This window comes from Protomyctophum bolini (assembly GCF_963924005.1).
Source record: "Protomyctophum bolini genome assembly, chromosome: 10".
Classification (NCBI taxonomy): Eukaryota; Metazoa; Chordata; class Actinopteri; order Myctophiformes; family Myctophidae; genus Protomyctophum; species Protomyctophum bolini.
The window spans coordinates 8,485,050-8,595,036 of NC_137871.1; the positions used below are offsets into that span (position 1 = coordinate 8,485,050).

The following is a 109,987-nucleotide window of genomic DNA, read 5'->3' on the forward strand; positions in this document are numbered from 1 at the left end:
AGTCTACTGTTTCATACGGTATATAGTATGTACATGTCGCTATAGGCCTTATTTTGTGAATAATAGTTATTCAGGCCCATGCCATCTCTAAAGTTCTCTGAAAAAGATAATTTTAGAGAAAGCATGGACCTAACAACTAAATATTCACAAAATAAGGCCTATAGCGACATGTACATACTATATACCGTATGAAACAGAATACTCTCTGCTTTCATAAGAAAAATACTAATACTGTAATAATAATAGAAATCACACCCCAGTGAAGTGAGCAGTGCAATGTTGCACTGCTCACTTCACAACATTGCACTGCTCACTTCACAGGGGTGTGATTTTTATTATTACGAGTAAGACGCGCGAACGCGGAAAGCGAACGCAGATCGTAAATTGCAATAACAATTAGAATAAATTACAGACATGATCTGCAGGGTGTCATAGTTAGTGCTTGGACCACGCCAGCTCCATATATGGTCACAAAAGACGCCATCACACTCATGTCACCATGACTCAGCCATAACCATATAAGGAGTCCCCAAAGCAGGACCACGCCATCACACTCATGTCACCATGACTCACAAATCACTCAGCTCCATATATGGGCACAAAAGGGCCAGGTCCACATACAGTAAGCGGGACAGACAGACACACACACACACACACACACACACACACACACACAGACAGACAGACAGACAGACAGACAGACGTGATCTGCTAGGTCTCATAGTAAGTGCTCATTGCATTCGCAATTACAGTATTAGTTTTTTTCTTATGAAAGCAGAGAGTCTTGATGCACATTATCTGATCATAAAACGGACTTGGAAACTTTCTTCTGCCTGCATCGTGGTCAGTCTCTCTCCTAAGTTGTTAGAAAATATAAATCAGCCTCAATCGTAGCCCCATATGTGCCCTCTCCCTACGCTCATTGAACTCATTCTGTGATTCGAGCTACAATCGCAGTAACGGGGGGGGGGGGGGCAACTAGGCTTTGAGGAAATGATCTTGCATAATCAACATTATTGTCGATTGTCGTGTGCCGCTCCAAACATGTCCAGACATACCACTAACCTCATCGATCCAGTCTCGCGTAGCTATAAGGTGAGACGCGAGACTGGATCGGATTGTGTCTGGACATGTTTGGAGAGAAAAACAACGAGCAGCAGAAGCAGCACGTCAACGTATTTGGAAGAAATGTTGCTGATAGACAGATAATAATCGATCCGATTTTGTCCTGCCGTTCATTTTATCACATTAGGTGCAGGGCAGGCTGCTCGACGGTGAGTTTATAATAGCCTGTTGTAACGAGAAAGGGGGATGGATTGGATGGTTGGATGCGAGCAGCGCAGCAGCAGCAGCAGTACGGCTTGCGATCAGCGACCAACGTATCATGGCGGGCCCTCGATAATGATGTGCAATCTGTCCATGACTAACTCCACATGTGTCTGGCAAACGTTACGTTATGAAATCAAATGCCGATCGTTGCAGGTTTATATACGGGCAGAGAGCAAATCGCGTTGTATCTTGTTCCGAGAATGAGAGTGCAAGCCTTGCAGTTGAAAGCAGTGGGGACTCGGGAGCATAGAGTATTAAAAGGATAGAGACTAAACTAACGCGAAGCTCCGCCCCCTCTGCTATTCATGTCAGTGGAAGTTGCTCAGTGGCGTTTTGAAGCACCCGGAAGGCTGCCGGAAGTACCGTCTTTTCGCTGATTCAGCATTTCACCGAGGTGCACTCTGGGTGCACTTCCGCATTTGGACACCAAAATTTGGTGTCCAAATGCGGAAGTGCACCCAGAGTGCACCTGGGCTTTACATTGGGCGCTCGGTTGCACGGGGTTTCCTCGTCAAGAATCCACGGGTCCGCCTGCAGTCCTTCCTCTTACCACTAGGGCCCAGCGCTTCAACATTGGAGTGCATAGCTGGCCCCTTGCTCGGGAGTGGGGGGGGAACTGCCAATGCGATCCAAGAGGAAGAGACCCCCCCCCCCCACCATTCTCCCTCGGGAGAAACCATGTAGAAACAGGAGGGGAGGGGGAATCGAGTGTATTCACACACACAAGAGCATGGACCCATCCATTTTAGATCCCCTGACATCTGCGTTGGTCTATGCCGGACGGCCGTCTCCATTACGTCGTACGTCCTCGCATAGACCAACCAATAGGCGGTGCCAGACGCTTCTCAGACCAACACCTCTTTTCAGCAGGGGGGGGTTTTAACTCTTTTTAGAGCCGATCGGTGTTACATTATGAGTTGTCCGGGCGCAAATATAGTTGAACTATAGTAATCAATAAAAAAACGTTTTTTGGACCATAAAACGTATAAAAACGTTATGCGCTTCTTAGGGGTGGCTATAATAAAACGTTTAAAAACGCTTTCAGCATTCTATGTGTTAACAACATAAACTGAAGAGCACAGGGCAGGCTTAAGGGCCTGATTTGAACATCCAATATTCATGCGAGAGAATTCATAATTAATGAACGACTCTGAGCGGTTCTTTACTACCATATAGGAGACACTGATCAGAGAGCTGTTGCCAAGACACAGCCCTGCAGAGGAGAGAGAGACTACCATAGGAGACACTGATCAGAGAGCTGTTGCCAAGACACAGCCCTGCAGAGGAGAGAGAGACTACCACAGGAGACACTGATCAGAGAGCTGTTGCCAAGACACAGCCCTGCAGAGGAGAGAGAGACTACCATAGGAGACACTGATCAGAGAGCTGTTGCCAAGACACAGCCCTGCAGAGGAGAGAGAGACTATACCATAGGAGACACTGATCAGAGAGCTGTTGCCAAGACACAGCCCTGCAGAGGAGAGAGACTATACCATAGGAGACACTGATCAGAGAGCTGTTGCCAAGACACAGCCCTGCAGAGGAGAGAGAGAGAGAGAGAGAGAGACTCATCTGTGTGACAGAGTGGGTGCTAGGACACCAAGCAGAGAAGTGTGGGGGGAGGGTCACAGCAAAGGTTAACAAAATGGAGGCAGGGAATTTACGAGCGCTCGTGCTTCACGAGCGGTGTCACAACGCCAACAGCAGTGTAAAAGACAAGGGTGGATGAGGGGATTATAGAGTGGATGTACAGTACGTGTGTCGGTGTGTGGGTTGTACGGCGTGTGTGCGTGCGTGCAGCCGTGCACGTACACTTCTTCATACTATGTGTATAAACTGTACATACAAGTAGTGCGTGTGCGTGTGTGTGTGTGTGTGTGTGTGTGTGTGTGTGTGCACGCGCGTGCGTGCATACCTCACACACTGTGGACCCAGTTGGTCTCTGTAAAACCCAGTGAAGGCAGCTGCAGCTGATGTAATGGAGTTTATTAAAGTGTCTGCTATTATCTGTCAATCTGTAACGTCTTCTGTTTCATATTTATAGACTGCAATGGTGACATTGCAGTCTATAAACATCATTATTATGCCATATAATAAATAGATTAATACAACAGATACCAACCTCAATTCCATTCTGCATTTTATATATTTATTTTTTTCTTTTTACAAATGGTGGCATTTTTTTGGAAGTTATTGATGATTTGGGGAAATCTTTTTGTGCATTGTGTTTTGGTTTGCAGGCTAAGGCTGAAAGGGCCTAACTAGTAGAGTTAAAGATCCCCCCCAAGCTGAACAGCACATACTGTATGAGTCCAACACTCTCTGGAAATGACCATAAATTATTCCCAGGCTATGATGGGGCTGGCCCTTATGGGAGGCCTCACCACTGATGAATAACTAGCTCCCGTAGTTCATACCATTATATTATATAAACAATTCACAGAACCCCAATGAGGCTCAAACCTATACGCAACATATAAAAACAGTTGTTCCTATAGAGTGGTTTAAGAGCAGTCAAAATGTCTGCGTTATGACTCGCAATGACGAATTTATGGAATTAATTAATGCTTTTGATTGAGTCGGGATAGGGGACGGTTCTTCTGGGTGGCTATATTTGTGACAGAGCGGCTCCGTTACTGACTGCACACACACACACACACACACACACACACACACACAACTGAGGGTAAAAACTGATGAGAGTGCATCATCATCAGTCTGAATCTCGCTTGGGAGGTGTGAGGATTTCATCCGAGGGTGGCGATGTCCCTCTGTTCTCTATATGTAACATCTGGGTTATGTATGCTCCTTTTAAAACACCATCTGCCTGCTACCTGACATTTCCCCATAGATTCATTGGCTGGCGGAACCGGCTTTGTTAGTATAAGAAGGAATAAATTTTCACCTCTCCCTTGTGTCAGAGCAGCTTGTTTACATCCAGGCCCTGTAGTGTACAGAGATCAGGCACATGAGGGACGGACAAAGCAGTGGTGTTCAAAACATCAAAATGTTGGAACATCCTGGAGTTGAAGTCTGAACCCTGGCCTGAGCACCACATCTGTCTCGTCAGGAACACTGGCTCTCAATGTGGGGTCCGGGGAGTCGGGGACCCCCGGGTGTCTTTAGAGGGCGGCCAGCTAAATTAGTTCAAACACTTAAGCCCAATTTTATAAATGTTTCGACTATTACCATACCATACGATGCGATACGATGCGATGCGATGCAATGCGACTTTACTGTCAGCTTTCACTGAAATTTGATACAAGGTACAGACAAGACATACACAATACATTACAAAAGACACACTATACAGGAGACAAATCACAGAAGCAGACAGGAACAAGAACAATAGAACATATCCTCTTGGTTTACCGGTTTTGGTTCAAAAGCAGAACAGACTGCGGTGTACAAAAGAGTTTCATTCAAAGATCGCCGATCTATACAAATCTTCCCTGATGGGGGTCCCTGGCACAAATCTTTGTCTTTTTTTTAGATATTGTTTATGGCTTTTTTTTTTTTTGCCTTTATTTGATAGGGTACAGTAATGTGACAGGAAAGGCCGACAGGCTTGGGTCTCGAACCCGCGGCACGCCGTCAGGCTGGATTACCGGCCTATAGTTGGCTGCCTGGACCGCTCAGCCGCGGCTAAATAATATACATATCAATTTGGGGGTTCTTGACAAGAAAATGTTTGAGAACCACTGCATTATAGGAGGTGTTGTATAGCAACCTTGTGTTTCTTCAGCCTCGTTCCACTCCCCGTTTTCGGAATAACATCATGTACTAGTGTACGCATATCTGTAACACTTATGATGGGTTAAAATCATGTTCCCAGTGTCCCCCCTCAGGCCCAGAGACTTGTTTCACTGGGACAGTGAAACACTTCAGTTATACAACAAATCCATGAAAGACTCTTTGTCTTGTTTCTTTACTGTCACCGCCATGATAGAAAGTTAGATCACGGAGGCAGCATTATAATTGCAATAATTCACTTCAATATTGGAAATGTTTGGGTTATTTTTTTATGTCTAATCATATACAGTCGCAGACATGATATTTTCAGTAAAATACTACCCCCCCCCCCACACACACACACACACACACACACACACACACAGATAAAAGGCCTTGTCTATGCTTCACAGCTGTCTGCAGAGGAGAGGTTCTATATAGAGGCCTTGGGGTTCGGGAGAAAAGACGACCCCAGTGATGGGACACTTCATCATGGTGGTTTGAGAGAAGCTTTCTCAGCTCTCTCTCTCTCTCTCTCTCACCCCTGCTGGTATCTCCAGTTTGTCTGGAAGATGTTATGCTTTCTGATAGTCTGTCTGAATCATGGACCCGTCTTCTCTGAGCATATGTAGTAGTCGGAGCTCCGTACGGTGTATCGGGTTCTGGCGGCATGTGGTTCCAATTTGACCCCCCTTTCAGAAACTGCTTTCATTTCTCTTGTTCGGTGCCCCACGGCGCTAATGCTATTATTCTGTGCATTACCCAAAGTGAGAGGGGATGAGAGGAGAGGTTGTGTTTTCCAGGCAAAGCATGTATGTATGGCTGTGGGTGGAATGATGAGCATGTATAACCCATTTTGGACTGAGGTTGATTAAAAAAAAGGCTTCTATGACAGTGGTGCTCAACCTTTTTCATGTCAAGGACCCGCAGAATTATCTCTATTGGGCCACCAACTCCCATCTCAAAATATGTAGTTCCAAGGACCCCCCCACTCGGTGGCACGCTGTGAGCTTGTAGATCTGCTATTGTTCAATAGCTAAATCATAACATAATGTTTAAAACACCAAAAGGGGTTTCCCCGCCCGACATGGGATAATATAGCATCACATGTTGGGTTGCTCCTCGCTGTGTGTGAACACATTAGTCACTTTCACATATAATAACAACACAGGGCGTCGAGTTTCCCCTTTCTTATTTCTACAAAGCCGGGCCCCGAGATCAACGCACAGTAGGCATTGGTCCACCGTCTGATATGTGTCTAACCCGCCGCAGAGAGACAAGTCATGTCTCTCCGATTCAAGCAAAGGAAACACACACAGGGGGAGCGTTTGTCTGCCTCGACTCTATACCGTCTTGTCTGTGGGTCGGGCCTTTTTTTTTATATGCACATCTGTCTGTTTGTCTAATGTCTTTGTAAAAGCTATTTGTCTGTCTGCCGCGTCTGTATACCGAGTCTATGCGTGTCTGTCTGGATCCACCCTGGGCCCGGCACCATCCATCTCCTCTCCACCCTCCACCCCCATTCTTTTCACCCCGCCCGGCCCCGTCACCGCCGCGGCCACAGAGGGTTGGCCCACTTGAGGGTCCATTGGGAACATATTTACAGGATGACAGTGCTGTGTACCATCCATTACAGCCCAGAGGTCAGAAGCAGTCTTCAGGAGTCTCTCTCTCTCTCTCTCTCTCTCTCTCTCTCTCTCCTGTTATAAATCCACGGTCAAACACTGAGGCGGGGTCAAGTGATTTATATACAAATGGGGGGTGGAAGGGGGGCAGTATCCAACTTGCACTCCATTCTCTTTCATGCACATGTTCTTACGCACGCACGCACACACACACAGTCACACACACAGTCACACACACACACACACACACACACACACACACACAGTACAGACAGTGAAAAGCTGTTACTGTACTGAGGGCTGTAATGGGGGTGTTGTTTAGAGAAGAGGAGATGGTGGACAGCAGGGTTTGAGGAAGAGCAGAGCTCAGCTCAGGGGGAGGAGGAGGCCTTCTATACTCCTCTCGTGCACCATGAAGCCTTATACACACACACACACACACACACACACACACACACACACACACTGCGTTGATACACCATGCAACACAAACATACAGATGCATAGATATATGATCCACATAATGCGCATGCACAACCAACACACGCTCACTGTTCTGCCCCGAGACAGGTTATATAGATGCAGCACTGAGGGGGTTTGACAGTACTTGAACATAATCTACAGCACGAGAATCAGGGTGATGCAGCAAATCCCCTCTGGCCCGCATGCAGTCATACGAGCACATTACAATATTCCAGAGAGAGGACCATTTCGGTCGAATCAATCGCTTTCCTTCAAGGCCACGGCCACGGTGAACGAGCTCCCCCCCCATTCTCCTCGGCGCCATCAGCCCCAGGAATTGATACAACGTTTAGTCAATAAAATGAGGCGTGGAGCTAAAGCCCTAATTCAGACATCAATCTCCTCCCCCCCCCGCGGGTTGAAGACGACGGTCAGAGAATGTGAGCGCCACGGTGCCCCGGACTCTGGATTTGGGGCCGTTTTCTCTAGGCCAAACAATGCCTTAATAATGTTATTTCCATCACAGCTGGGAGACTATAGGCATCCTGTCATCCACACATCACTACGAGGAGGAGCGCAGTGATCCCAACCCGACATCGTACCACGTCTGATCTCCGTGATATACTGGCTGACAGTTGCTCATCTCAGCTCCACGGCTGTACATCATCGTATAACTTCAACAATATTGACTTGTGTTGCGGAGATTAGCCACCAAGCTTTTATTTTGCTAAGGGATCAGGCTCTTTCATGTTCTTGCCTAAATATAACTTTGGCTCGGCTGCAGGGTTTGACGTCGCCCCCGGTGCAGGTGGTATTTCATTTATGAGTGCCGTCCAATACCCAGAATGCCTGCAGGCTTGACCGGTGGGGCTTTGGGAGAGGATTATCTGACGAATTTGTGTTTTACAACAGCTGTTAGCGAGGAGTCACCAGGGGTCTAAAAGTGGCCGCGAAAGCCCCTCCAGGCAATTGTGCCGTACGGTCACTTTCATTTTTCACTTGTTCGAAGACCAGATATTACCCCATATATCTTTAAAAAGAACTTGGGGGTCTTTATAGTGCTGCCTGCTTAGGGATCAACATCTACAGCAGAGCTTGTTAGAGATAGGAGAGACACAAGGAACGTGACATTAAGTGCGTCCGGGTGTCACATCAAGCTGCTCCCAAAATTAAATGTCCTTAACCTTGTCTCCCGGGAAATCCACGCTAATCTCCCCCGTGTCTCAGCTGATGAGGATCCCTTCCAAGACAGCTATGCGGCACCTCTCTCAGGCCATTGGAGGATTTGATTTATGAGGCGGGAGGGGGGAGTGTGATTGACAACCACGCTAATTCCCATTCCGACGCCTGGTTGGCCAGCGGGGGGTGTGCGGAGCGGTGGACGAACGAGGCATAGAGCGCCGGCGCTGGAAATGTCACCTGCGTTCTCAACCTTTTACACCTCAACAACGCCCAGGAGCATTCTCAGAACTGTAACCTCTACCTTCCCCTCCGCCTGTCTGTCTTCCGTCGGCGGGCTTACAGCAGAATCCTACCGTCGACACTAATGTTCCGTCTGGGTCGTAAATCACGGCGCTGTCTGGCCCCGCTCCACGGCATGGCGTGGGGGAATCCCCCCCCCCCCCCCCCCGACTAGAATACAAGTCAAGTCAAACAGAATCATAAAGGTCAGAGAGGTCACATTGTGTGCGCAATAATGCCTAATTTATACTCTGTTGAAAATAGCAGTTTTACAAGCTCTCAACGTGTCACCGTGCGGGTGTGTTTGTGAGCTTGTACATCGGCTATTTCCGTTGTGGGACACCGTCATACGACAAAGCATGAACACAGGAAGAAGGAGCGGTGCAGCGACCACAAAAGCCTTGTTGACAAGAGTTTAAATAATTGAGAGCCAATCGGTCTTCTAAATGAATATGGGAGGGGGGGGGGGGGGGGGTTTAAAAAAAGAATAAAGCCAAGTAAACCCTAAATCCTACTTCTGATCCTGCCCTTAGCCAGAGAATGAAGTGCAGATACAGCTCTTAATCCGTTAGCATTGTGCAAAAAGAACACCAACGTGGTAACCAGCATATAAACCATACAGTATGTACAGCATAAAGTAATATGTACATATTTATTTAAAACATCTAGCTGACCTGAATTCCCCCCCCCCCCCCCCCCCCCTGTGGGATGAAGTGTTATCCTAACCTATCCTCTACCCCTTCATGCATTGGTGTGCCCCTGTTTAGTGTATATTACAATTTGACTCCAACGCTCTGGCGGCAGTGCCAACACAATGCACGAAAAAGGCCAGGAAGAAGACCCCGTGAACCAGAAGTAGTAATCGGCCATTTTTGCGCCACCTTCTCTAGCGTAGAAATGCTAATATGCTAATTACCAGTGCCATTTGTGTGTCAAGTGGCCATCACTGAGAAGACCGTATTATCTTTTCTTATACCAGGCAAAACTTCCCAGAAAGGTGTTCTTTTGATGGCAGGCGCAGTTTACTGTATAGCATCCACTACCACAGCATGTCACCTCCCACCCTCTCCTCTCCCCCCCTCCCAGAGGGAAGGCTCCTCTGAGTAATGAGACGTACCCGGGGCCCGTGTTCAAAGTCCCGTCGCCTTTAACCCATTTTGTACTGAGGTCGATTAAAAAAAAGGCTTCTAAATCCTAACATTTTTCAGAAAAACCCATGTTTCTATGTCAGTGGTGCTCAACCATTTTCATGTCAAGGACCCCCAAATAGCAGACCTACAAGCTCATAGCGCGCCACTCGGTGGCGCGCTATGAGCTTGTAGATCTGCTATTTTTCAATAGCTAAAGCATAACATAACGCTATGAACACCAAAAGGGGTTTCCGCCCAGAATGGGTTAAATGTGACATGAATCTCCCTGGGTATGTGTGATCGATCTATTTATTACCTGTTTATGTAAAGCCCCTCCAAAGTCTCCTGACATGAGCTTTCTTCAGCCCCTGAAATATCAATGGCCATCACTCACTTTTTATTGCTTTTTTTCTCTCCCCCCATGTCCTTTCAGCTGCTGTGGCATTTGCTTTGTGCAGCGCTGATCGAAGAATATGATATGGGGAATAATACTGCAGCAAATCTACAGGTAATACAGTATGTGTGTGTGTGTGTGTGTGTGTGTGTGTGTGTGTGTGTGCACTTGCATATGTTGTATTTTGTTTTGTTCCTTCTCTTGACATTTGCCGATAGCTGGGAATGAAGCCTCATGGCTGGAGTTAAGATGAAGTGTGTTTCCCATATAATATTTATTTTTTGAAGATTCCAATTACAGGAGGTTTCAAAAGATTGACCGCATCCACCTCTTATTTTGCTTTTGCAAATAGGAGGATATAGAACTACATAGTTTACCGTCATGCAGTACATATACAGTCAGTATACAGTACTGACATGTTACAGTGGGGCTAGCAGGACTTGGTATGTACAGTGTAAGAGATGCGAGTCATTGTGTACTGTGTTAATATTTCCATTGTTGATGCATCGCCACACCGATGGGACAGAATTCCTGTGCATTTTATCATGAAGTGATTCTCACTCTAAACTCTGGGGCTCTGGGTCTTTGCACAAGCCTTCTGGTACTGTATACCTCTGCCAGGACTTTGAGTGGAGTCTTTGTGCTCTAATCCTGCTATTGTCAACAGGAATCATGTCGCTATCACCTCGGGAAGAGCCAAGTGTTCGCCAACATTCCCAACACGCTCTGCCAGACCCAAGTGGGGGCCTGCAAACATTTTCCCCTGCCGGATCAAAGACAGGACTATTTTGAAAACCAGGGTTCCAGTCGAGTGCCGTTACATGAGGCCACAAGTCAGAGTTCACGTTTCCAATTTTAGGTCATCTTCAACCGTGTGCCGTGTGCCCCAAAACACGGCCCCATACCCGCCCTGTTAGTCGTGCGTGTGACAGCAGAGCTTTTGCTATCAGGCAGATGCCAGGGCCTCCTAAGAGGCCTTCTCAGGGCAATCCCAGGTACAAGCTCTGGTGTTAACCCGCTGGAGGACCCTTATCAGCTGCATGTCATGTTCACGTTTCCCTGCAGTTCCGATAGCCCTCTCGCTCAACTCCGCGCTCTCCAAAGTTCTGCCTCCAGAAGGCCACTTTTATCTCTAGCGCTAAAGTGGCTAACATATTTAAACCTGAGCTTTCCCACAGGGTGGGGGGGCTGTGGGGTCCGGATGGGTCACCATCCCACTGTCCCACTTCAAAAAGTAAGCCGCGTTATCCCAAGAATAGCTTATCATCTGGTCAATTTAGCCAATTAACCACACGAGCCCTAGCATCCTGTTTGCGAACATTCTGCGAAAATAGAAACTCTACCAGCTCAGAGTACCGCTCGCTCGCTCGCACGCACGCACACACGCACGCACACACACACACACACACACACACACACACACACACACACACACACACACACACACACACACACAGTATTATTTCTTGATAATGACCGCTCCGCTCTATAGCAGACCGATGGCTAATCAACGCCAGCCGTATGCTAAATAGCCTAAATAAAACCCATGTTACTTAATAGCCCTTTTGTGTCAACCGCCTTATTTTATGTAAGTATAGCTGTGTAATAAGTGGGATAATGTCTGGCTAGCTGGTCATTGTTGGGATATATGAATTCACCTTGACCAGCTAGCCAGACACAATGACCAGCTAGCCAGACACAATGACCAGCTAGCCAGACACAATGACCAGCTAGCCAGACACAATTATCTCTTACTTAAACCTGTCATTTGAACAACTAACGATAGAAGAGCATAATGTTTATGACACCCACGCACGCAGTCGCACACACACACACACACACACACACACACACACACTCCAGTATATAACTTTGAACTAGCGATGTTGATATATTGATATGATATGATATATATAGTACATTATTGTCAGTTTGCACTGAAATTTGTTTTGCGACCCAGCGGCCTTGTATGCAACACATACTGTATACACATTTGACATAACACAGGACAAAAATTAAATAAGATACAGTTACATACATAGAGACATGAGGTTACATAACATAAGTTAATCGTTAATCGATCGTTAAGAAATTAAACTTAACATTTAATGAAAAATCCTGCGGTTCTATCATTGGGCGGTTTTCCCCCCATAGCATGCTATGTAAGTTTGGTTATGTCACAACCTCTCAGGTTCCTCAAACTTTTCCTCTCTCTCTCTCTCTCTCTCTCTCTCTCTCTCATTGTTGTCAGGCCTTTTATGTTCTTCCCGTGGATTTCGGGTCCCTGTCAGAGAGGCTGGGGGTGGAGGGGTGGATGTGAGGGAAATTTAAATGTGTTTCTCTGAAGGCAGGGAGAGAATATCGACTGCAGGGAGCTCTGTTGGGAACGTACGGCACTTTCTCCATTTCTTTAACTTCACTACTGCCTTTGATGCCTCTGGACAAAATGTGAGTACGCACGCATGCACACACGCACACGCACACACACACACACACACACACACACACACACACACACACACACACACACACACACACATAGGCCTACATATATTAGAACATCTTCAGAGGGATTACTGTTATGTTCAAAGTCTTGAGGATACAAGTGAGGCTCTGCATTTTCTACTTCCTCCACGTATGTACAGAACGTAGGCTAATGCTATAGCCTACTTTAGCTGAGTTTCCTCATCCGTAGCGTCTAGATATACGTAGTCATTAAGGAATCGAGACACCCAATGTCTGGCTACCAAAGCACCCTGACCTGTCCCTGGGGATTAGTAGCTGTCAATGACCACACGCACACACGCGCACACACACACACACACACACACACACACACACACACACACACCTCAAATCTCTAGTTCTTAGGGTGCTGTGTATGATAGTGCCTGGGTGAGCTTTGGGCCTGATTAGCGCAGTTAGCCCCTCTAAGGCTCTGGCTGTTTACAGTGGATTACAGCGAGGGAGGCAGGGGTTAAGTCGGCCCAGCCACCATGCATCCTCCCCACACACGCACACACACACACACACACACACACACACACACACACGTGCAGTGCACGCACGCACGCACACACACACTCCCTCCCTCACCCCATGAAAGTCACTGCAGAGAGTGCTGGCTGGCTGTCTGGCTGTTTGGTTGGCTGTTGGGGCCGGCTGGCAGCCTTGCTTTTCTGGGCACCTCGTTTGCAGAGGGGGGGGGGGGGGGGGGGGGGGGGCGGGGGCCGGGGCTGACAGGTAGCGGGATTTGAAGCGGAGCGCTTTGCATGAGGGCCAACAAGGAAAAGACCGAACATGGCGGATTAGTTTGGGATTATGTTGTCAGGAGCCCAGCCTCGACGGACAAACTGCAGAGGGATGAATTGCAATCTGTTTGAGGAGCAGCCTGCCACGCAAACAGGGAGAGATGTCCATTCGTCTGCCCCGATCCGTCCAAAGTGACAGGGATGGGAGAGAAATCATTAATAATTTATAAACAAACCCCCCCCCCCTTTCCTTGGCCATTACGGAGCGTCTGGCAGCTCTTGAGCACTGGCCAGAGAAGACGGTTATTTAAATCTGTGTGTCTGACGTCCCTCCACCCCTACATACAATCTAACAAACTGACCGGGAAAATAAAATATATATTTGAGACGCATACGGGTATTTCTGGGCGTGGCCAAATCCGACACAGCTATATATCAGCATTGGAGTTGCATGACGGAACATATTCATTGTGGTCTCTCCGCCAGGCCGAAGGCATGTCCGAGACTATGATTTTCGACCCTGTCCGTCCGTGCGTGCGTGCGTGCGTGAGTCTGTCATAAATCCCTGGCCCAATTGACGTGAAACTGCACACACACACTCCCTATAGGCAAAGCAAAAACCTCTGCCCCCCCCATTTTTTATCAGCCTTTAATATAGTACCACCAGCACGCCGAATTTTACTCCTAGAGATAGTTGGCCGACATGAAGATAACCATGTAAATATCCAAGAAAGAAGCACCCGTTTGCCTTTTCTGGCAAATGATTGATAAGTCACGCGTGATGTCCGGAAAAATATGAGTGCATGAGTGTGGTGTGAAAAAAAAATCCCCTTTTTTTCTGCCTTTATTGATAGTATCAAGTGAAGATGGATAGGAAAGAGGGAGGGAGAGTCCAGACCCTACATATATGTGGCATGCGCCATGGACCACTACAGGCCTGGCCAGCGGGTGCGGTTTCAAAGTATTATACTGGTTTTATATCCTCTTTCTTTCAGAGTGCTATACAGTATACCATTATAAAACAGTACTGTCTTGTCAGGGACACAGAAAGCCTTGCTTGTACCACGTTACAACTGAAGAGTTTCCAATCCCCATTAAATCTTGAAACTAAAAGTGACAGGGTCATGTTATGGAGATAACGGAGGGATTACTATTTAAGGTCTGTAAAAACACCGTAAGCCAAAAGACTCTCGACTCGTCTTTCTGACGATCCAGTGAAGACCAGTTGTCATTCAGAGACCCGCTGGATTCGCATAGGTTTAGCGCTGCGGCTGATGCATGGTATTAGTCAACATCTTAGAATGAGCTTTTAGTACGGCCCTAGAAATCACTTAAGTAGCTTTTATGAAGGCAGCGAGCAGATCCCACTGTTTATGTTGTGGTCCATTAATTGTAAAGAGCTACTTTACTTGTGTTTTTCTGCCGTTGTAAATCTCAGAGCCTTGCAGGCGGCCGGTAGCTTCTGTATGCTGTTCTGCGGAGACTCATCTCGCCTTTTGCATGCGCGTGACTTCTATTATGACTTCTATGATGTTTTAGTGCGTCTGCTGTGAACTCAAACACTATGAGAGGTCAAACAGGCTCGGCTTGTCATGAATGACAGTTTCAGTCCCGGGACACCTTTTCTTTTCCTTTATTCTCATGTCATGCATGCTCTCTAATGTGCCATAGAAAATCACACAAGTCACACAGTGCTGCCGTATATAATCGAGCACCACTAGCAGGTGGGAAGGAAAATAACTCATACTAATTCTTATAAATGAGGCTGTAATTTCTGCACAGTTTCCCCACCGTTGCAGGTACATCTATATACACATCAAATTATGATGGGTTATGGTTATCATACAGTAGCTCTCGTATGGAACACTTCAGGAAATGGGGAAAAAAATGACCTGTGTTCCAATTATGGATCCAATGTGGTTCTTATATAGTCACAAGCTCTTGCTGCGTGTTGTCATTATTCTTAAAAAAAAATATCTAACAAGATTGTCTACTTTTGCATGACAGTGCCATAAGACTGAGTACTGTGTAAGAAAATGTATTCATTCATGAAAAATATATAATATAAATAAATAAATGGAGAATCAAGGTTTCTGACCAAACAGCGATGATTATGTGCACCCGGAAAAAAGAAATATCCCTAATTTTCTTAAATCCCAGTTATCACAGTGACTTTAATTCATTCCATTGTCAAAAAGTGACAACCCTCAGACGTCCTGCGTTCCGAAAACCAAAGCAAACGAGAGAAATTCAACTGTAATTTCCTGCCGAGAGAACAAACACGTTCCTTGCAAGCTGCTGCTGTTACATTCAGTCTTTATATATTTCTGTGGTGAGAAATGAACACACTTGATTAGGAGTCACGTTGCGCACCGCTGAGGGCTGACTGGCATGGCAAAATGTATTAACCCATTCTGACCTGAGATCAGATTAAAAAAAATGTCTTCTACATCCTGACAGTTTTCATTCTGACCTGAGATCAGATTCTAAAAATGTCTTCTATGTCAGTCGCTCTTCGATTTAAAAAAAAAATAGCAGACCTACAAGCTCGTAGCGCGCCACTCGGTGGCGCGCTACGAGCTTGTAGATCTGCTATTTTTCAATAGCTAAAGCATCATCATAATGCTAAACACCAAAATGCCTGGGTTCCCGTATAGAATGGGTTAATGAGCTGAATGCATTGTGAACGCATGTCTCTGTATGTTAAACATATGAATATGCATCGCCATACAACATTTGCTCTCAGAGTTCGCAATGAGCCCCGAGCGCTGTGATCAGAATAATAAATGACACAAAGAAACGTGTAGCCCTCCTGCTCTGCAGTTCACATGGAAATAATCACTGGCATGATTGTTCATATCATTTTTATTTTTTTTTCTAATTGAGAATAATGATAATATCCGTTTTATATATCTTTCAACAGATTACTGTGTGTGTGTGTGTGTGTGTGTGTGTGTGTGTGTGTGTGTGTGTGTGTGTGTGTGTGTGTGTGTGTGTGCGTGCGAGCGAGCATATACATGTACAGTACAATATATATAATAAAGTAAGTAATAATAATGTAATAAAGTGTCAAATATAATAAAATGTTATATGAGAGAGACAATACATATAGTGTTGCGTGCGTGTGTGCGTGCGTTCTTCTCCTCCTGGGTCCCATCAGTCTGTAACTGGTTCCAAGGTCACCAGAGGTCACTGGATAAAGGTTAACAAATTACCACAGTGACACAAACACACCTGATTGATGCTGTGTGTGTGCATGCCTGTGTGTGTGCATGCCTGTGTGTGTGTGTGTGTGTGTGTGTGTGTGTGTGTGTGTGTGTGTGTGTGTGTGCATGCCTGTGTGCGTGCGTCGTGCGCCTTATGACTGGGAATGCAGTCAGTGACCTCCATGTATTGTGTGTGCGTGTGTGTGTGCGTGTGTGTGTGCGTGTGTGTGTGTGTGTGTGTGTGTGTGTGTGTGTGTGTGTGTGTGTGTGTGTGTGTGTGTGTGTGTGTGTGTGTGTGTGTGTGTGTGTATACAGATCATGCAGCTAAATGCCTTCATGAAACAGCATCATTTCCCACCATGAAAGCCTGGTGAAAGTGAAACTTATAGGAAGAGCATGTTGGGTTGTAGTTGAGAAAATATGGATCTAACCAAAAAAATGAGAATCTCTTAGATACACCAACATTGTCCTTGTGAAGCATTTTATAGTTCACTTACAAGTTTCCAGAGAGCTTATAGTGGGGGGAAAAGGGTGTGTGTGAGTGTGAATTATGGGGTGGGAACACAACCTGACAGAAATCCAAAAGGCTAATACACAGCTGATTCAAATTAATGATCAATGCATTATTACCAAGTGCTTAAGTCGCTTAACAAGCACCATTTAATCCCCATGCTGCTGTGTCACAGCATTGACCTGAGATCAGGTTCTAAAAATGTCTTCTACATCCTGACAGTTGTCTGAAAAAGCTATGTTTCTGTGTCAGTCGTTCTTCGATTTTTCAAAAATAGCAGACCTACAAGCTCGTAGCGCGCCACTCGGTGGCGCGCTATGAGCTTGTAGATCTGCTATTTTTCAATAGCTAAAGCATAACACAATGCTAACACCAAAAGGGGTTCCCGCCCCCAAAATGGGTTACTGCTAAGAGCAAGAGTTGAGCATAAAAAGTAAAGACAGTGATTCTCTGGGAAATAGATGGACATTGTATTTGAATACATGTGGACAAACCCGCGCTTTGACATGTTCTTCTTAAAATTGTTAAATACAATACACAGTACTTTTTCTTTTCTTTTTTTCTTTTTTTTGCGGCTTTCGTCTTTATTTAAATATTTTTTTTTATAGAGGGACAGACAGTAAATGGCTGATAGGAAATGGAGGAGAGAGATGGGGGAGTGACACGCAGTAAAGGCCGTCGGGATCGGGAGTCGAACCCGTGGCACACTGCCAGACTCGGGCTATACCGGCCAAGGTGCCTGGACCGCTGAGCCACGGCCCAGGCCATACTTTGATTATATTCATATTGTGTGTGCATATTCAGCTATTAGTGTAGATTTTTGTCCTACGAGCAAATCGACATCTTTACGTCACAATGATGTAAGATGATAAGAGTGAACCTCACTCTACACGGGTGTGTGTCGTGATCTCCATATATGGCGATCCAGGTGATGATAGTGAGCTTGAGTGAAAGCCAATAACCAAAAATACAAATACTCTTATACAATTACAAACTTTGTTTCTGTCCAACACTGGCTAGCAGCGTAAGAAACAAGTCAGGTGGAGCTTCCTCTTGATGCCTTTCTGTTAGGCAGTGGTGCTTAATTAGCTCTTGAACTGGCTAGCAGTGTGTTGGTACTTGGACATAAAAACCTTTGGTCTAATATGCATATGTTTATGTGTACGACTATATCTATTTGTATGTATTAAATGGTGCCCGTGGGTGTGATGTTTAAATAATATACTGTAGTAGGTTTCTGTGGGGTTATATACTGTATGTGTATATACATCATTGAAGACTTTATCAGTCAGAAATGTAAACAGCACACGCACACAAAACAGGTCTTAGGCCTTCCTAAATGTGTGTGTGAAGATGCTTGCAGCCTTGCACACTTATTTGTATCCAATACCTGGCCTGCCTGCTTGCCCGCCTGCCATTCTCTCTGGGCTTTCAGGAGAGACTTTGACTCCTTCTCATTCGCACTACGCCAGCCAACAGAACAGAACAATGACACTATAGTTGCATGTGCACAGAGTGGATAGCAAGGAAGGAAGGAAGGAAGGAGGAGGAAAGGAGAAGGGGAGGAAGGCCGACTAGAGACGGAGGGAGGAAGAGATGGGAGGGATGGGAGGCCCTGATTTACTGACAGAACAATTAGAAGGAGCAAACCTGCTATCTGTGTTAAATATTCCAGATAAGGAGGACATGCAGCGTATAGGGTGCTGCTTAAGGCGGTGTACAGTGTGTGTGTGTGTGTGTGTGTGTGTGTGTGTGTGTGTGTGTGTGTGTGTGTGTGTGTGTGTGTGTGTGTGTGCCCAAACAAATATTTTAAAATAGATTTTGGACCCCGGAAAAAACATATTTGAACACATCTTTGCGGTCTATCCTCTGGTATGATAGCGTGTCCTTTGTAACCGATAGCAACCGCTCTCAAAATTCCCATCTATAATCTCCGTCTTTCATCCCTCCGTCCCCACAGCAAATAAACGGCCGCCTGTGTGTGTCCGTACAGAGTGTGTGACCCCACGCTCACTTCACTGTTTGGAGATTCTGCATTTTCTTTTTGTCTTTGATTTTAAATGATGTTATCTTTGCTCTCCGGCAGAGGAAGAGTAAACAGTAGCGGCAGAGAGTCGTATGTCTTTTTAAATAAACGCTATGGTCTGATGGTGTTTTAATGTCCGTCCCCTGGGCGCTGACCTTCTCTGTGTGTTTGGGCTCTACAGGCCTCGCGGCTCCAGCTCACATTTAATTGCTATGTACATAACCAGCTAGTCTCCTGTTCCTGCACTGCACGCCATGCCCTGTACAAAATGTCCATCCGTCTTGACGTTATACTTGAAGTTACCGAAGCCCCGAATATATGTCATCGTGCGACTGCATCGCTCTCTTTCCCTCGAAAGTCGGCTAGCTCTGCCGAGCAACACTATTCGTACAATGAAGTATAAATCAGGCTGTAATCGATAAGAGTCTGAAAAGTCTATTGTGATTATGATTGGAATGGACCTTTTTCATGCAGCATTTCGACTCAATTGAATGATTGACTTGCATTTGAGTCATGCGAGATTCTTCAGCTGCTTTCACTTGATTTTTAACGGTCCACACTTACAGTAACACTTACAGTAATTTGATGATACAGCTTACAGTATATATACACAGTACTGTTACTGTATTGTGTTTACATTGGAAGTCCACGCAGGGGTCACATATTTCTTTTATGTCAAAAGGACAAGTCTACATTCTCACATATCTCCAATCTGTTTCTCTGAGAAGGAAAAGTGGAGACACGCTCACAGGGGAGACAGATCCGCATGTGACGACACAATTATGGGAACCCTTGGAAAAAAAAGAAGAGAGGATGTTATCATCAGATGGAAGGAATGAAAAGAGGAGTGGAGGAAAAGAGAGAAAATGAGTCACACATTATCCACTCCCTCGGTTTCTTGCTGAAACTAATGAATTTTTGTGGGAGAGGAAATACTTTGGGAATAGGTAAAAAAAAAAATCATCAAATGTGTGTATTTGATTATCAATTCAGATCAAAGAGAACTTGTAAGAACGGCAATATTACAAGTGGGCTCAGGGAAAATAGCTAACGGATACACAGAACTAACTTTACCGCCGTCAGCTGCACACAATCATTCAATTTTCTGGGCATCAAATCCTAATCAGATTATGGTAATTTTTAATTATCATTTGATTAATTGAATGCGCTCTACCATTTACATCTTGTCTCGACATTCAGTAGATCATCCAGATTAAGCCATTTTGGGCGGGAACCGCTCTTGGTGTTTTAAGCATTATGTTATACTTTAGCTATTGAGAAATAGCAGATCTACAAGCTCATAGCGTGCCACCGAGTGGCGCGCTATGAGCTTGTAGGTCTGCTATTTTTGAATATTTGTGAAAATGTGCCTGAAATTCTTGAATATATATTCTTTCAGAGCGAGTTTTCAACTCAAATCTTTGCTTCCGAGGGGTCTCTGGAACAACATATTTTCAGATGGGGGTCGACGGCCAAATACATCTAGTTTTGGGGGTCTTTGACATGAAAATGTTTGAAAAACGACTGACACGGAAACATGGGTTTTTCAGGAATTAGAAGGCATTTGTAGAATCGTCCTCAGGTCAAAATGGGTTACGGTTCTTATTCTACACTAACTTTAAAAAACCACTGACTGACTTTTGACCGTCAGCTACTCATTCCTGGCTTTCATCTCCTCTATAATGTCCCTTGTCTGTTTCTCTCCCTTCCCATTCCACACCTGTCTTCTATTAAGGGTGGGGTATAACCGGCTCCTAGCTGGCTATGGATGTGCACGGGGGTCCCAGGGCGGTGACGAGTGGCCGGGGCCATGTTGGCCCAGCCCCGGCGACGATGTAAAATAATCTCCCACGCAGCACGTCGTGAGGTCAGCTCAGACATGCAACATGAAAAAGGAGGTTCGGGTTTCAGTCACAAGACAGGGAGGGGTCTGTCTGATCATTTAATAAAAATGTCTATATAATGACGGGACGGGGCGAGGCCGTTTCACATAATATAGTAAACACGGTCGAGATTAGGTAATATCGCGTGCTTTCATAGTGGATTCACTGGCACGTATCCGCTTACCGTACAGCAGCGGAGGTGATATACATTCAGGTTCGACATGCTCTGACCTTTGTCATGTGTACGGGTCGACAACGTCAGGTATAGTGTTAGTGTTTCGTCTACACATCTGTGAGGATTGTGTTTCGCTTCGTGTGATGTCTCGTCCGCCATGTTGCGGGTTAGGGCGCCAATTAACCACAGACGCTGCATCAGAGGTGACGCTCGCTCATCCGCGGTCGGGTTTATTATTTTTCCCATCATGCACGCTGATGGCGTTGTTTTTTTTTATAAGGGGTGGGCACTCTGGGGAGCGAGCAGGGCATTGGGGTTGGGGGGGGTATCCTGGGAGTTCGTGTCGGGGCCGTCTCTCTCTCTCTCTCTCTCTCTCTCTCCGTCTTGCTCTCTCTCTCTTGCTTTCTCTCAGTCACACGCAGGCCTCGCGTGCGATCGGACCACTGCCCTCCACATGACTCTCTGCTGAGCTCTGATACAATAACACGCTTGCCTTTCGCTCCGTCCCTGAACCCCAACCGGCACCAAACCTCCACCCCAATTCCCCGACTCCGCTACACCTCGGTGAAACACGGTACAGTTGTCTGAGATAAAAGGGTGGGTATTCCATGTCGGTCAGCAAACCCCCACGATCCTGAAAAATCCATTTACTGTTAGCATAACTGTGATGACGAAGATAATCTTTGTTATTATTATTGTTATTATTCTTTCCCACTTTAATTTATTTCTCCCCCTGGGGCTCAGGGCTTTAATAAGAAACAGATCGGGCCTCTCCATAACGGAGTGCTGTTCTACAAGCCCAGGTTAACACTGCCATCTAGAGACATCTAATCCATTCTCACATTGGACTGTCCAACCCCTCTTTCCCCCTTTACGACAGTAGAGGGAATCTGAGAGGGAGACCACGGAGGCCAAGCAGAAGGAGAGAAGGCTCATGTGGGATTCGATCCCAGGCTAGCAGTGATAAATTACCCTACTCACTGTACAGTAGGCCTACAGAGTATGCTGAAAGCTCAGAGGACACCATCAATCTTGATGGTTTTCTGTAAAGGTTCAAGGTTTCTTTATTGTTACATCACGTGTACCGGTATACATAAGAGAAAAGTTACGGGGGGCGGGGGCTATAGTCTTCACAAAATGAACAACCATTTCATGATTTCTTTTTATCTTAAATGCAATCGCCAGAAGTCAAAAGTAAGGTTACACTAAACGGACAACACCTGACAACAACGTCTATTTCATTTAGAACTTAAAAAAACTAAAAAGCTTTCAGGAAGTAAAAAATTACAACTTGTGTCATGGGGCTACAAACTATACCACTCTATCCGGGCTGCGACATTGTCAAATTTGTCAGTCCATTTGACCTAATTCAAGGGTGCTGAATCAGAAAAACCTGGTTCCCAAACAACAGGTGTAATGTTTGATTTTATTTCAATGTTGGTTTTAAAAACGCCATTGACAATGAAGGGAAGATTTACGTCATCTTGTCCCTAACACAAACATGAAATGCCATTAACAATAAAGAGAATTTAATGTTTGTGTTGGCACCGTTTGTTATACATCACCTAATCAACATGAGTTAGACTTTAATATATTAGCGCCCATCAATTCACACGTGTGAGATTTTTTAGCAAGCAAGCAAAATGGACAAATGAAAGGTGAATTCATGTCATATGTGGACGAGCAAATCGGCATTTTTGTCCTGCACAAAGTGGAATGGAGAATGTACGTCATACTGTATGTCTGAGCAAATAGACGTTACGTCATAACGATGATAAGAGCGCTCACCTCACACGTGTGTGGTTTTTAAATTAATTCAGCACATTTCAAGTTTCAATTCAATTGTCCAATGCGGGTGGCTCTATGCTCACTTTATCCAAGTCAGTATTGCACTCTGGAGAAATAAATGTGACACATATAGGTCTCCAATCTGGATCAGCCCATGGACGGTGCAGTGATGACGCAATATCCAGTTGGCCAACAAAGGACCCGAACACTCATTCTTTCAACAAATTCCTTCAACAAAAGATTGAAGATGAAAGATGATTGTGATGTTTTTGCCTGTGACACATATACAACAAACTGTTGTCAACAATACATGATTGGCCTGAATGTTTAACTCCTTTGTCACTTTTCAACACTGATTAATCAGTGGTTTTACTCAGAGGTGACTTTGACACTGAGCTAGTTCACAATTCACATACTCTGTCACATCAGAGTCACATACAGTACTGTAAACTCTTGTTACATATATGTAACTGAGTCAGTATACACTACTTTACACACAGATCCAACAGATTAGAACATTCTGCCTTGACAGGGGGTCGAGGGGAGAAAAAAAAGGACTAAAGACAGACCATTACTGTTTATCCTCTGGCTGATCACTGCTGGCTATGGGGCTTGTAAATATTATCCCATTCTCCCTAATCCACTGCTCCGCGACGCCGTTCACCCACTTACAGGAAGCTCCGACATTTACCTGGGGATTTACGGGAGCTTGGGCTGGAGTGGCTGGGAGTGGGGAAGCACTAATCTACAAGGCAGATTCAGGATTAGTGCGGTGAGCCAGGTGACCTGTGTGTGTGTGTGTGTGTGTGGGGGGGGGGGGGGGGGGCTGAGTTCTGATTAGCCGAAGGAGATGCAAGGTCTGTGATCCTCAGAGGGATGAAGACCGACTGAAGACCTCCTCTTCTCTTCCCTCTTCCTTTACCTCCTCCGAGTCCTCACCTCCTCTCCTCTTGTGTCCTCTCTCCTCACCTCCTCTCCTCTTGTGTCCTCTCTCCTCACATCCTCTCCTCTTGTGTCCTCTCTCCTCACATCCTCTCATGCCGTCTCCTCTCACCATTTACTTCTTTCTCTTCGCTTCACTTTCCTTTCATTTCGTTGCAAATTTTCCACTAATTTTCCACTTTCTCTCACTTATTCTTTCTCAAACTTTTCCTCTCTCTCTCTCTCTCTATGTCTCTCTCTCTCTCTCTCTCTCTCCACAGCTCTCAGAGCCCTGATGAGAATTCCTCTAATCAGTTGAGGATTAACAGGGACTCAGACAACACTACATCTAATTCCCCTTTCACTGCCACAGGCTCCACACAACACAACAGCTCAACAACTGCTTCCCTATGAACATGTATTTCTATGGGCTTAGAACTTGCTTATTTCGCTCCTGTGAGGTAAACTAGTACTATCTGAACTATCTGTATGTTGAGCAGTCGTTCCTTTGGCCACAGTTGGTGCAGAAAAGTATACAAAATATGAATCAATACAGGAGGATATTTAAATTGAATAATGATATTTGCTGATGCTGAGGCAAGGTACATTTCCAGATTGTAATTCGAAGGGTTGCCTAGAGCAAGGGCTGTGAAAATGTCCCTAATATACACACCAAACGGACTTGTCCTGACTCCTGCAGACTAACGTTACAAGATCAGTCTGTCTGATGTCAGGTGTAAATGGTTGATGGTTCTGTCGTGCACCTGCGTGAGAGGAAATAACTATAGGTGTGCCCAGTTGTCTGCAGCAGTCACCTCAATCTGCAAGGTGGTGTAACATGTAATGACATGGCCTTTACTATATGTGGGGAGTTGTGTCATGTAGTTCGTATAACCTATACAGTTCATGAGAATTAGAGGCCTCCCGGGAGGGAACGCTCGGGAGGCGTCCGTACTAGAAGCCCCGAACGACCTAAAATGGCTCCTTTCCACGTCAAGGAGCAGCGGTTCTACTCTGAGTCTCTCACGTGACTTGAGTTGTCACCCTCTCTCTAAGGGAGATGCCGGCCACCCGCCTGAGAAAAGTAATTTGGTCACTTGTATCCGCAAACGTATTCTTTTGGTCATGCCCTTGAGAAAAAGCACTTGTCTCAGTGGCGGTGTAACGGTGTTCAGTAGCCAGCAGTAGAAGACAATGGTTGATGGTTACCAGTGGTGGTGTAGTGATGTGGGGAAACTGAATAAATGTGTCAACGGATGGAGGTATGATACAGAGAAAAACAAAGAGCATGTGTTCACATTAAATACTGCTAAATGGTAAGAAATATATAGTCCTCCATGCCCACATTTCCACCTGTGCACATGAAACCTGCACGGTTGAGCAGTCAAAACAACTACTGGTAATATTTTGGAACTGTGAATCACTTTGCAAATCATGTCGGAAACTTGTGGAAACACTGTTCACAATTCTATAGGTCAAAGGAATGACTTGTACTAGTAGGCTTATAGTCTGAAGTATATAATACCATTATTTACTGTAGTATCATTCCAACCTGCTGAAGTCTAAATGGCAGTTTGTTTTCTGTTGTTCTGCATGTTATATAGGTGGATGGGCTGCCTGAGTCCTGGCTGTCTTCTATAGATGCTGGTGTAATATGCTTGGCTAGTAAACGATGGTCAGCTTGCTTGTTTTAAAGAGCCCTGGCATCAGGAGCTTTTCAACTCTGATGTGCATACGTTCACTTGCTGAGTCATGCCAGGCCACACACACACACACACACACACACACACACACACACACACACACACACACACACACACACACACACACACACACACACACACACACACACACACACACACAATGCTAGATAACTTAAGTAATATCTTCCTGAAAGGAAAAAAAAGAAAAGGAAAAAAGAAAATCCTTTAACAAATGATTGTGCTCTTTGTGAACAGCTTATATTTCCTGACCCGTGTATATGGTTTGATAAAAAAGACATTTGAAATCCAGAATTTCAGCTTTATACTCTCTCCACCCTGTACATTAGATCTTATATACGCACAATAATATATCGGATGCATCACATAAGAGCGGGTTGCAGTTTCGGGCCTGGTTAAGTGCATTCTGGCACGGGTCCCGTGCTATCTAGGCCACAGGTTGGCCTCCCAGCCTCCCACAGGCTCTGTGGTAATGAAGAAGCTGGCTTAACCAAACAAACAGCCTCTCTGGAGATGTACCTCAACTACCTCCCTTAATCCAGGAAGTCTCTCTTATCTCCCCACAAATGGCCTCCGTTCTGAGCCATCAGCACGACGCCATGCCCATTCGTCAGTTAAACCAGAGACCAGCAGCAGGTAGATGGTAAAGGACAGCCCCTCTCTCATTGAGGTGGCTCCAAACTCGTCCCTTTTCTTCATCTTAACCTGTTCGGTGGTAAGTGGAGATTCTGTGAGTCACAATGCTGAATATATAGAATATATAGAGTCCTCTCATAAAGTTACATTTAACTTGTCAGTAAGCTACTGTACAAAGCAACCAAAGATAGATTTAAGTTGGGAGGTGGGGGGTGGGCGGGGGGTTTAGTGTAGGAGGAGGAGGAGGTGGAGGAGGAGGAAAGGGGTTCATCGGAGGAGGAAAGTAATTTGCGGAGGCGTTGTGACGGTTGGCGCCACTCATTAGACAACTTTATATAGGGAGCTAAAAGCCTCACTTCTCGCAGCGAAACACTCCCACACGAGACGTGACTGGGATGACTGGACAGACTGGGCCCCGTCAAGACACTGCCCCCGTACCGATGCTATCGGATGAAAACACACGGGCAGAGGAACAAAGTACAAAATGGTCATGAATAACCCATTCTGACCTGAGATCAGATTCATACGAGGTTTCCACTGGGACACACACTGGTCTGATTAACCCATTCTGACCTGAGATCAGATTTAAAAAAATGTCAGTCGTTCTTCGATCTTTCAAAAATAGCAGACCTACAAGCTCATAGCGCGCCACTCGGTGGCGCGCTATGAGCTTGTAGATCTGCTATTTTTCAATAGCTAAAGCATAACATAGTGCTAACACCAAAATGGGTTCCCGGACAGAATGGGATAATGAGTAAGAATAACAATGGATAGTGGATATACCCTATAACTACAAACATCATCGTGTCGGTGCGGATGGATGTGAGATTTGGGACGTCCGCTCCAGATAAAGATATGAATGTAATTTTAGAGATTTTGATTAGAGATTTGTCATGACTGATGGGTACAGGAAGGGATTCATGAATATTGATACCACAGTCATATGCGTCACCATTCTGTCCATTGCTATTTTGTTCTCTCTGTGATTTACAGCAGCTGTTCTCATTGGGCTGGCTTTGATTGACTTAACTGCAATCATCTCACTCATCCCGTGTTTATGTGTGTGTGTGTGTGTGTGTGTGTGTGTGTGTGTGTGTGTGTGTGTGTGTGTGTGTGTGTGTGTGCGCGTGTGTGCGCGCGCGTGTGTGTGTCCGTTAGACAGGCAGCCAGTTTCCCATTGCTATCAATTACTCTCAGACAGGTCTCAGCCCAGTTGTTAAGGGCTTTCATCCATCAGTACTGATCGTTAATAGTGACCTGTGCATTTCTGTCCAGTCCGAGGCTCTCGCAGAGAGCTAAGACCATAAGGCGGTGTTTGTGCGTTTAGCGTGAGCACGTCAACAAGGCAACAAGGAGCTGGGGGGAGAACTGGAAACCGAGTAGCGTCCACTTCACAAGGCCCAGAAAGCAGCTGTGTTTTTACAACCCGCTGAAACATGACGCTTGAAGCCATGCTGCACCTGTCCACCCACTCACTGCCACATGGTCACAAAGAGAGCAGTATATCTGCCTGTCAGAGACATCAGGTCCTCAATAGACCCCAACGACACACACGCACGCACCCACCCACCCACACACACACACACACACACACAACTTTTGGGGGCATTGTATTGAATTACATTCATTCCATATCCTCTTTCCATAACTCCTATAAGGTTGGTATGGAAATTCAGTCAAATATAAATTGGAGACATCAATTGTGTCCCCAATTTCACATGCAGACCCAATCAACTGGCTTCATGCTCAACATGTGTCCCTAAATGTGGATAAATTATGTCGGGAAGACATACCAAACCACATACAGTACATGCATGCAGTCACACAGTCTACACCGCACATATGCTTGCACACACGTTGGCACACACAGGCAACTGCTATACCTCCTCATCTCACATGTCCAGGCGATCAGAGATCTCTATACCTACTGATATATCGGGTGACATTTAAATTAAGCAAATGGGCTGAAACTGGATGGGAACAATAAATGCCACAGACGAAAAGCAGTCGAAGTCCACACTATTGATCCATAATGTATGAATGATAGATAAGGGTTCAGGACAACGAGGCCTTTTCGTGGAGGGGTCAGAATGAAATTTGGACTTAGTTTTTCGTCTGTGGTACTTTAAAGTAACACCGGATTTTAGGGCGTTCCTTCATACTAGTTAAGACGGCAATGTGATTTGTTTTCAAAGCAGCGGCTGTTGGTGTGATAGCGCTGTTCTAACCCATTCATTGAATCGATATTTCACAAGACCTATTAGTATAGGAAGTAATCTATAAATAGTGCATCTACAGTATATAGCGCCTTTATCCAATGCGCTTTACATAGTGTAGATTGTGCATTACATTCACCCATTCACACACACATTCACACACCGATGGTGGCGGAAACCATCCAAGGCACCAACCTGGCGAAGAGAAACTCACTGCTGCTACCACACACGCGCCGCGCCACACACACACACACACACACACACACACACACACACACACACACACACACACACACACCACCCGCTTCGAATGTGATCAACCAATAATCATCTTATTGACCTATACTGTTTCGTGCTTGCGGTTATGTTTAGTTTAGCGTATGATATGAGGTGGGTTGTCGTTCTCAGCATGTGCAGTAGGTCAATAAGATCGTCTTGATGAGTAACCTACTGGTGATTATCGGTTGATTTTCCCCCGAAACCGCCGCACGTACACACACACACACACACACACACACACACACACACACACACACACACACACACACACACACACACACACACACAGCTTCAATGTGTCACCAGTCGCGCGTTGATCCCGCCTCTATAGCGGCCACTTACGGCCGCATATCGCTCCGATCAGCATTTGATCGGAGTACATCGTCTCTTCCCCCTAGAGAGACTAGATGGGAGGAGGAGGAGGAACCCACTACTGCCACCATCTGGCGGAGTCAGGTTAGGTCATCACAACATCAGATCAAAGAACAGAACCACCAAGATGACTCAATCATTGCTCCCAGGGACACTCTTAACATACATGTATTATATGTACAGTATATCATGTATATATGCATTATATTCACCAGGCAGTATAAGTGTCACAATGCCCGTCAGGTTCCACGTCACTGATTTTGAGACAACAATATTTACAAGTGTCACTTCAAAGTGCACAGGGGAGCGACACGGTGAATAAAGAAGCAGCTGACCCCTCATAAAGAAACTTGTCATCGCGGCGGGCTCAGCCCCTAAAGTGGAAGGATGGGCAATTTGGGCATTAAATCGCTCCGGCTTGCCGTGTTCTTCCCCCGGCGTTGCGGACACAACGGGTGTCAGTATGGGGTCTGTGGGGGGGGGGGACGTGCCCGCGGAGGGGAGGGGAGGGGAGGGAACCCCCCCACCGTCCCCCCATAAAAGAAGAAGAGGGAGAGGAAACAGAGCGGCTTGGGTTGAGCTGCGAGGGGATTACGGAGGGTCACAACAGATCAGCTGGGTCTTCCTCTCCCACAGAGGAGAGAAAACAAATATTAATCACCTTCAGTATTTCACACACAATGGGCTCTGAGCCGGCAGGGCAGCATAGTGGACAGCACAGGGCCTCGACAACTAATGAAAAAAGCCCCAGCTAGGGGCCACACGGGCCCTGGCGCTCTCATCACGATGCCTCTGCGCGCGTGTGTGTGTGTGTGTGTGTGTGTGTGTGTGCACACATGTGTTTGTGTGTGTATTGTGTTTATAAAAGAGTAGTGTTGTGAATGTGCATATATATATATATATATATATATATATATATATACATATCTCACCGGATTAATAAACGGACAGTTTCTATTTGATAAGTGGACATTCTATTATGTACAGATTTGTTTATTGTTCATTGTGTCCGTTTGTGCGACCAAATTAAACTGATTGCAGAGAGAGAGAGAGAGCGAGCGAGCGTGCGTGTCAGACAGACAGACAGACAGACAGACAGACAGACAGACAGACAGACAGACAGACAGACAGACAGACAGACAGACAGACAGACAGACAGACAGACAGACAGAGCGCGCGCTGGGGTGTGTGTAAACAGATTGAAGGTAGCAGGAGTGTGGGCTTGTTTGCTGTCCTCCAAGCTTTGGCATGATGCCCTGGCACCTCCCACCCCACCCACCCGGCTTCTCCAACCCAGGAGACGGCTCGCAATCATCATCATCATCATCATCATCATCACCACCACCACCAACCAACTACCCCCCAACGTCCCACCTGCCATCCTAGCGGAGGCGCCATCTGGTCGCGGCCCCGCGGCTCCCAGTCACTAGGCCCAGCAGCAGTATGGAGCCGGGGCCGCGCCAACGCCACTGTTGTTTAACCAGCACATATGAGCAAACAGCGGACCGCCAGGTGGTGTCAGCTCTGCCACCAACCACACCGACATGTGACCACGGCAGGCCTCCAAAAACCACGCCACAGAGGGGCATCAAAGGAGGGGCTGGGGGGGGGACGGGGGGTCTGGGATTTCCAGAGTAACCAAGCTGTAATCCACCCCCGCCCCTTATTGGTCTCCATTCATATTGAAATACATGATCAGAGACTACAGAGGCCTGAACTAATCTTGCCAATGAGCAGTCCAGCACAGCTGCAGGGGGATCAAGACAAGAGTATGAGACCACCGAGTATATTAGAAAAACCTCACAGCCTCTGCTGATTGGATTAGCTGGGGGAGGTGATGTGTGTGTGTTTGTGTATGTGCGCGCGTGCGTGCGTGCGTGCGTGGTGTGTGCATGGGGTGTCAGGGCAGGGGTGAGGAAATACCATCTTCTCCCGGTGAAGTATGTGGTGGTGGTGGTGGTCTCTATGTTGGTTACCAGGGATCGGGAGGAGGTGGGGTGGACGGACACTTTGTCCTCGGTGCGGCGGTGTCTGGACCCGCACAAAAAAGACATAAGTAGTGTTGTTTTGGGGGTGGTGACCGGTGGCGACAAAATGGAGAGCAAATGCGAGAGGCTAGAGAGTCAGGCCTTGATAGCTGCTTGGCCTCCCAGCGAGAGGCTGAGCTCGCCTGGTATTAAGTTATAACACGACAAGAGTGTTACACACCGACTGAAAGAAACAGAGAGGACTAAAGCGGGGCATTAGCTGTCGACTTAAAGGTTTTTGCCTGTTCCTCTGGTAGGAAGAGTCGGCCCGTTTAAGTGTGATTGAACACGGCTTAGACAGGGATCAATGGTTATCCTCTGCACTGTTTTGTTTGGTGGTTTCTTTTTTTTATATTTATTGCAAGGGTTGAATGGAACGCGCTTGATTTCGGCAAAGCAGAAAACAATTTTTTAACATGGTTTCGTGAATCTTATGAATGTAAAATAAACGCATTAAATATTAATTTATTTGATTAACGAATGATTACATTTATCATACAAAACATACAGTAAATGTTTCACAAGAAACTGAATGAGTACCCCAAGTCTGTGTAAAGTAACACCTCAATTACACCTCATAATAATGTATAAAATACAATGTTCAGTGAGGAAGAAAACTAACAATAAAATAAATAAATACATACATAAATAAATGAATTATGGAAAGGCATTTTTATAAAGATAAGATAAGGGTCTTTATTTACTCTCTCTCTCTCTCGATGTACAGAATCATAGGTCTGGCACCACTCAACCCGCGTGACCAAGATGACTCCTTTAATCAAATCATCTCGTCTCCGTTTCGATCTTAAGATTGTTGATAGAGGTCTCTCGTCATACTGTTCAACACAACATGAACACTTCCCAGTTCCAATATTTGAGCAGGCCAAACAAACTTTTGTGTGTTCTTGCGATGGAAGCCCGTAAAAACCGCCAATACTATAATTTGAAGCAATGCCACAGAAATAAATTCCTGTACATTCACTTGAACTTTGGGGGGATTCGGTTGGATTTCGACTTCGACTCCCTTCAGCAGCTTGCGGAGCGGGCGCTCACCGCCATGTGGGCTCTGCCAGGCTGCTGATTGATTCTTGGCCCGAGTCCTGCACACCTGCCCACGCTGTTTATACCCCCACACTGACACACGGCTCCATGTTGGAAATAGAGTTGTACTAGGCTGTTTAACAGGGCCGTTATACACGCCACGAGAGATGGTGATGGCTGAAAATGTGTGCACATATAGGACACATATATGGAAGGTACTGTATATGCACACATGCTCGGAACTTCATCAAGGCAGACGGGGATCGTGGAACAGCACTTTGTCTACACAGAGGGACATGAACCGACGACAGGCTCTGTTGGGGGGGTGACGGGGGGGGGTGGAACTAATGGAACCACAGTAGAGAGATTGTTTAATATTATCCTATACCGTATAGTATAGGTGCACCATCTATTAAGTGTTATTTTCACCTCCCCGTGTTGTGGTTGATCAATAATCATTATGGTCACAATGACGGGTAATTAAAGGTGCAATTACCAAAGGAAGCATGCCTTGCATGTGATAATGAGTTATTGCAATTCATCCAGAGCCGATTCCTCTCAACACAACAGAACAGTTCCTTGGGACTCCTCCTCCTCGTCTCGTGTCTGCTGTGCTGACTTCTGTGTGCTCTCAGGCCATGAGGTCCTCGTTCAACAACACATCACATCAAAGAATGGCAACAAGCATGTCTGACAGACCTGGAGGTATCATCTGTGTGTGTCAGTGTGGTCCTCATATCACGGACCCCAATGTATTGGACCATGTATTGGATTTTTTCCGCCACTTTGAGAACCAGTGTGATATGTCACGGTGTGTGTGTGTGTGTGTGTGTGTGTGTGTGTGTGTGTGTGTGTGTGTGTGTGTGTGCGCGCGCGCGACAACGCAGTCAAATGGGTCTGGCTCCATGCCAAGGATGCCAGTCCCCATGGACATCAAAGACAATCCAGCCTTATCTCTAATCTGACCAATCAATCTGCTGTTGATTCTTTCCCCTGCTGAGAGATTGGAGCAATTGCTGAACAAACGCTGTCCTGAGCACTAATGGTCACTGGTTTAACTGGCTACATGCCCAGTAGTAACTGTGTTCAGATTGTTACATTCCAATTCGAAGTATTCCATCAGTGCTTTTATACTTTGTCTTACAAATAAGCTCAAGAGCAGATTAAACTCTTGAGTTCACAATGGCCTTATTCCAACAACCACCTGATCTATGTATTTATACTTAAAATCTAAAAAGTACTGTGATTCTACAACACTTTGTAAGTGCTTGAGATAAATCTCCCTAATGCATAACGCTTTGAGGTTGTAAGGTAAATATGGTAATAAATATATGTAGAGTGAGACATGGGATGAACCGAGTCTGAGAATATGGATGTGAGCGAACTGAGCTCCTCCGAATGCGGGAATCCATCAGCACAAATTGCATTGATTGGCTGGTTTCCAGGCAGGCAGCCCAGAGGGGCCTCTGGCTGGTGTGATGTGAGCCGCTGACAGGCAGCCCTGCGAACACGCCGATGCTCGTCGCTAATGGAGTGAGACGCATGTCATTAAGCATCATTATCGTCCCGAGTAGACTTTAATTACAGCCAAATATATTCCCCCTTCTCAGCATTGTTCGGAGGCCTCGGTAGGTTTTCGACCTCTGGAGCCCTGTCCGATTTCACACGACCCGTGTCTGTATACGGCCCGAGTGCAAATCTCTCGCTCGCATTGCCATCGACAGATCATCAGCGACATCGTCACATTGGAGGTGACAGTTCGTGTCAACTGGCCCTTTTTTTAACCTCACAACAGGAAGTGTCCGTTACCCTCGAGACAAACTGTTGGGCTCACACAATTTTAAAATACTTCCGCCTAACAGTCAGATAATACATCAGAAGTGTTGAAAATGCGTTTCACCTTTGCAACAATAACTGAAAACGGCATTAGTTGAATCGTATAGCTCTACTATATGTTCTGCTTAGCAGAAATGGAAATATATATATATATATATATATATATACTGTAAAGATATAACAAGGCCTGTATTTTCATTAATGGAAATGACAAACATTTGACAAACAGACACACACAAACTCTCCATACCAAGGGGGGAAGTGAGGGGAGTGAGTTTCTCCCCCCTCGTGTCCGTGTTGGGACTTTGGGAGTGTGGAGAGGCAGCACTCACTGTGTACGCTTGGGCAGGCTATTTATCTCCATATCCACACCTTTTACATTTGGCAGCATGTCGTTAGCTCAGTCATCATTCAGTCAGCAGGAGGGACGCCTGGCCATTTGGCAGGCCCCAGACCACAGCCTTGACCACTGTATATCCTTTACAGTCTGAATACCGTACACCGCTATGTGCTCTCTGATTGCCGTTGGGTGAAGCATGGCATCTCGAATAAAGATAACACAGTATTGGACAGTGATATCAACGAACATACATAAGTGTGTGCAACCTGCAGAACGCTTTTGACAAAGAAAAACGTATAATTTCAACGAAAATAAACTGGCGACACATCGTGCAATATGGAATGAATTAACCAAGTGCGTTGGAATGTGTCGTGAGCTTGTAGATCTGAGATTTTCCAAGAATTGTGAAATACTTTTATTACAAAAAAATCTGGAGGCCAGGGTTAATGTGGTTAACTTGGCAATGGTGCAGTTTTTGCGTTCAGGGGCACTGCAAGTGTGAAGCATGGTTGTGACATTACGGACAGATCCTTGCCATCTTCATTCTATAGCGTGGCATGCCGACACTGGGCTCCCATGAGAGATAAGTGGCCAGCAGGGTTCTTCTACCTCAGGACACGATAGCTTGTCTTTATTAGGACATAGGGTACTATTTATCTACTCGCACTGCAGGATATAAGTCCTCACATGTTCTATCATTTGCTTCCTATTTAGAGAACTGACATTTGAGACAGTTGTATTACAGCACTGATTGCCGCGATTAGACGAAGCCCTAAAGTACATAACTTGTCTGCTTTGTAGTGAATCCAATAAATTACCATCTGAATGATGGAGAATAAATGTTTTAATTGTCTGTTTGAAAGGAAACATATTTTTTTAAGATGCTTAATGTAAATCCCTGCAGCTTTAGATCAATGATCCAGTACGGTCTCTGGGTAAAGAAGCTGTTGTTTTCTGTTGACTCAGGAGGAGACTCTGTATTACTTTAAGATGGCTGAAAGGGCGCTTTTTTTCTGTAAGCTCCCTTGATTTGCTTAATTATACACGATGATGGGCAGAGACTCTTTGAAGTGTAATCCGTTCTTACCTCACCAGGTAAGAACATGTTTCAGGCGAGTGGCAGGTCACTGGGAAACCCCTGCTGTGTATCCGTGTTCCAGAAACACACCTGCTTTGACCTTGATGATGAATGACCAGGTGAGAAGCTATGACTGGATTTCACCTGTTAACCAGGTGAAACCAGCTAGAAAAGCTGCATGTGAAACATTATGTATTTCACCCATTAAAGTCTGTCACAAATGGAAGACAAGCCTTAAAAAGGGACATGGAAGAAACTGCAGTCACTCAATGTTTATAGTATTTGTAGTAGATAACAGTAACAGTAGTTTTTGGTCATGAGCATGGCATCATGACTAAAATATCTAAAAAACACATTACACACATAAAAACACCCCAACATCAATAAAATAAGATCTGGTTGCAAAAGGGGTGAAGTGGCCCTTTAAGTGATATATATAGTGAAAGAAAATAATTGAGCCAGACAAGTTATAATTAATTATGGCTCAAATGTCATTCACTATTGGCAAGTAAGGAAGCTAGTTAGATTTGTTTCAAATGTAAAGTGCGTTACAAATAAATAATGTAGTAGCCTATTATTACTACTATTATGTATGAGGGTCATACCAGACGTTTTCTGCTAAGGAGCACACAGTTGAGAGGTCAGGCAGCTTTATGGACACCTCCTGACATGGACTGAACAGTCATATGGTTGGAAAATAGATCCTGAACGGACAGAAAAGATTTATCCTGCGTTCCACGCTCCTACGCCTGATGTCATAAAAGTTTACGATATGTTTTCCACAGCGGATATTTTTTAAGAACATCTTTACCAGACCACAGAGGCATACATAACTCATCCGTGGTCATAACTTACTCAGGGCAGCTTTTCAAGTGCTAATGTGAACCTGCTCCGAGAAGCAACTGAACTGCAGCACACACTGTGCAGCACAGCACACACTTCTGGTTTAACCCATTCTGACCTGAGATCAGATTCATACGAGGTTTCCACTGGACACACACTGGTCTGATGAACCCATTCTGACCCGAGATCAGATTCTAAAAATGTCAGTCGTTCTTCGATTTTTCAAAAAATAGCAGACCTACAAGCTCGTAGCGCGCCACTCGGTGGCGCGCTATGAGCTTGTAGATCTGCTGTTTTTAAATAGCTAAAGCATAACATGATGCTAACACCAAAACGGGTTCCCGTTCAGAATGGGTTAATGTATGAGGAGTTCAAAACCGAAAGACTTTCCTGCACGATTCATAATGTTTTCATTTCAGCCCTTAGTGATGTTGTTTAAGAACACCGTGTTTAAATGCTCACCTTCTGGCCTCAGATCAGATCCCATAATTGTCAGTACACATTTTGTTCTCATTCTATAGCAACACTTCAATATTGTGAGTTACCGAGTTTGGATTCTCAGTCTCAGCAGTCTCTGCCATTCACTGGCAGAGTGAAGGAGGGATTCAAGGATTTAAACTTAAAAAATATCTGTTTATATAGAGAAATCTTCAGTTTCAACCAATGTAAGGTCAACACAGTACAGTAAAGGCACTTGAAAACATGCACGCGCACACACACACACACACACACACACACACACACACACACACACACACACACACACACACAGTATACTTGAACGTCATAGGAAAGCATTTTTGGTGTATAGGTTCTGTATCTCTTCCTGCTAATCAAGATTAATAGGTTCTCCCTATAGCAAACTGCCGGCTCCATTTAGCTCTCCTCAGACCGTCATTCATTATCCAGACAGACGCGTTATTAAAACAAATTGTGAACATAAAGGTTTGGATAATATTTAAAGGCTTGTGAATGTGGCCGTAAGATGAATGCTCCTCCAGACAGCAGATAAGAGACGGCCTAATGGCTGAGAGAGACAGCATCCTGATAGGACGCATTAACACACACACACCAACCAACCAACCAGGGAACAGGGCTCTTTTTTTTAATTTTATTAATCTCTGAAATTAGATTTCTATACCTTAAAAGAAAAACACGCAACACACATCAGACCATTAGCGTAAGAAGTATAATATAAATACCAGTGTATTGTTTTCATTATTATTATTATGTGTTCAATTATATTTAGTGGCAATTTTCGTTTAGTGGATTTTCTTTAATATATTTAATACATTTTGTCTACATATTTTATGGCAATTTTTGCATGATATATATACCTACAGTATACTAGTGTTACTGTATACTGTGTGTGCGTGCGTGCCACATCATGTCTATGGGTTATGGGTTACTATTTTAACACGATGCATGGTGCTGAGGTATGAGGATCTGCAGAGTTAACAGAAATGAACCGTTATATTAGCTAACAGAGTTTCTACAGAGAAAGATATTATAATTAACACAGAGACGTTTAAAGATTATTTTGTTAAGATCTGGAATAAAATAATAATAATATTTTCCTCTTCCACTGACCAAACCAGTTATATTAGTGAGCACAAGTAGATTTCTACAACATAACGGTTTCATCTCTTGTGAAATACGTGTAGAATGACTGTGGATGGGAAAGCTATCTACTGGCAGTAAGTATGGCTTTATGGATTTAGTGCATTAGGGCTCCCCCTAGTGGACCTATGCTTCTACTGCACTAACAAGAGAATAGTAAATGACAACGCCTCAAAACCCAAAGATCTAGAGAGCTGAGAGATTAGCAGAAAGGCTAACAACCTGAGCTGACATGTGAAAAACTATTCCCTGTTATTACATTAAGACTGTTCCTTTTATGATATGATCTCCACTAAAATCCATTTATAGAACATTTCATGCTGTGACATCTTGAACCAGTGCAGCAAGCTGTAGATTACAGCATAAATTATATAATGTAGCAATGCAAAGACATTTGACAGGTAAAGTAAATCCTCACTTTTTCTCACACACACACACACACACACACACACACACACACACACACACACACACACACACACACACACACACACACACACACACACACACACACACACACACACACACACACACACACACACACAGTTTTCAAAGAGTGATGTTGCAACTGATCATTAAGCAACATTTGCCAGCTCAATCTCTCCTTGAAACAGGCCAATTAGTGGTCAGGGTGCTGATCCTCTGCCACTGGGTTGACAGAAGGTAAACCTGTGTTCTTAATGAGCCAAGACAGCAGTGCTTGTCTGCAAACAAGCAGGGCGAGTCAGGTACAAAGGCACTGAAATCACATCTCTCTCTCCCTCCTCTCTTGCTTTCTCTGAATGTCTCTAATGCACAAGCACGTACAGACACACACATGCAATACATACCCACTACTATTCACAAACATATGCATAATGCAGACACAGGCACACAGTGAAAGCACACACATGCATGCATGCATACGCAAAGGTGCTTGCTTGCATGCCCCCCCCCCCCCACACACACACACACACACACACACACACAGTAGGTAGGCGTTGCCACCCAGCTCTCTGTCCTCAAACAGCACCATCTTTGACACCAGTTATATTCATATCATTTGTATTCCATAGTTGTGTTGTGTTCATTGTTAGTCACAGGAATATTTGTTATGCACTGCTTCCTCTGACCCTGTGTGTGTGTGTGTGTGTGTGTGTGTGTGTGTGTGTGTGTGTGTGTGTGTGTGTGTGTGTGTGTGTGTGTGTGTGTGTGTCTGTCTCTGTCTGTCTGTCTGTCTGTCTGTCTCAGAGTCCCTGGAAAACACCAACCTGTCGAGGCAGGATGGAGCTGAGGGGTGGGGGAAGGACGCTTCCAGCGCCCCAGGGGACTGGTGGATTACTCTGGGCCATTTGGCTGTGTCTAGGCCCGGTCCCAAATAGGTGAGGAGTCAGGTTTAGAGATGGGAGACTGTGTGTGGGGGCGATCAGGGCTTATAGGGGATATTGCTTTAAAAGCATCTTGGTGGGTGTTCTTTGTGCTCCGTCTGTCTGTCTGTCTGTCTGTCTGTCTGTCTTCCGATGTATACTTCATCGCATGACAGTGCCCTGCATATACTGTACATTTATGCTCATTGTATTTCATCCTGCAGGTTGTGTTGACAGAGGCCCATATTTTAAATAATATATTTCCAAAAACGAATTCATTTTTGTTCTAGTTTAACACCTTTGTTGTATATTTCAACGACAGTGATACATTTATAAAAAAAAATACTACAAACAGGATACTTTGATCAAATAAATGTGGCACCAACGTAGGCAAGCCTAATATTTAGTTACTTTTCACTGGATTTTTAATTTGTGCTCTTGAGCTGTATTTTGGGAAATAGAAACACATTCAGTCCTTTGAGGTTCATACAGATCTCGGTGTCGTCGTCAACATTTTCTCATCTTTGTAATTTAACCCCTTCGCTGAAGAAAAAAGAATTTCAAAGATGTGTAACGGCACATTATTTACTCGAGCGTGTTATTTTTGTTCTGAAGTGCACTTTTAGGAAAACAGAAACCCAATCCACTCCGGCAGGGACTCTGTGTGTCTTAATAAAGTCCTAATCAGTGGAGAGAAGGAAGTGCTGTTTATTTTCTGTTACACTGGCCCTGGGGCCACACAGATTTCAACCCTTTTGGATAGTGGCTTTCCCTCAAAGGCTCTTATATCCCCCTCAAAGCCTACTGAGATCTTAAGACCCCCTCTATGCCCTTGGTTAATATTTGTGGTGATTCTCCTCTGTTGCACCAGCTGCATTCACAGAAGTGTGTACTCTGTAGCTATTATTAGCTAGCATTTCTTGGCATTACATACATCATTTTAGCAACACAAGAACATCCATGACTGTTGTTGCACTCTGTATTGAATTGTTAGTTAGCTAGCTATGTGCGTAAAGTACCATTAAATCTTAAATAATGTGATTATTTAAAGTTTAAATCCATAAGTAGTCCAAGAAGGATGCAGTATAGTTTTGATTAGCAGGCTAAATGGGACATTCTGCTCTATTCTACTGAACTTCCCTCGATTGTCTACAAAAGTTTAATTGTTTCACATTGATGATATCTCCATCTAGTGGCCAGCGAGGTTCCTACATCCTTGATAGAGAGCCCTTTGATGGACAGTTTAAAGGGCAAGAGTCAAGTCAATAGCATACGGAATGATTTAAAAAGAATAGGTAATAACAGGTATGTATGTTGGGGATCTCAATAAAGACATGAAACCACCCCCTGCCCAATTATCATTGACTGACTGACACTGACATTCATATCAAGGGCAGATTTGTTTGCCGTTTGCACAGGGAACATCCTTTCAACCAAATGTGTTTGCTCAAACTCTCAAGACATGTGGGCCGATGACTGAAATATCAAATAGGACAAATATTTAATGGGTTGTGCATTTGATGGCGCACGCATGCGTGTGCATACACACACACTGGAAGTCATGCAATCTCTTAAATCATATTTGAATTATGTCTGATCTGAATGATTAATGATGACCCCGTCAGTGCTGTAGGTTTCATAATATACATTCATTGACAGGGCCAATCGATGGAGAACGACAGAGGGACAGAGACAGGAGATAAAGAGACACTTCAGCCGAAATGAACAGATTCCCCAGGCCGGTAGCATTACCTTGGACAATCAGTGCAACATAAAGTATAAACTATAGGTTTTTATGGAGACAGACAAAGAGACGGAGACAGACTTGTCCTGTACTATTGTCCCAGGACGAGGGACAGCGGGAGGGAGGTGAGGTTTACTCCTGAGCTACGGGGGATCTGATGCAATTAGAAGTGTTTACTTATACCATGTGTCTCCTTCTGTCTGGTTCCAAACCTCAACCCTCTGTCCGCCATGCTGCCTGCCTGTTCACATAGATATGTTTGTCTTCTGTGTTTACCAGCACCACCCAAAGTCACTGCTTTTTCAAGTTTCTTATATGAAAAGAAGAAACTTTTTTTATTTTTAAAGCCACAATTTATATGTTATTATAGTAAAAATGTCAAAACATACACAAATAACAGATCTACAACTCATAACATGCTGCTCGCGCAATGCGCCCAGAGTCAGTCAGTCAGACAGACACGATGCGACCCATTGTGAGATTGTAGATCTGACATTTTCATTATCCTTGACCTTCATGCAGCATTCATACAAGTATATAGGGCTAAAGTGGTGGTTAACTGTACAAAGACACAATTTAACATCTAAATCCTGTTTTACACTCACACACTTAAAAAACATTCACACACCTGGGGTCTCCCCAGTACAACCACAGTCTTCTACTATGACAGTTGAGACGAATAACAGTCCAAGTCCAAAATAATTATCCATAATGTATAAATTATAGATAATTTATTCTGACCCCTCCTCGAAAAGGCCTATCTGTCCTGAATTCTTATGGACTTAGACTGTTATTCGTCTCAACTGCTCTTGACCACTGGGGAGCTCCCCAGTGCAAATTGTCTTCTAATGTTGGCTAATTGGAGCTGCACAGTATACAAACACCAAGTCTTATACAGTATGTCTCTATATGTGTCTTTAGAGTTAAACATAATTATAAATTATAGATACATATTCATACTAACTTACAGTAGTCACATTCAATAGCTAGCTCCTATAATATCTATGGTGGGCTATGGATGGAACTACTACCCTGGGTGCTAATTCTATCACAACATGGTTTGACTTTCTTATTTTGCCTCTACCCTGGGACATGGATGACATTTCAGATTTTGTGTGTATCTAGAGCCAAGGATGATATTAAGCTAATCTGACCATACTCCTGTTTGCTCTGGGGGATTTGGGATGTGAAGGCAAACAGCGCACACGACTCCCGCTAAGTAACCGGAGAGGCTGCTAGCAAAGTCGCGCGTGGCTAAGGCACCCGGTTGTTGGCTCTCTGCGTGGGGTTGGAGGAATATTGTCCATGATCACACCTCCTGGCTAGGATTACATGTTTCATGTTAAATCCGTTTACAAAGTTGAAATGTGTGCGCTTCAGCGGCGGTGAAGTCTTTGACCTTACCATGTGACACTTAATTCTCACCATCCTACTTCTCGCTAATCATTTGATAACAGTGGAATGGTTCATAATAAACACACCGGCATGTGCACACTAGAGCTTGGCAATATTTAGATATTATATTGATATTGTTTTATGAGACTAGATATCGTCAGGGATTTTGGATATTGCAATAACATTAACTATATGTTTATATCTTGATATTCTTTTGCCATATTGCCCAGCCCTATGCACAGTGAATACCAGACAGTCCAGTGAATACCAGGCCAGTCTCATTTTAGCTTAACTGAGTATACAGAAGGCCTACTTATTTCAGGCTAGGTGTGATCCATTTGTGGTCTGGCTGTGGACCAGGGAATAGTGATTTGGGATGCTGTGATCTGTGAGGGAGGACAGAGACTCCAGGATGAAGTATTTTACTCTGGATGTTCAACAAGGGAACTATGACTCACACAGCATGCTAGGTTTGATTTGTCTGGTCTCACCGCAACCTTGAAACTCATTTGCTCAATGCTTTGAAATACATCATGATTTTACCGCCGATATATTATGGACGTGATGTAACAAAATGAGTGATCTTCAGGACTAGTCTCATTATTCATTGAGCTTGCTAAGCCTCGCATTCAGAGACATATTGTCAAATGATCAAGTTTCACAGTACTGACACACATGGTACACAAAAGGATCTCACGTACAGTTTGAACTACTTAATCCATATACTTCATCGACTGAGGTCCCCTAATGGTGTACCCTTTCCCCTCCTTGTCTTCCACACTACACCAAATCTAGCATAGCATTGCAACACGTTGAATGTTTCTTTTTTACAAATAATATGACATAACGTATTGGGAGGTTACGGTTCATATGGTTAAACAACAGTATAGTACCGGTAAGACCCCTGAGGGCGAGGTCGCACGCACGCCTGGGTGACTGCAGACTGCTGGGCCAGTGCTAGTGCTTTGGCGAGGGGGGTCGGATCTGTACTGGCCATATATGGAGCGTGTCTTGAGTGTACAGGGTTTGATGAGGTCAGATCAACATTATAGAATGTCAGAACAGGTCAGCTCCATTATGGAGATCTATGTATGTAGAATAATGTGTACAATTCCACATACAGTAACCTATGTATGGGGCTGCGGTGGCTCAGGAATGGATGCTTGAGAACCAGCAACCTGTACTTGAGCAACCGCTGAGCTCCCGATGAGAGGCATGGTTGCAACTTGCCTCTGCCATCGGTGTGTGCTGTGTGTGAATGGGTGCATTGTAAAGTGCATCGGATAAAGCGGTGGTTTTCTAATTGGGGTCGGGGGACCCCCATGGGTCCTTGAGGAGCTAAAGTATTGATAGTTATGAAACCAAATTAACTCTTAGGTCTGTAACTCAGAGTGTACAAATTGAACCAAATGAGTCCATGGAACCATGGTTCCATATACACTCTCTGAGTTATGAAGGTCAGTGGACAAGTTCGTACCAAATTGGAGTTCCTTGAACTTAAAGCGTTCTTTTTTTTTTGTTTGATTTAGATGACATTTCAAGTACTATTGTGTGTCTGGTTCCATTTGCTTACCACGTTACAGTCAAAAACACAAAGAAGCTTGGTAAACACACTCAGGAATTTCCCCAAATCCATGTGGTTCCATAAAGAGATGGGCGGGTTAAGCAGAGCAGGTTTCAGAGATAAATCTCCCTTATGCAGTCACGTGCTTCTAAACATCTTCTCTAGGTTTGTATAAACATACTGAGAACCCCACCACCACCACCAGCATCATCATCTCTTCCATAGCCCCACTTCTGCCCCATCTTGCCTCCCTCTATACATCACCTCCCCATACCCCTTCCTCCCCTCAGCCCAGGCCCCAGACCAATGTTAAAACTCCTCTGTTGACTTCGCCACAGGCACTAGCAAGGAAAGGAGAAAATTAATGGGGTGAAAGATGAAGGGATTGAGAAAGAGGCTTGCAAAGTTTAGTCAGGATAGGTTGATACTAGGCGTCCATTTAAAGAACGATACCAGTCTAATTTTGACTTCTCACCATTAGCAGAGATTGTCCAATGTCTATGACTCTATGCGTTAGTAGATCTCATCATACGTTTTTAATTGCTACTGAAAAGGTGTGCAAAAAGTTGACAAAAATTGATAAATCGTAAAAAAGAAAAGAAAAAGAAATGTTGGGGAAAATGGCCAAGGTGTATGTAATTGAACTATGTAGCCGATGTTGACAATGGACTACATGGACTACAAGCTACTGAGCCACGGCCCAGGCCAAGAGATCAGACTTGACAGCACCAGGTAGTAAAATGGAACATTATACCTCCCGGTTTTGGGGAGGAAATGTTAGGTGGGGCTTTTCAGAGAAAAGTTCTGCCCATCTGCTTGGCATTCTAGCGCCTTTATTCTGAAAAACGAATGCCGGGTTGAATAATAATAACCTACATACATGAACACATGAACTAAAGAAGGAAGGTTATCTTGGGTGTGTGATTTCTTCCCACGCATGTTGCTAGAACGTTCAGTAGAAGCAACCAGTGGAGACAAACAGTGGAGCACCTTGATCGAACCTCACACCTAATCTCTCAATTACTACTTTACTCCTGCTCTCAGACACAACATAACACAAGCTTAGGGTTGTCACGCAATTAACTTGGTGTGCTCTGTGCGTGTGTGCGTGCGTGTGTGTGTGTGTGCGCATGTGTGCGTGTGTTGTAATAGGCATGTGTGGGTTGTTCTAATCCGGCTCTTTGTTGTCTGTTTCTGTTGCAACGTATCTCTGAAACACCGACGCGGTTTGATTGACAGGTTACAAAACACAAAACACATGGTTTACCCTGTGTACATGCAGCTCAGTGGCTAGAGTGCATGTTAACACTGCCACAGTTAAGTGTTCCATTCCCAATGTTTATCAGTAGTTACAGCATAGGGCGATTAAGGCACCAACATTGTCAGGTTTACGAGGTTCCATTCACTAAATAATAATAATAATAATAGTCGGGCATTATTGCTACAGAAGAGTGAAATGGTAAAACACTGCTACTAGTTAGTGGTTGAAAGTTAAACCATATGGTTGAATGCATGGAATATTTGGTGCATTCTGAGCAATACGAGTAAAAAAAGAAATGACAGAATGAATTAATTTATGATTCCAGAGCGTGGCACAGCAGCGGCTCACTGCTCAAAGAGATGGGTCAAATGCGGAGAACAAATTCGGCATACAGCAATGTATGTGACAAATAGGACTTTAACCATTAACCGGATTGTGTGGCCCTGGTCTTTCCCTAGTGGGTCTGATCGAGGGTAGCTACTGCTGGGACGTAAGTCAGGACTTGATCACCCCGGCTGGGTCACCTGAGCGAGGGGTATGAGGTTCGCGAGACCCGAATCTCTGATGACCTTGGGATTGACACTGAGGATACATCCCAGGTGCATCCATGCGATGTATTTTTGTTCCGTCCAGTAAATTCTCCTGACACAGCTAAAGCTAGCTGCCATGTCAGACACAGCCCGGTGATGTCACAGCCTCTGCCAGGCATTAGCCACATAATGGCCAGGATTTACTGATAAAACAGGGGCCTACGTTGGCGGTCCTCAGTGACTTAAGCGGGGTGTTCTTCCATAGCTGTCGGGGGTTATACAGTATATCTCACTCAATCCTGTATAACTGACAGTATCTTTCTCTCGTTCACTGACTCTGTCTCTTTGCCCCAAGTGACTCCATCTCTCCTGTTCGGAATGGCATTCCTATTAGGGAATCGACTTGACCAATGAACTGATTGCGATAACGTAGATACAGTACCATAGCTTCTTTGTTTCTGATTAGATAATGATAAAATGAGATTACATAAACGATATGAAAACGATGTGCTTGTCTTTGATGTCAGGGAAATGTATTGTATTATATAGCACATGAGTTTCCTTCTAAGATCCACCAGTCACCACTAGATGGACACCCTATTGGATGGAAAACATTTGTTTAGAGTCATGGATTTAATTAATTAATTTTAGTTAATTTCAGGCATTGTTGGTTTAGGTAAGTTTAGGCATGACTTTAATAATAAGTACCTTTTTATGTACCGTACCGTACCGTTTGTCCTAATAAACTACTAATAAATCACTTCCCTTTGCTTTGTCGGTATACTGTACTACTGCATCCCAGCTTTGATTGATTGAAGTATTTATTAACAGTTTGCAGAATTACAGTACATTTCAAGAACAACTCAATACAAAAACTGTTAACTGCGAGTGTAAAGCTTTACACTTGTTTACAAGAGGGTCCACCGTTTTCAATTCATCATAACATTTAGAGAAGTACAAATATACACTTCTATATAGCCAAAAACAGGAAATTATCATAAAGGGGGAAAAACATATACAGTGAGGGGGGAAAGGTGTGGGTGATGGATTCAGATTTTACAGGGGCCAGTTTTGAATTGCAGCCGTCCGTAGGTGCCCTTTGCGAGCGGTTTTGAAGGAGTCAAGGGATTCGCATGAATAATGACAGTTGGTAGGGCGTTCCACATTTTTGTGGCATAGGAGCTAATTTAATTTAGTCCCTTGTTTGTGCCGAATCTAGGTAAGGATCAAACTATGGATGCTGTACTGAAAAACACTGATGGTTTTTCTTTTGTTGTATATTATTTCCCTAAAGATTCCCTCTGTCTCTCCTCCTCCTCCTCCTCCTCCTCCTCTTCCATATTGAAATTGCACATCATCCTTCTGTTGTTTATCCATCCGTTTGTTATGGAGTGTGCACCACAAAATAACTTAATAATTAAAAAGGAAATCTCTTCAGCCCAATCTAAACATTGGATAAGGCAAGAATACACCTTGACATTTTTTTCTCCCAACCCGGACAGGTGTGACGTTATTTACCAGCTCTGGCATATCTGCTGCCTCTCAGCGATCTATACGCATCTTCGGAGTAATGAGACAGCCGACACACATCCCAAACCTCTGTCTAAAATCTAAGGGTACACACACACACACACACACACACACACACAGGAGTTTTCGCAGAGCCTGGGGGCTGATAGGCGCTGAGGGGGCGCTTGTTTTACAGGTTAGGTTCGGTTTAGGCATAGTTTTTGTGAGATTAGGGTTAGGCATAGGTTGTGAGGTTATATAACCACGCCCTACTAGTTATAGCCACGCTGTAAAACAAGCGGCCCATCAGGTCCTACTGTGTGCAAAAAAGAGAGTCCCGCCATCGTCACACCAAGCTCGGATAGTTTGACTCAGGCCAGGTGTGACTGCACAAGCCATCACCCACACAGCACATTATGAATTTATAGCGGTTAACCCGGTCGATGCCAAATTTTGCACGCACACTCCCTGGATGCCAACGATGAACCTCTGCCCCAAATTTTCCAGAGCGGCATGTTATAGCGCCACCAGGAGGCCGACTTTTACTACACATTTTTTTATATTACTCCTCCAGATCCAGCGTGCAATTTACATGAAATCTTTCATGGACTTTTCTACTAGGCTGAGGAATATATCCCACCCTTTTCACATTGGCCTGTTATAGCGCCACCAACAGGTGGATTTTTGCTAAACACATTTTTGGAACAAAATGCCTCAAATCATCAAATATTTTCACATTGGCCTATTATAGCGCCACCTGGAGGCCTGGCCTGCCCTGGTGGAGACCTGTGCCCCGAGGGACACTTTATCTAGTTGATTGATGTTTTCCTGAGTGAAATGCGATCTTATTTAGCCCATTTGTATGTTTTTTAATTGTTGTGTAATTGTTTGCTGCTGTATGTTAATCATATTCTCATACTTCATGTTGATTTTAATTCAACAGTTTATTTTCTTTGAGATTCGCTGCAGAGAGGAAGGCTCTGAGTTTTTCATCTCTGATTGATTACACACAGGGAGAGACCGCAACATTTTCCTTCCATTTTAAATAAAGTTGCACGGAGCCAAGTCTCCTCATCTGATCTGAATGGGACTCCAATAAAACAAATTCGTGAGACAGCTTCACAAGGAGACGTTCCCAAACCGACCTTTTGTCTTGGTCCTGACAGCCCACAACTGTTATTTTAGCCTTTCCAGTTGACTTTCCATTCATTTTATATTAACATTACCAAGGACCAAAGCTGGACCGCGTGGAGCATTTATTTCTCTACAGCCCATGACACAGGCAGATATTTGGTAGATGTTTCTCTTTCTGCTGAATGCTGTAGGCTAATGCTGTAGGCTGAATGCGTTTCATTCCAACAAATTAACAATCTCCTCGAGTCCTCACATTAATATCGGAATTTCATCCAGTTTGAGAAACAAATAGCTATTATAAATGTACAGTTGGATTTATCTTGGAGATTATGACATCACATGGACAGTAGCAGTTAATAACAGTACACACATTCACAACATATACACTAGTCTCAGATTTGTTCAGGTAGATGGAAATTCATATTGAACATGTACTGTTCACAAAAATGTTATTACAGAATAATAATATAATATATAGTTTTTAAAAAGTAATGTCTTCATGCTGTGCAGTGTTGTTTTTGGCAGCAAATTTCTATTTTAGTTTAGTCAGTCTTTGGACTGAAACTTAATTTAGTTTTAGTCACATTTTAGTCACCTGGAATGTCTTAGTGTTAGTCTAGTTTTAGTCAACTAAATGTCATAAGATTTTAGTCGACTAAATCTATAATTGATTTAGTCGACTAAAATGTATTTTGGCGGGTCTTGATGCCGTCGTAATGAGTGTTTTTACACTTGCTGAAAATAGCCGATCTACAAGCTCACAACGCGTCGCGAGCTTGTAGATCAGCTATTTATACTTATACTGGATCTCTTGTCCACTAGTCCCTTTATAACATTTTAGTCTCGTTTTTATTTCATGACGAAATTGTCGATATATTTAGTCTTAGTTTTAGTCGTCATAGCTTAGTTTTCATTTCCTTTCCATTTCGTTTTCATCAGTGAAAAAAGGTAGTCGACGAACATTTTTCGTCTTAGTTTTAGTCGACGAAAACAACACTGATGCTGTGGTAAATGGTCCAGAGTGGCTTGCCTTAATATATTCTTGGAGGGGTTAAGTGAGATGTGATCGCCATCTAGTGGCCGGCCAATGACAATCAGTGTTAAAATCAGTTTAACATAGCAAGTTAAGTTAAACATTCATGCCAGGTAGGTACATATGAAGCTTAAATGACTATTCATCCAGTCCTGTTCACTCTGCTAAATACTATTATTTTAAAATGTGTGGTATATTGGCATAGACACTTAGGTGTGACTCAGGAACTGAATCAGGACAAAAGGTACTAAAAACAAGCCAGCGTCACCCTGGGGGTCCCCTGAGAAGGCCTCAGGCAGGCAGAGAGCTTGAAGTGAAACAAGGTCTCTCAGGGAGACACCCCCAGATGACAACATGCAGGATGAGCAAATTACGTATGAAATATGTGGAATTATTGGTTCCAGATTCCACACATTGGCATCTAGACACTGTGGAATTTGGAGTCCACTAGTACAGTGGTTCTCAAAGTGGGGTCTGAGGCGTTTTAGAGCTTGTAGAAATGGAAGGTTGCATGTAAAACGAATATCGTTTTTAACACACCAATATGTAAGACTTACTTTGCATGAATTTCCAAACAAGTATGCAGATAGCGTTACTGGTTTTGACATGTGAATCTCTTCTCTGCACAGAGAAGATCAAAGCTCAGAGATCACACAGAGTAGAGTGGACTGCAGAGAGGGTGAAGTGCATGTAGAGAGTGACATCTAGTGGGCAAAACAATGTTCTTCCACTGTTCAAATAGTGAAAGCCTTTCGATATGTCTCTGTATGTATATTTTGTGTAATGTAATGTATACTTCTGATTGTATACTTTTAAGAGTCTGTGCTCCATACCATGTGATCATGGTCGTGAGTTAAATAAAGGAAATGAAATGAAAAAGACTGAATGTTGTCTGGACAAACTTTTTTCTCAAGAATCAAATGAAGAATGAGGTCGGGACATTATTGTTTGTGTGGTGTTTATATGTCGTGACATGAAAACCGGTTCTGGGGGAATGCAGCCATACAGCCAGGCATCTATCAGACACGTCAGACACACTAGAATGTGAAAAGAGACCCAACACCTTCCAGACACGCAGGAGTCGACACAGAGAATAGATATGTATTCTGAGCCTTGAATAGGGCAAATTACATAGCAAATAATACACAAAAAGCTGATCGACTGAGGGGAGGCTAAAACGTAAACAAGTAAGGCAAATGCCTTACTTTGCCTACAGTAAATCCGCACCTGGTTGTGAGACATGTAGTAGTTCAACAGGTCATTGGCACTCTTCTGGAAAGCATAAATCGATCTTTAGTCTGATTTACCTTGTTTTAGATAATTTGTTGTGCAGATATAGCCTATGCTGACTTTTAAGTTACAGATGACAAAAGCATATCTCATCTGAAGCACATCCCCCTGATTAGGAGACCATTTGCATGACTATAGAATTAAAATGAAATTCGTCAATTGTTTCATTGAATGAAACACACGCACATGCGCACGCATACAAGCACGCACGCGTGCATTAACATCCACACCACCACAACGTCCTAATAGCTATGTAGGGTAATACGGTACGGAACTGCACTAATTAATATCTGTTCATTTGGGTCACTAGAAGAGTGACACAAATTCAACGTTTGCCACCTGGAAAGTACTATACAAAAGGGGGTTAATCAAACAGAAACTACAACATGTGGCCAACCTGGCGGGAAGGAAACAAGATAGGGAAAACATTTGGCCACCCTGGCGGGAAGGAAACACAAGATATTCAACAGTTGGTACTTTGAAGCGATGTGAAGAGATGTGACGTCGACCAGCTGAAACCTGAAAGAGAAAACTAGGCTGAAAACCGAGGTACGGGAGGCCGGATAGCCGAGCACACTGGACGGGGGTCGCACGAGGGACCGCTGGTTACGACCCGGTTCCTGCACAACCCAGTTCCTGCACGACCCGCCTGCCCATGGCCCGACTATTGATCCGGAATTCAACCCATACCCCGGGGAGAACTACACTATAGCTGACGTAGATCCAGCGTCGTCCAGCTCGTAGATTTAACGTTGTCAACGTCGGGCCCAAATTCAACATAGATTACACGTTGGGCCAATTAAAAACAGATTCAACACGCATACCACAAACCCAACACACACACACACACACACACACAACACCCCCCCCCCCCCCCCCACACACACACACACACACACACACACCCTTAGGCCCATCACAATTACTACATAATAAGTATTTGTGATAATCGCAATACTTTTGGGATGATAGTCATAATCGTCATACTCGTTCCCATGTTGGAACGTAGTGGAAGTAGCAGATCTAGGAGGTCAAAACTGTTTTGATCTCGTAGATCTGATACTTTCACTATTCATGTATTTTTATTGTAATTTAAATAATGTATTAATACTTGTGATGGGCCTAATGTACCTCAATGTACCAGCTTGAGCGGTACATTTGGGGATTCCAGACAACATAGCGCGCCCACTATCGTTGACCGGCTGGGGAGACCCTTGAGTCTTGACCCTACCCCCGGCGTTCTGAGGTCACTGTCCTGGCGGGGAAACCATCGACCCTACCCCTGGCGTTCCCAAGGAGCATTCCAGACATCAAGGGCAGCAGGCATAATTTTCCTATAAAAAAAATTAAAAAAAGGTGTTAAAAACAAGTGTTAGAAATGACTACACCTGTACGTGCCCATCGGCCTACTTGAGAACGATGCAACTAGGGAACCTAATACACGTTGTCAACTTGTCATAGCACCCGTTTTCACGGGTCCCTTTTGTGCCCATACTGTTTATGGAGGTCTCTGCATCTGTCCGTCTGTGCCTGAAGAGTGCAAACTGACTGTGACAAGTGGACTGGTTAAGTAATCAATTAACAGGTGTGGGGTTGCCGTGGCAATCAATTGGCTGAGGCAGAGACTGGAAATTGCACAGGTGAGGGACTTTTGTGGCGTTTCTGGACAACGGTGTATGCCACCGACTCAAGGCCGGGCACTGCACTCCCTGTGGGGGTGTGGAACGCGTGTGTCAAGTTTGAAGTCGTTGGGGCAAACTGCGGTTGTTCTTGAGTTACGTGCATTACAACCGCACACACACACACACACACACACGCACGCAGAGACGTGGCACATTTATATTAGGATTTGGGACCACAATCGGGCATAGCTCCGCCCTAATTGCTACTCCACTACATCTCAGAGGAAAATATTATGCTTTTACTCCACTACATTTGTTATTTTTTTAAATCTCTGAAATGACAAATAAAAATAAACTAATAAGACATTGCTGCGTCTAAAGCAACCCCAAAAATGATCAAACATTAGCCAAATTGGTAATTACATCAGAAAGGCAAAGATTTTGAAAATAGCCGATCTACAAGCTCACAACAGCTCGCAGTGCAAGTTATTGCCTTTGCCACTGCAATGCTGTAGCTACAAAATATCTTCTAACCGCAATGATGAATACTATTATAAAGTTTGGATGGAATTTTTGGAATAAGTACCGGTACTCATTTCTGACTTGAAGTTTTCTTCAACCAATGTTCATGTTTTAGGTTATTAGAGAAAGTAAAAGATGAGTGTTTATTGGTTTATTTTCATTTGCTGCTTTGTTTCGTTTGAACGATTTTAGCTATTTTTGACAGTAGAAAACATTATTTAGCACCATGTTCAAATGCCCCCACGCCCATGTCAAAAATAGATAAAAATCGCTAAAACGAAAGAAAGTAGCAAATGAAAGAAAATGTACACTCATCTTTTACTTTCTGGGGGGGGGGGGGGGGTTGTCACTGGAAAAACATATTTTCAGATCGGGGGAACGACTGACATAGAAACATGGGCTTTTCAGAAAACTGTCAGGATTTAGAAGGCATTTGTAGTCCACAGGTCTAAGTGGTTAATGTATGTTTTGTAATAAATATAAAAAATAATCTGCAAAGTAACTAGTAACTAATGTTTTCAAATAAATGTAGTGGAGGTAAAAGTATAATATTTGGATCCGAGATGTAGTGGTTAGTAGAAGTAAAAGATATTGGGGAATATATATTGAAGTGCAACTACCGGTACCTCAAAATTTAAAGGAATAACCGGAAGTACTCAAATTCCCTCGAAAACCGTTTTTAACATTGTAACAACATTGTAGTAACCTTTCAATAACACTAACGCTAATGACATTGTAACACTGTAATAACATGATTGTAACATTGTAACAACACACTCACCGGTCTGCAGGGTCCACAGGCCGGGGAGAGGCAGGGAGCCAAATCTGTACCTCTCCCCCCCCCCGCTGTTCTGAGGAGGGTTTCAAGAGCACCAGGCATCATTCTCCTTTAAAAACAAACAAAAAAGTAAATATATTACTATATATTATAAAAAGACCAGACCTGTCTGAAGTGAGTGGTACTGTACTGTACTGTACTGTACTGTACTGTACAAGGCACGCCCTCCTCCCTTGCCTGTGTATTAGGCTGTGCAACAGTGACACTTGGTGGTGAACAAACGCTACAACGCTATTTTCGTGCTCGAACACAGGGACCCAGGAACACACATAGGAGTGGTTGCACCACTCAAAAATCACACCGTGTGAAGTGAGGGGTGCTCTTGTCTCTGTCTGATCATCATGACGTAACATTATGTCGATTTGCTCAGACACATATGACAAGAAAACTCTCTCTTTTGAATTCGGACAAAAATTGGGCATAGCTTCGCCGTCCAGAAAAATGTGACATTACTTCTTTAAAGCAGGGGTATACCATTCTGGCACGATAGTTACACAAAGGGTTGGACGTTCTTATATAGGGAAAGTTTTATTTTACTTGAGTATTTCAATTTCCAGTACTTTTACTTCACTTTCACCACTACATCTCAGGGGCAAATGTTCTACTTTTACTCCACTACATTAATTTGAAAACTTTCGTTACTGTATGTTAGTTTGTACATTTAGATCAGTGGTTTTCAACCCTCTTCATATCAAGGCCCATTATTTATTTATTGGGCATTTGAGCCACGGAACCACCATTTGATGACATTTAGCCTCTTTTCATGTCGTTGGATAAGATTTTGCTGTACCATTAGGAGAGATAACAGGCAGACGTTGATCAAAATAACAATGCTTCTACATTCTCTAATTGTGTGGACTTCTGGTAAATTAAGTAATGCAGATGTTTAACAATAATTTAACTCTTGAGAGTGTAAAATGATATTGGTATCATTTTACGCTGTCAAGAGTTAAAGATCTAATAAGGGTTGTAAAGAATTGTGTAAAGAATTGAGGTAATATTGACGAGCTGATTGCTCAACCGATGTCAACCTCCACAGAGTGTCCAGTTAAAACACGAATGATGTCTGTTCAAAGAGATTTATTCCACTTCACACCCACATCAACTTTCCACCTAGCCCTGATACAAGTCAAGAACCAGGGCTACTTTCCACCACTCTCTTTTCTGTGTTCTAGAATAGCAAAGAAAGAATACAGGGAATTCACAAACCTGACTAATAAAATAATTACTGAATGAAATGCAACATGAAAATAAATTTCTGTTATTTTTGAGTGGTGCAACCACTCCTATAGAGAGCTATGTGTGTGTCTGGGTCTGTCCCTGGGTCTATTTTATCTCTTAATATTCTTCCTCCTGAATTCTTCAGTTCTGTAAGTCACACTTTAGTAACCATGATGGCCCACTGGGCTTTTACTCGTTGTAGACTAGAGTCCCCCTCACCAAAGAAAGACAGAAAGATGTGTTGTGTATACAATACATCCACCCTGTTACAATTCACAAACTGTACCCTGTCACAAGTTCACCACCTAGTATACGTAAACTGACTGTACCATGTCACAAGTTCACCACCTAGTATACGTAAACTGCACCCTCATGTCACAACTTCAACACCACAACACAACCCGAAGTCCGAACCCAATATACACAGCCTAGTATACAGTACATATACTGTACTCACAACTCATTATACCTTCAACATCAGCAACAATACAACACAGCCTATTACACATAGTGTACTGTCCGTGACACGGCTCACTACCTTCAACAACAGACAACACAATGTAGATTCACATCAGCCTTCAATTCCAGAGACAGACCAGCAGCCAGCAACAGCAGCAGCAAAGGAAGAAAAACTTACTCTGAGATGTCTTCTTGGTTTCATCAGTTGTTGTAAGTGATGGCCAGGGTCAAACTTTGGATCTCATGGACATCTCAAGGTCATCCTCTGACGAGTCCTCCAGTGGCATCTCCAGGTGTGGGACATCCTCGTGATCATTGCCCATGCTGGCCTGGGTCCCGTCCATAGACTGTAAAAAATATGAACGTAAAATGAAGCCTGTCAGTCCTTGAATTGTACATCGCCATCTTTCTAGATCCGTTTGGGCCCAGCTGGCCATTGGCTGGCCCAGACAACGAGGAGGGACTTCCCCCCCTTCTTACCCGTTGGTTTTTATTTTGACTCGAGTGGGTGGGGAATCCCGATCATAGACTGTAACGGTAGCCACGCCTCTCAGAACATACATGACTTTATGGTCATTTTTTAAATAAATGGGACCATAATTTTCCAAAAAGAATATTATGACATTAGAAATGAGACTTTAAACTAGTGACTGGAAGCAGAAAGTATTCATGACCATGTTTACTAAGGTAATACAGTCTAGGTGAAGTTAGGCCCAAATACATGGACTTCTATGGGGCTATGGGTTTTTTTGGGCCCAATGACAGCGCCACAACAAGCCATTATATAAACTTTCAGGAAATCCCGATTTCCTTAGTAGCTTCACAAAATATCTGTCTGACTGCCCCCCTGGTCCCGTTCCATATAGCACAGGTTCTGCTGGCTGAGAGCTCCAAGATGTTCATCCTGGTTGCAGTGGTTGTTGTCGTTTAGTGCTGCACATAACATTCTGGTGTAGCACCAATGGGACTTGTATGTCTCTCTAGGCTATAGGGTCCAGCATTCACAGCCATATAGAACAGGTGCTACAGTCGCTGAGAAATTTAGCTTACTCTGATGTGTTGACCCATGAGCCCGGTTATTTGAAGTAAATTACTTATTTCAGTGTTGTGTACTGATAACCTCGCTTTATTGGCATTCCTCGCCAATACCAACCTTGGCACACTGTGTCTCCACTCTGGTCAGGAGTGTCTGTGCCTGCTCCACATGGTGAAGGGGGTGTCCCACAACACCCCTACCGGGAAGTCAAACTCCTCACTGTTGTGAAAAAAAGAAAGAAAAAAAGAAAGATTACTTATTATGTCTGCCATAACGGCACGAACAAAGGAAAGTGATGGTTTCTTTCATGCAGGTTTTTTATGCAAGGTCTAAGCCTACACTAGAAATCTGCAATTCTGCAAAAATAAATAGACGATCTACATTCTACAAGCTCACAAGCTGATGCGTTATGAGCTTGTATATCGGCTATTTTCGGCAAAGACATTTGGTGTATACGGAAAACAAAGTGCAAACCAAGTATAGAGCCTTGGGGGACCAGGGACAAAATGGCCATTGGGCCAGTAGGGCCGTGGCCCAGGGGCCCTTGGCTCTCAGGGGCCCTTCAGGGAAATTGGACCGCGCTGCCCTTCATTGGCCGTTGATTTTGTTCAATTTAGGTAAAAAAAAAGATGATAAAAACACGGAAAAAGTCGCGGGGACGTGCGTGCGCTATGGGGGCCCTGCAAACATTACCGGCCCAGGTGCCCTCGTGGGGGTTAATCAGTCCCTGTGGGGGACCCATTCAACTATGTAGAGTTGAATTGTTGAGCTACTGTACTTCCGTTTCCACTAGATGGCAGCAGAGTCACTGACAACCTGTCAGAAACGTAACAGGACTGTGTTTGCAATTTGGACTGTGTTTGCAATTTGCAACAATTTAAGATTTTTTTTTATATTGGGTTGAATCTAGAGTTGCAATACCCTCCATTGACTAGTCCCCATTCAACCAATGCTTGTATAAAACGAGTCAAACGACATTAAACTCACCAACATTGTAGCTGTTGTAAGGCAAGCTTGAATTATCCTCTTTCAATCTGCCAAACTTCTGTTTGCACCACACACACACACACACACACACACACACACACACACACACACACACACACACACACACACACACACACTTTATGTGCTTTAGCCCCTCGTGTTTTGCGTCAATGTTAACTTACTGCTACGCAGCTAGGCTAGCTCAGCTAACTCACCTGAATCCACTCCTTTGGAAAGCGAATGACCAACGCAATTAGCCAACATCTCTTTCAGCTGTCAGTCACTCAGGTTATGGTTTACACTAGTTCTCCCTCCCCAACAACGGTGACAACTCTCAGGGCCTGGTTCCATGAATCTTTTGTTATACACTAAAGTTGTTTATTTCACCATATAAACCAGTTTGTATCAAAAACCCATATGTGTCGCGCGCAGGTATGGGGGTAGGGGGGCGGGGAAAGCTGATAATTTAAAGAACCTTAAAGAATCTTCTAGGCCGTCGTCCACTCACAGTTAACAGTTATTGTATTGAGTTGTGCTTGAAATGTAGTCTAGCCTACTGTAATTCTGCAATTTTGCAAACTGCTTTTAATAAATACTTCAATCAATACCTGCGTCGCAGCGTCGTCGTCCTCCTCCTCTTCTTCCTCCTCCTCCTCCACATAACACCACTCCACTCAACTCGACAACCTCACCAACGCTAGTAGCCTAGTAGACTAGCCTACGACTTTAGTACTACTGTCTTAATTCTGTAGGCCTACTACCCACCAAAGAAGTCGGATATTCGTTTCTGAGCCTTAGCCATGTTGTAAATTAAAAAAAAACTAACATGACAACTGAGCTGACACTGTGACAGGACAGGTGAGGAGAGATTCATGTGCCCCGCGTAAAAGGTAAACCGGACAGAACCAGTCCAGCGCCGGCAGGTGGTCTGCATCAGAGTAATCTAGTGGTGACCCGCTTTGATCTCGCCGCGTTCCAAACATTGGAACTATCCAGGGAACTATCCCATTGAGTTAGAATGAGCACTTCCGCATTGCATTGTTACAATGGGAGTCAACAGCTATAGTGTCGCCACTCTTTTACTAGATCACTCACAACAACAAGAAAACATATGGCCTATCCACCAACATTAAAACCTCAATTCATGAAGTGTAAGAGGCCATAGGGACATTTGGTGACAAATTCACCTTCACCCGATGTGTATTAATTCATTGTTTTCATATTTTTATCCTTCAGTTGCCTTGGGAGTCGGGACTTCCCTTCATTTACATCTTGACTCACCTTTTATTTATGCCTTTAAAAAAACAGTTATAGCACTTTCATTCCTCTGTTGCTTAACAGCTGATGGTGTGGTGGTTGGGAGAGGCTGAGCAAGCTGTCTGTGTATTTATGTATGTATTTGTCTATCTGTGTATCTATACGCACCTCTCCTGAATGTCTGATGCTGGGAGTCTGGTGCAACGCACAGGTCCTAGTGAGACGTAGGAAGGGCCTGGACAAGTGGACAGGACTCAACCCACAGAGCTTAATAGTCCTTCCACTTGCCAGATTGATCTACCTGGCAGAGTAGTTCAACGGATTGTGTGGCCCTGGTCTTTCCCTAATGGGACTGATCGAGGGTGGCTACTGGGACGTAGGTAGCCACCTGAGTGAGGGGTATGATGCTGCGAGACCCGAAACCCTGATGACCTTGGGATACATATACATCACTGAGGACACGTCCCAGCCTCCAGGTGCATCCATGCAATGTTTTTTCGTTCCAGTGGGGGGAAGGCTTAAGCACATTGAAGAAGGCTTCTATGGGCATTATTTGCCCTTGTGTTAAATAAAAGGAACATTATTCAGAGCCCCTTTCCATTTTTGTGACAAATTGGTTGGAAGCATCAATATACATTTGTGGGGAGATTGTTGAGCAGTGTAGCTGCTTAAAGTTCTTCTCATTTTTACTAATGTATAAGATGTAGCACAAGGTTATAATATTGTGAAATCCATGATTCACCCATTCACACACCAATGGCGGTGGAGACCTTTGGATGGACTGCATGCAGTGGACAGTAGTACATTTACTTGAGTGCGGTATCATTTTATTTTTTAGCAACTGTGCTTTGAGTATTTGTATTTCTGGACACTTTCCAAAGACAGTACATCTGTATTGTTAGGGGAAAAGTTCAATTATAGCAACCCAATATGAGCTTGTAGATCTGCTATTTTCACCATTATCTATATCATACATGGGCAACTGGCAGCCACATTCAGCCCCCACCATATATTATTGATTCTATGTTGCTTATTGACTAGTATTAAAATGTTATTTGTTTTATGTCCAACGTATTTGTATTTAGTTCACAAGGTTAACATAACTACATGCATTTGAAATTAAATAAGTTACTTTTCAGGATTCCAATTAAAAAAAAATAATAATAATCTGGATTTCAATTCAAATGTAGCAAAAATCTACAATCTACAAGCTCAATGGGCTATTTTTGCTATGACAGTAATATGCAACGTGGCCCTCTGGAGGGAGTGCAGAAATATATAGTGGCCCTCTCCATACTCGAAGTTTCCCACCCCTGATCTAAATATTATGTTTTTAATTTGAGTTTCTGGAAAATCTTTTAATTATTATTTTAATGTCAATACAGCAATGAATTGATGTACTTTGTGATATGAAAATATTTTTAAAAGCACATACTTTTGAATACTCCAGTACCTTAATCCAGTTCAAAATTGATTGAGCAACTTTCACTTATAGTTGAGTAATATTTGATCTTTGAGTATCTATTCTAGCCTGTACTTTTTTCAACACAGCTTGGGACTTTTGGTTCTTTTCTAGCTAGATGGTTAAAACAGAGCCATCAGGGGGCACGGTGGCACAGTTGGTAGTGCTGTCGCCTCACAGCTAGAAGGTCCTGGGTTCGATTCCCGCTGGGGACGCTGTGGGCACTGGCGGCGTGTTCCCTCCTCTGCGTCATCAGTGCCCATACCCGAGGCGGGGGTTGGCGATAGGGCCTTTCTGTGTGGAGTTTGCATGTTCTCCCCGTGTCCCCTAGGGTAGATACCCTCACAAAAACATGCCGTAATCCTGGTCTCTAAAACTACCTCCCCCTGGCCAGCCGGGGCGCCTGATGGAGGGGAAAGGAACTGGTCGGAATAACGTGTCCCTTCCACGCGCTACGTCCGACCGGGGAAATTCCCCTCTGTCAGGTGAAAAGAAGCAGCTTGGACTCCTCATGCATAGAAGGAGGCATGAGGTCAGTCCGCTGCCCCCCCAGGTTGGCAGAGGAAGTGTAGCGCCCAGGATTACTTAGATAATTGGCACTGGGTGAAAAAGAAAAACTGGGTTACAAAATCGTGGGATAAAAATTAAAAAAAAAAAAAAAAAAAACAGAGCCATCAGACAAAAACACTACAAATGAAGTCTGAAAAAAACCCAACATTTTAATTGTATACTACAAAATGCACAAATATACAAAACAAATCTTTAATGTCTCAGATACTAGCTAATTTCAGTGAAGAAAACTCTTCACCAGAATACACAGTAGCAAAATTTAAGTCAAATCATACAAAAAAAAGAATGTTGGCTGATAACAAAAATTGCAAATATATACAGTAAAATAACCATCGCAGCCATAAAAGAAAGTTGCAAAATGACTCAGCACTGTGTATAGCTAGCAAGCAAACTTTGGTCCCTGTGCGTGTGCAAGTTCAAGTACTTAACCCATTTTGGGCGGGAACCCATTTTGGTTTTAGCATCATGTCGTGCTTTAGCTATTGAAAAATAGCAGATCTATAAGCTACGAGCTTGTACTGTAGGTCTGCTATTTTTGAAAAATCGAAGAGCGACTGACGTAGAAGACATGTTTAGAATCTGATCTCAGGTCAGAATGAAAACTGTCAGAGAAATACAAAGAAAGAAGAATCAGTGATGATGGTGCGGGCAGACGTATGGTCCGTTATCTGGGAGTGGAGTGGCGTAGTCAGACGTCCAGTCTCTGAGAAACAGCTCCTCCACTTGACTACGCAGCGTGACCTGGCCTGGCGCGACCTCTGACCCCGTCTGGTTCACCACCAGCCCCACCCCCGCTGTGTTGGTGAAATAGTCCTCAGACCAGTTGGACGTTCCTGTTTTGATGAGACAAGAAACAACCGCAACCTGGTTAATGTTTGGTAGATGGAGACAAGTTTATAAAGATAGAAGTCGTTTATCGCATACGCAACCTTTATTTGGCCTGGGTGAAAGGACAAAGAAATTGACAGGCTGCATCAGCCCTAGAGCCCTGTAGCAGTGTTGTTTTCGTCAGGCATGACGATAACGTAAATGACGACGTCAACGGCCCATTTTTCAGGACGAATACCTGACGTTGACGGAATAAACACAAAATATTCAGGACGAGACTGACGCACACACACACACGAGCTAAACAGCTTTCTTGGTTGACTAGACGAGACAAGACTAGACGAACATTTTAGTGGTTTGACTAACAAAGTTTCAGAATGCATGGAAATGTTCCGCCAATTGTGCGTGCAAAACTATCAGAAATGCTGCATCCTGTGACTGTCCTTGTGTGTGCATGCATGCACGCACGCACTCACGCACTCTCACGCACACATCCTCCCTCGGTTACTTTACTCTATCACACACACAACGCGTGTGCACACACACACCCTCCCTCGGTTACTTTACTCTATCACACACACACACACACACACACACACACACACAGTCCCACACGTATCAGTTGCAAGCTTTACATGTTGCAGTGTGCTAATGTGCAGCTCTCCACTCATAGCTTTTAAAAGTAATTTCCTCAGAAAAGTGACAAGTCCTAAACAAATTCTCCATGACTGTAGATAGATAGGAACTCTAATTAAATCCTTATGCCGAGATTAAATGTTAATTATATTGTAAACTAAACCTTTTCTTTCTTTGACAAACTATTCTAAGCCCTGGCCCCTCCCCTCCCTTCACGGCAAGTGCTCTGATGCGCGTGTGTGAGTGCATGCCATAGGGTGCATTTTTTTCCCCTTGAGTATAATGAGGCATTTTTATTTGTTATTGCTAATGATGAATAGGCTAGTTGTATTGTTATTATCCATAATTTCAATCTTCAAACTGAGATATATTTTATGATAATAGCCTACTGTTCAGTCATAAAATACAGTCATCATAAAATATATAATTTAAGATATGATTGTAATACGGACGGTAAAAAATGAAATACATATTTTATTTTTGTCGACTAAACTGACTAAAACCCTTTCGAGTTTTCGTCAACTAAAACTATCAAGGATGGAAATGACTAAAATGTGACTAAAACTAATAAGCATTTCGTCAAAAAGACTAAGACTGGCTAAAACATGCCTGCCAAAAACAACACTGCCCTGTAGTTGACTGATTAGTGCAAGTAAAGCACCATGTACATGTTTAATTGTGTATATAAACATAAATTGCTATCCATTTAGAACTGATTAACCAAACATTTTAAATATAAATGAAAGCACTTAAGCCGTCTAGACCAGGGGTCGTGAATGTTTTTCAGGCCAAGCCAAGGAGTCAAGGACCCAACACGCAACTACATTGTATAAAATTGTGTCGCACTCGCAGATTAAACTTTTCCATAGATGGCGTCATACTCAGACTTGTTGGACAGCACTGCCATCAATGTTGTGAAAATTAACGTTTTAAATTTTTGTTTACACATTACACAAAGATTTGGCCCCCTGTAGTAACTCTGAGGACCCCCTAGGGGTCCCAGACCCCCTGTTGAAGACCCCTGCTCTAGACTGGACCAGAGTTGGCTCTGTACTTCTCACTGCTTTCCCCTCCCCCATCTACATCAAATCTCTTAGCCAAAATGTGATGCATTGTGAGTTTGTAGATGAAGAGCTTTAAAAGATCCCCTTTCTTTTTTTCTGAAACAATTTGGAGATTAAAAATAAACCAGTTTCAACAAAGCCAAAAACAGATTATGAACAGTATAGTGTGTGTGTGTGTGCGTGCGTGTAGTCATATTTTACCTATATAGAGGACTCTGTCGGTGACCATGTACTTAGCATGGTTGACTCGAGCAAACGGGATCTTGCTCTGCTCTGCTGTTGATGGCACCACAAACACTCTCTGGAAAAAACAAAGAAACAACAGATTCAAGTTAACACAGACCAATACCTTTTTTTTTTAAAGATCACAACAACACAAAGCATCGCATTACAACGCACTGCGGTTTGTATTATGGCTTGGATAAAAACCTTCAGAATTAGTGTTCCCCCTTGAGTGAATCCTGTCTGGATACTTCCTTTGCCTCCATTACCAATTCATTCCAGACAAAAATTGCATGTATTCAGCTGGAAAAGGGGTACAGTAAATTATCCCCTCATTGCCCTATCAGCTTTCTCTCTCAATTACGATAATGTATGCATGTATGATAATGCATTTTAGTCACAACACACTGCCATATGACGGAGTAAAAACTATGCGACAGATTGAGCGACAGATATAAGACAGATAATCCAACGTACTATGTTGATGTTGCATCTCAGTGGGGGTCGGTGGAGGACTAGCAGAGACTGGAGAAAGATGAACATGGATTCTGAAGAATGCTGCCAGCAGCTCACCATCAACCGGACCTCCACACCTCTGGTGCAGGCTGCCGACCGCAGGGCCGAGTCTATAGCAGGCCAGAACCTGGCGGCACAAATAAAATAAGCATACCACCATCAATACATGTCATTGTCTTCTCACAGCTTTGGCCATATTCTGTATAACATACAGATCCTTCTAAAAGAAATGGAATATCATGGAGAAGTAAATTTTCTTCGTGAAACTTTAATATATTCTGGATTCAGCATAAAGTGATATAATTATATATAGAATATTTAAAGCCCTTTGTTTTAATCTTGACGATTATGCCAACAGAAAATTACATGTTACCACGAAAAAGAGATTTATAATAGAGAAATGTCGACCATCTGAAAAAGTTGTTTAGTTAGTTTATGTCCTCAATACTTGGTCTGGTCTACTTTTGAACAGATTTAATCAATGGAGCGTGGCATGGACGTGATCAGGCTGTGGCACTGTTGAGGTTGGTTTTGATAGCAGCCGTAAGCTAATCTTATTGTTGAGTCTAGTGTCGAACACCGTCCTCTTGACAATACAACATACTGTAGATTCTCTGTGGGGTTCAGGTCAAGCCAGTTGGCTGGTCAGTTAAGCACAGTAAACAGCAGTGCGTCTACAGTATGCAAAAATGCTTACTGTCCCAAAAATACCAAAAGTTACAATAGGAGGCAGGGCGTTTAGGTCCCAGGCACCGCAGCTGTGGAACCTTCTCCCGGCTTCGGTCCGTGGGGCTGACACGCTCTGCACATTCAAGACTAGGTTGAAAACCTTTCTCTACGACAAAGCCTATGGCCAGACTTGTCTCCGGGTCTAGCTGGATACCATGGTCGTACATTGTTGTGTGGGTTTGTCTCCCAGCAGTACTTGTAAATTTGTAATATACACTATATAGGCTCCAGTAAGGCCTGCCACTAATCCAACATCCGGGGAATCTCTCCCCGGAGTCTCTTTTCGTCCTCCCCGTCGCAGTTCTGTGGACCTCTAATATTAACCCCCAACTGACTGCCGAGTGTGACCGTGGATCAGGCCTCTTCATGGAGCCCATCAGAAGTGTGACCTGGACCCGGCCTCACAGAGCTCGACCTGGACCAGATGTGGACCAGACCCCTCCACGGAGCCCACCTGCCTATTCTCTCTCTCTTTCTCTCTCTGTCCATCTCTCTCTCTCTCCCTCTACCCCCCCCCCCACCCCCCCCCCGACACGGTCGAGGCAGATGGCCGCACACCCTAGAGTCGGGTTCTGCCTGACTTTCCTTCCTAAAGGGGAGTTTTTCGTTACCATTGTCGCAATATTGCTTGCTCTGGGTGGATCTTTGTTGGTTGTAAAGTGTCTTGAGACAACTTGTTGTGATTTGACACTATAATAAAATTGAATTGAATTGAGTAAGAGTTGGTCAGTAGTATTTTTGGCACTGTGGGCTGCAGTTGCCAAGCCCTGCTGGAAAAGGAAATCAGCATCTCATAAAGCTTGTCAACATACGGAAGCACCCAAGTTCCCAGATATTATTATTTTTTAGAAGAGGATGTACACAAACCATTTTCTTTCACAATAAATTGTTCTCCATTTTGGATTGATTTTTTTCACCTTTTCACCAGAAACCTGTGGCCTGTAGAATGATGTTACCATAGGTGTCTCACACAAAGACTTGTGAGAATTCTATAACAAGAGATGAAATGTTTTTGGAATCACCACTAGATGGCGCATCACTCCAAGATGGCGGCAGTGCTGTCTGAATTAATGTTAATGCAATGCCAAAAGCATGCACAGTAGTGCTTGCATGTACATACATGCGCACAGCACACATTCACCCTGGCATTCTGAATGAATATGTTCATTTCTGCTTTGATCCACTCAGAAATATGATAAATAAATAAATGAGTAAATCATTATAGTAGTATGCTTAGTTATAATACCTTTTCACTGACCAGTTCTGTAGAAGCATTAAATATATGATAGTAGAATAGGATAAAAAAAACTGTTTGTTTGTACAATGTACAGCATGACTTTAATGTTTTTTTTAAAGCAACCGGAAGTTGTGTCATCACACCAAAATGGTGGAGGCACTGGGCGCTGGTTGTTACCATGGGTCTTAATGGGAGTTTCGTCTCGTTATAGAATCTCTTTAGCTGAATTCCAATACCCAATAATATTTCATAGTAAAAGACACAAAGGCCACACAGATGAGGCAGATTTGACTCTGAACAGCCTCACATTACCCCCCAAAACCGGGAGGCATAATTTTCCCTTAATACCACACGCTACCTCGTCTTATGTCTCTCTAGAAGCATTAATATTACAAATGAGTTGCTTGCTGAAGTCAGAAATGACCACAGAACATCGGCGTTATCAAAACCAGTCTAGGATTGCTGAAGGCCAAAAAAAGAAGGATTTTTATAAAAATGGTTTGACATCAATAAAAAGGACCTAAAGACGCCTATACACCAAGGCACCCCGTGGTTTTGATTCTAAAGATGTGTATACACGTTATTAGCAGACACAAATTTGTGGGTGTAGAATTCTAGGAAATGAAATAATAGATGGTGTAGTAAATAAAATGAATAAACAATGACTGTCTGCTCTGTATAATGTATTTCCAGTAATATTAACCTGTTCATATTTCCTTTGACTATAAAATTGTCTTATTGATTTTATAGGCTATTATATAAGGTTGCCTACCTATGACACTTCCTGCAGCAGCTGTTAAATCTCAGAGCGTATGAGTCTGTATATCGCTGGCAGCGAAACCTTTAATAAATTGCACTAAAGTCATTTTATGCATAACGGCAGAGTGCCAAAGAGCATTCAGCCACCACATGAATCTAATTACCCCGACCTGCACAAAGTTATTTATAGATGGAGTATAGCTGTGATTCAACAAGTAACACGGGCGACATCCAATGCCTAATTACAATATACTCCATCACATGACGTTGTTGCTTGCCAAAAACAACTGATCTAAAACCTATCAACATGCGATGGATATGGCTGAGATAACAAAGAACTGTTGCTATGCCGAGGCTTTTTCTTTAAAGATCACTGATATACTGCTGAACTAATGGCCCCTACAGCTCCTACAGTCTGGGATGTTCTGCGTCTGCTGTCTGCCTGCATGACAGGATCATCATGCAGTTGCGCGCTCCAGTGAAATTGCACGGCTGAGAAAGATTAGTTAATTTGTGTCGGATAAGGACTTATGGGTGGGTTTTCCGCTAGATATGTCTGTTTAGGGTGTGTTTTAGCACCGGGGATTTCACTTGAAAGGCTCTATGGAAACACACTTCCGATGTGGTTTATCAACATTATTATAGTGAAATGCGTAACAGCAACATTGGGCTAATATAGCTGCCAATACGTACTACACAGGGATTTAGATTTACCCAAGGAATAAAGGTTATATTATCATCTGGTCTGATCATCTATCGATAGTCGACAGACAGACAGTGTCTGTGAGCAGTGAGCACAGCTGTCCTGTGCTCTCATTGGCTGTAATACAGGCCTTCTCGGGACGCGGTTGCAACCCAGTTCATACTGTATGATGGCCAGTCGGCGAGAGAGCCAAATATTAAACCTGCTAGATATTCAGAAACGGTCGGGAAGGCGTCGGCTTTTTATCGGCGCTAGATCTTCTCGCAGCTCCTTTCACACACTGCGAGCAAAACCTCTGTGATCAAAGCCAGAGTTTGTTCTTTTAAAGGTAGAGTAAGTGATTTCACTTCTCCTCTCTACTATAGAGTGTGCTGAGTTCCTCCCTGTCCCCAGTTAACCCCTGGGGGTCAAAAAAACCTTAGGTTTCGTTTTTGACTCTCTATCCTGATTGGACGAAGGCTTAGGTCCCACAGCCAAAAACGAAACCTAAGGTTTTTTGAGTGAAATCACTTACTCTACCTTTAATACACGATAGTTTACACACAGTTAACATGCCAGTGGCCTTGTTGTTCGCCACAGGGAAAAAGGAAAACTTCCATGAGCACCCCTCCCCTCTTCTCTCTGTAGGCTACTTTCTGTCGACTATACTCTCTCAATCTTCCCCTCTTTCTCTCTCACTCTCCCCCGGTCTCCATTATGCCTTTTGTTCTGCTTTTGTCTTTCTCTCGATGTCTCTGCCTGTTTCTCCAACTTCTTATCTCTTTCCCCTCAGGCATTATGTTGTGCTCCATTTCAGTTGCGCCCTCGCTCTCTCAGTTTCACTTGTTCTTAACCGAACAACCCCATTCCCAAGGGCACTGACGGGGCTATAAGGTGGGGCTCATTGGGAGATATCATTCAGATCTTGAATTGTGACTGTTCACAGCGTTTCTCTTTGCCTTTCTCGTATCCCTCATTTATTTTTCCTGCATCACCCAATAGCACGCTTTCTGCCTCCGTGCCTCCGTTTAAAAACTCAAATGAGAACTATGTTCTTGCGTCGGATCAGGAGTTTTGTCGGCGAGCCCTAAAATTAGCATAATCGCAAAATCCGAGCAAATATCGTGCAGTGTGTTAAACACAACTAGACCGGTGCAGGGCAAACTCACCGGTCAAACTCTACAAGCTCATAGCGCGCTACGAGCTTGTAGATCTGCTATTTTTGAAAAATCGTGAAAATATTCTTTTCAGAAAACTGGAGGATTTAGAATAAATTTCGAGGTCAGGCCTAAATGTGTTAAGGAGCCTGGCCAGGGGCCCTGTCCAGAGCCCGCGTAGAGGCCCTTCGTGGCGGTTCTGGACAACCATGGGTCCGACCGACTCGACACAGGGCACTGCACTCCCTGTGGGGGTGTGGAACACAATTTGAAGTCGGCGGAGAGAACGGTTCTCGCGTTTCGTGGATTACAGGCATACGTACACTCAGACATGGTGCATTCATATACAAGATGATAACATAACTTGTGAGTGGAGTGCAGCCTCTGACCTGAGCGGCTCTGTGTACTGAGATAAAGGCAGGTAATCCATCACAGAGATGTAGACGGATTTCCGAGCGTCTGAGATCACAGACAAGATGGAGGCCAGATCGTCTGTTCGACCACGGGCAGAGATCTGGGGTGGCGCACTCTGATGGGCAGACAAACAGAAAGGTAAATTGTTAAGACAAGCAGGTACGCAGATATGAGGACCACATTGGGTCCTGGTCCCTGCTGTGCTGTGCTGTCGGTGGATTGTTTAAATACACTGAGGCCGACGGTCTGCATCTTTGTCAGTATTGCATTCTATACCACTGAACTCACAGACAGGTAGACACGAGCAGGCACTCCATTGAGCTTCAGATGCAGGGGATGCAGGGCGCTGGACAGGGCAGAAAAACGACCAGGCCAGTAAGGTGGTAGGGAAGCATTTTTCTCAGCACCGATGTTCCAGTACACCCCGAATATACGTGAGGCGTCCTGTGCCAAGCAGCTGCAGTCCTCCACTGAGACTCCAACCTCCTTTACCTGGGATCAAAACAAAAGTGTGATCTTTAACAGAATTTATATTATGATGGAACAGAATGTCTGTTGCATGCTTTTATTCAATGTAAATTATAGTGGTGGGCATAGATACATTTTAATCTTGATTAATCTCACTGCAATCCTGGAGTTAATCTCGATTAAAATGGCTCATTTGAACTTTGCCGAAGGCATTCAAAATACGTGTGCTACCTAAATAATGACCAGAAGTAAGTCCTTGTGAACAGGTTTAGACCAGGAGCCCTAATTATGGATACAACTAGACTATTAATAGTATACCTTATATTTCATATTGTGAGTTTGTAGAACTGTTCACTTCAGTGTTGCCAAGTCATTATAAACTACTTTGGACTTCAGCACTATAGTTGCTTATTTTAGACTTATTTTCGGATTTTCTGACTGCTGCCTGGATATGGATATGGACTTATGGCTCCATCGCTGCCTCTTTCTCAACTTTTTGTTGGCGTTGCCGTTTACAACAGACTACACAGGGAGTCAGGGATGAGTGCACTGACTCCGTCTCCGTGCTCCGCCTCCTCTCTACAGGGCGCGTTCGGAAATACCACACCGGAGCGCACTCGCCTATTAGTTTGCATTGCACAGTGGGCTCAGTGCGCCATTTCCGAAACGCCCACATTCACACACACGGACGGCCCGCCTCCTGGCCACTGCAGACCCAGCTCCCAGACCCAATTTTGAGAATAGATTAACGGCAATATGTTTGTTTTTTTATCGCGCGATAAGAGTCTTGCGTCACGCAGCACGTTAACACCGATAACGGCCCAGCAGTGGTAAATTACTACACCGTGTCTACTACACCAAGGCCAGGTTGTCTAGAATGTATAATGTTTTGTCTCTTGAGTGGGATAGATGTCGGAAAACTCCTGCAGACCTCATCCATACCCTTCTCTACACAAATATTGGACAGATATCTTTTAATTACTCATCAGCGACAGTCGGGCAAAGAGTGGAGCCCACACCTTTGGGGGCTCCGTTTGGTGTTTTGCCCTCGGTACCGTCACTCTCTAAACCAGAGAGGGATGTTTTGGCTTGTATCATCTGTTAGCTAGAACTGGAAATCACCCACTTCCCCTTCTCACACTCACTGGATTAGGGACACCCTGTACTGTGTAAAACTGGAGCAGATTAGACTCTCATTAAATGGTTCTTCTGATGGATATGGGGTCCATTCATTTCAGAAATTATATCAGTCTCTGCTTGAGGATGTGTGAGGTCTGCTGGACTTTTGACTTGAAGGTTTACTGTGCTGTGATGCAACGCGGATTATGGATGTATCGTGTACTTGTAATTGTTTGTCAGATGTCTTGTACTGTTGTTTTGTGTCTTTTTTTGTCTGCCTTTTATGTTTCAACTCTTATTGATCCTGTACTTTTGTTTTCTGTTCTTTTTTCTTTGGGGTGAAAATTCAATGTGTCTATTCTTTTACATTACACTTGTGGGGTTTATTAAGAGAAGCTGTTAATGGCACCATTTTTTGTTTTTCATCCAGTATTGAATGCTTCCGTTAAAAAAACAATAAACAAAGTTTCAAAAAGACAATTGTTAATACATGCTGGGGCAGTCTTTTGAACAAAAGTCACATTGGTTCAGCTCTCCAGAGTTCCCGTATACAAAGAAACGTCCAACATGGTTATCAGCTGGATACGAAGTTAACGCTTGTGCAGGTTCGTAACCGATCTCATTTTAATGGAATTGAAAAGAACATGAAACTGTTCTTAATTCTCAGGACGTCTGGAGACGTCTTGGGCACAAATTGGGATAAGTTACATTGTTAATATAAACATCAGCAGTAGGCAGATGAGCCTTTAGTCTTTCACCAATTTGGTCCCAAAAAACAGCACGTCTTAAAATATTGGCATGGGATTTCACATGCAAACTATAGGGGGTTTTCTCTCCAGCTATGCACACATGGAAGATATAGCCAAAGATAAAGTTCTTCAGCTCTTTAGTAAAATAAATAAATAAAAAATGTTATGATGGCACTGAGTTGGGCAGAAGACCAAATCCCACCAGAGGCCTCTCTCTTGTCCTGTGTCTTCGCTACACTAACATGCACACTAGCATGGCGATGCCACACTGGCATGGCGATGCCAGTGTGTGTAGAGTTCTGACAGTACCTGGCTAAGGGAACGCCAGTCCATGTTGGCGCTGCCCAGGTACATGTGTTTCTGATCCACCACCCACAGCTTGGTGTGGACGATTCCTCCCGTTAGTGACCCTAGATCCACCTCCCTCACATCAGCACCTGAGACGGAGAATAAGAACAAAAGCATTGTTTTCTGAAAGTAAAACATGCTATCCAGTGTACTGTACACCCGATTGTTGCCGATAGAAAGAGTAAAATGAACATTGAACAGAGACTCGACACAACACTGCAGCTTGCATATACAATTTATGTATTATAGGCCTTTGTCAGAATGATAAGCCATCAGAATATATAAATAAATTGGTTTGTATGGAAGTTGCAGTGTTGCATTTAGTATCTCCACTCCCAAAACATTATAATTAGATTGAAATGAGTAGATAAATAGAACTACATTATACCTGTTCCAGCCAGCTGTTGTGTGTCCTGAGGTGAGGTCTGAGGCGAATTTACAGCGATCTGAAGATTCACGCCTCTGTTCTCCAGATGCATCAGCTTCTCAAAAACCTCTCTCCCCTGGAGAAAAACAAATAAACTGTTCACATAAAGATATTTTAACTCGATAGGCTGTCATAATACTAACGGGAACCTTCACTTCAGTAGGATTTAAAAAGGGAGTCTAAAAAGTACTTTTATTCAATCAAATAGAGATCAAATGTGATATTTTAACTTAAATTAAGGGCATATTTAGAATAATGAAAATGTTTAATTTCTCTATTTGGCTGGCACTAGAAATGGGCAGCTCGAAATGTTATCGTCAAAAATGGTTCAACCACTACTCAACTGCTTTCCACTATGGAATATATAATACCCGTCCATACCCAGGGATATGCACACTCAAAAGGATTTGCAGTTTGGCCCGGACAGCTGCCATTGCTGTCTGAGCACCTAGGCTGGTAATCACAATCCCGACGACCTTTTCTGCTACCTTGTTGTTGTTCACCTGGGAGTCTGTAGCTTCAGGGAGGTCGCTGCTTCTGAGGGTGAAGTAGAAAGCGGCGATGTCCACAGACCGGTTGGCTTGTTCCAACAGACTGAGCCAACCAGCGGTCACACTGGGCAGGGCCGGAGGTGGCGAGGACGGGTACAAACCTATAGGCATACTCTCTAACAGACGCACTCTGGAGAAGACACACACACACACACAGTTTATACATGTGAAAATACCAGTATGACGCCCTGAGGGCGAGAAGAGGTTGCGCTGCCTGAAACAACAGTTCTAGAATGCCCAAATATGGATCTTTTTTAAGGGGCTCCTATGCTTTTAGTGTGTGTGTGTGTGTGTGTGTGTGTGTGTGTGTGTGTGTGTGTGTGTGTGTGTGTGTGTGTGTGTGTGTGTGAACACAAACTTTGTCCTAACTCAAACATTAGATGCCATTGATAATGAATGGCCAGTTTTGAGTGTTTGGGTAAACAAACATTGAAGACGTAGGTTGAGGACGCAAATTCTAATTGGCCGGAATGAGATGATGTATGATGATGTACAATGATAAGAGTGCCCCTCACTTCACAAAAGTGTGATTTCTTAGGCCGTAAAAGGTGTGCTAATTATTAAGGCCAGGCGGAGCCTCTGGCCAGCCCAGTTAGGGCCGAGCCCTAATTTTCGGGCCTTGAACTCTAGTTTTCGCTGGATGCTGGCCGTGGCTGCGCTAATAATTTTGGGGCAGTCCTGTTTGATGAGGTCAGTGTCGTGATCTTCATATATGGAGACAGCCATATATGGAGCTTGTCACAAGTCGGGACGGACTGACTGACAGGTTTTCATAGTAGTCACCATTAATTTCATATATCAGCCTATCACAACAAGACATTTGGACATAATAATGGTTCATGTACAAAAACAACAGGGACATGAGTGGAGACAGTAACACGTCAGTCTCTCACCGGCAGTCTGTGCTGCAGGGCTCCTGCACCACGCCCAGGCCTTCCAGCCAGTGCAGCTCCAGCTGCGCCAGGAGGTGTTCCACAGACCTGGGCAGACCGTACTGCCACACATGCAGCCCAAGTCCTCCGAGCAGGAGCAGAGTGGTGGGCAAGAGGCAGAACATGGCAAAACTGGAGCATGTTGATTTCTGACAAAATGGGACAGAAAACATGATATTAAGACGCTTGTTCACAGATTAACATTGTTTATACAGTAATGATACATACATTAAGTAAGGAGCCTTTGGCTCCAACGGTTCCCGAGCCATGTGGGCCCATAGAAAGCAGGAGTCTTATCTCCCGTTTCTCCAGCAACCATAAGCCCTGATGTACACACACCCCTGGACATGGTGCTAGTTTGGCACAGGGACTTACCTCCAATCCAACCCTTGATGCTGAGTGCCATACATGAAGGCACATTAGGTATAATTACTTTAGTCTTTGGTAAGGTCATGCATGCTATAATAATTATTATCTTAATTGGGGTATGGCTGGAGATCTTGAAGGACACTTTCGTGCTTTTGACGTGTATTTCATTTAATTGTTGATGGTTATCATGGTTGAACTTGTAGAAAGTCCATAGACAGATGACAGTCTAGCCATTTCAGCCTTTCTGTGTTCCTACAATTCCCATCATTACATCACCCAAATTCATATGGTCACTCTGAACTGGGTATATTATTTTGAGTAGCAACTATATTTGGGTTGTACAGATGTTACCTCACATCACTTCACTGAAATAAACTTTTCAGCACAACTTCAGCAGCGCTTCTGAGTCACAGAAGACTGCTCAGTTTCTGGGTCGGGGTGCAAATTGAACATCAAAATGACTAAACAGCGATAATATTGAAAAAACAAAGTAGCCACAAGATCTTGATTACTAGATTCACTACCAACCAAACCATGAAACCAGGAAATTTGAATTAGTCACCTAAATGCACCTCACCTCTCAACGCTTTAACCGATTCGTTGCCATAGCCCAACTACTCCCAGTAATCATGGTAAAATAAATACATGTAAATACAGGCTGTGGCATACAGGCCTTTGATTCATGGGCGTGTAACATTCCACATGAGTCAGTTCCATTTCACACCAGTGACTTCATCTGATCGCTACACAGCCATGTGAGGGAGCACAGAACCAATAAGTACAAGACTGACCTGTAAAGGAAACCCTGATTCAATCCTTCTTGGGAATAACCACGCTCTTAAGATTTGGGAGAAAACAAAGCAGGACTTGACCTCAGCAATGTTCTTCAACAAGCTGAATAAAAAGTTTGCCTAAATCAAGTCTCATTATATAACAAAAGGGGGATTTTGGACTACAAACAATATTTCCCATGTTTTTCATGGAGCTTCCCTCTAGTCAGACTGTAGTAGTTGATGACAGTGCAGAGCTAAAGTGCTAATAACATGCCATTACATAAAATTATCATGTTTCCTTCAACAGCAGGAAGCTATTAACTCAGTAGAACAGCAAAAACTCACCTTTGCGGGGAGCTTTACTTTGGTCTTGGCTGGTGTTGGGATAACTGTTGCAGCAGCGGGGTCATCTGTATCAGGGATCCGCTCTGCAGGAGCCGAGGACAATGTCGGAACATTCTCTGGTTCGCTGTATGATTCATCATGATGCGCTTCATCTGACTCACTGACTGTCAGAACACCAGACTCAACAGCAGCTGTATCGTCCACACTCTGAATGTCCGACGACGAGTCGTCATCTTCTTCAATATCCAGAATAGGTTTAATCAGCTCCGACTCCCACGGAGGCTCTTCATCTGCGATCGAGGTCACTTGGCCGGCGTCCCCGGCTTCACCCTTACCGTCAACAGGGGTGGTGCACTCTCCGCCAATGACACTTGCATCGACCTCGCTCTCCTGCATCTCACCAACACTAACCTCACTCGAGAGGTGCGGTATTGTGTGGTCCTCCGGGCTCACATTGGTTTGTACCTCTGATGTCCGGTGTGCTGGTTCTGCTCTGAGGGCAGGTCTAGCAGTGACAACGACGACATTCTGCTGCTCCGGCTCCTCCACCAGGCTGTACGCTGCGACGCCTACCGGGAGGCTCATGGGCAGCTCTGAGGCAGCTTGCTCTGCACCGCTGACTCTAGGGACTCGCACCGATGGCAGAAGAAGGGCCATTTCTCGACTGGCACTGGGGACCGTAGATTTAGGGACCTCCCCGCTGTCAGGTGTGTGGCTGACTCCATCTCGTTTGGAGAGGAGAGATTCTGGGTTGTGAACAGCAGTGGGACGTTTTTTGGTCAAGGCGCTCAGAGTAGGGATCCGTGAGAGGGGTTGCCTCCCTGTATAGGGATGGAACAAGGATTAGTTTGAGTGATTTACATACAGTCAGCATGGGGCCCTTCAAGGCACACATTCAAGCAATACCGGTAATTCAGTCCTGTAGGTTTGCACCTGACAACAACCAATCAGACTCTTACTCACCACTTGAGTGAAGCCTCTAGGCCTGAGTTTACAGTCAGCTACACTCTGAACACCCACATCTTCAGACTTGACCTAACTTCACTAGCAATCCTTAATTCCTTTTATTACTTGCCTATTTAAATAGTTGCTAGTTATACATGTTCACACATGCTATGTCCATCTAAAGAATATACCGTCTCCGGTTTTCTTATCCACAAACTGCACACGGTTTGCTTGTCCACAGTTGCAAAATGTGTTGTTTTTCAACAGATAACTGATATCCTATCCTAGTAGTTACATTACCACAAAAATGATTTATTTGCACTCTTTACTAGACCATTTACATGGTTTCTGGTTTATTTTTTTTGTTTAATCAAATGTTTATTTACCGTCGCTTGTTGACCAGGGTTCATGCCCTCTACTCCAATTTTACACTTTGTACGTCACTCTGGATAAGAGCACCTGCTAAACGCCAAAACCTAATGAATTGTATTTGTCTTCATAGTAAAGTGTACAGCTATGTACACTTTCTGTCCTGTACAGAGTCTAACGACTCATTGATTAAATAGATCTTTTGTCTAGAACAAACACTTTCCTGTAAATCAACGTTCTCAACCTACCATACTGGTATACACATTGTAGCTAGCAATGTTGAAGTGTAGGGATGCTTTTAGATGGCTTTATGACTATGTTGAAGAACGGCTTCTTGTAGACAAACCTTGGCATCTGATTTTCCTATCATCCCGGTAGGCAAATGGTTACATGCATTTTAATACTAGGTGACGGTATCACCTTGGTGATGAACCATTTGCCTTCTGTTGACTCACATAACAGACAACAATTCCATAATCTCGAATTCTATATAGTCTGGAACAATACCTACTGGAAGCAAAGATGAAAGCAATCATCTGTTCGTCATTTACGTTCAAGAAAATAACATTTTTAATATATTTAACCCAAAAACAACTTCTAAATCATAATCACATTTTTGAGCCGTCAGGTCACACATACACACGCACACGAAACAACTGTTCTTGACTCCTGACAGACACACACACACACACGTGATTTTCTGAAAAACGTAGGTAAATCTAAAATGACACAGATGCCTTCCTGGTTTTAAATTCATAACAACATTTGGGCTTTCCAGTCAGGTCCAGTCTTAATGGGTTCAAATATATATTTTCATTTCTGCTAAGCAGATTCGACTAATTTGATTTACAGTAGGACAAATTTAGGCGGGGCATCCGCTTTACCCACGAATCATTTTCTGCGCTTCCGACTGTATGACGGATGCATTATTTGAAAATGATGTGAGTCAACTGTCTGGAGAGACTAGTCCCTCTGTGTCCCATAACTAGGTCTGCTCCATTAGCATGTGGGCTCGTGCCCAGCAGCACATCATGCCTGTTATGTGCTAGGTCTGCACACCCATTTAAAAAGGCGACTCCAGATATGCCAGATTCCCCGCTCAGTTACTCGGTGAAAGCAGCTCAATCACATGACCGAGGTCAAAGATACATTCATGTTGAGGACACTGACGAAGGAAGGTTGTTTTTCCGAAACGAGTGCATTCACTGACACTGTTGCCTGTTGGCCAGCTAAACCCGTTTTAATGTTTCAAACACAGGCGTTTATTCTCGCAGACTATTTGCTAACCTGCTCTGCGGCTCATGTCTTCATTGTCATCTGGGTCCCTCCTCTCCATGTCCTCCTCTAGTGGCACACGTTCCAATACAACAGTACATGACTTAACGCTTAGAGCCTGGAGAAAAGATAGCTTTAGTAAACAGACACTTGTGTACTTAAACAATTATTATTCATTTTAATACACCGTTTAAAAAAAGACTTGTTTTAAAGCTGTAATGGTCTTCAAATGATTGTATAATTATTATTGTGTAGGCCTAATCATCAGGAAAAACATTCATGTTTTGGAAAAAAGGCTAAATATATAAATTCATGAATACATTTTAGTACACAATCACAAACATACCGTAATAATGTCATGGGTTTACAGGATATACACAAATTCTCATATTTTGTGCCTTCTTAAACATATTAAGCACAGCATTACACATGTGCTCCCACAGTCTACCTACACATGCAAACATTCACCTCTCATCATATGGGTTTCTTTGACAGCATCTGTCCAAACACGGGTATTTATTTTATTGTATCGACTTGCTACTATAGTAGCTACTAGAGAGGGCTCCTACCACTGTACTTGACGCCTCATCGACTTCCTCTTCTGGCTGAGAAGGGCTCTCATCTCGGTCCAGCCTCTGGTTCTTCTGACTCGGCACAGACTCAGCGTCTGAGTCATCTGACTCCTGTAGGCAGGGAGGATCAATTATTCACATTCTCAGCAGGGGCTGGGCAATATAGCGAATTCTTGAACATGACAGAGAACATTTGGTTGGGCAATGTAAACAATGCGATATCAATGATATAGCCGCCTACTGATGTTACATCATCTTAAAAAATACATATTAAATAAATAAAAATTAAATGCACACAATTAACCCCAAAAAATGCGTTAGAAACCCCATGATGGAACGATCACAAATAGAGGGGACGGGCCGCGTGGGTGCCTACTGCCTAGGGAGCAATATCCAAATGCAAAACAAACAAATGCAAAACAAAGTTAACATCGATAAGAGGCAACGCCGCACTACCTAAATTAGGCATTATTGTCCATACCAGCAAAGTGATGGTAACACATCATACAGGTAGGCTATATTAGTAATACATATAAAACACAGATAGGCAGTGTAATGTAATACGTAATGTCTATCTTTCTTACCATGGTGTGATGTCTGAGGTGTGTTAAACCGTTAACTGTAAAGTACGGTAGACTGAACTACACCCATTCACAATCAATTAAAAAACGGAATTATTTTCTGGTAAACAACGTTAAATATAATGGTAATATAGACGTCTCTAGCATTACATGCGGTTTATTATATCAATTCGTTTACGCAAACTAGTTTTATGCACTGCCTTATTTTTCTTCCACGCTGCCTGCGAGCTACGTGGCTGAGAGACGTCAGTGAGGAAGTCCACATCCCATAGCGCGAGAGACGGTCGCGTTGTGATTGGCAGTAAATTTAGGCATAGAGAAAGACGTTTTTGTGGTTAATATTATATTAAGTAAAATATATAAGAACTCTTCATTGGAATCTCTCATGCAATGCCTGACACACAAAATATGTACAGTTGTAATAATAATAATAATAATAATAATAATGAAGGCATACATGTAGGATGATGTAGCGTACGTACTTGAACTTGAAGATGCTTGCTTGCCTACTCCTGAACTTATAAATATTTTACGTGTATTATAAGCTGCAAAGTGACACGTGTCGGGGCGGGGGGAGCGGGAGATTAGTGTTTCTCAAGTTTATAGAAAGAGACCTTATCACTCATCAGCTTCTCAAAGTAAGCGACCGACATAGCAAAACCTGTTATCTAAAACCCTGTAGAATAGCTGTAACTTTTCGAAGTTGGCTAACGACTTAACTCTAATTAAATTTCCCCTTCAGTCTATTTCCACCTAATCTAATGGATAAACAAACTACTTCTATTGTCTCCTCGCCAACTAGCCAATCACGTCGCGACCGTCCCTCTGGGATATGGGTTTTCTACCTTTCCGTAGGGTGAGGAGGAGGGAGCAGGGAGGCGGAAAAGCTTAGCAAGAATAAAAATAACCCAGCCAGTGAGTATGGAAACGCACCTCCCAGTCCGACTCCTCATCATGGTCCACATACCCCGGTGACGGGGCGATGGTATTGGTATGGCGGGTGGACCTCCGTCTATCCGTGCTTGTTGATGATGATGATGTTGATGAAGATGGTTGTGGTACAGTCCTGCTTCCTTGTCTCGTAATCGGCATCCTCGCCCTCATGTAACCGTTACCTGATTTACAACTTAAACACAATTGTTGTTACTTTGTAACTATAGTTGATGATTGAATAATTGAACTATTTCATAAAGTTGCAATAACGCAACTTTATGAAAATGAAACTGTCCTCAGTAGCCGTCGCCAGGCGCGTTTTGTTTTTGAATTTGAATGACTCGTCGTCGAAGCGTGTTTGTCAACTCAAAAGGCATAAACAAAAGATTGAAGAAACCGCGATTTCCTGTCCTCTGCTCATTGATTGGTGGATGGTCCCATGGGACTCCACCCATCGACGCTATAAAATGACGTTACACCCATTTCAGTGACTTGTTTAAGTATGTCACCCCAGAGGTCGCTGTTTTTTTTGTTTGTTTTTTTCATTTCGGCAAATTCACTGCGAGAGCGACTAACACTAAATACTTCTAATACTGTCGCCTGTTTCGATGTTATTCCGTGGCTTGAGAAATAATACATATTCCTAATACCCCAATTAATAGCAACCACTCTGATAACAACATGTTAATCCATGACATTGAGGTATGTCTCCAGTAGGCATTGCCTTCTGCTCAATTCTATAATAATAATTCTATCCTACATTTTGTCACTTCACTCATGCACTGTAACTTTGTAACCTACGTCACTACCACTGCAACAAATACATTGAGGCGCATTATGGCAATACTACTACTAAATATATTTGAATGTTTATTGTTTATATGTCTATCTGTCCACTGGAGGGCAGTGACACGCGGAGATTTGTCCGTCATATTAGTTCAGCATGCTGTATAATGATTACAATAAAATACTGAGTGGTGACTGGCGACTTACCTGTGCCCAGCGTGGAAACCCACAGTTAGGGACCGCTCGCCCCTTTTCCAACTCGTCCCAAGCGGCGACAATCGGTCGCCCCAACGCTGAAGATCGGTCGCCCCAAAGCCCGGCGAAGTCGCCCCCAAAAGTCCGGATTAGTCACCCCAAAAGTCCAGACAAGTCGCCCCGTAAAACCGTTGTATTTTCGATGTAACAGCAGAGAGAGAGATTTTTACCTGTGCTTTTACACAGAGAGAAAGAGAGATTTTTACATGTAGCTGTTATGTCTTAGCCTGGCTAATAAGCCAGACTAATATCACACAACACTGTGGCAATTTTGTTTGCCAACGGCTGATTCGGTCTGGCTTATTAGCCAGGCTACGTCTCACTGACCGGTGTTTGATTGTGCTGCGCTCGTTGCATATTCCTGTGTTGCCTTTGTGATGATTGGGGGGATTATCTGGGATCGATTACTTCACTTCACTACTTGTTTGCAGCCTTCCAAATTGCTGCCTCAAACAACAACTATAAATGTTGATTATAAATGTTCAAATATGAGAAAGAAGGTAAAATAAACATGAAATAAACATGGGGCGAGATATCCGTGCTTTGGGGCGAGATATCCACGCTGTGGGGCGAGATATCCACACTTTGGGGGCGAGCTATCCACGGCTTGGGGCGAGCCGTCTTCACTTTTCGCGGGGGTGAGTTGGAAAAGGGGCGAGCGGACCTTTTTACCACACAGGAAGTCAGTCAAAACGGAGTGAATAATATCTGTTTGATTATCAAACAGGGCGATCGGGAGGCAAACGCACTTTCTCTCAACTCCTCCCTCCCCTGATTGTGCCCTCCCTTTAATTCTAGCCCTCTCCTGTGTTCAGTCTGCAGCAAATTGATAGTTGTAACATTTCAGCTCCAATGCTTCTTTCTTTGCTTGCAATTTCATTGCGAATGCTTTATTTCTGTTAAGGCAACGCACCGTTTAGGCTTTTATATATTTTTTTCGCGTTTTGTTTGGATTTCGCTCCGCATTCACACCAGGGAGGGATTTTATTTTTTAAAACGAGCAATTCGTCTTACGTCAGTGGTCAGTATCAGTAGCTACACGAGGAGACTGAATTTGTAGCTATCTATTTTTGAGCAGAGCGGACAGGTAAGAGAGCACGAATGTCTGTCTGTCTGTCTGTCTGTCTGTCTGTCTGTGGCATGTAATAACAATGTTATTATCTATTCTAGGCCACACATATTTATTTTAGCTATCTATGTAGTTCAGCCTGTGTGGGAGTTAGAAATGCTTCTCTCATCGTGCCTGTTGCTCTAAAAAAAGGTTCAGCTTCTATTATTAACTATCACAATGCAGCACAGCAGTGAGGGTGATAAATTTACATTTGACAGGTTTTGATTCCAGTCAGTGTAGCCTACGTGAGACCTGAAGCGACCTGACCTCTACGCTGCTCTGATTAAATGTAAAGGTTATAGTAGAACATAATAAGGAGTTGTTATATTTGTTGACAAATGTGCATTCATGTCTGCATAAAAATATATGCATATTTGTAGCGTTTACCAATAATTAGTTCATACCATACCATTGTCACAAATAAGTAAAGTCCGTTGATTGTTGTTACATTTGAGCTACAGATCCTATTGGCTGCAGCCATAGCTGGCCGCTACACTATAATAATAATATATAATAATTCATAATTTTAGGTTCCGGGCTATTTCTAATTTATATAATATTATAGTTGCTTGCTTGAAAATATAAATAGACTTAGATTATTTAGGCTACGCTACGCACTTCCTGGTTCACTTGTAATCTCTGATTTATAGCACGACTTGGTGTCGCTTGCCGACAAGAACAGAACAGATCGGATATACAAGCTCAATGCGTCGCACTGCGTTTAGCAATTCTGTCCGATATATAGGCTACACTACACTCATGCACTCAGTGTTATTATTATAGCCTATAGGCTAGGCCTACTTGGTAAAACAAACATGTTTGCCTATCATATAATACAAGTGAATAAAGTTTGTAGCCTAACTACATATGAATGAACCAATACCTGAGAATAATAGAGGGTAGGTACTGTATTACCAATGCCAAGCCATTTCCAGTTCGTGCATTACAGTTGGAAGCGATTCCACATTGTCTTGGCTCATTTAACAGCACAATGCGAGTCTAGACTCGATTTAATATTTTCCTGCGGGCTGTGGACTCTGCACCATGCAGACTCTGTAGTTTTATTTTAATCAATATAAACAATTTGCGCGTGCGCGCACACACACACACACACACACACACACAGTCACACACACACACACACACAGTCACACGCAGTCACACACACACGACCTGTCCTCATTTACCCCCTGCTGGCTTGCACGCCAAGCTGCCTGGGTGGGACGTCATGCTTTTTATGGAGCAAATAAAACCTCCCTGACTGATAATGTAACTCTGTGTTAACATGCTTGGCTGCATGCTGTATATTGATTCAGCCAATATCTAATATTGTTCACAAAATTGACCTCATCACTTTGTGTGTGTGTGTGTGTGTGTGTGTGTGTGTGTGTGTGTGTGTGTGTGTGTGTGTGTGTGTGTGTGTGTGGTTGTGTACTGTATATTATGGGCTTATGGTGGTCAACGTTGAGTTGTCATGTCTTTTATGGGACATTTAGTTTACACTATAGCTACTACTATAACTATAGCGTATTTAGATTTAATATATATGGTACCGTGCATGTAACTTTAATGACCTGAAATAAGGATTACATATACTTAACCTAATTACTTTGTGCTCACCCCCAGGCTAGTGTAGGCTGTCACTCTCATTGGGATTCATAGGGGGAAAAACGTTTAAATTAGCCCCATTCTTACCATGTGCTTTTATAATCAATGATCCTGTTGCTCTCGCTGTTCCTCTCAGAACCGGAGCCAATACAATACACAACACAGCATATCCCTTCACACCAGCTATTCTTGGAGAAAACAAACACTGCTGTACTACATACTGTATAGAGATTGTTGTTCATTCTTGTAGCCATGCAGTGCATCGTTGTGTCATTTATTGTGTCTTTGTCATGACTCAGAACAGGAATGGGTTGACCGGGGTTTGGGCATGTGCAATTTTCAGCCTGCCTGTTGTCAGAACCTGATGTGAAGATCTAGGCAACTGATTGATTCATTGATTGATTGATTGATTGATTGATTGATTGATGTATTAACAGTTTGTAGAATTACAGTACATTTCAATTACAACTGGTCCTTGAGGGGGTTCCACAGGGTCCCCATGCAGCTAAATGATTGATAGCTAAGTTAAACCAAATTGACTATTACAGATTTACGGGTCTGTAACTTGTTTGATTGTTTTACAGTGTCTATTGGGGTCCCAGAGATAAAAATATATCATGTCAAATGGGGGTCGGTGGACCGGTGGCCTCATCAAATGCATAGGCTTATATCAAACTTGTGCATGGTTCTTTAAAATGATTCAGAATTACTGATCTATAATATAATATGCTTCTCTGGCTTTCCCCAATACATAAAACTAATTTCCAAAACACATGTCTGGTAAAAAATTAAACTACATGTTCTCAATGACTTGCTGCTGCTGTGTTCATCTATGTTCGCAGGCTTTTATCAAATCACTCAGCGTTTGCTATTAGGGCATCACTTCCCAGCAGCGACAGCTTTATTGGCATATGGGCTATCTGTTAGTGTGGGCTGATAAGACGCAGCAAGGTTGTTGTGCATGTCGGTGGCACCTAGCCTGATACTACCCATAATGCAGACGTCAGCTCTGGGAGGAAGGTTACACTGTCATGTAGCCTAGCAGTGCACCATATCTGATGAGGGACGCAGTACACTGACTGGAGTCAATATGGCCTCCCCCTATACCCAACCCCCCGCCCCCCCTTCACACACACACACACACACTCACACACACACACACACACACACACACACACACACACACACACACACACACACAGGGTTCCTATATCCGTTGCATCCCACCTACACCATATGACCTCTACTTTTTCAGTGGACTCCACCTCTTTGCAGACACCATGCATGTAAGCGACCATGTAACCATGTTTACTGTTCTCTACATGCCATCCGTTGGTTTATAAATTATTATCAATGTCAAACTGATTCAATGGGTCATAACAAGCCTGTCAATACTAGAACATTTTTGCATTGATGCATTGCATTGGCCTTATAATTATTACATAGTAGTGCAGCTGAAGGTTTTGCTGGAATTCCGTCGGTACACGACACGTGTATTATTAATTAGTCATTAATTAATTGATTGCTTGTGCATTGTATGTAGTGGTAGGGCAGCAATGGCAGAAGCTTATTCCTACATTTTTATGCTGCAAAAGATGAAACCCATTTATCACTGTAGAGAAGGACAAAACTGAGAGGTGCTCACTGCTGTGTGTGTGTGTGTGTGTGTGTGTGTGTGTGTGTGTGTGTGTGTGTGTGTGTGTGTGTGTGTGTGTGTGTGTGTGTGTGTGTGTGTGTGTGTGTGTGTGTGTGTGTGTGTGTGTGTGTGTGTGTGTGTGTGTGCGTGTGTGTGTGTGTGTGTGTGTGTGTAATGTACTGTAGCTGTGATTGTGAAATGTGTGAAGCAAGATCCTTTCATATAGTTTTTTTCTAATTTAAAACAGTTTGTAGTCTTTGTCTTTTCTCCTGTTTCAAACTTTCACACATCATCTTTACATTTCACTCTGTGCAGGGGGAGCAGGTTCATTATGGTTCCTACCCCAGAATCACTCCACACAGTAAAGCATTGTGACATGTAGTATTGTGTACATTATGTTTGAAAAATGAAAAAGAGGAGAAAGAAAATATATGTAGAAAATCGAATTTCAATTCAAATTATTTCCCCAGTTTAACCACTTTAAACGTGACGTTTCTATTTGAGAATATTTCCTATTTTGAGTAATTATTATCAAAATGTTTCAATTTTCTTAGCTAAAATAGTAGGTTTTTAAAAGACATTTAGCAACAGGGGACCCCAGCCAGAAGATCTCTTTGAAAAGTTTGTGGTTCCCCGTTTTTATTGAGCAATGAATGGTAGCTAATGTTTTTCCCCCCTGAATGAAATTGTTTTATTTTGGAATGATACATGTTCTCTAAGCACAGTGAAATCCCGCTAGTGTTATGCTAGTGGTTATATTGGCCTACTGCTGCTAAATAATTCACGGACAACTACGCCGATTAGTCCCATGAGGTGCTTAAAGAATATAGTCAAATCAAAAAGCCTTGGTGAGCATGTGCACAGCGGGTCTGTGCACTGTGCACACGCCGAGTATGAATAATGCATGAAGTTGTCATTAAAAAAAACCCCAGCTTTTCTACTTTTTTATTTCACTATTTTGCAGGAGCGGCTTATATAGTCTCACTGGATAACAAACAGAATTGTCAGGAACATATTTGGCCATGACCGTGTGCTCTCTCTCTCTTGTTGGATTTGTGAACATGTTCGAAACAAACACATTGGTTGAAACAACTGAAAGCACAGTCATGATGACAGCGTGGATCAGCAGGCCGGAAGGTCGATGAGGGCCCTGCGTGTCTATTCAGAGAGAGACAGGATGCAGTATAGACCATAATGCTTCTGGAGAAGAGCCAGTGTCCACTGAGTATAACTTTCCTGGATTCTGCTGGTGTTTCTGCAGCCGGGAGAGATGATTGTGTGGGGGGGGGGGGGGGGGGGGGACTTTGAGAGTGTGGCGTGGCGTGGAAGGGTTTTGACGAAGCGTTGCATATCGCCGCGCTGCGCTCTTAAGCATGCGTAAGGCAGCGGCATGCTGATGCTGATGATCTGGACCCCGAATGCGGGATATAGGCAGACCCCATTTCCGAGGAAACTTTCTATCGATCTGTAGGTAGACTGGGGAGGGGAAGACAGAGACAAGAATTGCAGTTAAAGCAGGCGACGCAATCCTGTATGCCCTCTCTTCATTCTGCCAATGTGTCTTTGTTCTTGTGTTTTAAGGTGGGTGCATCATCATTCAACCACCACCTCCATCCCCGCCCTCCCATCCCTCTCTCCTCTTTCTCTCCTCTCTCCCTCTTTCTCTCTCTCTCTCTCCTCTCCACTGCAGTGTTCTCCTTCTGGGCTGTCTATATATGCGCACTCTCTTGCACACAGACACCCCCCCCTCCCCCCCTCCCCCTCTCCACCACCATCTGTGTCTGTCGCTATGAGACACAGGAACAGATAATATCTCCTCTTCCTCCGCCTCCTCCTCCTCCTCCTCCTCCGCCACCACCTCCTCTCTTGCTGCTATACCCTTTTGTTTATTCACGTTGTGCATATGAATCATGTATTGTGTTTGTTTTCTGTGATGGGTATAGCTCTCCTCTCTCGTACTCTGTTCCCGCGTGACGTCCAGTCTGAGCACAGTCCAGACATTAAAGTCTTCAGCAATATGCTTTAATAACAGCTTGCTGTGCTCCTGTGTGTTTAAGGTTGTTGAGGTAACCACCTCACTGGTTGTTATCGGTATTCTGTCACTGTTCCCTCTGCAGAGAATCTCGGCTCCAGTGAGACATGATGTAGTTTATTCCCCCGTCCGTCCGCCCCCGGCCACTCAGTAGGTCATCAGATATAAGACTGACTTTATACCTTTGTTTTCGTCATAGTATTGTATTGCCATATGGTGTATTTGTTTATGTTATTGTGTTTATGAGGTGTGTTGTATCGTGTTGTGCTGCAGTGCTGCCTGCGTCCAATGCTTAACGTTAACCCCTTGGGGGGAGAACAAAGTGAAACGTGAATCAAATATATGTTGAAGTGACTCCCGACTTTGGAGAGACAAAGCTGTGTGTGCCAGTGTGTTGGAGTTGTGCAGTTTGAAACGTGGGCATGTGGGCTCAGCCATGACAGGCTGTGCCAGAAAGAGAGAGAGAGAGAGATAGAGAGAGAGAGAGAGGCTTGGAAGAAACATTGATGCCTGGGTGGAGGAAGGGAGGAGCTCTAGTGGAACCTCCGCCGCGATTGGTTAGGGGTGTATTCTGCCTAGCCTTCAGGGCTCCGTCTGATTGGCTGTGGCCGAGCGACGAGTGCAGCAGCAGCAGCTGCAGTTGTAAAAAAGAAGAAAAAAGAAACTCTTCCATCTCTCCCTTCCTGGTCTCGCTCCCTTTCTTCTTCTTCTTCTTCTTCTACTCTTTATATTTATAACTGTTGTCGTAGTGGATCCCGCTGCAGCAGCCTGTTTCAGTTCAAGGGCGTTGCTTTTACCATATTGCAACATGATTCATGTCAAGTTGGTCAATTACTTTCAGCTCAGGAAAGCTCAGGGGAGTGGAAATGATGTCTCTCTCTCTCCCTTGCCTGAGATGCTCTCCATCCTCTCTCTCTCTCTCTCTCTCTCTCTCTCTTTCTTCCTCGCTCTCCCATCCTGTATCACTTAATCAAGACGTAGCTTGCCCTTTCCTGTTCATTGCTCTCTCTCTCTCTCTCTCCCTCCCTCCCGCATGCTCTCCTCTATTCGTTTCTCCTCACATTTTTATTCACTCCCGCTCATTCTCTCTCGTTATGCTGGGTTTACTGGGAGCTGCTCATTCTCGGACGATACATTTTTAACTTCCACGTCTCTTTTTTACATCTATTTTAACATTATCCCTTTGTTGCTGTCTGTCCCACAGGGTTGTTTTTTGAGGACATGTGGATTGGTCGGCGAGGACGATGATGGCAGCAGAAGGCTAACAGCAGGTCAGGACACCAGAGCATGAGAAAAAGACTGAAACAAGAGAGGAAACTACTGTAAAGTGCCTACTGTGAGTGGCTGCAGTTTGCCTGCGGAGGCGTTCATCTCCTACGCTGACTCTGCATTCAGCTCCTCCCCTGAAGCAGCCTGCCGAGGTGACAGCAGGGCAGAGTGCTGTGTGTGTGTGTGTGTGTGTGTGTGTGTGTGTGTGTGTGTGCGCGCGCGCGTGTGTGTGTATGTGTGTTTGGCCTTGAATGAGGCCATATTTTAACCTGACATCCGCGCGGAGTGGTGCATCCGTCCCACAGCCGCCCTGCATTCCTCGCGCGTCTCATCGTCCATACAGTAGGACAAGGACACAGCGCTCCATCAGCTTCTGCTTGTTTTAGCTCTTCAGTTTCCTCTTGTCAGAGTCTCTGGAGCTTGAAGTTAGCAGGCTTGCTAGCTGGCTAGCTATAGCCAGCCAGTCACCATAGTGACAGTGTCACAGCTGGCCATGTTGACGTGAGTGCAGCCGCGCGGGGTTCTGAGACGACCGGTGGGCTCAAGAAGGGAGAGTGACCCCCGGAGATCAAGCTGATAGATCCACTGCTCTGAGACATACTGCAGGACCGAAGACACGGGACAGGAGTCACAGAACACGGTCACACACGTCCCTGCGAGGCAGAGTCGCATCTACAAATGAGGCTACTTTTTTATCGACACAGAGCTGGTCTCTGCTCACCACTGGCTCACCTTTAACGGTCCCTGTTCAGTTCCCTGGAGGTACGGGGGGAAAGAAAACACAGAACAGACTTTGTTGCTATCTTGTCATACCTTGGATTTTCTTTTTTTCATAAACATGTCTTCGCCCTTGGACTTCTAGTGTCTTTAGCGGACAAAGCGTTTCTGCCCCCACCTTGCTGTGTGTGTGTGTGTGTGTGTGTGTGTGTGTGTGTGTGTGTGTGTGTGTGTGTGTGTGCGCGTGCAGGGGGGGGGGGCTGTAATGGCGGTCAGTATGACAATGGGACGGGACACCAAATGGCTGACACTGGAGGTGTGCCGTGAGTTCCAGAGAGGCACCTGCTCACGGTCAGACGTTGAGTGCAAGTTCGCCCACCCCTCCCGTAGCTGCCACGTGGAGAACGGCCGAGTCATCGCCTGCTTTGACTCACTCAAGGTAACAGCACAACAAAAATCTCCTGCGCACGCGCGTGCAGCCGCACACACACACACACACACACACACACACACCACCAGGGCAGGCATTGTGGGGATGACGAAGCTACATTTTTCTCATTACCTTGCAGCATGTCTGTGTTCTTTAATGCCCTTCAAGCCGTGCTCTGTCACAGTCACATATAGGAATACATATTATATTAAATATCAATTTGATGCAGGTTACGAAAGGCATAGAAATGTCCAAAATGTATATTTTGTGAAATAAAAAATGTTGGACCTTTAACATTTTGTGAGCATGCTCTCTCACGCTCACCTATACAACATCCTCATCTTGTGGTGTTTTTCCAGATCAACATGACTGGACTATAAATCTATAAACCTTTTATAGTTTCCATTTTGCAACAGTACTGCAGTACTTGTTTGGTATCATGTCCGTTAAGGTTCCTAGCGCCATGCTAATATGTGGCACTGATTTGTCAGTGAGAAGTGTTTGCACTACCGCATCATTGCACCCCGACAGACTCCACTATACTCATAGAAGCTCCCAAATACTGTTAACACACTTTTAAACTAGATGTTTGAAACAATATTGAATAAACGACATGGCCATGGTTTCCAAGGAATCTTTATAAAACGGTTTTAGTTGTACAGGTGAAATAAATATTGTTTCCAGACAGCATTAGCATTGACTTTTAGCTTTGTTAAGTACTCTCCTATGCAGATGGGTAGACGTCAGCTACATTTATGGAGTCCTATTTGCTGTGGCAAATTAAGTAAAGCGAGTGGAGTGGAGTGTAGTGGAGTGGAGTGGAGTGGAGTGGAGTTGAGTTGAGCCGGTACCACACAGTGGAAAAGCAACAATCTGTTCTCCAAAGTCATTATTTTGACTGTTTGAGCATCACAGTAAGCTGCTTCCTGTGTGTCACCCCCAAATCCTCCCACCTCCCGACCCACTCCATACCCGTTGGCAGGTAGCAGAATCCCCCATGCACAAGTGATGCTGATTCATAGCACTGTTTTTTACAGGAGCTATACAGCATCAACTATGAATGGCTAATTGTGCTAGAATTGAACATGTGTCGTGCACAGTGGATTGTTGCTGTTTGTAGTGTGTGTGTGTGTGTGTGTGTGTGTGTGTGTGTGTGTGTGTGTGTGTGCGTGTGCGCGTGTGCGTGCGTGCGTGCGCTCGTGTGTCTGAGTGAGTGAGGGGTTTATCTCGAGCAGCTTCTCTGTGGTTCAGAAGTGAGATGCAGACAAGGGGCTCTCTGTCTGCACGCAGCTGCTGTCTCCTCGTTTATTGAGTTAGAATTTATTATTCAGCCATTTTTCTGCGTTATATCCTCCAGAGCAGGAGGGAGATGCACACACACACACAGAGAGAGAGAGAGAGAGAGAGAGAGAGTGAGAGAGCTAGAAAGGCGGCCTAGCAACAGCCACACAAGTGCCTACCCATTGGATAGTTTGATCTTCCTGACTGGCACGGCTGTTTTTAGCGCAGAGCAGCAGCCCTGCTCGGTATTGGATGAACTGATGATACAGGGGGGGAAAGGGAACAACCTGTTTTTTGTATGTCTTTTTTTTTTTTATCAAAGGGAATAACAATAGCAAAGGCCTGGGGGGGGACACACTGTTGCTCTATGAGAAAGTGCTGAGATGTCGGATAGCTGAAGGTCAGGGTGGCTTTCTCTTTATCAGGGGGCACAGCAGGGTCTCCGCACGCGCACACACACACACACACACACACACACACACACACTCTCTCTTTCTTTCATCAGCATTTGTTCTGTTCTGTTCTGTTCTGTTCTGGTTAAATTATGCCATTACCCAACCAACAGTGGACAGACCAGCAACGGGGAGCAGGTTATGTCTCCAGTATAGCACCGGATGCCACAGCATCATGTCTCCCCTCCCCTCCTCTCTGGGTACATTTTATGGATTTATCTGCTAATGGCCTCCCTCCTTGCTGTCCCTCCCATATCTAGCATCTCGTACACGGTTGAGGGCTGCTGTCACTCCCTGCTGCTCCTTCATTAGCTGTGTGTGCGTGTGCGTGTGTGTGTGTGTGTGCGTGTGCGTGTGTGTGTGTGCGTGCGTGTGTGCGTGTGTGCGTGTGTGTGCGTGCGTGCGCGCGCGCGGTCAGTCTGGGCATGCTGGGACAGGGAGGAGGGGAGCTCATCTCTTTACCTTGTTAACTGGAGTGCTGCTGTCGCCTGGCTGGAAGCATGAGTGAGGCTCCTGGTACCCTGCAGTAAAACCCCTCAGTGTTCATTAACAAAGGGCGGGCAGGGGCTCAGGGGGTATAGAGCATCCATCTGGGAATCTCCGAAGGTCCCCGGTTTGATCCCACCTGCTCCTCCTCCTGGGCTGCGTGTCCGAGTGCCCTTGAGCAAGACACTGAACTGACCTAAATTCTCCCGGTGAGCAGGTTGGGTTTCCTTTCCCTTCACCGTCAGTGTGTGAACGGGTGAACGTAATGCATCTTCACACCCGCATGCATCAAATGGGTGACCTGACGAGGCGAGTCCAGGGTTTGACCGCATGACTACACCTATAGGACTCCCCCTGCATCAGCCGCTGACACCACCTGTCTTGTGGCGTCATGTGTTCAACGAGGACAGATGATTCACGATTCTCCGCCGACCGATTGCGACAACTCGAACAGGGATGATTCGGCAGTACGGGAGTTCGTACCACTTGGCATTGCCAATTGCTCGCATTAAAACCCAGTTAAGCCACACCAATGGGTCGAGAGACGCGACATTCGTCACATTCGGTGTGATATGTCCTGTTGCACGTTGGCGCATGGTGGCCCACGTCGACGCAAGTCTATACCCAAGTGATTCAATTGGTTCAATTTGACGGTTGATTGCAACTACATCTACATGCGTCTACTCGCAAACCGTTTGGTTGCAAGGAGTTGCATGGTGACCCATTGGTGTGGTTTGGGCTTAAAACACTTCACTCGTAGCATTGAAAAATGACGCAGCAGAGAGATTTCCATTGCGTCAACAGACGACGACAATGCGCTTCGGAGAAATGCACTTTAGTAAAATACAATACATAAATGCACCATTTACCATGCATTTACTATTTACCAGTACAAATGTAACCAAATCCATTCGAATAACATTAACAAACACAGAGGACTTTGCTGTTTTTACATAAGATCTTCATTTCACTGTTAACACAGAGCTTGCAGACTGTACATCAGCGTCTCATGGCAACGGCATTCTCTCTTGATGCCTGAAGATACACTGTGTTAATGTGTTAATTTCAGCTTAGATTAACACTCAAGACTTTACCCTGTTGACCGGATCTTTGCACACTGGTTTCCAACGGTATTTAGTTTTTGTACAGTTCATTTTAATAAGCTATGTATTTATTATTGATCCTGGACCCGGTAGATTACCACTGCACCACTAAAAGACCCACTTTCTCTATGTTACTTGCTGTGTTGCCATGGCTACCAGAAGGTGATTCCTCGCCCCAAAAGTCTCCTTGACATGCCATGTCATTATTACTGTATTTTCATTTTCTTTCTATTTTCTTTCCTTTTCAATTTAGTTCTTTTTTTAAATGTTGTTCTCTACATATATCTTTTCATACACTACTAGAGGCTCAGCTGTAACTCACTGGCCCCAGTACAGCTTGCATTTGTATAATGTGAACAAACAAGCTCATTAAACTCATTAACAAAGCACAGCCCCGTGTGCATACGTGCGTGCACACGAAGTGTGTGTGTGTGTGTGTGTGTGTGTGTGTGTGTGTGTGTATGTGTGCGTAAGCATGTGCGTGTATCTGTCTCCATTAGTTTGGGTTGGTTTACTGGGCTGTGTGGACTCCTGAGACCAGCTCCTTGTTACAGACTCATCCCTAAACACACAGGCAGCTGACGCAAAGCTCGCTCGTCTCCCTGTGCAGCACGGCCACCACTGTTTGTCTGTACAGGACTAATTCCAGCCTCTGTGTGTGTGTGTGTGTGTGTGCGTGTGTGTGTGTGTGTGTGTGTGTGTGTGTGTGTGTGTGTGTGTGTGTGCGTGTGCGTGCGTGTGTGCGTGCAGTGGAAGAAAAATGCTACTTTTCAAAAGTAGCGAAAATAGCAGATCTAAAGCTAGAGCGTATAGAGCGGAGCTTAATTCTCGCTATTTCACGACACTGAAGTGGTTAAGTAAAAGTAGAAATACCGTAGTGAAATATACTTAAAGCCCCAAAAGTAATCTAATTACTGTATTCAAAAAGGCCCATTTCTGAATGAGAAATATTATTGTACTATAATTATTGTGTGGTGTGTTGTGTATTATTGACTATATTTTATATTGTAAATCTCATTCTGCAAAATCACTAAAGCTATGAAATAATTGTGGTGGGTGGACCACAAAAAAAAATATATATATTTGCCTCCACAATGTGTGAATGTGGATTGCGGAATCTCTGGGGTTCGTGCCGTCTGTTCGGAGCCTCTGTTGCTTCTCTCGGTCTCCTCCAGCGTCGGTTCTGCCACCGACACCTGTCCATCTTCAACGCGGCGCGAACGCGATGAGCCGACCTCCGGGGCCGTCGTCATTTCAACCTCGCGCGCTCGGCTCCGTCTGGTGCGTGTGTCACACTCAAGCTGGGAAGCAGGCAGGTGTGGTGCGTGATGTTGACGGAGCACGTAGCGGGCTGCTGAGGGATCGTTGCACTTAAGTTAAGGAGGGGAGGGGGTTAACTGCTCATCTGCAGGGAGAGACAGCTGCTGCCGACCCAGGGGTTTAATGGGGGACTGCGGTTTCCTCTTAGTTCACCTGCAATCGTCCTGCAGCAACGTGCAACGCAATGCGAACTACAGGCAGGGGAACCACGTACTGTAGAGGTCACCAGAGCAAAGTGAATTGCTTGTACACGGTGAAATCCTCAATGTTAACTTAACTCAGATGCTGTACCGGTGGAACCGGTGAGGATTGGAGTTATACAGACCCGTATCGGTCCATTCGGTGCCTAATTAATCAATCACTTTATAGGTGAGGAGTCTATTTGTATACACTTTCCGAGTCAATGGCTCAAATCAGATTCAGGGTTCGTATGTATAAGGAACTAAAGGAAGCCTGAAATGAGTTCAAAAGGATTCTAAATGAATGACTTGTCCTCACATCGCTCAGGGACAGAGACCCTGAAGGACCTTGCAGAGTAGCGAGTTCAAGTGGTATTTTAGACAATAACATAATATACTTTTTATGATTCTGAAATGGGGATTCTGCATATGCCTATACTTCCACTTTTGCTAATTTAAGTGTTTTACTTTGTCTTCAGTAATATTTTTCGAATAGCAGGACATGTACAGTACTTGTGTTATTGCTACTTATGTCAAAGCCCTGAGTACACCACCACTGCTGACAGTTATGGTTATGGAGAGTGAGTGCGTTTGCTTGTGCACGTAAGCGCCACTGTAGCCTTCATACGGACTGTTTAGCCAACATGTTTTACAAGGTCAGTGCAGCGCCGGGCTAGATCTCTCTCCGCCCTCTCCAACTCTTTAGCTATCAACATCAACCAGTCACATGCCTGCAGATGTTTGCTTTTCCCTTTTCTGGGAGGCTGACTGATAACTTACTTGGGAGAGAATCTATAGACGCAGAATCTGGCTGGCAGGAGGGTGAGAATGAAGCATGTGCAGGTCTTCGGTTTACACCCCGACTTGCATCTGTGTCGGTGTGGGTGTTTCAGATGTGCTGCTATTGTAAATACCCAAGCGTGCTCTGTTGATTCATAATTCTGACAGGTTGTGTGAGGTGAAAAAAATAAGTATTCATGAAATAACATTTAGTGCAGCTAGAGCAAGGAATGTCCACACAAATGTCAAAATTAAATACCCGCCGGCCTAAATTGTAACTGATTATCACTTTAAAAAGCTATTTGCAAGAACGTAGCATGAGTACCGTGTTAATGTGCTTCTCCCCTTCAAATAATTGCATATCTCTCATTAATTATCCATCATCCAATCTCATGAGACATAATTAGTATATTGTCTCACTAGCAATTATCTCCGTTTTAATTTAAACGGATGCCAAATCTTTTAGATTTTCTGAATATCACAAATTGTACCAGAGTGTATTTTTTGAACCCTGTTTGACTGCACATGCAGGGCCCAGATCAGTTGTTAGCGTTAAATGAGCGTTTCATCTCCGGGGTTGATGAGTTCTGATGTCCTTGCCTCTACCCTCTCCGTCACATTAGTCTCATCTCACTGTCTCATCTTACCCTGTTACAAGCCTGCTTGTCTCTTGAATGTAATGACCCCCCTCCCCTTCTGTCACACTCCTCCTTTGTTTATCAGGGGCGATGCACACGTGAAAACTGCAAATACCTGCACCCGCCTCCACACCTCAAAACACAGCTGGAGATCAATGGGAGGAACAACCTGATTCAGCAGAAGACAGCGGCAGCCATGTTGGCTCAACAGATGCAATTCATGCTGCCTGGAGCCCAGTTACAGCCCATAGTGAGCAGTCCACCATTACCATGTTTGTTTGTGCATTTGAAGGGTTTTCATTTTAGCCTATAGCCTTTATTGCTTTTGAGTGGTGCAACCACTCCCAGGAACAGCAATGTCCGTGTTCACCTATGCCTGTGTTCACCATATATGTGTGTGTGTGTGTGTGTGTGTGTGTGTGTGTGTGTGTGTGTGTGTGTGTGTGTGTGTGTCTGTGTTGGTGGCCCAGGAAGTGGAAGCCCCATGCATTCTCCCATCGGCACTTTTAATATAATTTATTTAAAGACGGTTAAAAATAAAACAAATAGTGTTGTCTCCTGACTTTATTTTCTTCTTTCTAATCTAAATCTAATTTTGCGTGTCTTAAGTACCAGGTCTTATTACTTAACTAAAGACCTGGAGGCGTGGTCAATGCTCTTTGGCCACTCAGAATAGCCAAATGGCATTGATCACACCTCCAGGTCTTAAGTTAAGTAATAAGACCTGGCACTTAAGACACGCAAAATACAGCCCTCAGTCACAGTGGTCCAAGCGGATCAAGCCAGGTCTGCCTGACTGGGGACCTCATAGACAGGGAGAAGTACAAACATTCAATGCTCATATCATCCCTGGCAGCCTGTTTCAAAAAAGTAAATATTCATTTCAGGGAAGATATATGCCATGTAGTATAGCTCAGTCTTGATTATTTCCACGTCTAAAACTGCTATTTTAAAATGTTATCAATAATTATCTGCCGTGTATGCATAGGGATCTACTAGGCGTACAGTCCTGGTGGAGCCACTTCCTGTCTATCTCCACTGTCGCCGCTGTTAAATAAAGGCTTGGAATAGCCCCCCCCCCCCAAAAAAAAAGATTGAGGTCCCAGAGATATGGGGCTCTGTGTCCTGATGTATGCATAATGTGAACAGAGGGTCAAGAGTTTTCATTTTTTTTGTGTCTGTTCTTTCCCTCTCTCTCATTATCATGCTGCAGACCACATTCCCAATGTCTCCGTCTCTGGCCAGCCCCAACATGACATTCAGTCCTTATCTGAGCCACATGGGTCCTGGAATGAGCCTGATGCCGGAACTACTTCCCAGTACCCCCCTGCTGGTCCCTGGGAGCCCCACTGGTCTGGCGATCATGGGCAACGGCAATTCCATGCAGAAACAATTACGCACAGACAAGTTAGAGGTACGTGTGTTCTATTCTGTTCACCATAATAGGCCTATCTCACAGCCCTTCCCCCGCCCCCTTTTCTGAGCTAATGGTGTTGACGACGTGACGTCACTCCATAGACATTACATGTTAAAAGACCTACATTCAGAAGCCATAAACAACGCTCAACGCTTTTTTCTGAAGGTAAACTTTATTCTATTTGTTTTAGCTGTCTTACCATCTTGTTTTCTTCATAATAATATTGGTCTTTTTTACATTTTAACATTAGGAAACGGCCTTAAATGGTGCAGAGAAAGCAGGTAGGGATGTAGCTCTGGTCCATGAGTAAGGCTATGGACGTGTGTGTGTGTGTGTCAATTTAACAAAGGTGCAGACGATCAGAAATCAGCAGAGAGTGATCGACCTTTGCGCTACTCTATGCCGAATTGAAGAGGACTCTGTCCCGGACCTTTTTTTTTCTCTCCCTGGAAATAAAAACGTCTGGGTTTCCGAAGGCTACATGATATATGACATACTGGAATGCTACATGTCACAGTGATGCAGCATATAGTGGCCTCCACAGGTTATCTCTTGTATCTGTAATGCAAGAGAACCCAATGCACATTATGGAATGCCAAGGGTGAGTGAGAAAATAGCAGCCAGGAGAATGAGGCTAGCAGGACACTGCCAAAGACACCAAGAGCTGCCAACCAGCAAATTAGTGCTGTGTGAACCAACACACGAGGACATCCCACATTAACAGTTACATAATGTGGATGTACTCAAGGAAGACGCAGGAGTGCAAAGCAACCAATGAGCTGGCCAGATGTATTGAGAACCGGGATGATGGAGGCGACGATTGAAAGGCTCGTCTGAGGGCGACCTAGTCCTAGAGAGAGAGAGAGAGAGAGGTCACGGTGCACAAGGGAAGGTCAATGTAGGTCCGGTCTTGATTTAAGCAATATTACACGAGAGGGTGTGGTTTAACGTGATTAGGTAAGGAACGAGACGAAGTCGAGTTCCGCAAGCATCACTGAAGTGGCAATAATCACGTTAAACCACACCCTCGCATGATCACAAGGTTGACGTGACATTGTAATTATACTGTTGCAATTATACAACAGTTACCCTTAAATCTAAGAAAATCGCTGAATCGTTTTTTTAATGACAGATGTGGTCACTACAACCACAAACGTCCCAAGACACTAGCTAGCCTAGCCACCGCGTTTGCTAGCGCTCTGGGAAAACAGAGCAGCTGAATTATTTGTTTTGATTAGGTGGTGAATGGTGCTGGTTTGATCCACGACTAGAAGCCGTTTCAACCAATCAGATTGTTTCCTCGAAACGACCTGTTGTATATTGATGCTTATCCTCCCTCATCATCAGGTCTGCCGGGAGTTCCAGCGTGGGAATTGCACACGAGGGGAGAACGACTGCCGCTACGCTCACCCGATGGAGGCGGGCATGGTGGACTGCAGCGAGAACTCCGTGATCGTGTGCATGGACTACATCAAGGGCCGCTGCACCCGGGACAAGTGCAAGTACTTCCATCCTCCTGCTCACCTGCAGGCCAGGATCAAGGCTGCTCAGCACCAGGCTGGTCAATCTGCAGCGCCTGGAGCCATGGTGAGTCAACCTGACACACAGTAGTGTACGTTAGGGCGGTGGGCATGAGCAACAGGAATATGTTGTTGAACTACAGGAATAGGCGTGAATAATAGGAATGTAAACTACAGGAATTAGCAGGAACTAATGCGAGCAACGACAGGTAAAGGGTAGACATGAGCAACAGGAATATGTCGGGAGAGAATCCTAAAATCCTCTAGTTATAATAATAATCTATATATATTGTGTGCGTGCGTGTGTGTACGTGTGTGCGTGCGCGTGTGTGCATGCGTGCTCCAGCTTCACGGATTGCTGGAGCACCACATCATGTTTGTACCAGCCAACATGGAAATGGCATAGCTCCTACGTATGTACAGTATACAGACATCATGTTAAGTAAGCCTTGCCGAGCCATGAGGCTCGTATGGCAGGAGCCTATATCTCCTGTTACTGTAGCCTGGGGAAGCTTGATGTACAAGTATACACGCTAGCTAGTACAGAATATCGCAGGGATTTACCCCCGAACAACCCTTGATGCTGAGCGCCAAGCAGGGAGGCACTCAGTCCCATTTTATAGAGTCTTTGGTATGACCTTGCTTGCTGGGAATCGAACCCCCGACCTTCCGAGTCTCATGGCTCATGACTCCACATTTGGGCAAGGTTTCAGCACGATCCGAGCCCTTTTGACTTCCATTGTACAATTAAAAATATTTCACAAAGAAAGAAAACATAATGTGCACAAGAAATGTGCTGATCGATCGGTCTAGCTAGATTGGCTCAGGAACAACAGACAGACACCGACAGACAGGCAAAACCGTACAGTCAGTAGTACTAGTATACAGTTTACATTCTTCTACACAGAAGCATATTTTGGTGGTAATTATGTCCTTGGTAATGGTGCAGCTCTGTCCCCAACTCACAGCTAATGTATAATGTATGTATTCTGGGCAGTATCGTTTGTGCTCTAGTCTGTGACACACAAACAACAGGGGCTTTACAGTGAAAATGAAAAATATGAATACATATCACTCTGGTGTGCAAGAAACACAACAGTTCAGGAGTCATTCTGTGATGCATGTCTGCCTTTTCCGTATTTCATTTAATCCTTTTCCTGTCATGGTTAGTTGGTTACTGGGACGACCGTTGTCTTACACAATGACTGACTGGCGCTGTTCATGTTTTAATTCATGCGTTGTTAGGCGTAAATCGTAAACTGCATTATCATGCATCAGCGGTGTCTTATTACCTCACCCCTCCGTCTCTCCCCTGATTTGCTGTCTGGTGTTTGTTTGGTCTAAAATCCACTCACCACCTGCTGACATTATCTCAGCCTTCCGAACCGGAGGAAACATAAAAGTCTTATTTGTCCCTGAGGGGCAAGTATACTGTAGATGTCATGTCATAGTAGCCAGTAGTCTAACACAGAGAGACAGACCACAAAGGAAGGAGTAAGTAATGACGACGGAAATTAATGACGTAATGAATGAGGTAAGGAATGATGTAAAACACTCAACATGAGGGAGATGAGGGTGAAGTGCCCGGTCTGTCTCGTCTCATCTTTGTGTGTGTCATTGTCGTTCATTACTGTTCTTCCTGTTGAGGAAGATGAGGGTGAGGCTGAGGCCGTTCAACGCGGAGGGCTTCAGCAGTCATCCTCATTAGAAAATGGAATCTTATAGGTCCCATTTTGCTCTGAGGTCTGACCCACAGACTGGCCTACATCATCACTCACGTCCTACAGCGCCCTCTTCTGGTGAGAATGCGAAACAGTCGACAGCAGTGTGTACTGCACAGAGCATGTTCGGATACAGAGAAACCTTATAGTGATCTGTGTGACCTAACGGAGAAGTACCACTTTGTGACACAATCTCTAATTGTGTCTCACTCTCGTTCCACTCACTGGCCAGGTCTCTTTTTTTTAAGATTTGTTTTTGGCTTTTTGCCTTTTTTGATAGTTATTATACTATTAGTGAAGACAGACAGGAGAGAGAGAGAGAAGGGGAGAAACACGCAGCAAAGGTCGTCAAGACTCGTCATGAACGGGACTCGAACATGCGACACGCTGTCAGGCCAGAGCCTATATAGTATATACGGTATATGTGGCATGCGCCTGGACCACTAGGTCCGCGGCGCCCAGCCAGGTCTCTCTTGTAATGATAGTGTAGCATTGCGGGGTTGCTAGAAAGAATGGCGTGGAGGCGATACTCATTTTGCTAGTGAGCCACTGTGAGCCCAAATCAATTAAATCACTTGCTGCAGCACAGCTAACCTGATGTTGAGGGTCCCTGAAAAGAAAAGTAAACCGGGTGGCTAGCCCAGAAGCTAATTCTCTCTCTCTCTCTCTCTCTCTCTCTCTCTCTCTCTCTCTCTCTCTCTCTCTTGAACATGTTCCAACTCTCTCTTTTGTCACAGACTTGTCTCTGCACAATTTATCCCCTCCCCATAACAACCTCTTTAGACACCTCCCTCCCTCCCTCAATAAATGCAAAAATCACACCTGTGTGACATAATAAGAGGGGCACTCTTATCATCTTAAGATGACTAGGTGATGTAATGATGATGTAAAACAAACGGTGACAAAACAATTCTCTTTATTGTCAATGGCTGTTTTTAAAACAAACATTGAACTAAGAACAAACATTAAGCCATTCTGGGCGGGAACCCCTTTTGCTATTGAAAAATAGCAGATCTACAAGCTCATAGCACGCCACCGAGTGGCGCGCTATGAGCTTGTAGGTCTGCTATTTTTTTTTAATCGACGTAGAAACATAGCTTTTTCAGAAAACTGTCAGGATGTAGAAGACATTCTTAGAATCTGATCTCAGATCAGAATGGGTTAAACCAAACGCATGACATGAACACATGTAACTGCGTTACGATATTTTCGATCTCAATGGCACTTCTTCCTAGGAAAAATCAAAAAAACAAATGAAACAAATAATTGTCTCTCTTTCCGTCCGTCCTCCAGGCCCTGCCTCCGGGGGCCATGCAAGCGCTACCAAAGAGGCACAGTTTAGAGAAGAGCAATGGAACTGCGGCCACCATGTTCAACCCCAGCATGTTTCACTACCAGCACGCCCTGGCCAACATGCAGCTCCAACAGCCAGCCTTCTTCCAAACTGGTGAGTCTTAAATACATTACAAATCGGCCCATCTGTGGTCCCATATTTCTGTACCACACGCACGATGCTGCTATGCTATGGGACTATATAAATACGGTTAAATTAAGATTTATGGCCCTAATTCAACCAATTATCTACAGCAGGTGTCCAGTGACACGTCTGCTCTCGGTCTCAGCAAACCCTTAATTCTCTAACATCAAAACCAGGTTTTGCCACTTAATTAACACTTAAATTAGCATTCCGGATAATTGCATCACGTCCTTCCATTTTGTATAAGGTAAAATAACCTGTCTGGCAGCAGAAGCTGTTCTGAATTTATAGTTTTGTAGTGGACAATTAAGCATTGAAAAGATGTGTATTACTATATAAATAATTTGAGACAGGATAAGATGAGATAAGATGTATTCATCCCTGGTTGGTTACATCGTGTCATCAGTATTCCTGATGTCTGAGATGGACCTCTGCTATCACGTGTGTGTGTGTGTGTGTGTGTGTGTGTGTGTGTGTGTACTGTGTGTGTGTGTGTGTGTGTGTGTGTGTGTACTGTGTGTGTGTGTGTGTGTGTGTGTGTGTGTGTGTGTGTGTGTGTGTGCGTGCACGTGCCTGTGTGCGTGCGTGCGTGTGTGCGTACGTGCATGCACGTTTGCGCGTGTGCATGTGTCTTTTTTTGTCTCTAACCACAAACCTGTTTACTTATCCTGTCGTCTCACCTCTTGTCTTCCACTCTCCTTTCTTCTCTTCGCATCCTCCTCCTTTCCTGTCCTTGTTCTCTCATTGCAACTGCACCGTCTGTGTGTGTGTGTGTGTGTGTGTGTGTGTGTGTGTGTGTGTGTGTGTGTGTGTGTGCTTGTGCGTGCTGCGTGGCAGGGTCAGTATTGTAGCTGTTTGTAAAGGTCAGCTGTCTGGATGCAGATGTCAGAGCACAGATTAGTTTGTGAGCTGCACAATGATAGGAAATGCTCTTCAGCAGTGGACAGCCTGACCTTAGTTTGTCTAGAGCTCCATCCACACCTGTAGAGGAAGCTACTGTAGAATATAATCAGTGTGTAATGCACTGAAGATTGAGAGGCCACAATTTGTACAATCGTGATTGCCTCCACAGGCATTTAGCCTGTGTTGTTGTTGTTGTTGTCTCTGCCTGTCTGCCTATCTGCGAGTGTCTGCCTGTCTGTGAGCGTCAGCCTGTCTATCTGCGCACCTCTGCCCGTGTCTCTACCTGTCTGCGTGTCTCTGCCCGTTTGCGTGTCTTTGCCTGTCTGCGTGCGTCTCTGAGTCTCTGTGTGTGTTTGCTTCTCTGTTCCTGCTGAGGAACTCTCACCCAGTTAGTTTTGCAACTCATGCTTTGCAGAGGCAAGTTATGTTTGTTCATATGAGTCTGCTTAAGTTTGCATGAGGTTAGGTCTGCCCGCGTGCCGTCTTTAAATCCAGTCTTTTTGCACAGAATTCCAGAATGAAGCTGCATTATTATAATGTCCACGTGTCTGTCCAGCAACCTGCATGCCTGTGTGTGTGTGTGTGTGTGTGTGTGTGTGTGTGTGTGTGTGTGTGTGTGTGTGTGTGTGTGTGTGTGTGTGTGTGTGTGTGCGTGTGTTTACGTGTGTGTGTGTGTGTGTGTGTGTGTGTGTGTGTGTGTGTGTGTGTGTGTGTGTGTGTGTGTGTGTGTGTGTGTGTGTGTGTGTGTGTGTGTGTGTGTGTGCGTGCGTGCGTGCGTGCGTGCGGTGTACATGCCAGCTCAAACAGCCCAGGCAGCAGTAGAAGCCATGGTTGGCGTCTCAGTAAGCCCCTCCCTCCTGTCTCTCGTAGGGCTTATGAAAGCCATGGCCCCGCAGGCCCCAAGGGCCCGGTGGGAGAGGCGGGACTGGAACAGCTGCAGGCAACCCCCCAACTACCTCCTGTCAGTACCTGGACACACTGGTGAGGGTCTTCCTTCCCAGAAACCACCCTGTTGCAGCTCATGGGTTCACGTGCGCTGCGCACACGCCTCACAGTTTGAGCTGTAATGGGCGTGTGTAATCAGTCTGTTTCCTCGCCTCTGTGAGGTGCAAATATTGACCTGTATACTATGATGGAGATGATTATACAAAGATTATTATAACCACACTGTTCCAATGTTGCAGAAACTAGCCGTGAGCAAGTGTGCAAAGAAGAGGTGTGTGTGTGTGTGTGTGTGTGTGTGTGTGTGTGTGTGTGTGTGTGTGTGTGTGTGTGTGTGTGTGTGTGTGTGTGTGTGTGTGTGTGTGTGTGTGTGTGTGTGTGTGTGTGTGTGTGTGTGTGTGTGTGTGTGTGTGTGTGTGTGTGTGTGTGTGTGTGTGTGTGTGTGTGTGTGTGTGTGTGGTGCGTGCGTGCGTGCGTGCGTACATGCATGTGCATTACCTGCTCAACCTTTGTGTTATGTGGTTCATCTGCCTCCCCAGCATGGTTGTACTATACTGTGATATTACTTCAACTATAATACATATAGATTATCACCCAGGCACCGGTCGATGCCCGAGGTTATCCAACCAAAGAACAACGTATCACGGTCCATGGCTGGATAGCAAAGGGCATCCACGGATGCTTGCGATAATTTGTTCATCACATACCCATAGCCTTATTTATTCACAGACAACAATAGCAGTTGATCAACACGTCTTTCACTTAATAAATATATCAGCATTACTGTCAACGTGGAGCTGCCCAGTCGAACCGAATGGTATAGTAGTCCCACTGAGATTATCCGCAGTGTGTGTGCAGGAGGAAAACATGACCTGTCTCACCATTACACAGAATTTTGCAATGGTCGCTGTTTTTTTTTTGCTATGTATTTTGGTTCCTTTGCGCCCGCTTAAACATCAATGACTCCGCAGAACTTTTACCAGACCAACCACAGCAACTGCGTTTGGAGGCCGGGTTTGGTCCATGTTTGACATGGTGAGTTCATTCAGCAGCAAGGTCATTAAAGAGTGACAATTCTGAATATGCACACCGTGGCACTTAAACTTGCGCTGATTGGTCAACTGCCATGTTATCCCTGGGGCTGATAGACAGCCAGCCAATGGGAACAAGCTTATCCCCCTATCTATTTAATTTTTTACCCCTTCAACCAGGGCAAATAAATGCTGGGTATGTGATAATGTTTGAATTAGCACCCAGTCGTTCGGCAATGCCCAAGCAACCTGCAAGGGTGGGTATATATCAGATCAATCCTTGATGAGGACTGATAGCTGTGATAGCCTGATGTTGGATACGAATGGCGACATGGAATTCTGGCTGGTAATTTGTTTATCACATACCCATAGCCTTATTTATTCCCAAAGACAGCGAGACAATTACATTAACACTATGAATTAATAGATTAACATTACTGTCAATGACTTCCTGTACAGTCCCGTTGGGATTTCCCAAGAGTTGTTGCTGGTGAACTATTGAAGGCCGCTTTTTGTCCCTCTACGTTTTGGTTCCTTTGCGTCCATATAAACTCCAGAGTCCGTAGCCGTGAATTGGACCCAATCATCTGCAGTTTGGTGGCCAAGTCTCAGTTTCAGCCTGAGGCAGTTAAGCTGTGCTGATTGGCCAGCTGCCGTAACCCTTTAGGAAGATGAGGCTTTAGCTTGTGCTTATTGGTCAGCTGTTGTGTAACCTCTAGGCTAGATACAGCAGTTGACCAATTAGCTTTATCGCCCTCTCTTTTTATCACTCCCCTCACCCAGCTCAAATGATGGTTGGGTATGTGATAAACAGTATTATCATATGAGAATACAATGCAGATGTTTTTTTACATTATTATATACAAGCTGTGTGCTGAATGAAAGCAGGTCACATGGAATGTTGAATATTGCACTTAAAGCTCTGTTGGTCGGTGTTGTGAAAACATCCCAACATACAACGAACCAACAAACATTAGTCATTAATTCTGTTTATTCATCACTAAAGGAGAATTTAACAATAATATGAAGGAAAGCATGCAATAACTAGCTTTCATCATATCAAAGAAGTCATATAAAATCTGATCAAGCTGAATGAAATGACCAATAAGTGTCATGTTGTGTGACTTATAACTGAAGAAAGCTTTTGCTTTGTCTATTCTCCTATGAATCATTTGCTCCCCACATCCTCATGTCCTTGTTCACCTGAATACAACAATCGGATACATTGGTCTGATCAGATTGTATGAATATATATTGCCATGTTTTGTTAACTGTCATGAGTCTTTGAACAATACATTCCTTATTGTTTTATAAATTGGTTGAAAGTGTAATTTCCTTTTGTCCTCCCGTTTCGTCTGCATGTGTCTGGACTCTGGACCCATCCTTTGAAATCCATCCTTTTGCTTCTACACATTGTTGCCATGATAATCATATCATTCCTGTCCCCCTCCCCCCCGCCCCCCTCCCGGCCCACTATCCTCGTTCTCTGTCTTTGTCGTCTGACTCGCCCCCCGATATCAAAAGTACCCATGATGCACGGTGCCTCCACCTCCACCATTACGTCGGCCTCGACCCCAGTCACCAATGTTCCTTTCGCTGAATCTGCCTCCTCCAATCAGGTTTGGCCCTTCATGTTGTGTTTTTTTCTCTCCTTTGGTAGTTTATGTTTATGGTTTAGGGTCTTCAAAAAACTCCTCTCGTGTCGGGGAGAAGATCAAATACACCTATGACTGACTACCTACGACTATGATTTCACAAGTGTGTTACATTCCATCCTTCACTTGTCAAAGTGACGTGAGCAAATGAACACTTTATTTTGAGACAAAGCCTCAACCACTTGGACACGCGGTATATGGTCTCATTGTAGAGAGTCGACTCTCCAATAATTAAGTTATGAATTAAGTTATAATTCATTGAATTTACTTTAACATTCATCACAAGGATTGACGAAATGTTTCAGGTAGATATGCTAATTATCCGTCATAATTTGACTCTATAGTCTCCATTCTACGATACGCTCCAGTCTTTGGAATGCGAATGTTTTGCTCTTCTGACGCTGTCGTGTTAAACAGCATGTCTGATTTGAAGATTAAATATTATTCTACTTGTCTGTCTGCCTTCTCTCTTCCAGTAGACACCTCAGAGGTTCTGAGTGCAGATCCCGTGGAGATCCAGTGCGTCCCCATGGAAACCCACTTCTGTCCCGTCCCCAAACTGCTGGTAGCCGCTCCGGTGGCACTCAATTCGGTCCGTGTCTCCGGAAATCCCAGTTAAGAGTCCTTTCTCAAACCCACAAACTCCCCGCATTATCAGCAGGAGGGCACCTATCTGAATGCAGCAAACCTGTGCCTAGCCTACTGTGCACACTTCAGAGTGCTAGTGTGAACCTTATTTGGAGATACTCACTTTGGTGTCAAGGAACGTTCCTGTTGGTTCATGCAATAGTGAAGCTTTGAACCTTGATTATGTTGATACAAGCCAACCATGCTGATGCATTACTATTATGGACCTGAATATCAGAATGAGCAATAGAGCCATACATGCCCACACCTTAAGAAACACACACACACACACACACACACACACACACACACACACACACACACACACACACACACACACACACACACACACACACACACCACACAAAAACACTATTTAGACATACTGTAGAAAACCCTCTTGGGTTGGAGCCATTAATGAGGCATGAGGGGAAAAAAACGACCTTACACAAAATAAATCTGAAAAGCTACTCATGGAGATTCCCATCAGAAGATGGATCAGACCGTGGTCAGGTCAATGACCTTTATGGTTTTCTCACTTGAGGGAGAAAAAAAAAAAGTTTGTTCCATATCATGTCATGTTTACGTTGTGTTTTTTCTTCACCTGTACAGTGTGTACACCACTCACAATGTTCGAGGTCTATACGACGCTCTCCTCTTACCCGACGAGGAGACGAGTTTGATTTAATTTGTTTGTGCCTTTCATTTTTCAGTTTCCCGTCAACTTGTGTCAACGTCACAAAAACAATTCAGCACACAAAAGCCTGTTAAGGCCAATCGTTACTAACAGGGTTCGATTTTCTTTTTAACAGAGGGGGGGGGGGGGGGGGGTTCCCACCACTTAAGCCCTATACTAATCCCTGTACAAATTAACTAAAATAGCCGGTCTCCAACCTCACAACGTGCCACGTTGCAATGTACTGTGAGCTTGTGCATCTGCAATTTGTACTATAGAAAATAATTTTGAAAATCTGCTCAAAATAGGGAATGTACTGAATATGCATATTTATACAAAATTGTGATATTATTAAACATTCATATTAAATTTCTGAGAGAAAATCGAACCCTGGAGATCTAAATGCCATGGAATGCCTCATGTGGAGTATCCCTTATTCAGAACTACAATTGACTTCTCAATCGAACTTCTCAGATACCTCAGCAGGAGGCATTTGTCATAATGTAGGCTACACCAACAGTGTCAATGTACTTTTAACAGGTCCTGAGTTGAGAGACCTTCTAATAATGTGATTTTTAAATCTCTTATTGAAAGAGGATGACCAGCTGAAGCTGTCTACTGTGCGTGTGTGTGTGTGTGTGTGTGTGTGTGTGTGTGTGTGTGTGTGTGTGTGTGTGTGTGTGTGTGTGTGTGTGTGTGTGTGTGTGTGTGTGTGTGTGTGTGTGTGTGTGTGTGTGTGTGTGTGTGTGTGTGTGTGTGTGACAGCTGCCATTATGAGAACTACACTTTGAGTCATGAAGTGTCTTCGTGGTTGTTTATTGGTTGTGCTGATTTGATTAATGATGACCTGTGTAGTTTCAAAAGAGATTTGTTTTTGTTTTACAATCCAAATATGGCTTCTTGTGCAATGCAAAGGAATGACAATCTCTGGGCGTAATTGCTAATCATGGCATAGATAGAGCATAAAGATGATTCCTTTCTTCAAGTCCTATGAGATTAAACCAAAACTGATAATCTAAAGAATGACACTTATTATTGCTGGCACTTTTGCAAGTGATTGGAAGTGGTACAGAAATGAGGAACAGGGTTTATATCCTGCGTCTTGTGCCAATGATCTCTTCACCAAAGTCTGTATGTGCCAAGCATTGATGTATGGAAGTAACAGACCCAGTTAATGCGATGCCTGAATTATTCCTCCAAATTAACCTTCCATTTTGAAATGTATTATGTTCACAAGACTCATGAAGTGACTAAAGCCTCCTTCATACATTATCACATGCAACAATGCATCACGTTTTCTGATTTTTATTTCAGTTATTTTTGATGAGAGACATTGTTGTGAGAAAACCTATGAATTTGACTTAAGCGGCACACAAAATTGTATCTTGTGGCTCTTCAGGGAGAAAGTTAAGAACTTGTCCTATTTGACTTTAAAATGTCTTTTTCACTGATTGTGTCCTTTCTATGGAAAGTCGTCAAGACTCTAAATGCTTAAACCACAGTGGTTCAGAACCGAACTTAGAATGAGGAGATGGGAGGAGAAAATCCCAAGTGTTAGTTTAATTCTAAAGTCAAATTATCACTCAGGATTTTGCGGTGCGAGGCTGACCTTTATATTGACCTGCTGTAAAGATAGCAGACAAATATCGGAAAGTTTGGAGAAACAATTGAAATGGAGATGAAATCGCCCTACAGGTCAAGGTCAAATGTGCCTCTTTCAAGTCTCCTCAAACAACCACTGTAATAACACACTGTAATAACAGTCCAATCGTTAAAAAGACGTGTTATCTACTGTAGCGCTGTTATAAGAAATAAGATGTTATAGCTATAGTTTCTCCTTTGAGGCAGCTGTGCTGTCTCCTCTTTAATAATGTAAAAAACTAAATCTATATACCCACAGTGAGTGGTGTGCATACGTAAATGTGTTTTAAAAACTCAGCGCATCACATATTGGGTTAATTAAATATGTTTCAAAATGTTTCAAGGCATTTCCCACAGGGAGTTCAAGTCATGTCATTGTGTCGTGAATGTATCTAATAATGCAAAAACCCTAAATGTGCCGATCTGAGTGACCGGCATGTTGAAATGTAATGACTCACTATATACACTATTTCTAAGAGGTCACATAAATGCCATGTTGATACTGTGTTAAGATATATAAAAGTATGTGTACTGTTATATAGATTTATAATTAATGTCAATGGGTGGTGTGACTACTTTTAGAAATATCTTTGGGCAAATACGTTTTATAT

General features: G+C 44.1%; 2 protein-coding genes across 5 annotated transcripts; one reads left to right on the forward strand and one right to left on the reverse strand.

Annotated features, from left to right (window-relative positions):
- Positions 1-60,812: 60,812 nt before the first annotated feature.
- On the reverse strand, positions 60,813-80,058 carry pld7 (phospholipase D family, member 7). Of its 2 annotated transcripts, XM_080773747.1 has the most exons (14): positions 79,959-80,058; positions 79,684-79,865; positions 78,167-78,280; positions 77,610-77,715; positions 75,009-75,829; positions 73,483-73,670; positions 72,527-72,719; positions 72,000-72,114; positions 71,573-71,700; positions 69,216-69,419; positions 68,903-69,042; positions 63,911-64,076; positions 63,413-63,512; positions 60,813-61,516 (listed from the first exon to the last, which is right to left on the reverse strand). In XM_080773747.1, the coding sequence occupies exons 2-14, from the start codon at positions 79,852-79,854 to the stop codon at positions 61,314-61,316; spliced, it is 2,649 nt and encodes an 882-aa protein (XP_080629873.1). In that variant the 5' UTR covers positions 79,855-79,865; positions 79,959-80,058; the 3' UTR covers positions 60,813-61,313. The 2 variants fall into 2 exon arrangements, with proteins under 2 accessions (XP_080629873.1, XP_080629874.1); XM_080773748.1 differs by lacking the exons at positions 79,684-79,865; positions 79,959-80,058 and adding an exon at positions 78,754-78,981.
- Positions 80,059-81,532: 1,474 nt separating this feature from the next.
- mbnl3 (muscleblind-like splicing regulator 3) lies at positions 81,533-107,068 on the forward strand. Of its 3 annotated transcripts, XM_080774634.1 has the most exons (10): positions 81,533-81,811; positions 88,316-89,536; positions 95,852-96,016; positions 96,980-97,180; positions 98,531-98,770; positions 101,718-101,871; positions 103,675-103,785; positions 104,718-104,781; positions 106,302-106,396; positions 106,909-107,068. In XM_080774634.1, exons 2-9 carry the CDS (start codon positions 89,363-89,365, stop codon positions 106,375-106,377), a joined length of 1,185 nt encoding a protein of 394 aa, XP_080630760.1. In that variant the 5' UTR covers positions 81,533-81,811; positions 88,316-89,362; the 3' UTR covers positions 106,378-106,396; positions 106,909-107,068. The 3 variants fall into 3 exon arrangements, with proteins under 3 accessions (XP_080630760.1, XP_080630761.1, XP_080630762.1); XM_080774635.1 differs by lacking the exon at positions 104,718-104,781; XM_080774636.1 differs by lacking the exons at positions 103,675-103,785; positions 104,718-104,781.
- The last annotated feature ends 2,919 nt before the right edge of the window (positions 107,069-109,987 follow it).

Coding starts and splice junctions, on each gene's coding strand:
- pld7 (XM_080773747.1), bottom strand. CDS start 79,854: ATGAGGGCGAGGATGCCGATTACGAGACAAGGAAGCAGGACTGTACCA. Junction 69,043..69,215: donor CTGCTCGTGTCTACCTGTCT/GTGAGTTCAGTG, acceptor TCTGCCCATCAG/AGTGCGCCACCCCAGATCTC. Junction 61,517..63,412: donor CGACAGAGTCCTCTATATAG/GTAAAATATGAC, acceptor TCATCAAAACAG/GAACGTCCAACTGGTCTGAG.
- mbnl3 (XM_080774634.1), top strand. CDS start 89,363: ATGGCGGTCAGTATGACAATGGGACGGGACACCAAATGGCTGACACTG. Junction 98,771..101,717: donor CTGCAGCGCCTGGAGCCATG/GTGAGTCAACCT, acceptor TCCGTCCTCCAG/GCCCTGCCTCCGGGGGCCAT. Junction 101,872..103,674: donor GCCAGCCTTCTTCCAAACTG/GTGAGTCTTAAA, acceptor TGTCTCTCGTAG/GGCTTATGAAAGCCATGGCC.